This window comes from Barbatula barbatula, assembly GCF_947034865.1.
Source record: "Barbatula barbatula genome assembly, chromosome: 20".
NCBI lineage: Eukaryota > Metazoa > Chordata > Actinopteri > Cypriniformes > Nemacheilidae > Barbatula > Barbatula barbatula.
In genome coordinates, this window is record NC_136783.1 from 2,433,364 (window position 1) to 2,577,542 (window position 144,179).

The following is a 144,179-nucleotide window of genomic DNA, read 5'->3' on the forward strand; positions in this document are numbered from 1 at the left end:
ACATTCGTGACAAAATTGTAAAAACTCAACCTCCAAATCTGTCCTGTGTATTAGCACCAACCTTCGCTCCAAAACAAAGGCTCCAGCATTTTTCACCTATAAAACAGGAAGATTTAATTCAACTAAACCTACAACTTGCTTACTAGACCCCATACCAACTAAATTATTAAAAGAGTTACTACCTGTTGCAATTGAGCCCATTTATAACATTATCAACTCGTCAATTAATCTAGCCATGTCCCAGGACCCTTTAAGATGGCCGTCATTAAGCCTCTAATCAAGAAACCAAACTTAGATCCAAATGAACTTGGAAACTATAGACCGATTTCAAATCTCCCATACCTATCTAAAATACTAGAAAAAGTAGTGTGCACTCAGTTGTGCTCTTTCTTACAAAATAACAACATGCACAAAATTTCAGTCAGGCTTTAGATCGCATCATAGCACTGAAACTGAGCTTGTTAAAATTACAAACGACCTGCTTATAGCATCAGATTAAGGTAACATCTCACTCCTGGTCCTGCTTGACCTTAGTGCTGCGTTCGATACCGTAGACCATAACATACTTCTAGATCGCTTACACAATTATACCGGTATTGAGGGACAGGCACTTCAATGGTTTAGATCTTACTTGTCAGACAGACATCAATTTGTCCATTTAAATGGGGAATCATCCAATCTAACGCAAGTAAATTATGGATTACCTCAGGGATCGGTACTGGGACCCGTGCTGTTCTCCATATACATGCTTCCCCTCGGAAACATTATTAAAAAACATGGAATTAGCTTCCATTGCTATGCAGGTGATACTCAGCTATATATCTAATCAAGACCAGATGATTCCTCCCAGCTATCCAAATTGGCAGAGTGCATTGAAGATATACAACATTGGATGACCTGTAATTTCCTTCTTTTAAATTCTAATAAAACAGAAATATTACTTATCGGACCAAAGACATGCAAACCAAATATTTCTGATTATAAACTGCAAGTTGAAGGATGTACTGTTACTCCAACAAATACAGTAAAAGATTTAGGCGTTATATTTGACAGCAACCTGTAATTTATGTTTATATGTTTATAAACCGTGATCTTTGTTTTTGTATAATTGTTCTTGACATGTTAAGATGTAAAAAAGTCATCCAAATATTAAACGAAGACAAGAATGAGTTATTGTAGGAAGTAAAAATATCATTATTTACCGTTAAATGATATATGTTACAGTGCAAACCTAAAATTTAAACCAAATCTAAAAATCACACCGATCCCATGGGGGTACTTCAGACAAGATGAAGTGTTTTAGGGGTACAGTAGCCTATCCTAAAAAGGTTGGTACTCTTCATGTAAAGGAGACTAGGAGGATTGGTGACTGGAAAAAGTGACAGTTTTAAACCCTTTCACGCGGAGGGGTCACTACATGGGCGGATAATTAAAAAGCAATTTTTGGTGTTTGCATTGGTTTTGATGGCATAATTTCACATCAACCACTGCAGCAGACACCAGTGCATCATCCTTTCCACTGTCACTTAGTGGCAAACCATTTTGTTTTTTACTCCTAATAAAGCAGGGCTCGAGAATAAGGACTGCCTTGATAACTCAGGACAGCTGTCAGAAATGTAACTTGTCCAAACAAGACAGGACTGTACAGTCACAAAAGTTTTAAAACGTGTTTAAATCTTGCATATTTAAATATTCACAATATTTACAAAATGTGTGACTAAATAAGAGCAGGCAGGTCACTATGGGAACATTGAGGGATATGTGAATCATATTTCACTTCTCCAGGCACTACCCCAGAGAGAGTCCTTCAAAGCGGAAACAGCTGTAAAATAAATTATGTTTGAGGTTGTCGTAATTAATGAGCCAAGGATTCCTTTTTGTTTAAAGTTTTTTTACAAACCATGATATCATGTCACACAACCATAACAAAATACGCATGCTTGCCATTTACCTCAACTAATTTATAATCAATAAACAGAGCTAAAAAAGCAAACAAAGTCAGTTTGACCAATGTTTATGACAGTATCAATAAAATTTAAACATGAAAACATTAAAAAAGTTAAAATCGGCAGTTTGGTTAAACATTTGGAAATAGAGGTAAAAAGAAACCAGTATCATTTTGATCCACGTCATTTGTCTTAAAATATTAATTAGTGAAGATTTTATATATATATATATATATATATATATATATATATATATATATATATATATGTTTGCACAACTATATTATGTCTACAAAACAAATTTCTAATATTTAAACAAACACTTTCAAAAGTTTTGTAAACTTTCTCTCAAGTGACCCTAAACCATTGAACAGTGTACATTTACAACGTATTGTTTTATGTTTGTGCAAGTAAAAAACATATGTTGTTTGCATATTTTCAAATAAAGTATTCAGGAGTAAATCTTCAGAGGGGAATAGTTGAGTTCAATGATAAATCTTGTCAAACTAATGCCACTTCCTCGTCATCGTCATCTTCATCATCATAGTAGCGATTTCTCTTGATCATTTCCTCTACAGTCAGAGACTCCTCAGCCTCTTCACCATCACAGAAGCTTGCAGAATCCTGGGATGTCATGCCGGCTTTATCTTCCACATGTGGGGAGGCCAATGTATCCTGGCTGTTGAAGCAATTAACTGTTTCACGGTTATCTTTCATGTGATCTTTCAGAATCTCCCTTTTTACTTGTGGCTCAGATTGCTTTTTTGCTTGCAGCTCCGCCTCTTGTTTTGTTTGTTGTGACTCTACCTCTCTCTTTGTTTTCTTATGCTCAGTCTCCTTTTGTGCTTGTAGCTGAACCTCTTTTTTCGTTTGTTGTGGCTTTTTTAGAATAGAAGGGGGTATCTTTTCTTTGCCTTGTTCGATGGACACTTTATTTTTTACTTCATTTATATTATTTACTGGACCTGTGAATTCTGCCTCAGTTTGGACATTGTTTTTCTCGTTTTTTTTCTTTGACAGTGAGTGAAGCTCCTCCAGCGATCCTCGTCGAGGTTTTTCAAAGGATATTAGCTCATTTTCTATTTGTTTGGAGCTAGGTGCAACAGAAAAGGGACGGATTCGCTCTTTGAGCGAGGAACTACGTTGCAGACCTTTCAGTTCTCCTCTTTTAGGACTCTGATGAGCGGGTGGAGTTTCTTCCTCCGGAGGCCACTTTGGTCGGAAAAGCTTGAATGGACTCTTTGCACCTTGAATAGCTGGGCTGGAGACTTTAGAGATTCCTTCATTTTCGGCAGGTGGTGGCCATGCCACTCTCACCCTTCTCGTTTCTACTACAGTGGTTTGTGTATTTTTTATAGAGCTAGAGGCTTGACTTGTTGTATCCAGCACTGTGGTTTGGTCAGTGAGTTCTGACTCATTCACTTTAGCACTCAGTTGTTCTGGATGCTTCACCAAAACAGGATTTGCCACTGGACACTTTGGCTTTTCATTTTTCTCTGACTCCTCTTTGTTTGTTTGAGCCGTCCATAATTCCTTATGAGGCCGATGACCAAAGCCCTCATCATAATTGCCCTTAGACTTAAAAAGCTGTCTGAAGTGAGGTTTACAGTAGATGTTGCCATTTAAGGAAGCATAGGTCCCCAAACTGATTAGATGGAAGACAAAAGAAACATACAAAAAAACATAAACATAACTTTATTATGTGCAACCGTTGTGCATGATTTTTTTTTATGTATATATGTGTGTGTGTGTTGTTTATATTAGTATAATGCTTAAAAAACAATGTATTTTCCCTGCATCACTAGAGGTGTAACAATATGTAAACCAAACTGAAAGAACTTTGATACACTACTGCTTGGTTAGAGCATTCACGGCAAGCTGTGGCAGCAGTGACTGTTGGTCATGTTTAATAAGGTGATGGGCAAAATGTACATGGATTGACTCGTTTGCCTTAAAAGTCTAATGACTTTCCCCAAAACACACTGCTGCTTGGCCAAACCACAAAAACACATTTAAAGGATGTACGTATGAGTCGGTCTTTAATTGAAGACATTTTTATTCTGAAATCATATATTTTTTTAAAGTGTAAAACTATCACGTTGTGCTCTCAATATCTTCTGCACTGAGTGAATCTCTCATCATATCTTGAAAAACTACAATGTTATATACTTAGTTTGCCCTTCACACATATGCAATATATCGCATCATGCTGTCAATCACACTCTCCTGCACTGAGTGAACCCTTTAATTGTGTTTTACAGTGTTGCCAAGTTCTTCAAATTAAAGTAGCTACAGTTTATCAGTTTAGTAACATATACAGCTATATGTTACTACATGATGTAATACAGGCGATGACGAATCAGGTTTGAAAGGGTAAATATATTTAAAATAACGTAATGTGAATTTGTCATGATCCTGCCTCTCCTTGTCGTGGTTTTCGAGTCTTGTGGCAGGATCATGTCAGTCCCATGTGTTTTGTGTGGAGAAAGAGCATTGTTTTGGTTTGAGAAGCCATGCTCTCTCTCCGGTGTCACGTCCTTTAGCCCCGCCCCCTTGTTTCCCTGTTAGCAGTCCATTAGTGTTAGTCTTGTCTCCAGCCCTGATCCATCCTTCCCTTAGTGTTTCAGTCCCCTCACCTGCCTCGTGCAATCCTCCTGTTAGCTTTCCCTTAGTGTTTCATCCTTGTCACCTGTGGCCACTCTCCCTGTGTCATCAGTCCTTGTTAGTGTTTTCCCTTTATCTAGCCCCAGTTTTCCCTCTGTCCCTTGTCGGTTCATTGTCATTTCGTCATTATCGTACCTCCTCACGTCACCTTGTTGGATTATTCCTGTCTATGGATTATCGTGTTTGTTCCTGTTCTAAGTTTGTGGATTTTGTTGATTTACTATTCAAAGGACTTTGTTTGTTTTGTTCCCCATGTGGGAAGTTTTAGTTTACACTTTTGTCTTGTTTTAGATCGTGTTTTCCTCATCGAGGGTCTTTTGTTTAAATAAAGTTTTTGTTATTTAACTCTGCTGCCTGCGTTTGGGTTCTGTCCACACACCGTGACAGAATTGTTATTGTTGTACTGTGGCAAGAAATGCGCTCTGCGAATGCTCTCCCTACGACAAACCTCAAGCCAATGTATAAAGTTAATAAAGATAGCATTAATAAAATCAATATCAGAATTTTATTATTATTAATATAATTATTGTTACACCCCTGTAAGCATGTGAAAAGTGTTGTGAGAGTGTACTTCAAAGTGAAGTTTATGAGCAGTCCAAGTAGTCCCACAACATAAGACTAATAAGAAGACTTTACAGATTAAACAATCAGCTTAATAGGAACCAAAATGGGCAAAATATCATTTGCGGATCGAATATCATGGTACAAAACCCCTTAGACTTCCAGTGTGTGTTTTTATAAACCGAAGTCAAACATGTTGTCTCTAAAGTTTACTTCATATTAAAATTACCTGAGTTTGGTACTGCAGAAGGCACAACAGAAGCAAGTCTTGTGATAAATCTGTTGATCAGCAATGATTTTCTCCAGTGGATAAACAGTCTTTTGGCATGACACGCAGCTCTCCTTGACAGGCACATAAAACTTCTGTCCAGACAAACAATCTTTTAAACATCTCTTTAGCTGTGACGTTTAGTATTAAATTAGTTTTTCACCAAACTATGAATTATCTCATTCTCTTAAATATTATTCTCTCATGTTATCCTAGCTGTATATGACTTTCTTTCTTCAGCTGAACACATGACACCATTTTAACATGAAATTGTATTTGTTTGTGTTTCACTGAATATGGAAAGTTGGAGACCTGTGGGGCAGCACAATGGTGAGTAAACAATGAAAAAATCGTCATATTTGGGTAATCTTCTCCTGAATCTCTGTCGGATTGATCGTTTACTGACTACATTATTTAAGGTATTGTTAACAGTGACATGCAGTATTATTTTCTCTATGTAGAGTTAAATGTTGTAGAATAATTATTCTACAAAAAAAGTGTTTTGTTAAAGGGATATTTTACCCTCACCCTCAACGCATCCTGACTGAATATGACTTTCTTCTTGAAGAGTAATGCAGTCAAAGTTGTAATACCACGTATCATTTTTTAGTAAAACATGGGGAAATTTAGTTTTGCCTGTGAAATATCTGTTTAAAGTTACACTTTAGTTACATATTTAAGGTAGTTTTGTAGAAAGTAATTTAGTATAGTAAAGCAATCATGCTACTAACCTTTGTAGCTTTGGGCGGATCTTTGTTTCCTGATACTGGAGCTGCTGTGCACGAAGTCGTTGTATGAACATGTATTTCTAAAGGACACGACAACATTCATGTACACAACCTTATACTTTAACTACTTTGGGATATTCAGGAGAAAAACTTTGGTTTAAGGAAATGCCCAAAGGTGACGATACAAAAAAGACACCAATCCCTAAACACATTAGCATTTAGGGCTTCATTACACAATTACAGAGGGAAAACAATGTACTCACCACTGGCCTTTGGACAGGTTGACTCTGGAAAGGTGTTCTGTTTAACATTCAAAAAACAAGATAAACTATATACAAACATCTAACCACAAATTTTGAAGTTAGAAGGTATGTTTAATAAGGATAGACTGTCAGAGAGATGTTTTGCCACCTTTTTAGAATGATTTAGTGGTTTAAATCCTTTAGGTATAATGTATTATAAAGGGTTATTAAAGGGTATGATGCATTTTGTTTATTCACTATGTGTGTTGTTGTAAAGAATTTGAAATCAAATTTAAGATGCAAAGTGTAACAATTAATTGATTAGTGTTATAATGTAGTACAATCATTCATGAGACATTACAATGCATTGTAAGGTGCATTAAAGGGCATAATTATTACATTAAAACAACTTTTACCTAAAGCATATATTCATAAAGCATTATACAAGTGTTACTGATTTAGCTTGTTACCTGTATAGCTGATTTAGCTACGTTACCTGTAACATGTTGCTAGCATATTGCTAGCATGATTTAACATGATGTTAAAGGGTTCATATGACATGATTAAAACATTGTTAACTTGTGCTTTTGGTGCAATACAATGTGTTTAAATATTTTAAATGTTTTAAAGTACCGTACATTATTGTGGGCCCCAATAACCCGCCTTTCTAAAACACATATATTTTTAGTCTAATGTAGTTTTAAAGTTCATGTTAGTAGTTCATTTTAGTCTTGTTTATATGTAGTTAGTATTAGTCTTTCTTGTCTTGTTACCATATCCCTGTGTTGTTAAGTTAAACCTCATGGGTTTTGTTTTGTATTTATTATTAAAGTCTTGTGTTAAACCCTTATGCGCTGTCTGCGCCTGGGTCCTCTGTCCTTGTCTCACCATCCGAAAACTATAGACCGATATTAAATCTTCCATATCTGTCTAAAATAATGGAAAAGTCACAATTGTGCTCTTTCTTACAAAAAACACCTATACTATACTTAAATTGACAGGCTTTAGGCCACATCATAGCATGGAAATCGCACTTGTCAAAATTACAAATAACCTTCTCCTAGCAGCAGACAAAGGCTGCTTCTCTCCTAGTTTTGCTTGACCTTGGTGCCACATCAGAGACCATAAATGATGCCGTTCTTCTAGATCGCTTACAGAATTATATTGTATTCAGGGACAAGCTTTACAATGGTTCAGATCATCTTCATCTGACCAATATCAGTTTGTTCATTTAAATGGGGAATCATCAAAACAAACGGCAGTAAACTTTGTATTACCTTAAGGATCGATTTTAGTGCCCTTGCTATTCGCTATACACATGCTTCCCCTTTGTAACATTATTAGAAAACATTAAATTTTTCCAACTTTTTCCAAGTTTCCACAGCTATACCAGATCTAGACCTGACAAAACCTCAAAATTGACAAAACTTGAACAAGTGCGTTCAGGGCATAAAAAGTTGGATGAACAGTAATTTTCCTCTGCCAAATACCTGTTCGCTGAATATTATAGATTACAATTTACAAATAGGAGGATGCAGTGTTAGCTGCAGTACCTCAGCAAATATAGTTAAAGACCTTGGCGTTATATTGGACACCAACCTGTCATTGGAAAACCCCATCAAAAACATAAAAGAACAGCCATCTTAGAATATATCACAATTTGGCAATGTTTTTATGTATTTCTGAGGCAGACAAACTGGTTCATGCATTAATGACTTCAAGAGTGATCATTGTAATGCACTGCTAAGTGGTTATCCTGCATCATCATTAAACTAATTACAGCTTGTTCAAAATGCAGCTGCTTGAGTTCTTACAAGATCTAGAAGATATGATCACATAACACCAATCATATCATCCCTACACTGGCTACCCGTTAAGTACCGTATAGACTATAAAGTACGTCTAATATGCAACCAGAAGTGAATCCCGCTGAACAAACGACTAACTACAGCGCCTCTAAGGAGAAATTACGTTTATTTTCTACTATAGATCACGATGAACTCTCTAAAATCATTAGATCATCTAAATCAACTTCATGCATGTTAGACCCTATACCTACAAATCTACTGAAAGAGATGCTCCCAGAAATTATAGGTCCTCTACTTACATTTACATTTACATTTATTCATTTGGCAGACGCTTTCATCCAAAGCGAATTACAAGTAGTTTTTTTATACAGTGGCACATTACTGCAGAGCAATCAGGGGTAAGGTGCCTTGCTCAAGGGCCCTTCAGTCATGACCTGCTGGCACTGAGATTAGAACCGGCAACCTTCTGATCACAAGCCCAACGCTCTAACCATTACTTAGCATTATTAACTCACCTCTGACATTAGGACATATGCCTAAAGCATATGAGGTGGCTGTTATAAGGCCCCTTGTCAAAAAAACCCATCTGGACCCTGGAGAACTAGTTAACTATAGACCTATTTCGAATCTACCTTTCTTATCTAAAGTTCTGGAAAAAGTAGTCTCAATTCAAATATGCTCCTTCCTCCAAAGGAATGAGATTAATGAAGATTTCCAGTCTAGATTTAGAGCACATCACAGCACAGAGACTGCTCTGATTAGAGTTACAAATGATCTGCTTATGGCGTCCGACCGAGGTTGTATCTCCTTATTGGTGCTGCTAGATCTTAGTGCTGCATTCGACACCATTGACCACAGCATGCTCCTACATAGACTCGAAAATGATGTCGGTATTAAGGGAATAGCTTTGAAATGGCCTAGATCTTATTTATGCGACCGTTTTCAATATGTAGCAATAAACAATGAGGTATCACGCAAATCGAAAGTCCAGTACGGTGTACCACAGGGCTCAGTCTTAGGGCCTATGATCTTCGCATTATACATGCTACCTCTAGGAGATATAATAAAGCAACACGGGGTAAGCTTTCACTGTTATGCTGATGATACGCAACTTTATATTTCCTCAAAGCCTAATGAAACACAGCAATTCCATCGAATAGTGGAATGCATAGTCGATATAAAAAAGTGGATGAGTAGCAATTTTTTATCACTGAACTCGGACAAAACTGAAGTGTTACTTATCGGACCAAAAACCGCCCTACGTAACAACCAAGAATACTGCTTAACTATTGATGGATGTTCCATAAAACCCTCATCTTTAGCTAAGAATCTTGGCTTTATATTCAATAGTACTCTGTCATTTGAGAACCAGGTCGCCAACACCTGTAAAATTGTGTTTTTCCATCTTAAAAATATATCTAAACTACGTCATATGCTGTCACCATCAGATGCAGAGAAGCTTATACATGCCTTTATGACATCAAGACTAGATTATTGTAATGCACTATTAGGTGGTTGCCCTGCAGGCCTATTACAAAAACTCCAACTGGTCCAAAATGCGGCAGCTCGAGTTCTTACGCGTACAAAAAATTATGAGCATATTAGCCCGGTTCTGTCAACCTTGCACTGGTTACCTGTAAAGCATCGCATAAACTTTAAAATCTTGCTTATTACCTATAAAGCGTTGCATGGTTTAGCTCCTCACTACTTGAGAGAACTTCTAACGTATTATAGTCCATCACGTGCACTACGCTCTCAGGCGTCTAGTCAGTTGGTAATACCTAGAATTTCTAAATCAAGTGCAGGCGGCAGATCCTTTTCCTATTTAGCGCCTAAACTTTGGAACAGTCTTCCCTGCACTGTCCGGGAGGCAGACACACTCTCTCAGTTTAAATCTAGACTAAAGACGCATCTTTTTAATCTTGCATACACTACACTATCATAATATATATATTTCAAAGATCTAGGCTGCACTAGTTAGATCAACCGGAACCAGGGACACTTCCAATAACAACTGATGCATTTGATGCATCAAAGAGTGCAGAACAGTACTCTACTCTCAGCCAGTCTTGTCTCATTGTTCCAAGGTTACCGGAGCGGGCAGGGCGCAATCCATTCCCAGACCTAACAAATGCTGGACGAAGGACGTGGCGACTCTACAAAACTTCAGTCGCTATTAGATTATTAATGATAATTTTAAATCTAACTTTGTTTTTTATTTTGCCTTGTTGTGCAAGCACTGTCGAGCTTGTGCAGAGGCAGCAGTTTTTGCCAGAGGGGAACTGGAATCCCCTGGTTAGGCCTGGTCTCCCTCTGAGGTTTTTTTTCTCCTCCAATGGAGTTTTGGGTTCCTCGCCACCGTTTGCATACTGTTTTGCACTGTTTGCCTGGCCGGGGGGGCTGCTAGAATTTGATAGTCTTATTTAATTAACTCTGCATATAGGAATTTATTGTGTGTCTGATATTTGACCTGTGTTTTGACTTCCATAACCTTTTATGCTTTACTTATAGTCAATGTTTTCTTGTACAGCTGCTTTGTAACAATGAAAATTGTAAAAAGCGCTATATAAATAAAGCTGACTTGACTAATAACTTGTAAAGCATTAAACAGTTTAGCTCCAACTTATCTAACAGACCTTCTATCGCTACAACCCTGTGGACTTGACTGATCACCCCAGCTCCAGTTCAGGCAATCTCCGTCAACAACCAAGAGCACAGATGGACAACATTCCGCTATGGATGTGCCCAAAGCCGAATACCTTACTCAGAAAGGCACGGATAGTGGCTTCAAAACTAATAACAAATGTATCCTAATAACAGAAAAACATATTCAGCAAACATAATCAAGTGTTTGCTTGAACAGCACTATATCATAATAAGTAATATAGGTGTGTGAAGTGAATTAGTGTTAAATTTATGAATGAAATGAGCGCAAATCAAATCCTGATAAGATCACTGGCTCTTCTGCACACCCCTAGTATTTACTATAGTAAATTGTATTATAAGATAGTAGAATTATTATAGTACTTTAAGTATAGTAACTACTTTATTGTTTACTTTACAGTAGGCTATTTTGTAGAGTTAGCTATAGTAAGTTAGACTGCAGTATACTTTAATACTTACTATTGAAAGATTCAATGCAAGGTATATATTGAATTTTACTACGGTTTATAATAGAAAAGTGTAGAACTGTATATTTTCATAGTATTTTAAATACTATTCACTGTATATTTTGACGCCACTATAGGCACATGTGTAGGCATATGTATATATATGTGTGTAGGCCTATGTGTGTGTATATTCTTTATCTCTCTTTTTTCTAAACACATTAATACTACATACTTTGGTTAAACTTTTATTGTTGAAAAGGAGACAATATGAGCAGATAAAAGACATTGCTGTTGAATAGCTTTATTGAGGGACTATGTTAACATGTTCATATGGGTTTGCTGTGTTTATTTCTTAGTTTGGTGTATGCATGGTTCACGGACACCACTGATGCTTTTTGAAGTTGGGTTTTATAGTTTAGCTACTCCCCTTATTAGTGGATTAGCACAAACCCCCATTTACTAATCTGAGTAAGGGAGGGGGCGGGTTATCTATATTTCATACTAACTCGGCACAACATATTGCTATATTAATATTGCTGAAAAATTTTACAGATTGTGAATTAAAATTTGTAAAAAACAGATGGCCTGGCCAGGTGATACACTCATCATACAATAATTATGCAAGAGGCGTTATTATTTTGATACATAGGAGCATACCATTCCAAATGCTACAGATAAAAAAAGACCCGGCTGGTAGATAAGTTGTTAGGACTCAGTCCTTCCTGTCTCGAGCTTTCTAGCTCCCTGGGCAGAGTCATGACATTGCCACGTCTTTCGGGTTTCTGTTGTGTTATGTGTGGAGACATGTGGCTTTATGTTGTTACTTGATGCCATGTGTCTTCCTGTCATGTCTCTCAGCCCCACCCTCCTATCTCCGGTAATTTCATTAGGGTTTCATTCCCATCGTCTGTTTTGTGTTTAACCTTCGTTAGGATTTTATTCCCATCACCTGGTTAGTTGTTTCACTCTCGTTATGGTTTCATTCCAATCACCTGTCACCACTCTCCCCATGTAATCGCTCCTCGTTAGTGTCTCCCTTTATATAGTCTCAGTTTCTCGCTGTTCAGTGTCGGTACATTATCGGTCGTCTAATGTTTGTGATCACTGGATGTCTTGCTGGTCTTTGGACGGTCTGTTTTGGATTACCTGTTTCTAAGTTTGTGGATTACCTGTTTCTAAGTTTGTGGATTACCTGTTTCTAAGTTTGTGGATTACCTGTTTCTAAGTTTGTGGATTACCTGTTTCTAAGTTTGTGGATTTATATAGTTTTTCCCTGTAGAGGGAAGTGTTTGTTTTTCTAGTTTTGTTCACATTTAAATAAATTTTGTTTTATCTAACTCCTCGTCTGCCTGCATCTGGGTTCTGTCCAAGCCATTTCGTGACAGAATGCACCGACCTGCACTGGTCCCAGCAGGCAGTACGGACACGACTGCCCGTGCTAGTGAGGCGTACCTCCTCTTTGGCCTCCGCCAGAGAGACATGTACATATGGGACTTCGCTGACAAGTTCTTGGCAACGGCAAAGCGAGGCTGCTTCACGGAGGAGGAGTTGAAGGTAATCTTCAACGGCTGCCTTGCAGAACCGCTCTCCCAGGAGGAGATGAAGTTACAGAGACACCTGGGCTTCACGGATCTTGTTCAGCGGATTAGTGATCGGGATCTGCCCAGGGTCTCTGCACGCCTCAGCTCTACGACATTGTTGGGCCCCATCCCTGAGGATCACACCCTGGAGCTTGGGGTCGTGACCACCATAGCACCATCAGCCTCGGACCCTGCAACCTCTCCACCACCTACCAGTCTTCAGGGCAAGCGTGGGAGGAGAGAGTCCTGGGGGTCCTCTTCGGAGGCCTCCAACGCGGAGCCAGCCCCGTCCTTTACCTCCTTCCTCCAGCCGACTACCAGTCAATTGGCTCGGCAGAAGAGGAAGAGGCAATGGAGGAGGGGCACGTAAACCAGCCCAGCTGGCTCTCCTGCCGGTTTCACAGCCAGCCTTCCAGTGGTCGATCCAGCAGGCTTCCAGACCTGCCTTTCCACAGGCGGCCGGACCTGCCCTTCCCTCAGGCTGCCGGACCTGCCCTTCCCTCAGGCTGCCGGACCTGCCCTTCCGCAGGCATCGGGACCTGCCCTTCCGCAGGCATCGGGACCTGCCCTTCCGCAGGCATCGGGACCTGCCCTTCCGCAGGCATCGGGACCTGCCCTTCCGCAGGCATCGGGACCTGCCCTTCCGCAGGCATCGGGACCTGCCCTTCCGCAGGCATCGGGACCTGCCCTTCCGCAGGCATCGGGACCTGCCCTTCCGCAGGCATCGGGACCTGCCCTTCCGCAGGCGGCCGGACCTGCCCTTCCGCAGGCATCCAGACCTTCCATTCCGCAGGCGGCCTTCCAGCCAGTGCCTCAGCCAGTTCTCCGGCCGGCATCACCTCAAGTTTTTTTCCCCTTGGACACACACCTCTCCCTAACCCTTTCAAGTCCCCCCTCCCTGGGCAGAGTCATGACATTGCCACGTCTTTCGGGTTTCTGTTGTGTTATGTGTGGAGACATGTGGCTTTGTTGTTACTTGATGCCACGTGTCTTCCTGTCATGTCTCTCAGCCCCACCCTCCTATCTCCTGTTATTTCATTAGGGTTTCATTCCCATCTTCTGTTTTGTGTTTCACCTTCGTTAGGATTTTATTCCCATCACCTGGTTAGTTGTTTCACTCTCGTTATAGTTTCATTCCAATCACCTGTCACCACTCTCCCCATGTAATCGCTCCTCGTTAGTGTCTCCCTTTATATAGTCTCAGTTTCGCTCTGTTCAGTGTTCACTGGATGTCTTGCTGTTCTTTGGATTACCTGTTTCTAAGTTTGTGGATTTATATAGTTTTTCCCTGTAGAGGGAAGTGTTTGTTTTTCTAGTTTTGTTCACATTTAAATCAAATTTGTTTTATCTAACTCCTCGTCTGCCTGCATCTGGGTTCTGTCCAAGCCATTTCGTGACATACGTAATCATCCAGGGTAACATTCTCTCAATTACTTTGAATTTAGTGAGTTTGTATGGCCCAAATGAAAATAAACCAAAGTTTTTTGAAGATCTATTTCTTACCGTATCTACTCTGCAAGGACTCTATATAATTGGAGGAGACTTTAATTGTACCTTGAATCCAAGTATGGATTGTTCAATTGGCTCAGATATCTATAAATCTCAAACTAGACATTTAATAAATCAATATATATTGGATATGAACTTGGTGGAAGTGTGGAGGGAACAAAATCCTGATAACGTAGAATTTTCCTGTCACTCAAGTACACATAAATCCCACTCACGTGTAGATTATTTTCTTATCTCAAGGGAACTTTTATCAAGGATCAAACAATGCCAATATGATAGCATAGTGATCAGTGATCATGCACCTAATCTCACTGAATGTTTACATGAACAACTTTACCCACAAACAGTTCCGTTGGCAGTTTCAAGCAAGATGGCTACAGAGCTCAAACTTTGTTAAATTTATAGGGGAGAAAATAGATAATTACTTTGAGTTAAATACAGATCAAACCTGTGCCGCAATGAGATGGGAAGGATTTAAAGCATATATTCGAGGTGAAATTCTTAGCTACACGAGTACAAAGAATAAACAACAACAAAAGCAAATGGAAACCTTGGATAAGCAAATTAATTATTTGAAATTAGACTTAAATGCTAGTGGTGACCCAATAAAACAAAGTGAATTGTTACGTTTGAGAACTGAATATAATAAATTGTCTTCTGATGCAGCAGCAAAAAGTTTAATGTGGTTAAAGCAATCTTATTATGACCAAGGTGAGAAAGCGGGGAAGCTCTTGGCATGGAGAATAAAGAAAACACAGAGTGAAAGAGCAATTAATAGCATAAAGAACACCTCGGGTGAGGTAACAGTAGACCCATCTGAAATTAATGATAGTTTTAGACAATTTCATGAAAATCTGATTGTTGCCATATCTCGGAAGAACAAGACTTATTCTTGGATCAACTTCAGTTCCAGACACACAGAAGACACACAACAAGAGTTGGAAAGGAATTTAAGTATTGAAGAGATATCACATTTATCAATGCAAAAATGGGATTTGTGTATCTTGGTGTTAAAATTACTCCAGACATTAAAACCATTGTACCAATGAATTATGATCCTTTGGTTAGTGAAGTAAAGGAATCTTTAAATAAATGGATGGTAATGCCTGTGTCAATGATTGGCAGAATAAACATTATCAAAATGAGCATATTACCAACATTTTTATATCTGTTCCACGCACTCCCTTTGCCTCTCCCAATTTTTTTTTTGATGAATTAAACACTGTCCTTAATAGATTCATTTGGAATAATAAAAAACCTAGACTAAGGCTTCGCCTGCTGTACCTGCCATATGAGAGAGGGGGGTTACAACTCCCTAATTTTAAATTATATTATTGGTCTGCACAGCTGCTCAGCCATATTCTACTTTGCAACAGAGACACCCCCAGCATGGATAAAAATTGAACAATTAGAAACAAAACTTAAATTGAATTTGTATTTATATTCCGCATGCCCCAAAAAATTGGGAAAAATGACAAAAAAACATGTTTTAAAAAACACAATTGATATTTGGTATAGGGCCCCTCAGTATATGGGAGGTATTCCTCCCATCTCTCCTTTCTCGCCTATTTGGGGCACCACAGGTTTTAAGGCAGGAAGAGCTGATGGGGGTTTTAAAATCTGGGCGGATAAAGGTGTACGGAAGCTGGCAGACTTTTATAAGGATGGCATCCTTCTTACATTTGAGCAGTTATGCCAAACATATAACATTCCAAAGAAGAATTTTTATAAACATTTACTAATTAAACATTTCGTTAGGTCGAAATATAAACAGATTGAATCTGAACCAACACTGTCAAACCTAGAGAATATCATATTGCAAAATCTTGAAGAGAGAGGTCATATTTCTTTATTTTATGCAGCTTTACTAACATGTGATGAGGAATCCACCGCTGATAAACTGGATGCATGGAGATCTGACATCCAAGAGGAGATAAAGGTGGCAGATTGGGAAGCTGCATGTTTAAAAGCCCAAATGTACCAGGATGAAACTAAATGGTTGATGAGAACCTACATAACTCCGGTCAAACTGAACCGTTGGTCACCTAATATCCCAGATAGCTGTAGTAAATGTTTAGATGGTAAGGGTACTCTTTTTCACTGTGTATGGGATTGTCCAAAATTACATCAGTACTGGAAGTCAGTCATGCAGACTTTGTCAAAGATTGCTGGAGTAAACATACCTGCTGAGGCAAAAATATGTGTGTTGGGTATATACCCAGAGAACTGTATTTTTAGCTCCAGACAAATAAAACTGATTGACTTTGGACTCCTGCGGGCCAGGTGGTTAATATCTCTGTACTGGAAGAAAATGGATGTACCCTCACATCATATGTGGGTGAAGGAGGTGGCATCATGTATTGTATTGGAACGACTCACTTACATTGTAAGAGGAAAGGGAGGAAATTTTGAAGAAATATGGTCACCATTAACTGAGTTTTTGAGACATTATGAAGGAAATTAAGAAGGTAAAGCTGACTGCCGAGTTTAAAAAAAAAAGGGAAGGAGGAAAGAGATAATATATACATATTTTTTTTAATTATCATTGTCTATTTTACTCTGTTATGTGTAATGTTTTGTCATGTTTGTTTTTATTTATTTTTTGTTTTGTTATTTCTATTTACTTTGGGGATTAAGTTGTGAAATATTAAGTTTATGTCAATTGTATCACTTGCTTGTTCTGTTAAAAATTCAATAAATATAATGTTCAGAACTTGCTACTTTTTGGTAGTAATTTGTATTAGGGCTAAATACTTTTTCAAATGGGTGACTTAACTGTAACTTATTGCTGTAAGTTATGAGTAGCTTGTAGCTTATCTAACTAGAGTTACAAAGTAGCTTTTCCAACACTGAAAAGACTTTACAGTTGGGGATATTTACCTGGTCCCCTTACATACTTGTACGTAATATTAAATATAAAACAGGTACATACCGCTGTTTGTTCATCAGCAGCAGAGGGTGTATTCTCTTTATGATCTGTGTTGGAAATACTGCCCTCGGCCTGGTTTACCTGTGTAAAGGTGACAACCACACCATGTCAAGACCACACGCCATCCAACCGCTACTACACATTGACTTCTATTTTATGGACAAAACTATGTAAGAAAATAGGTGCCAACGTTTTTTTGTTACCAACATTCTTCAAAATAACTTTTCTAGTGGTCTGCATAAGAAAGAAAGTCATACAGATTTTAAATGATGAGTAAATGAGTAAATAATGACAGAATGTAGTTTTTTTTGGTGAACTACCCCTTTAAAGGCAAGACACAAAGTTCAAACAAGATGAATCTGCTATTTGTTTGAATCGTTTGTAACTTTAATGTCAAATATGTTAATTGTTTAGCCACCTTATATAACATTTTTGTGTAACATCAACATTTTGTGTAACATCAGCTCGTGACAGACACATTGAACACATTATATGTGATGCAATCTGGGAAAACCCATAGGATTTAGCGCTGGGAGTTAAAAAGTAAAAGAGATTGTCAAAATTACTTTTTTATTAAAATATTATTCTATAACCTATTGTATCACCTCTGAAAATATCGAGGCAAAATTGCTGAAAGTTAATGTTTAAGGACATGCCGGTGGAGCTGCAACAAATTAACTCGTAACACTTAACACTACAAAGACAGTTCACTTATCAAAGTAAACCACATTACATGAAACAATGAAGGAGTATCAATGCACATTTCCCACCAGTCCCATGTCCAACTATGGCATGTTACTTTTTTATACAACGTTTCCGTGAGATGGCGGACCTCAACGTCTTTATACAATATTTTTCTAGACTTCAACACTAGGAAAGGTTCTTTTTAATGAAATAGTTATTTAGAGTACAATTTAGAGTAAGTCTTTTACACCACTGTAAAGTGACTTTTACTTGTGAAGATTAACCCGTTTTTGTCCAAAATTATGTTCCAAAAAATCATAGCATTCAGCCTGTTGATAACTGTTGTTACACAGAAGGTATGAGCAAACAAAAAATTAAGACTTTAAACTCTATAAATTAATAACATTTCTACAATTGTTTAACCATTTCGTATACTGTGATATTTTCTTTTTTTGCCGTGGGACACAAAGGCATTTTCTCTGACAATTTTATTAATCAGATGTAATCCCTATCTCCAGAATCCATTCGACGCCGAGGAACAGAACCAAATCCAAGCCATTATTCTGCGATCTCTATCCCGAGCCACCACATTTAGCAGCAATATTATGGTTAGGTTTAAAGGAGAAGGATTTGTGACTATACATTTGTAATTTAAATGCAGTATTTTTTCTAAAATTGTAATTTTTCTGCATATTTCGATCTATTACATATTTGCTAAAAATGGGTAGGTTTAGGTTTGAGGGTTGTTTAATGGGTCTAAAAATATAAATTGCTTATAGATACAAGCAGTGGTGTAGTCGAGGGTATACGCATGAATACGAAGTATAAAGCTCCGGCAGTCATGTAGCTAACATAATAGACCCTAGCTGTCCTTGTTTCTAGCCAGCATAGCTATATCACTGATCTTGCAGGTTAAACATTCCCAAAAAAACAAATGACCCTCCATTGAAGCCATGGGGACGGGGTTGTGTTAGGAGCCCACTGCGATTGCAAAGCTGGACTAGTGCTGCTCTTATGTGTCTTGTTTCAAATTTGGCCGCATAACAACAGAGAGGAAGAGATAACGTTAGTGGTTACATGTGTGGGTTAGCATGTTTTATTGCAGTTAATCATTTAATGGTCTATCTGGGATTCGAGATCCTTTGGAATGCCATCAAATGATTTGCCCTTTGCTGCATTCTGGTGCACAGCAGCTGTCCACCATGTCAAAAAAGTATGATTTGTAAAGTCTAAACAGTCTTGATTTCAATGATTATTTGATATTGTCAACACCGATGCTCCAGCCGCTCTGGTGCTCTCTATAGAAAACTATGACTGATCTCAGATCTGATCTACAACAGCGTTACAAGCACTCATCAATCTTATTGAGATGGCCAATCAAATGAAGGAAGCAGAGTGTTACTTTCCAATCAAATGAAAGAAGGCGGGAGTTGCTTTTGACAGAAGCCCAGCTCGAGGTCAGTCTAACTGTGAAGGAGCACAATGTAAGTATCTAAATGTTTTATCATAGAAATGTCAGGGGTAGTTTACATTTTGCATTTGAAAAACGAGCAAAATGCTAGCTGCGTCGCTTTCATTCTCATTCCACAGCTCTTGGAAGTTTGTGCGCCTGTGGTGTCGTTTACTGTGTGCGTGGGCACAGCTACATAACTGGATTCAAGTATCTCAATTATATAAATGTTTGAAAATATTTTAAGTTTTTTAGCTAAAAATACATACAAATTTTTACGTTTTCTATGTTGTAATACATCCAAATTAAATTTTACGAACAAATCCCTAAGTATGAAGAATGACACCAGGCTGAAAAATGTGCACAGCTGGGGGTGGTCAAGGAGCTAGTTTTAAAACTAGACAAAGTTTGGCAAAGATACGGTATATCATCAAATACATTTTGATACAATCTTCGGAAATAAAATTATGCACTATACAAGAACGGACCTGCCAATCGGAAATCTTAATATTAAAGCTACATAAAAATAAATGATGTCATATGGTGCATTTGAAATGTCATGAGCATTCAAATTATTCAAAGGAAAAAAATTCCTAGAATTTATGGTTAAACCATTTGAATCATAAACTTAAGTTCGACCATCTCATACATCATCAGCCTAGGATAAATTATATTATCTGAGAAGCATATAAAATTCATATTCAAGGTTTAATCAACAAGACAATAAACAATATTCAGTTTTTTCAGCAAGTACACACTGCAGCTAATCAAAATGTACACTCACAAAATAAATGGATTTGAATAAAAGTGTCTGCTAAATGGAAATGTAAACTGCATATAAAGATACTCACACAGCACGGTTTAATAAAAGACGTCTGCCTGGTAACTGCGGCCTGATACTTTGTCATCCTGTCTCTTACAGAGGCACTGCGCTTCAGACTGGGTGTACCTATGGCAGGATTCTCAATAGCTAAAACAAAAAGCATACAAGTATTATATTTTATATTTACAATAATATTATAACACATAGTAAAATGAATAATCAATGAACCCATTAAAACTATTTATAATAACGTTATAAGTATATAGTTATGTAGTTATATATTTAGTATATTAAAACTATGGGACCCAAATCCAAAGGTTTAAATGAAATATATTTTAAGTGAGATGTCTTTATTTTACCCAATAACATAACCCAGAGTTTAAACTGTAATGGTATCATTGTTTCATGTTCACATATTGCTGATATACATTTTTATATACTGCTTGTTTTTGTTTTACGTTTTTAACTTTTTGATGACAGAATTATTATATATAATTTACATTAAAAATGATCATTAATACGAGGTGTGTAACAATAGATTGGCACATGGATCATGAAACCACTTGAAAGAGGGGGGGCATAATTCTAACCCAACAAACTAATATGAGTTTTATATGAGTTTATGTGAGTAATAGGAGTTGTATATCAGTATTTATACAAGTTTACTACACTACACTAAATACTACACATAGCTAACTGTATTTAAAGGTTTACTTTTACTACAATTTACTGCCATGGGGTGAATAATACTAAACATTCCAGGATTATTCTCCATATAGTGGACTTCAATGGACTCCAAACAGTTGAAGGTCAAAATTACAGTTTCAGTGCAGCCTCACAGGGCTTTTAACGATACCAGACTATAAATAAGGGTCTTATCTGGCGAAATGATCGGTCATTTCAGAAAGAAATTAAAATGTATATGCTTTATAAACGTAAACGTGCAATCACGACTTTACGTAATACGTTATTGCGTTGGAAATGTCACGCTTGACATTAGTGGGGCAGGGCGAAAAAATCCATCTCATCTTCTAATCCAAGTTCAAAATCATCCGACATCGTTGTTTTACCTTTTAACTCCCTTTTTTTGTAAACGGCGTTTGGCTTAGTTCAACTTGTAAACACTGACTGGGTATTCTGCCTACGTCAAGCGTGACCTTTTTAACATAAATTACGTATTACGTGAAGTCGTGAACACGCTTTGCAGAACAGAGCAAGGTGAGCGTTTGTGTTTATAAAGCATATACATTGTTATTTTTTTTTGAAAATGACTGACCATTTCGCTTGATAAGACCCTTATTCATCGTCTGGTATCCTTTAAAGCTGCACTGAAACTGTAATTTTGACCTTCAAGAGTTTGGAGTCCATTGAAGTGCACTTTTTTGAGAATAAACCTGGAATGTTTTCCTCAAAAACCTTATTTCTTTTTGACTAAAGAAAAAAAATACATAAACATCTTTGATGACAACAGGGGTGTGTAAATTATCATGAAAATGTATGTTGAAAGCGAACAATTCCTTTAATAACATACAAAACATGGCAAACTAGATCACTTTTGGCCAAAACAGGCAGAACATAGATTTGAGAGCTCAAAAAAGTTATCACATTTGTTGAGTTCATTTATTATTTATAATAGTTAGGGTTTTAAAACAATATTCATTGCATAAATTCCTATTAAAGCTACAAAAGTTGTAGTGAGTGCCTGTTACACCCCTAATGTAAAAGAGGTGCATGTGGTGTGAAATTAACTACAACGGGTGAGATCTGATGTTTTCTGTCACATATTAGGCCTATTTGCTCTGTGGATTATTTTCTTGTCTCTCTGTAACTCTGTAACAGTTTGTGTTGCTAGTGTGTCTGTAAGTCAATTACCTTTATTTCCAGTCTGTGTATCTAGGTCCTCTGTGCTCTTGTTTGCATCTTTTTGTACCTGGAAATTAATATTGAAAAAATAGTAAAGCTGACTAAGAATTCACTAAGAAATCTGAAAAATGCAGCTAATATTCAGCACGCTAAATCAAGAAAACAGACACGCAGGGTAATCTGCCACTTCTATGAATTTAGGATTTTATAAACAACAACAAAATACAGTATGTAACTAAACACATGAAATATTAAACCTGATCATGTCCTCTTTATGGATATTTTTAAGAAATTCCACTTTAGGTCATTTATGTACTGTATGAAATGTAAAATAGCGTATGGAGGCCATTTCATGGATAAAAGATTGTAATCCTCTACAATTTGCTCCTTTGTAACAGTCTTCTAGTATACAAGGGGAAACAGACCTATAAGTAATAACTGTATTAAAATAAACTTTACTGAAAATGTTAGTAGATTTCACTAAAAAATAAACTGACTTGTCAGTCAGAAACAGACCTGTCTACGGTATATGGTGCAGCTACAGTTTATAGCAGTGATTATCAAAGTGGTGAGTGGACACAGAGGTACTGCATGGGGTATGAGGGTGATCAGCAGAACAAGAGAAATTATAATACACTGTCAAACAGAGAAATGGGAATGTGAGCCAGGAGACGATCGTGAATGGAGGGGAGGACTCCCTTACCCAGAACACTTTTGCGAAAAGAGACAAAGGGGAACTGGGTTGTAGCTTTGTTGCAAAGCTTTGAACATACACTCTGCTTTCTGGGTTTTTATTAACATCTAGAGTGGTTTGTTGCTATTTGTCATCAATAGTAAACCGTAAAAATTGTTAATGGAAAAGGTTGTGGGTTTGATTCCTAGGAAAAACACATACTGATAAAATATATAGTCCAACTGCAAATTGCTTCTTTAAAAGTGTCTACAGAAGCATACACGTAACTTCCCCATTAAAACGACGTCAAGTGGTACAACCAAATTACTTCCATTACTTCGTAGAGGCACCATTTGACTTTTTCAGCTAATTTAATTTATAGTGGGAGCAGTTGTGGCCTAATTTTAGAGAGGGTCTTGTGACCCTAAGGTCGTGAGCTCAAATCTCAAGACCGTCAGGAAATGAAGGTGGGGAAGTGAATAAACAGCGATCTCTCTGCTCTCATTACTACAACTGAGGTGCCCTTGAGTAAGGCTCCTAATCCCTGACTGCTCCATGGTCGCTGCAGCAATAAAAATGGCTACAACTGCTTGGAGTGTCCGTTCATGGTGTTTGTGTGTCTGTACTAACTGCTGTGTGTGCACTTGGATGGGCAAAATGCATAGCACCAATTTTGAGTATGGGGAACTATACTTGGCCACGTGTCACTTCAATAAACAGGCGTATACTTGGATGCCAATATAGACTTTTGCCGGTGCAACAAAAATTGTATTTAACAAATATTATATTTGATTATTATTAAAAGGTGTTTATAGAAATAACATTTTACTTGTTTTACATTGGTTGTATCACCTGACACAGAAAGTGTACCAGACTACCCATTAGACAAGGGATCTCCAATCCTGCTTCCGGTGGGCTAACGTCCTGCAGACTGCAGCTCCAACCCTGCTTTAGCACACATGTCTGTAATTATCCAGCATCCCTGAAAACCTTCATTAGCAGCTTTAGCTGTTTCCCTGCGTCTAAAATTGCCTACTTCCATACTATGTGGTAGGCAAGTCATGAATAGTCCAAATTCTCAGAATGTACAAAACAATAGGCGAGAAATACCCGGAAGTGAGTGTGGATCGGATGGACACTTATCTATTCCATGAAGCCACAGGAGCTGAGCAACGATCAAATTTATAAAGCGAATCAAATAAAAATAGCGGAAAACTTCAAAGCGTGTGTCTGTTTTATAAATGTAAGTACAGATTAATACATTCCTTGTGAATAAATTATGTTTGCACCGATGCCTAGGTACAGGATGATGTAAATAGTTCAAAGAGCATACGGGTCACATGGCAATAAATCATGGCGGATGCCATACGCCTGAAATCTATTCAAAATCTATTCGAAAATCGATCTAAGGCCCCACACATACTGTCTAGAATTTACTTATTCCAATTCAGCAAATATTGTCACAGTATGCGATTTCGGATTCAAAATTTGATTGGGGTTGGAGTTGCAGTCTGCAGGATGGCAGCCCTCTAGGAGCAGGGTTGGAGATTCCTTTGCTAGACTAAGACACTCTTCTTAATGTGAATGTGTCATGGTGTGTCTCTTAAAATGGTATGAAGGGTTTGTGCTTTTGTCTGTGTTGGTTTTGTGTGGGACATAATGTCTGTCACACATTCGAAACCCGGTTCAGGGGGTATTAGAGGGTCCAAGTTTAAGCAATGAAAATGTCCACTGGGATGTTGCAGTTATTTTCACGATTTTGTATTTTGCAGTGGGGCCTACTTTTACTTTAATATTCCCATGTAGGTTGCGTGTTAACACAATGAGAGCATCCAGCTGTATAGAAAATAAATTAAAATTATGAATTGTGACTTTTGATTTTCATCATATATTAGTTTTTAGGAAATAATCAGAATCAAGACAGAAAACAAAACCTCTTTATTTTAATTGCTTCATATGCTTTGCTTCTTTACTGCAGTGTAGGTTATTCAGTGTAACATTATACTCCTAGATTAACTATTATTCTCATATTGTTTTCAAGCACAAACCCAAAGCAAATTATCTCACCTTGCTTTTGTCCTTTTGAAACATCACTCTGAGGTTGTTGAGAGGGACAGCCGGTATTTCCACAGAAGATGGAGGGAGTGGATCTGATTCAGCTTTGTTTTCTCCCTCTTCCTCCACCCGCCGCTCCCGCTTGGTCTCCATCTCAGCCTTTATTTTAGTAGGTCTCTCACAGGACATCGGCTGCTGGCTCAAGCTGGATTGTTGCATGAGTTTGTGTTGTTCTGGTGGACCATTGGGTTTGGAGGAAGCAGCTCTTTTCACAGGTGCCACGCTTAGCTGTGGAGCAGATTTGTCCTGATGTTCCCAGCGTTTCTTTAGCAAGCTCAGGTTTCCGGACCGCAAGGTTGGAGGCAAACTGTCAATTGACTGGGCAGAGAAGGTGAGATTTATTTTGTGAAGATTAATTACAGACAAAGAAAAATGTACTTACATCCACCACAACTGTCTGACAAAATGCACTATTGGATTACAATCACGCCAGTCTTTTACATTTTCCAAAGAAAGAAAAAGTACATATTGCCATGACAGCGATACAGGTTACTCACGTAACCTTGGTTCCCTGAAAGAACAGGAACAAGCATTGAGTTAGTAACAGAAATCGGACAGAGATCGATAGTGGCTTGAATGGGGGTCTGCATGGATGCTAGAAAGATTCCATCATGGGACAAAGTGGGGGTGTGGGGTGTTCAATCTCCTAGCTCCTTTGTAACCCTTTTCCCTGGGTTACTGGTTGGGTTATTTGCACTGAACATTGAAACATGACCCACCAACACAATGCCAGAGCCGGACAGTAACGGAGTACATTTACTCGAGTACAGTACTTAAGTACAATTTTGAGGGATCTGTACTTTACTTGAGTATAAGTTTTGGGGAGTACTCATGACTTTACTCAAGTACATTTGAGAGGCAAATATTGTACTCTTTACTCCGCTACATTTCTATCCATAACCGTAAGTACACGTTACTTCTAAAAAGGAAAAAGAAAAATCTCGGAAACCACCAATTTGTTTTTTCCCTCTCAAACGTGATTGGATTGTGCAGGCGCCACTTATTGGGCGAGCCTATCAGCAACAATCACCCAGACCTCAGAGCTCTATCATTTGCTGTACACAGCTGTCAATCATCTCACGTCTGCATGACACGTCCTGTGTACACTTCCTCATTCAGGACATCCGCGATGAAGCTAAAGTAACATTTCTTCACCAAAACAAGAAGCTAATAAATGCACGATTGAAGAATATGTGTTTTGTGTGTATTTTCATGCGATTTGGGGGTATTTTTATACGAATAAAGAATAAAGGTAAGGGAAGAGTAGCCAATAGCGTCATATAAAATGCTAAATATAACATGAAATGAACTTGAAAACATCGCGACCGGTCAGCTGATTTTCTTTAATTATTATTTTCTCTTCTTTGCTCTATGCTGCGTGTATAACACGGTCAGGTTCAGAGGTGTGTCACAACATTGCTATATCGCCTTCTTTGCTGGTTTAGGTTTATTGATTTCAGGGGCGGCGTTTGTGTATGGCCCTAGCGTTCAGAAAACATTGTTGAAACAAAGTACGTGTGCGTAATGAGACTCATTATAGATAATTAAACTACTTTACACTGATGTGTACATGTAGCATAGGCGTCGGAAGCATGTGTATTTGAGAATGTATAAACACCGTTAATTCACATAGCGTCATTGACGTATAGTCGGTAAGACCGAAGATATGTAGTTTTGACGTGACATCATCGTAATGTTGGTTCGAAGCTCTTTTTGGCTAAACTCGTTTGTCTGCATTTTCCACATTTAAGATCATATACAGGCATTTATTTTCAATAAAACAAAGAAACTGTCTACAAAATGCCTAACAGTGGTTTTGGAATCACGTGTGAGGTTATGGGTAATGGGGATGGTCTTTATTTTCCCAATTAGTTGGCATCCATTTAATAATTTTAATAAATCGAATAATTTACACTATTGTTATTGTATTTCATTCATAATGTACAACGCTATCTGTGAAAAATTAAAAAAATATATTGTACGGAAAGACTTTGTAGTGCAGTCGCAGTTTAGGCTATTATGTATTTTGCGATTTGCCACTAGCTATGCCAGGATTAGCTTAAAAATGAAAAGAATCAAGGCTTAACAACCTTGCGACAAGGTAAGACATGTTTTATATTTAATCTTGTTTGCTGAATCTGATCAATGGTTGGTTTATATTTTAGTCTCATAGTCGATTAACGTAGTCGTTGGTGGTGGTTATGACAACATCTGGCTGGGTTATTTTTTACTACTTTAAATTTTGTGGTTACATATATGTGGTATCATTTGGTTTCATTGTGGTTCGTTTTTGTATGGTCTGAGGAAATTTCGCCATACCCTAGGTTTTGATGAAACGCCACCACTGATTGATGAAAAAACAGAGAAACTCACATGTACACACAATTGTTAGCTGAATTGTATTTTCTAATATTACTCATTGATGTAAGCCGAGTATTTGCTTTGATGTTCTTGAGTATGCGGTGTGTTGTTTAAAACTGTTCGGTTCAAATGTGGGTGCAAAAAATCCATTAAAACTCTAGCAGAGGTGAAAAGAATAAAGCATGGTAAAAAGATTAAAATTACTTTATTTTACTTTAAATTCCTTTAACATTCTCCAAGGTATTAACATTAACATTTTTCATAACTCCATGTAGGACGTTTCTGTACATAAATGTAAGCACTGTGGCAGTAGTAATGCAATATTTAGAAAATGTACTCTTGTACTCTTGATACTCAAGTACTTTTAAAAACATGTACTTCAGTACTTTTACTTAAGTACACATCTGACTGTAGTACTTTTACTTGTACTTGAGTAAAATTTAGCAAGGGGTATCTGTACTTTTACTCAAGTAATGAACCTGTGTACTCTGTCCGCCTCTGCACAATGCTAAGATAGATCACACCATCACAAAATTCATAGACATGAAAACCAAGGCAACTGTTTTTCTAATAGTGTTTGCTTGATAAAAGACGAGAAAGCAAAGTCAACTTTATATATTTAAAATTTATAATTAAAAAAATGTATATAGCGCTTTGTACAATTTAATTGTTACAAAGAAGCTGTACATGAAAACTTAAGCAATACATTAAATTTATAAAATAGAAAAGGTATTAAGAACAAAGTGAATAGATTCACTCTCATTCACACAAGAAACACAAAAAATATAGAGTACACACACACTCACATGAGGCAGAAGGACACGGACACACATGCTCACAGCTTACATACACGAAAAACAGGTATGCACAGAATCACAGACACACACTGGCACAGACACAGAACCCATACTCACTTGGGGTCACCTAGATCAGGGGTTTTCAACTGGTTCTGTGCCAGGGACCACTATTCTGACTAACAAGTAATAGGTGGCCCAGTATTGTGTGGGTGTGTGTGTGGGGTGGAACTCCTTACCTGTTACTGTGTGTTCAACCCATGCGCGAATGAAGCGTTAACTGTGTGTTCACACCAAGCGCGAAAGAAGCGTTACTGTGTGTTCACACCAAGCGTTATTCGCACGAGTTGAAAAAAAAGATGAAAACTTGAAAATTCGTGCTGCGTTAACCAATCAGGAGCCTGCTCTAGTAGTGACGTGATTATGACATAGCGAGCGGAGGTAGAAACAACAATGAAGGACTGCGCCTCCGAAGGATCCGATGGACCCAGACACGCCGCCGAATGAGTCTATGTCTATCTTCAGCCTTCCATAGCACATAATGCGCAGCTACCCTCTCAACATAATCCATGTCCGCCATTTCGCAATTAGATGGGAGCCGCCTGCCAGAAGCCCTCCCATGAAGCAAATTTTACCCGCGAATGAAGCGAATTTCACGTGCGAATGAAGCGAATTAAATGATGGATTTTACTCGCACGAAAGGCACGAGTAAAATCCAAATGTTCAAGCGTCCAACTACTCGCGAATAGCGCGTTTTATGCGCTTGGTGTCAACACACAGTGATAGGTGCAAAGCTAGCCCATCCTGTGTCAGCTTGAATCTCAATTCCTCTATATTATTTGAGATATTTTCATTAAATTTAGTATTCACACCAATGCGCAAATAATCTGGAAATGTTTGGAAAAATGAATTATGGAAAATAGGTTATTTTAATAGTGAAATTAGGTAGGCTTGAATGCATGTCATGGACCACATGCAATGCCGCCGCGGACCACCGGTTGAAAACCCCTGACCTAGATCACAGATTCATATGTTGGGATAATTCACAGTTTAACATAATTTAAGGCATAACATGTTTACTTTTTAACTACTCCTCTCTTAATTCCCTATCTGATGAGCTATGTTATAATACTATAGTATGCATCGTACTATGTCCATAACTAAGTTAAATTATTAGGTGCAAAACTGTCAGAGCTATCCAAATAATGTAGCATGAGAAACAAAGGAACTTTCTCTGGCACACTTATCGCCTTCATGACATTGGTCCGCAGGCCACCTGGGGCAGGGCAGGTATGCACCTAAAAACACGATCACAGAAACATTCTGGCAGAAGAGAATTCAACAGACACCCGGGCTTACGGCTCCCCGCTGGGGAGGCAGCTTAGGCCCTGAAAACTTTGGAGACCTGCGCTAGACCCTAAAGCAATTCAGCAGGTCTGCATTCTGAAACCATTGAAGATTTCAATCTCCACGCGCATACGGGATATTGTTCATCACAGAGCTTGCAAGTATCCAATTATATATGTATAGAATAGCTGTGTTTAAAGTTTGTGCCTCATTGTTAAAGATGATTTTAATGGTGTTCAGAAATGTTTTACCTGCCTTGCTGCCATGTGCTCCCTCTCTCTCTTTCAGTCTCTCTCTCTCTCTCTCTCTCCCCCCGAATTTCCATAGCGCGATTGTGTTTCATTTTTCATGTACGTCTTGTTTGTGTTTGTTCGATCGGCATTTTATTAAGGATGTTAGGAAGTAGTCAGGCTGATGGAGAAGATCACGTAATACGAGACATGTTTCCGAACGTTAGATGAGGACAGTAAACGTGCTAATGTATTAGACAACTAACATGTGTTTCCAGTACATTCAGACTGTCCACCGTAGACACAGTTAAAAATTTACACAGCCGAGACCTCAGTGCAGTTTTCGGTCACTCTACACTAGCCCTCCACTGCTGCTTGTCTTGCTAGAGGGCTCAGGAACTGCCAGTCATCTGTCAACAAGGCAGACTTCATCCCGGCCTTCACCAGTCAGGCTAATCTCAATGTTCTGGCACTGACTGAAACATGGATCTGTAAAGGGAACACTGCTACACTATTGGCCCTCTCCACTAACTTCAACTTCACCCACACTCCTTGTCCTTCTGGTAATTCAATCCTCTGTCTGGTCCTTGCAGCAACGCCTCATTCGAATACCATGCAATAGCCATCACTTATCCATCAGAAATACATTGTTTTGTCTTCTATAGCTCTCCAGGTCAACTGGTAAACTTCTTAAAAAAGCTTGACACGCTACAGTCCTCCATCTCTGAAGACTACACTTTACTGGTAATGCTAGGCAACTTTAACATCCACCTAGACAAACCACAAGCAGCCGACTTCTTAGCTCTCCTCTCCTCGTTTCACCTTCACAGGACCAACACCCCTCCCACCACAGAGGACGACAGCAGCTAGATCTTGTTCTGACTCATAACTGCACAGCTAATAATATTCTAACTACTCCCCTCCATGTCTCTGACCATTTATTCATAAGGTTCCCTGTAACACTCCCCGTAATCTCACCTCCCATCCCCTAACCTGGTTTCTTTCCATTGTATTCTTCGTCCCCTCTATCTCACTCCTGCTCTTCCTTTCCAAGGCCCTCAAAAGTGTAGTATTTAACCAACTCTTTGCCTACCTTCTGGACAGTCAACAATCTGGCTTCAAGCTACATTCTACGGAGGCTGCTCTCCTGTCTGTCGTCTAAAACCTACGGCAGGCAAGGGCTAAATCCTTGTCATTTGTACATATTCTGCTTGATCTCACTGCTGCATTTGACACGGTGAACCACCAGATCCTGCTGTCCACTCTCTCCAAACTGGGCATCTCTGGAACTGCAGATCCTTTAAGGTATCCTGGAGAGGTGAGACATCCAGATCTCAACAGCTGACAACTGGAGTTCCTCAGGGATCAGTTCTTGCTCCTCTCCTGTTTTCTATATATACCACCTCCCTGGGTCCTTTTATCAAGGCACATGGGTTCTCATTGCATTTTTATGCAAATTAAACACAGCTTTATTTATCAATTCTTGGATGAAAGAGCATCACCTACAACTCAACCTCTCCAAGACAGAACTCCTGGTTATACCATTCCACCCATCAATTGAACACCACCTTACCATTTAGCTCGGATCCTTAACTATAACACCCTCCAAGTCTGCGAGGAACCGGGGGGTGATGTTCGATGACCAGCTGAATTTCCCCTCTCACATCGCAGCAACCACTTAAACTTGCAGGTATGTTTCCTACAATATCAGGAAAATCAGGCTGTTCCTGTCACGCCTCTCAGCTGCTAGTCCAAACTCTGGTCATATCAAGATTGGGCGGCCTTCCAACCAATGCAGTCAAGCCCTTGCAAATTATCTAGAATGAAGCTGCAGGTCTAGTTTTCAATCAGCCTAAAATAACCCATGCAACACCCAGTTCTTGATCTTCAGAATGGCAATTTCGACCCTTTACCTTAACTCCTGGATGTCTAAGTGGTGCCCACAGAATTACAAAGGCTTTATAAACAATAGGAAATGTTTTTGGAGGAGACCTCGCCTCTTAAAGAGAGAAGGGCTTCATCCCTCCTGGGAAGGAGATGCTCTCCTCACTAAGAATCCGACCAATAGTCTTAACAGTTCCAATGTCTGACTAACAGGGGCCCAGGCCAGGAAACAGACAGACTGGCTTAACCATCTGTCTGCTAGATGCAACGACATGTCACCTAGATTATTTACTTCCATTTGAAAACCCATCACTCTGTATCATCAATGTATAATATAGCGACTGTTCGCCAAACCAACAAATACACATCACATTTGAAATTAATACAAACAAATCTTATAAATTTTAAATGCATAATTACATATGTAAAACGGAGGAGATTCGAAAAGCTAAAAATTAGGTTGTTCAACATCAGATCCCTTCTGCGAAAGGAGCTAATCGTTAATGAAATTATTACTGATAATTTGGATGCATTTTGTTCAACAGAACCCTAGCTAAAACTGGACGACTATATTAGTTTGAATTAATCTACCTGTGGTGAGGAAGGCGGGACGAGAGCCGTGAGGCGGGGCCGGTGGCGTGAGTGATAGTTCGCACCGGTCCCGCATATCTCACGGAGGAGATCAAGAGTTTAAGAGGACAAGCAGCCGGACTGTTGACAAGAGAGGACCGGCCCCGGACATGTTACGTTTGTGTTTATGTTTTATGGCTTTACTTCCGTGTTTTTTGTTTGTTAATTTTTGATTAAAGTTTGTTAAATGTTTGTAGGTTCCCACCTCCTTCCTTCCGGGTTTCGGCACCAATATAATGAGGTTCAATAGAAGTGGAGGAGGCTGGAACCGCTGAACATTTAACAAACTTTAATAAAAAATAAACAAACAATAAACACCCCGCCTCACGGCTCTCGTCACGCCTTCCTCACCACACTACCCCACAAGGTTATCTTTACAACCATGAGCCTCGGCTAAAAGGCTTTGCTACTATCTATAACAAAACATTTAAAGCGAATTATAAATCTAGACTCAATTTTAAATCATTTGAAGTAATGGTGCTTAACACTATGCTATCAGATTAAAAAATAAATAAATTATTCTGACTACTATTTACAGAGCAATGGGTCATCATACAGACTTCATTAAATAATTCTGAGAATTTTCATCTGAATTGGTAGTTACAGTAGATAGAGCCTTAATGATTTGTAACTTTAACATCCACATTGATAATCAAAAAGATTCTTAAGGATTCATTTTTATAGATATTCTTAACCCTGCTGGTGTCAAATAAAATGTGACCACACCCAAACGTAATCATACTTTAGACTTTGTCATATGGTCTTGAAGTTGATAACATATAAGTCCTGCCCCAGAGCAATGATATCTCGGACCACTACTTCATCGCCTGTACGATTAACCCTTGTGCTGTGTTCAAAACCCTATAACACTTGAATCAAAATGACCAGCCTATCAAAGAGAGCATATGAAATCACGCCATATGCTATATTATCACCAAATATTGGATACAAATTTTTGGTCACCTTGTTTTCTTTCATTAAGGACTGGTTTTCTGTTTCGTTTTTAAGGAATTAGTCATAGGCCTAGTTAATCTGAATTTAGGCACCTCAGTCTTTGACTGAAATAAGCTTTTTTTTAATTAATTTTGACAATATTAAATAAAATATGACCAAAATTTGCATTGTAGCCTACTTTAATGTGGACTAATTTGTTAAGCCTGAAAGTTTGTTTTGAAATGCGATATTTGGAAGAATGCTTATAACCAAACAGATTTTGCCACCATTGACTCCCGTAGTAAAAGAACTTCACAAAAGAAGACATTTTGAAGAATGTAGGACAGCAATCACTTCTGGGGCACTTTTGACCACAATGTCCCAAATCCCAAACAAATAAAGGCATTTTGCAGCCATGGTAAAGTCAGCTTCCACGTCCAGTGTTTGAATCCCTTTAGTCAGACGATGGTTGTTTATTACAACAGATGAGTTTACAATGAACAGGCAGGTAAATAAATAGGATATAATGGATAGCGTAGCTCAGAGCGGAGGGACGTTTCTTATGTATATATACGAAATAAGAGCTACAACAATGGTACATTTTATAAAGTGCAATGGCAGAACTTACCAATTTCTTTTTGTCTGCACTTATCTCCTCAGCGGCTTTCTGATATCTTTAAGGTAAGAAAACAGAAAAAGAAAACAAATTAGATTCGATATGAACAAAGCAATGTGCAGTGAGCAAATGAAAAATTTGCCAAACCAGTTTATCAATTAGTATGAAATGTGATGGTACAATATTGTGTTTATGGGACATTAACATATTATCCTAACTGTTCAGATTTAAAATATTCTCTTTTTGGGAATATATTAGATGCCACAATTGAAATACTACTCCTGGACACTGATAGCTTCATCGTGTAAGACACGCCTCAATTCATTATTTTTTAGATGGTACTTTACTTTATTGGTACTTTATTGACATAATTGTATGTAATTTTTCTAAACCATTGAATGTAAAACAAGAAACATACAGTAACAATAACAACAGTTTAAAATAAGATGCTAAGAAAATGATAAAATATTGTAAAACATGTAAATATTACAATTAATTTTGAAATATAAACAAATGAAAATCCAAATAACATTTTAAACACAAAGAGAAAAATAAATCGCTTTATGTGGAGATTAATGGTCCCAGCATACTACATTACCTACTCCAGAGCAGGGGCGGTGCAAGGACTTTTTTCTTGGGGGTGCTTAGTGTGGGCTAATACAATTATTAAATTAATAAATGCCCTAGCTAGACAACATGCACTTTTCCCATTTAAATACAGAATGGCTTCTTAAAATATTGTTTTAGCGCATTAGCCTGCATATTTCCCATGGCTGCACTTAACGTTATAGTTATTGTTAAATAAGATTAAGTGACCATTTTAGAACAAGCTAACATTATATAATTTGCTTTTTTTACATTTTGTTTGCAATGTGAAAAGTAACCTACGAAACAAACTTATTTATGAACAAAAAAAAAATAGGAAAAGCAAATGAAGCAGAATACAGCCATGAACACACTGAGCGTACTGTTGCGTACAGTCAGCGTATGGTTGTTTATTACTTTACAAGATTCTGTTAAGAAAAAATAGCATATCCACAAGCACAAGGTTCGAGTACTTTCACTAAGGGTCCTTTACTTGCCTGATTATTCCATCTATAACCAAAAGCAAACTAATCAACACTACAGCCTACTAATCTGTTCTTGCTTTTGAAATAGAAATCTCAATAAAGCTCACGTATTTTAGCAAAGACCATGACGTGTTCCCATAAAGTGCAGATTAATCAAAACGTTGAATATATTCGACCCAAACTCCATATAACTCTTTAAGTTTTACAATCTTGTAACTATGACGTAAATTCAGATAGCACCCACGCTCCACTTACAAAAACACCACAACATCTGATTTGCCTCAGCATGCATTACAATCCGGTTTAAATTTAGCCTGCCTGCTCTTGAGCTGCAAAATGGAGAGTTTCTCTTCCAGGTCAATGCGATTTGTATTAAGTGATTTTGTATTGAGTTCGCTGCATCCAAAAGTCACATTTTCTTACAGGATATTAGGAAATCCTTGGGGGTGCTTTGCCTGGGCTAAGCTGTTTTCTGACGTGGCCTAGCTCCGAGTCCTTCCTCTTTCCTGGGGTCAACATTAATGGAAGCTAACTTCATGTTGTTGTCATGTTCTGTCACACTACACCCAGAGACCAGACAGGACGGAAATCCAAACAAGATATTTGATTCCATAGATAAGCAGCAATCAGGCAAGTTATCCAAAAAACATCTAAATACAGATCATTAATACAAGAACATTCAAAAACAAGTAAGTGACAAAATTCTGAATGGGAGGAGTGAGTATTTAAAGAGTGAATATTTTGTGATTTTTAAGGTCCTATTTTGCTTAACGGAGTGTCCGGCAACAAGTTTGCGTACATACAAGGTGTAAAACCCTTTAATTTTCAAAAAAATAGGCAGTTATTATTAAATTACTTCTTGATTGACTCTCAAATGATTAGTTCGGTGATTCAAGTTCAAGTTCAAGTTCAAGTTACTTTATTTATACCCGAAGGTAGATTTTGTTTGCAGTAGAGTCACACATCATCACACATTCAGCTGTCTGATCCCCTCCTTTCAGGCTACTCTGACCTGGTTGGTTAGATGTTCTAGTCTGCTGTGATTGGTCTACCCCGTATATCATCACCGTGTCACAAATGGAACGTAGTCGGGCATTACACAGAGTGACGCAAATATGACGCGGAACTGAAAATTGAATGACAGAAGACTTGATTCAGAGTCCACTTTTTTCCCAAGCCAATAACATTGTTATGCGTTCACTTTCAGCTTTAAAACTTAGCGGACTGCTTACATTCACACACAGCAACATCACACACTGTAAGAAATGTAGAATAAGTAATAAAAATTAAAAACAAAACAAACTTTTTTATAACATTTACTTTGGGAATTTGTTAAATTTTTAAAGAGTTTTGTAGACATGTTTCAAATGCAAGTAGTGAATGAGGATCGTAAAATCTTGAAGGCCAAATATTTTGTGCCCAAATGGAAACGGTGTCATCATGTTCAAAAACCTATGCAATCGCCTTAACAAAGCTGCTTAGCGGTCTTTGCTATTGCCTTATCGAAGCTCCTGAAGTCATTCATTTACACACAACAGGCTGGATTCACAATAAAACTGTATTTAATCTAAACTTAAGCCTTAAATTGAAGAGGGAAATTTTGTCACTGCTTTCCGTCTCTAAATGACTTTTTTATACTGGATGCGATGAGCTAATGTAATACGAATGACCTACAAACTGTTCGTTTTTTGATAGTTTTCATATTATCCAATAGAACTCAGACTGTGGTCCGCTTAATTAAGACCAAATATAGACCAAAATTATGAAGATAATTTGTGTTAATATTAATTTGTATTATAATTTGATTGTATAATAATTGTATTAAATAAACAATTTGTTGAATAGGTCCTGTAGTTTGTTCACATTTAAAGCAACCGTATAGTATTGTATATTGACATCTAGCGGTTGAGCTTGGTATCGGAGTCTAAATTCTAAATATGGGAGAAACAAGTTTAGCCAAGTAAAGTTTCTTTTGATCGCTATCAGAAATAAGCTACAGGCATTCTATTGTTTGAGAATGTGTACCGGAAGTTAACTACAGGCCATTTACGCGTGCATGCGCAGTAACGTTTGTTTATGTTGACACTTAATTTCTAAACAAACTATTCCTTTAAATCGGCCATGTGCTTTGTAATGAACCATATTGTGCATACAAATGATTTGCAGACGTTGCTGACTGACAATACCTACCTAATATATGTTTTGATTTTGAGGTAAAATCTCATCAGAGATCAGGGGCCAGATTTACTTGCTAATTTGCGCTGCTTTTAGTAGATTGTGTTGGTCATTATGGGAATGAGCTATTGCGCCTGTGTTTTTTAATGTGCGCATTGTTAGTAAATCACCAGAGGGAATTTTGCCCCATCCGTGCTTTCTTTTTAATCTGGCCCCAAATCTGATGTGCAGTACAATTATAAAAAAAAGAGTTTTGAAATGTAAAACATTTACATTTTTAGATTTTCCAGCACAAATACTATGTGTTCGTACTAAAACAAATTATCAAGAGCATTTCATCATGATGTATATTGATTCATGTATAATAATGAGGACATGTATAGACACTGTTGAATTTATTTGCTTAAAATAAAAGGCTGTCAAGAAAATGATCTGTCTTTAGATTGTGGCATATTGCGCTTCTCTTTATGATGCTTCATTGTGGACCAGGTTTTAAAAAGGTGAGCCTACACAAGTTTCAAGTTGTCTCTACACCCATCACCTTAGTGCTCCCCTAGAGGGCACTTCCCACATCCCCAAAATGCCATGTCAACCATGAATTTATTCACCTGTAGCTAATAACCCCTGTTCACTCATTCTATTGAAGTCTTGTTGGTGTAACACTGCATTTATGAGTGATCATGGCGTTTTGTGTTGTGTCTGTCTTTTGGATTTACCTCGTTTCTTGTATCTTGACATGGTGTTTGTTTGTTTGTTTGTTTGTTTGTATGGATTGTGTTTTGACCTCAGCCTGTTTGGATTACGAATCTGGATTACCCTTTCAATAAACACTGCATTTGGATTCTCAGAGCAGTATCATTACACCTACATGTTTGATATTAAGAGTTTGTTAGTTTTATGTTCTTCGGATTATTGTGTTCAAGCCCCCTATATCAATCAAACCAAATAAAACCAAATCCCTTTATTGACATTTCTGTATCTTAAAACATAGTATGACAAATTACACATAATTTACATATAACTACACAGCAGCAAATATGCATATAATGTGTGTAATGTAGAGATATTGGTAAGTATTTGTAGTATATACTGTCTTACTGTCGGTGTTAGAGTTCTTATTGATTGTCCATACTAGTGGGGGATAAAGTCGAGTGCATGAAATGTTTATTGTACTTACATTTATTAATTTAGTGAAGTATCTTTTATTAAATTTAGTGCAGTGTATTGTCACTAAACTCTGCCCTCTTGCGGGGAGTTTTGGGTAATATCAGCCGGTCAAGTCAAGTCAACTTTACTTATATAGTGCTTTTGACAATTTGCATTGTTACAAAGCAGCTGTACATAAAACATTGACTATTAGCAAAACATAAGGTTATGCAAGTTGTCACGATCGTCAGCTGGAGTGCCCATTGAGAACCACCAGAGGGCACTCCACATCAGACCATCACTCACTCACAAACTACATTTCCCAGAACTCACTTCCCGGACTCATCATCACTGATCACATTCACCTGTATCTCATCACCCTATTAGTCTCACTCTATATATACCATGTTCACTTATTCACACACTGCGAAGTCTTGTTTTAGCCCGTCTAGCATTTCTGAGCGTTTTCTGGTATTGATCTTTTCCGTGTATTACTTTGGACTTTTTGATATCGACTGTGATTCCCTGCTGCCTGCCCCGACCTCTGCTTTGTTTACGACCTTGAATCTGCCTGTCTACCTTATCCTTGACGCTGTCGTGTGACCTTTGCCTGTTTGACTATTCTTAGAATAAAATACTGCACATGGATCCGAATGTCTCTGACTCCTCGTTACACAAGTCAAAACACAGCTCAAATATCAAACGGGCTATAAATTCCTATATGCAGTGTTAATTAAATAAGACTATAAAATTCTATCAGCAAAAGAGTATGCAAACGGTGGTGAGGAACCCAAAACTCCATTAGAGGAGAAATAAACCTCAGAGGAAAACCAGGCCTAACCAGGGGATTCCAGTTCCCCTCTGGCAAAAGCTCCAGCCTCTGCACAAGCTCGACAATGCTTGCACAACACGGCAAAATAAAAAATAATTTGATTTAAGATTATCATTAATAATTTTGTAGAGTCGCCACGTCCTTTGTCCGGCTCTATTATCACAGCATTTTTCAGGTCTGGGCATGGACTGCGTCCTGCTCGCTCTGGTAACCTTGGTAACGTTGGCTCTGTAAGTGTCCATGGGTCGAATTTTCAACATTTCTGCATACTACTTTTCCTATTATTAGCCAAGGACTGCTGCTCTTAATCCTGGTCCTTGCGACCCGCAGCTCGGCAAATTTTGCATCTCTCTCTTGTTTTACGGAACTGAAAACATGGCAGAATATTCAGTGATGTTCACTTCGCAGGGCGCTTACGGTCATATTGAACAGACCTCTGAAGGGATTAAAGAAACATACATAATATGCAGAGTGGTGGGTCGCGAGGGCCAGATTTAAGAACCGCTGGCCTAGAACATAATTAAAACAATTAATTAACAGCGACAAAATTTTAATTTTATTAAGATATACATAATTGAAACAGGTAAACTAAATCAATTCAGTTGTGTTCTTAAGAATTGTGATGAATGTTGCACGGATTGTTAATACACTTTTATTTTTATTGATTTCACATAATCCACACACACTTACTTTGAAAACCGTTCAGCGATGGCTTTACCCTTACCACGGCTCCCAACCAATGATATCTCTTTAGCTGTTATCCTTAAAGACTGTGATGCCCATTGTCTTCTGCTAAATGACCCAGTGTCCATCTCTGCCTGTCAAAAAAAATACAAGGAAACATGATAAAAGAAAAATGTTTGTCAATAAATTTACATTTACTACAATAAAACAATTACAATTCTATGAAAATTTGAAAAGACAACAATTTGGTCAAGAAATATAGATTTACTTATTCTTGTCATACGATTCCATTACCTACAAAAGCATGAACTGTAGAATTTTATAAAGGAAGTGCTTATTCAGTTCTATTAAGCAAGTGTGTGTCAAATACTGCATCCGATGTAAATGAGCAGTGTAAGAAAGAACTGAGTATGTAAGAAAATAATGGTCTGAAAGATTATAATCTGTTTTAAAGTAGAAAAATGCACAGTGGCCAAGAAATTCAAAACAAACAACAAATTGGAAAAGTAACAAATCTGGAAACAAAATTAATAAATAGTCAGAAAACACAATTACAAATTAGACCAAGAACACAAGGTAAGCATTATGTGGTAATAGAATTGTTACTGCTGATTGAACAAAACTCCTGTACAGTAAACATATCCAGGAAATGCATAATAGAGATGTTTGGATCACCCAAATGATTGTTAAAAATATTGTATTATTCACATACCATTATTCACAAACATTTGCAACGTCATAACTTTTTAACAATATTGAACATCACAATTCTGTCCCGTCACGTCTGTGCCACGCAGTCCAAAGATGGTGTGAGCCAATTTGGGTGGAGTCTTAATGTAACACATGTAATGAGATAAGATGAGTGGATGACATGTGCTGAGTGGAATTTCGGTATATCAATGGGTTCAAAGGTTACAGCCATTTGATAATGAACACAGGAACAGGGTAACTATAGAGAGTATGCATTGACGTCACTTCCTCACGTGAACACTCCGCAGCTCGTCTCTGTGAGTGGTAAAACACTCAGCAAAATACGGATTTCAATAGGCAAAACCAAGAAACCGTGACGAAAAAAATGAAATGATTTGCTCAAATTAAATGCAGTTGGACCCGGTAGAGATTTGACTTACGATCCAGGGCCCGTATGTATAAAGCCAATCTAAAATTTTACTTATAAGTGTAACAATTCTTAGAATTACATCATTTTACGATTATTCTTACACTTAAGAATAAGATGATTCATAAAGGTTCATAAGTGTTAAGACGAGGTCTTAGCTCCTAAATTATTTAAGAGAGCTAAAGTGGTCTCCTTACCTAGTTAAGAGTAACAAGATGGCAGTATAGAGACAGATATCATGGACTTTACAACAAAGAAACAATGTTTTGGTATCACATGACGACGGAGTTAATGAAATATTTAAAAAAATCTAAATGGATACATATTTGTAATATATTTGCAATATATAATGCAAAATACAATTTAAGAACTGAAATTTGGTTGAAAATTTTAAATGACTGGTTACTGGTCTGATTGTACAATCAATGGCACAAAAACGTTATCCTGTTCTTAACAGTGTACAGATAATGGTAACCACTACTGCATTCAGTCTCTTTAACACTCGATTCCCTCAACTTATGTGTGTTGTGAGGACACGAGCATAACCTCTATAAATAGAGTCCAGGAATGAGGCTGATCGCTGTCAGGTGCGGGTGTGGGTGATGACAAACACGGGACAGGTGAGGGAGCGTGGAGAATGAGGAGGTGAAGTCCAGGAGGGAAACACAGGGAAATAGAAAGGGAAACGTTGACAGTTCAGGGCAGTACTAAATTAATAAACAAATCTTATTTTTTAAAATTCCTCTTACTTTTCTACCAGATTTTGCCAGATGCATCTAAATATATCAAAAATAACCTTTGTTAAGCTTCAAAATGGCAGATAATATTCAAACAATATAGCAAGGGTTCTTGAGGGTTTCAAATGTTATCTGGTATTTTATTAAAGTCTTGACCTGTGAGAGCATATACAAACGATATAGTTGTTCTGCTTGTGGCACTGTTTTAACATAAACTTCCTTAACTGCAAAACGCCGTCTTCGCTTGTTTCTCACCAAACCTGTATGCCTTTAGGCAACTGGAGCTATTTTATTAAGCTTTTGTGTACATTTAAGCTTGAAAAGCAGTTCAATCGATTATATTGATTCGTTCAAAGTTATGGATCCTAAATATTTCAGTTTAGATCTCACCATAACCACAGACACACACTGCTAAAAACACAAAAATTGAAACACTGCATTTTAAATCAAAAATATATTTCACAAGTTTGTATGCTAATATAATCTTAGCATATTACTGTAAATAGTAGGCTACTGTTCTGGCTTACTGTCCTACAGTGTATTAAGGGATTGGCGAGGGTATTCAACTCTGAATTGGTCTATCAGCTATTTTATATGATCTTCAGCAGTAATCTCCAACTTTTGGTAAAACTTTAACCAACACTTGGATTTTTTCAGATACACAAACATTTCCAGTTCGGCTGTTTACAAATGTAATTGTGGATCACAAAAATAAAAATATTTCAAAATCAAGAAAGGATACGATGTAATGATTAATTTAGGGGAACAAATAAAGGCCTTTGACAGCACACTTGAATAAACGCCCTCAGTAATGATTGACATACTGTAACCAAAGCAAAGAGCTACACACTGAGTCATCAAGAGCAAAATCACCTAAACACACTATATGACCCGTTTACCTGCAAGTATATGAAATAAAAAACCAATAACACGCACCTAAAAATATAAGCAACTTAAAAATACAGTTGATTATTACCAGATTTAAAATAACACTTAATTTTAAGAGATACAGGGTACATTACATTGCTGAAAAGAGTGAACTGAAAATTACAAGTCAACCAAATTACCAATAACCAGTTAACCGATAGGTTGCAGTTTTTCGAACCTTGTAAGCAAATGTATGGTAAAAGCTCATTTGAATTTATTTTTGTAGGTACTTAGAATCCAATATTCGAGCACATGCATGTTTGTGTCTTTAGTTCTGGAACACTACAGACTATTATGTCACTCTGGCAGAACACAAAAGCTTCCTTCTTCCTGAGAAGGGTTAGTTGTCAAACTGGAACTTCACCTGACGTGGAATACCGGCTGCTAGAAAAGCTATTAAACCCCTGTTTAACTGTCTAGTCTGTTTAAAGCTGACTAGTGTTGTTCTTAAACCAATAGTGAAATCTATGCAATGTAAATGTTTGAATGTTTTAGATAAATAATACAAAAACTTTAGACGATCAACCTTATCTACCCCTTTTTTTCATCACTCTTCTCAGCTCAATGTGGACCGACCCACCTCTATAATTCAACTGCAGTTTCTCCAGTCTTTGAAGTTACGTTTCTTGTGTGTTCTTGTTGAAGTTTCTGCTACGGTTAATTACACCTGTATTTTGAGTCACTTAATTTCCTCGAGAAGACTACAGATGACTGATATCTGACACTTCTTGTCCTTCTGGAAGTGAGTTTGTCTTGTGATACTTTACAAAGGGTGGAGTCAGGGAAAGGTCCACCAAGAGTGGTTGAACTCTCATCATGTGACAGCACGCGCCAGCGGACCTAGGCATTATGTGTCACCTGGCAGGTGTGCTTTGAACTGGGGTGTGTGTACCTGTGCTATTCTTCTGTTCTGCTATTCTAATGGTTTAACTGAACAAAAAGTGACTGCCTGTTATCTCCAGTAATGCACAAAGATTGACAACATGAATAAAAAGTTTACATATTGTATATTTCACTGCTATTAAGAAAATGCTTCCAGCTTTACCTGCCATGCTGTATTTATGAGGGAACAATATATCAGCTGAGCTTTTTGGACCTGCTATGAATTTCCTCTTCTCTCAATTTGAGATGCTGTTCAAGACTTCAAAAAAGTTTAATCATCATTAAGAGTTTTATTTAAACATTGTGAAGGAGCCTTTTGCCCTTGTTTTGGCTGTACAACATTTTGAAGTATATTTGTTCCACCAATCATTGTTTATATTGATCATAATACATTAATGCTTTAGATTACGTCCCGTAATGTACCGCATAATTAAACAGAATTTACTGCGTAAATTCTGAATTAATAATGTACCTCTACAGTACATATCTGTAAGTAAAATGGAACAAAAAGCTAAGTTTGGGGAATAAAGAAGTCAGGATATATTTAAATAAAGTTAAGTTATTTCATTTATGCTGCCTGCACTTGGGTTCTCTCCTTGGATGTTCCTGACACTTTGTATAATACATATTTAACTGGAATATTAATCAAATTATGCATAAAATTGAATCTTTAAATCTATGCAATCCTCCATGAGAGGGACAATGTGTTTAAATAAAATTATAAAAATTATTTAACTGTTTGGTCATTGGGACTGTCATGTCGTGAACGACAATAATATGTTTCTCTCCACACAAAACACGTGGGACAGTCATGACCCTGCCACCAGACTAGAAAATAATGACAAGGTGAGGCAGGACATGACAGTACCCCCCCACCCTCAATGGATGCCCCTTGGCATCCCTTGAGGGGACACACTAACGGGACATGACCAACTGGACAACAGACAAGAACTAACAAAACATTGTGAACAACAACACTGGAAAACAGGCGATCATAATCAATGGGTTGGGGTGGGGCAATAATGTCGACTGGATCAAATGCTGCTGGACAGGACTGGACGACGACTGGAATGCCGGCTGCTGGGCGGCTGGGCAGGAGTGGACGCCGGTTGGACTGCTGGCTGCGGAAACGGAACGGACGCCGGTGGCTGGGTAGGACTGGACACCTGCGGCTGGGCAGAAGGCAGCGACCCCTTCTCAGCTTCTTCTTCTTGGACCGGCCCCCTCGACGTGTGGCTGGCTGCCAAGAAGCGATAGGGAGCCAGGTTAGCTCCGTACAGGAGGAGTCGGACGGGGAGTCCCACGACTCCTTTCGTCCACGCCTACCACAGAGGCTGGTGGAAGGTGGGGAGGCTGCAAGGGGTAAGGCAGACGGTGCGGCAATGCCCACAACCCCGAAGTGAAGGCGCAACTGAAGAGCACCGCTAGTTCCGCTGCCCCAAGGAGCATCTCCTCTGCAGCCTCCAGGAACTTGTCGACAAACCTCATGAGGTCGGAGTTGCATCCATAGCTGCCTGCTGGATTCAGTTATGGCTCATTTATGTCAGGGTTTGGGTGGACAGGAAGAGAACACAGATGCAGGCAGCGGTCAAGGGGTAAACAAACAAGACTTTAATAAATAAACAAAAACCCACGATGGGGTAACAGGGACTGGACTTATGATAAAACGGAACAAAACAAAACACTGCAGGGAAGGTAAACAAGGAAACGAGAGGGGCAGGACCAAAGACGAGACCAGAGAGAACGCATTATATTGTGACCAACAATAATATGTTTCTCTCCACTCAAAACATGTGGGACTGTCATGACCCTGCCACAAGACTAGAACATCATGACAAGGTGAGGCAGGATCATGACAGGGACGTACTCGTCACTTCCCAGAAACGTTTTTGGTACCTAGCTGCGACGAATATGGTCCGTTCCATATACCGTATGTCTTCAGGAGGTAATGATCTTCCAATGTTACATCTTCACGACGAATATGGGACTCACAAAGTTACGTCATTGGAACGTTCTTTGGTACCTCGTGGAAGCGAATATGGTTCGGTTCATGTACGTTATCCAAACGTAACTGTGTTAGCTGGGCGTTATTTTGATGAATTTTAATTAGAAAATTATTGTTGATTGTTTTAGACTATAATCAAGTAATTCAAGCGCAGATGAGTAAACATGTCAATCATGTGTCTGACAAGAAGTCAGCCCTGTAAATTATTATTTTATTATCATTGGCGTGTTAAATTTGAACTTTTTCACAACAGTTACACACGTTGTCTCATTTCCGTAATGGGAAGAAATGGTCAAATGTCCGGGTGCATTATAATGACATACCAAAGTACAGTCTGTTGTCTGTTTTGGATGTTTTAATCATGTTTACGAGCCATCTGAAATTAAAAGCTTCCCTCTTTGATCGTGGCAAATGTTCAGCCTTAAGGTTTAAAATCAATCAAAATGCTTTTTACTGAATGTTATTTTAGGAGACAAATATACTCTATTACACTGAGATACACTGACGACTATATGCTTGGGGAAAAGAGAGGTTTTAGACCTAAAACGACCTGAAATATCTACGTGCATAAAATAAACGTCATACTATAATGGAAAATGTCTCTGTGATCATGCCTCATGTAGTGCAAAGGTTCACTTTGCTTTTTATAATATTTGGTGATGTTCCTTAAAACCGATAGCCTGAAGTGCTTCTCCTTTTTGGTTGTCGACATATGCCGAAGTGTTTAAATAATTACTCAGTTTGTTGATTGTAATACTATGTGCATCCTGAAGCGAAACCTATGGCTCGGGATGTAACAGCCTGGCTGAGATTTTAGCAGAAGGACATCATCGACCCGTATGCATATACCCCTTTGAGCCCCATTCGAATCAGTAGGATCGCGTGAACTAAAGCTAAGTTTTAAAACCAATTGAAGCAGTGGTTTGGTCTACGTGATACGAAGTTATAAGCCATATCCCCACTAGAAATAATTTGTTACATTTATATAGAACTTTTCCGGATACTCAAAACACTTTACATGGAAGGGGTAAACCACCACCAATGTGCAGCATCCACCTGGATGATGCGACGGCAGCCATATTGCGCCAGCACGCCCACCAGACAGCAGCTTATTGGTGAAGAGGAGACAGTGTTAAAAAGCCCTTATGGGGGGCATATAAGTACATATGGGGATGAATGGGATGCCATGATGATGTATAGAGGCAAATGGGCGTATTCATAACTTCATTGAAGAGTTAAATGTGCTGCCCTCATCATTCCCTGAGGATGGCAGCCCTCTTGTACTCTTTGGACACTTCAGCACCCACTTCGTGAATCAATAAATGTGGGAGAAAGGGAGAGAAAATGTATACTACAAATATAATTGTTTTAGATGATAAGAGATAAGAACTCCTGGCCAGCCTTGTAAAAATCAGGCTGGGGACACTGCCAGCTATTTTGAAGTGCAGCGGGTCCTTGATAAAACTGCACAAATGTTCATTGTTAATTATTATAGTTATAGTTATACTATAGTTAGCTATCAATGTCTATAACAGGCACAACTTGCACACACAAGTGTTATTAGTGACGAGCATCAGAGTTTGATTTTAACCATTTATTTCAATGTGATTTACTGTACATCTGTGACATGGCCTTAGTCTGTCAAAATCAAACTAAATCTAAATAAAAAAATATACTTTCACAGGATATTCTTGACATTTTGTTGGTTGCCCTGCTGAAAAAATAATAGAACCCTGCCCAAGACACAAGAGATGCAGATGAGGATCAATAAAACACACAGAAAAATATGTGGTTCATAATGGTATTTTTAATGGAAACCACTAGAATTGATGTAATACTATTTTTAGCAGGGTGGGTTTACGTAGAAATAGTAGATCAAAAATAAATGACTTTATAGCTGGCTTTTCACATGGAACACAAATGTGTATTGAAAATTGCCAGCTGATAAAACCTGTGCTTAGGGATTGTATACATATACCATCCAAGGCTAAATGTAACTCTTTACTGGTTGAGTTAGAAAGTGATTAACAAAACCAGCACGCCCCCAGCTGTCATTGCCTATTGAAATCTTGCTTGTAAGAAATCTTTCAGAATTCTCTATGCATTCGTGAGTGTGGTGGTGCTCATGTTGTCGATGTGGGAAGGGTGAGTAGGCTGTGAGGGAAATATCTGAGTTTACTGCACTACAAAAAAACTAGACTACACCACTGCATTAAAGACTGACTGATTAGTTAAGTTCATTCAAGTCAGATTTTGGACTTTAATTCCAGTTTTTCTAAGAAACTTTTATGAAGCAGTCCACTGAACTACTCTAGCAGTAGCAGGCCAATATGGGCCCTTCTCTGTATTAAAGATTTACCCGATGTGTCAAGTGCTTTGAGATTCTGTGGCTCCCCACCGTGGTTTAAATGCACAAATGTGTAAATAAAATGAATGTCACCGAGTTATTTTGTGGATTGCCCAAATACATTTTGTCCACTGTCCAGTATAGAACTTGTTGGTGTCATGGTGTGATCTTTTTAAAGTTCTTTCTATAGTCGACAGATTTCTGTCTAACATCCAATGTCAAACGTCGAAAAACTTTATATCGTTCTATTTCTTTTCATTCAGCGATGTTTTTATGTATTATCTTTTCGTGGAGCAGCTGTGCTTGTTGCTTAAAGAACCTTTGCTTATTCATGACCAGGCAGCCAGTGACGTTGCAGCCAGTGTGCGCGTTCTCGCGGAGCTGTTCCGGTGGCTTTTCCTGTGTTTGTAAACTGAGCTGAGGTTGATAAAAGCGGAATTGTGCACTGTTAAGGTAAGATCTTTGAGCGATACACGCATCGCTTTAATGTAAATCTCCTTTTGTGTTTTTCTATTCCCCGACTACTGCGATTCGAGGCTCCTTTTAGTGGCCCATGAGTGAGATTTGATCAAAGAAAAGCGTCTGTGCACGAGACACTATTACACATGAACGCGCTTACATTCACAAGCGTTCCGAAAAAAGCAATCTCGACTTCTCCAACATCACCTATCCTATCGTGTGTTTTTAAGCAAAGTTATTATCAGCGCGGTTTAACGTGTTTATAAACGTGTCAGATGAGGTCTGTGTGGGGGTGAACAGCAGCGCGTGCTGAGAAGATTATTACATGTTTGTTATTCTTTCCTGTGTCCATCGTTGAATCTAATGCATGGACATATGTGACTACCTGCCCCGTGGGCATTGTGTAAAATGTGTAGCTTCAGCCCCATGAAAGTGGAAGTGGATTCCTTAGATTTCTGAGACATGCATATGATGCAAGACCAGAATTGGCTGTGTCACGTAATTTACCCCGTTAATACTGACCAGGATCGAGAAGAAAATGATCTTAAGTCTCTGATTTACATGTGCATCCTTGTTTGAGGGGGTTCATGTTGTTCATCTGACACATCTCAACCAGTCTTTTTCAGATGCCTTAAAAAACCAAAACAATCCATCATGCCTAATCTGTGGCCGATTCACCTTTATTTATAGTGGAATACAGTTTGCTTTACAACACCTTGACAGTAATAAACTAAAAGATAACAGGAAATTATGCTCATTTTAAGGCACCCACAAAGTACGTACTGTATAGTAAGAAAATCCGTTCTGGTTTGATCAGTTTTAGATCGGTGAACACTTGCACAGCATTTCCAGTACAGAGCCCACACAAAACAGTAAGACTGATGTGGTCTACATATCTGACATTCTTAACTTTCATTAGAATAATGGCAGACATTTAGCAGTTGATCATTTAGAGATGTAGACTATTGATGCAGTCCTGTCGAACATTTGGTCACAGGTGTGCACATGTAACCATGCCTTTGGACATTTTGAATCAGACTTTTTTTTATAATTGTCAATTCAGAATTACCAGGGTGTGACACTCTCTGTACAGTGCATGTATAATTATTATGCAAGTTGATATTTCTGTCATATTTTTACCAAGGAAATTTGGACCCATTCCTAAACGGATCAATCATAATAACTACTATTAATTGTGTATAATCATTTATAGCTATTAGTGAACAGGCTAGAATGAGCTGTATTCAGGTATAATTATAACAGAATTTCTTTTACAGGTATAATCAGTAAATAAAACACTGAAAAGTCAATAAATATGAAATGCCCATAAGAATGCATTACTAGAAATTGCGAAATTGAGGCGTGACCAATGGCCAACAGGGTCAGCAGTCTGACATAAACAGCAAGGTTTTACGTTTTTCCCAAGGATCATGTGCTCCTATGTTCTCAAATTTAGGAGCACATTATAGGGAGGTGGTGGTGGTCGGTGTATTTGCTATACATGTTAACTCACGGAGCGTGCAGTCGAGTGCGACCATGTGTAAATGCCCTCCCAAATGTTTTGAAGACGTAAACTGTTTGACAAAACTGGACAAGTGAAATTCATCTGATTGTTGAGGCCACATTTGTCAGGGCTTTACTCCTCCAAACGGAGTGCGTGCATTGATGACGTTCACTTTTAACTTTTGCACATAGCACTGGTGCTTCAGAGGTTGAAAGTTTTGCAGCTTCTCAAATATGTTTGTAAAATGAACACATGAGCTGCTCTGAACTTTGCTGGTTCTTGTGTGTTTTGGTCTTGTCATTATTTGTTAATTATAATTTTTTACGTATTGTTATTTTCTTGCCTGTTTATTTCATGCTTTGGATTTATATTATATAACCTTTTCTCAATTGTTCAAAATGCAGCAGGTTTGTGAAAATGTGATATGTGAATGCAAGTGCTGTTGTTTGTTGCTGTTTGCTTGTTAAAATAAATGTGAAAAAAATGTTTGTATTTTTGACTTATTTGTATTTTGCTTAAAAACACTCATGTTGTGAACGAACTTTAGCCATGGCGTCACGTACACAGCTGTTGCTTGTGAAAACAACGATGGCGGCAGCGCGGTGGGTGGAATTGTCTAGATTAAGGGGCGGTAACAACTATAATAAGATCCGGTTTGAACGTCACAACTGCAGCAAAATCTGAACGGCTTGTTTTCCCACATACTTGCAGGGAAGGGCACACCAAAACATACTTACTGGGTTCTATTTTTCACTTTTTCTGGTTTGATAGATGCACCGGGGACACTTAAACACAGAACGATTTGGGTTTTCATGCGATGACTCCTTTAAGATTAATGTGGTTCGGAATTGGTTAAATGTGCTTAGAAAGAAATATGTTAAGTAATTATCAACTTAGCAACAATTTATTTGCTTTTTAAATGTCTCTTGTGCTTGTAGTCATCTTCTAATTCATCTTCTCTCTTTCATCTTGAAGGGAAAAACATCAGTACCAGATGATAAAGGCCGGAAAGACATAGTGTGTGATACCTGGTCTGGACTGACGTCTCATCTACACACCTCACCTGTCTCGCACCCGCTGTCCACAGCCATGTCACACATGCCGGGCAGCTCTGTCCGTGACCATATGAAATGGGTTGGTTTTTATGACAGGACGTTTATCAGTTTCCCATACTGATAGCTGTAATTGATTTCTAAGAAAATTCCAGGATTCAAGTACAATTCAATGTCCTTTTTCTGTCTTGTAATTTAAGGCAGGGCTGTTAGGATGTGAAGCAGTCTTGTCCAGCATGGCTTTGATGCAGGCCAGCTCCATCACTGCTCCCAAGAAGATGATGTCATCGTTGGGTCCAGCCTCAGGTCATGGCTCGGCTCAGCGGGATGTACAGGATCGCGGGATGCAAGGACACATGGTCTTGCCAACGGGCATGTCCTGTTCCCCACTGGTTAGTTGGAAGTTTACCAGAAATATTTATTTAACAGTTATCATGCAGCTTTAATAACCTCCATTTCTTTGTATTTTAGTGCAGCATCATGAATGATTAGATAGTGAAGGTAAAATAAATTACAATGGCTTAGCATCACCTTCACCAAGTTTGATGCCAGTTGCTTAAATTCCCTAGGAGGATTAATTAAAAGTCCAAAATTGCAGACTTGCTGTTGGGCGGAGCCTATGGGTGTCAATATAAAAGTTGCTCGGGTCGATGAGAACTATATACGTACCAAGTTTTGTTTGTGTCCGTTCATGTATGCACAAAGGTTTTTTTTGCAGACCCCCCCTGCGCTCCCGTGTGCCAGCCTTTGCCCAGTCCCAATGGCCGACAACTCTTGGTTGTTTGTGCCAAATGTTTTTTGAGCATGTTAAGGCCTCCAAAATGCCCCGAAACCTTGAGATAAAAAATCATTAGGAACAAAATAGGGCTTCCGCACCTGGGGCCCTAACAAGTGTATACATGCATTTATATGTATGCCGCTTTTGTTCTGACCAAATGAAAACGTAAACGTATACTAAATAAATCACATTAGGGACGTTTTACCTGTTCAAAAGGAAAACCCACCACTGCATCAGTATTTAATCCTTTCAGAGGTTGTAGCCAACTCTCACAATCCCTGTCAATATTAACTCTTGCTTTAGCACAGACTCTGTCTTTGTTTGAACTTCAAAGTGACTGTTGTAAGAATAAACAAACGCTCTTGCAGTACCAAAGCATTCCCAAATTAGAAAAACAAGTAATTTTCTCTCCTTTGTGTTTATGGACATGACGTTATGAGGCAAAGAGGAACTTGCTTTGCTCAATAATTTATTTTTATTCATTACCTAAAAAGGTTATGGATTGGAGCTGTAAGTTATATATTTGTGTTAGCCTTTCTTTCCCTAGATTTCAGGATTGCCTTTGGTCTGCTCAAAACCTAAACAGGTTGAAAACTGTTTGATGGTAAACATTTAAACAACTAATTTACTCAGTGTGTGGTGCCTTGTAGGACTTTTATTTTTTGTATGTTTGTGTCTTATAGCTGCTGCGCAAGGAGGGTGATTTTACTGCTCCCCGACTACTGGATGAGAAGGAAATGCGACCCAGTGATGACATGCACCTAAAGAAAAAGAACAGGAAGTCAGGAACCCCCTGTAAAATGAGAGAGCATGATGGGCGAGCAGGAAAGGTAAATGTTTGGGGGAACAGGGGGCATGTAGAAGTGTTTATTACAATCCTCTGAATGTATTTTCAGTCAGGCAGAGACTTCAATAAGTTTGTGAAAAACATTATTGCTACTGTGTGATGTTCAAAATTGTATGTGTTATATTTCTGTATGTGTGACGTTGGAATAGAGATGTTACGTTGTGAACATGTCAGATCATGATTATAGTGAAAAAAAAATATTTAAATATATTTAACAAATTAACACGCTTTTTTAACATGTTCTGGAAATGTCAAAAAAGTACTGATGTAAAGCACATCTTTATATTGAGTTTACCTGTAAATTAACTTTTGTTGGATTTACATCAAATAGGGGCAAGAGGTCAAAGTTTCCTAGTTCAGATTAAACACAATTTTAAGGGTCCGTTTACACGAGACCGCTTTCAAATGAAAGCGCAAAACAATTTATGCGATTTGCCTGTCTGTTTACACGGAAACGTCGTTTAAGGGGTACACCCAAACACGAAGAAGAAACAACATACAACAATGGCGGATTACATGGGTTTTCTTGTGCTGCGTAATAGTTTGTTAACGCTTCTCCAGCAAAGTGTAGAATTACTACACCAGTGCTATAACCACCAGCAGAGACCTACAGCAAAATCTTAACACACATTCACACCGACGAAGGGTTTTTAAACGGCGCTTTTGGATCAGACCCAGGAGGACGAGTAGATGAAAGGAAAACTTTTGAATGTCCAAACTTTTCGCCATCTTGTTTGTTTGTGCACGCTTCTCTTCACTATGAATGAGGAGAAATGCAGCGCTCCGTATTGTATGGTCTCTTTAGCGATGGAAGTCCGCCTTCCAAAAAACCGTCAATCAATCGTTAGGGACTCTGGTATTTTTTCTTTACAAAGTGATGTCGCCAACTACTGGCGTGGTATGCGTAATACAGTGTTTTAGTCATTTTTGCAGATCTGTGTAAACGCAGATTGTTTTGATAACGTTGTCGTTTGTACGTGAAAAGAAAAACGTTTCCGTTTTTGATCATGTAAACGTGAAAAATTGGATATTCATATAAACACAACACAATTAAGCTAATCATCTGTCTGCATGTGTTGTGAGAAATTGGGTGTACTTTGGGAACATCGCATGGCGCATACTCAAGAACATCAAAGCAAATACTCCGCTCACATTAATGTGTTATATTAGAAAATAAAATTCAGCTAACAATTGTGTGTATGTGAGTTTCTCAGTTTTTTCATCAATCAGTGGTGGCGTTTCATCAAAACCTAGGGTATGGCAAAATTTCCTCAGACCATACAAAAACGAACCACAACGAAACCAAATGATACCACATATATGTAACCACAAAACTTAAAGTAGTAAAAAATAACCCACAGCCAGATGTTGTCATTACCACCACCGACGACTACGTTAATCGACTATGAGACTAAAATATAAACCAACCATTGATCAGATTCAGCAAACAAGATTAAATATAAAACATGTCTTACCTTGTCGCAGGGTTGTTAAGCCTTGATTCTTTTCATTTTTAAGATAATCCTGGCATAGCTAGTGGCAAATCGCGCAAAAACACATAATAAACTGCGACTGCGCTACAATGTCTTTCCGTATAATATCTTTTTTAATTTTTCACAGATAGCGTTTTACATTATAAATGAAATACAATAACAATAGTGTAAATTATTCGATTTATTAAAATTATTAAATGGATGCCAACTAATTGGGAAAATAAAGACCTCCCAGCTACCCCGAACACTTGATTCCAAAACCACTGTTAGGCATTTTGTAAGCAGTTTCTTTACTTTATTGAAAATAAATGCCTGTATATGATCTTAAATGTGGAAAATGCAGACAAACGAGTTTAGCCAAAAAGAGCTTCGAACCAACATTACGGTGATGTCACGTCAAAACTACATATCTTCGGTCTTACCGACGCCTATGCTACATGTACAGATCAGTGTAAAGTAGTTTAATTATCTTTAATGAGTCTCATTATGCACATGTACCTTGTTTTTAACAATGTTTTTTGAACGCTAGGGCCATACGCGAATGCCGCCCCTGAAATCAATAAACCTAAACCAGCAAAGAAGGCAATATAGCAATGTTCTGACACACCAATGAACCTGACCGTGTTAACACGCAGCATAGAGCAAAGAAGAGAAAATAATAATGATTAAAGAAAATCAGCTGACCGGTCGCAATGTTTTCAAGTTAAAAAAAATATGTTATATTTAGCATTTTATATGACGCTATTGGTTACCCTTCCCTTACCTTTATTCTTTATTCATATAAAAATACCCCCAAATCGCATGAAAATAACACAAAACACATATTCTTCAATCGTGCTTTTATTAACTTCTTGTTTTGGTGAAGAAATGTCACTTTAGCTTTATCACGGATGTCCTGAATGAGGAAGTGTACACAGGACGTGTCATGCAGACGTGAAATGATTGACAGCTGTACAGCAAATGATAGAGCTCTGAGGTCTGGGTGATTGTTGCTGATAGGCTGTCCCAATAAGTGGCGCCTGCACAATCCAATCACGTTTGAGAGGGAAAACTAATTGGTGGTTTCCGATATTTTTATTTTTTCCTTTTTAGAAGTAACGGATACTTACGGTTATGGATAGAAATGTAGCGGAGTAAAGAGTACAATATTTGCCTCTCAAATGTACTTGAGTAAAGTCATGAGTACTCCCCAAAAATGATACTCAAGTAAAGTACAGATCCCTCAAAATTGTACTTAAGTACTGTACTCGAGTAAATGTACTCCGTTACTGTCCGGCTCTGATAAATAGGTATGCCTCACGTTAAGTTCTGAATGCCAATACTCCTGACTCCTGATTTACTCTCCTGACATAAATGAACAAAACCCACATTCCATGTTGCTGATCTACGTTATACTCTTGATCACTTTGTTTGATGCTGGACAGGGTTTTTCAAGCCATAACACTGGTACGGTTTAACGGTAATTAAAATTTGAAGCTGTTACACGAACCGCTGGATGTTATTATTACGGTAAACCATTAAACCGGTAATCGTTACATCCCTAAGTTGGAAGCCATTAACTGGGCTGTTCCTGTGTGTTTGTGTATTTGTGGAAGAGGAGATGACCTGGGTTTGATGGGTTTGGCCTCCTTGTCACTTCTGACATGAAACAAAAACAGAACCATGCATAAAAGCTGCTGTGTGACAGGGTGTTCAGTAGGCATGTAACGATTCACTGAACTCGCGATGCGATACGATTCACGATACTGGTTTCACGATATGATTTTATCACGATTTTTTTTGTACAAAATGAGATTTAAGAAAGATAAATGAAAAAGTTTCCTTTTATTATTTTATTCTCACTCAGACAAAATGCTGTACATTTCTTTCTGAAAATAAAAAATATCTTTGTCAATAACAAAACTAAATTGAAATATTAAAACAAATCCCAAATAAAATAAATACAAATAAAATAAATCTTTTCATATAAACAAACTAAGGCTTTGCCGGTGCTCTTTCCTAGCTTAGAATCTTTCTTTTCTTTTTTACATGTTTTTTTTAAGAAATATCAGCATATCCACATTTTCTGGCAGAAGCTGAGATCTCTGCACATTCACAATGTCCCCTGCTGATGAAAAAACCCTTTCACTAGGGACAGAGGTGGCTGGTGTGGAGAGATATGCTTTTGCTATACTGGATAGCAGTGGGTATAGCCTAGCATTCTCTTTCCACCACTTGAGTGGACAGCTATTGAGGGCTCTCGCACTCGTCGCCGCGAGTGGGGCTGCAAATCCGCCGGTCAGTGTGGTTTGGCCCACTAACAGGTTTTTACGTGCAGACGGCGGTGACTGGAGCTTCTCACTGTGGTGACGGTTTGTATGCTGCATCATGTTTGTTGTGCTATTGGTGTATATTAACATCTTCTTGCAGTATCTGCACACAGTTTTTGTTTTGTCCGTTACCACCTCACCTTTTTCATTTTTAGTCTTCGGAAAGCCAAAATGCCGCCACACGTCCGATTTGAATGAGTTTGGGGCATCCTCAATATCAACGTCACCTACACTTGACGCCGCCATTTTTGCTTCTGTTAAAAGCTACAGCTTTTTCGCTGCTATCGCGCCTGTAAAGCGAGGTCAGAATGTAGGCTACTGCTTCAGCGCCCCCTGCTGTTTAAAACGTGTATCGCGATTCTTTTAACATCTCAACCGACACGAATCGTCACATATTTTCATCGATTTTCAATCGGCTTGGAGTGCATCGTTACATCCCTAGTGTTCAGCAAACAAGCTCAAAAACCCTGAACTTAGTTTTCATAAACTACCGAACCGTAAAAGCCAGCCATTAAGCAGACAAAAGTGGAAACAGGCAATAAGACGTGCAGTGTTTCCCCTACCATTACCTAAAGGGGTGCCTCACCCCGCACCCTCCAACAGCACCCCCCGCCCCATATAAAGGTCAAGTTACATTTTTTTTCTTTATAGCACCAGATCACAAGAGAAGTTTTTAGAAGATTTATGGTTACCTTTCCTATAAACCATGTCTATAGCTTGTTCTTTTATTAAACAAATAAATACTACAAATCTCCTCTGCTCTTAATTTTTGACGTAATTTTGTGTTTATTTGTCCGTTTCAGAGTAAGAAAACCTGAAAGAGAACTCTGTTTAGTAGTTTGCATCTCTAAGCGCGCATGTTTAAACATGTTTTCTGCATTAGCCTCACACTGCACAGAACACAAGCAACACAATTTGTTTTGTACCTTAGCTGGGGAAATGTGTGTATTCTGCAGGCTATTGATTTCCTTCCACTTTATCATCAATAGAATTAAATAAGCACCTTACACCCGCACATATTACGTCTTTGTGGGGCGAGGTCACTGATAGAAAAGCGCATGGCTGAAGGTAGGGAGACGAAATGGAGTTCTATCAACTCTGAAATGTCCATGTACGCGTTTGGTACCTTTCCATTCAGTTCTGGTGTTCCTGGTTCATGTGTGCACTTCAGCAGTCTTAGGCCAACCCCAAATACTCTCATTAGTTGAGGCGCATTGTGACGCCATTCCCCAGCCAGTACCGATCAACATCCCACCCTCTCTATGACCCATGGTTTGTCTCTAAGTTTCAGAGCCAGTGAGCAACAGACTTTTGAAAAATAAAATAATACTTCACATTATTATTTAATGCACGATAAAATAATTGTCTGTGTTAATTAATTAATACATTAACGTTATAATAACAACTTTCCCAGCCCTAGTAAGGATTCATTTTTAAAGATTAACCATTGTAAAGCACAGAGCCTATTTTGGGGGATTTTCCAAAAGTCAATGGGAAACATGCATAGGCTTTCAGTGGAGGGAACCAGTATGGCGTTAACTTCCGGGTTTGCCTACCAAAATACGTCATCCCAGCTGCTTCCTTTGTGAAATTGTAATCCTTTCAAATGAATTAAACCATAGGGACACATACAAGTAGTGTCATGTCATTGGCCCATGTATATATGTATGAAAAACCTAACAAAAAACATTGTTATAATCTTACATTTTGTTTTTGTAAGGGTTCACTTCCATTTGACAACATTTCTTCTTAATCCAAAAATTCTTGATTCAATTCACATGCGAGCAAACTGTTCTGGTTATCTTGTGGTTATGCATTAGGATGGATAGACAACAAAGATGTCCTTATGTTATTTTATCATTTTGAACACTGCGCTCCACTGTTCCGATTAAAGCCTGACTCTTTGAGATGTTTGCTAAACACATCTTCTCTATTTTTACCACTCTGAATGAACCCAGAGTGAATGGGGACTTTTTATATGGACTGTTTTCTGTATAAGTGAGTGTTGGTATGGAGTTGCCGAACCAGTGGTCATTTTGTAGATCAAAAGCAGAGTTTTGAATGTAAGTAATGTAACGCGATGAAGAGCGATGTGTGCTCTCTTCAGCTCAATAAAGACCACTCTTCCAGCTGTGTTCTGGATCATTTGTAGTGGTTTGGATGTACACACTGGAAGTCCAGCCGGGAGAGCATTCCAATAGTCCAGTCTGGACAAGATAAGAGCCTGGACCAGGAAAAGGTCTAATTTTCCTTATGTTGTACAGGACTAATCCACAAGACCGGGTGGTGCTAGCAAGTCAAGTCAAGTCAGCTTTATTTATATAGCGCTTTTTACAATTTTCATTGTTACAAAGCAGCTGTACAAGAAAACATTGACTATAAGTAAAACATAAAAGGTTATGGAAGTCAAAATATCAGACACACAATAAATTCCTATATTCAGTGTTAATTAAATAAGACTATCAAATTCTAGCAGCCCCCCCGGCCAGGCAAACAGTGCAAAACAGTATGCAAACGGTGGCGACGAACCCAAAACTCCATTGGAGGACAAAAAAAACCTCAGAGGGAAACCAGGCCTAACCAGGGGATTCCAGTTCCCCTTTGGCAAAAACTGTTGCCTCTGCACAAGCTCGACAGTGCTTGCACAACAAGGCAAAATAAAAAAAGTTAGATTTAAAATTATCATTAATAATCTAATAGCGACTGAAGTTTTGTAGAGTCGCCACGTCCTTCGTCCAGCAGTTGTCAGGTCTGGGAATGGATTGCGCCCTGCCCGCTCCGGTAACCTTGCACTGCATCCTGCCCGCTCTAGTAACCTTGGAACAATGAGAGAAGACTGGCTGAGAGTAGAGTACTGTTCTGCACTCTTTGATGCAACAAATGCATCAGTTCTTATTGGAAGTGTCCCTGGTTCCGGTTGATCTAACTAGTGCAGCCTAGATCTTTGAAATATATATATTTTATGATAGTGTAGTGTATGCAAGATTAAAAAGATGCGTCTTTAGTCTAGATTTAAACTGACAGAGTGTGTCTGCCTCCCGGACAGTGCAGGGAAGACTGTTCCAAAGTTTAGGCGCTAGATAGGAAAAGGATCTGCTGCCTGCACTTGATTTTGAAATTCTAGGTATTACCAACTGACCTGACACCTGAGAGCATAGTGCACGTGATGGACTATAATATGTTAGAAGTTCTCTCAAGTAGTGAGGAGCTAAACCATGCAAGGCTTTATAGGTAACCAGTGCAAGGTTGACAGAACCGGGCTAATATGCTCATACTTTTTTGTACGCGTAAGAACTCGAGCTGCCGCATTTTGGACCAGTTGGAGTTTTTGTAATAGGCCTGCAGGGCAACCACCTAATAGTGCATTACAGTAATCTAGTCTTGATGTCATAAAGGCATGTATAAGCTTCTCTGCATCTGATGGTGACAGCATATGACGTAGTTTAGATATATTTTTAAGATGGAAAACGCAATTTTACAGGTGTTGGCGACCTGGTTCTCAAATGACAGAGTACTATCGAATATAAAGCCAAGATTCTTAGCTAAAGATGAGGGTTTTATGGAACATCCGTCAATAGTTAAGCAGTATTCTTGGTTGTTATGTAGGGCGGTTTTCGGTCCGATAAGTAACACTTCAGTTTTGTCCGAGTTCAGTAATAAAAAATTGCTACTCATCCACTTTTTTATATCGACTATGCATTCCACTATTCGATGGAATTGCTGTGTTTCATGAGGCTTTGAGGAAATATAAAGTTGCGTATCATCAGCATAACAGTGAAAGCTTACGCCGTGTAGCTTTATTATATCTCCTAGAGCAGGGGTGTCAAACATACGGAAGATTTGAAAAATAATACAAATATGAAATAAAAGTTTATTATTATTTTAATTAATTTAAAGTTTATTAATACAATCAGGTTTTCGCTGCCATATTATGTTTTGTTTCATTAAAATTTTTATTTTATCATTGATCATTTAATTGGGCTTCTGCCGGAACCCCTAACAAGCATGCGCATTCTAAAGCGCCGCCTACATTTCGAAAACAAAGTCGGCTAAGTTGTGCGGCAAGGACTAGTGATTTTAAAATGTCCAAATAAAGAAAACTGACGGAAGAAGACGTATTTCTTCTGTGAGTTCAACGGTAGCCCGGTATGTTTAATCTGCTCACAAGCCGTGGCTGTGCAAAACGAGTACAATATTAAACGGCACTATGAGATATACGCAGAGAAATATGATAAATACACTGGACAACTTCGAAAAGTCAATAATTTAACTTTAGCCTCGGAAAAAAGCAGTCAATGTTCACAAAAAGAACAGAGACTGATGAAGCTGTAACGCTATTTGATTGCCAACGAAATCGCAGCGGGATCAAAGCCGTTTTCAGAGGGAGAATTCATCAAGAATCGGTAATGAACATTAACAAGTCCAACCTGCGCTCTCGACTCACAAACAGACAGCTAAATGACATCATGAGATTGATGTGGTTGAAGAAAAGAGATGTCAGGAATTAAAATCATAATGCAGATGCGATCTAGATCTTTTGTTGTTAAAGGGAATTTCTAGTATATATTTAATGTTCATATCCAAAGTGAAGTTGTACTACTGTACTAATTGTTAAATATGTTAAGGCAGTTTTTCCTATTAGTGAATTATATTGTATAGCTTGTATGGTTCATATTTAATGTGACCGTCTGTACACAAATAGAGTCTGTTGCATTTTTGTCATTACTAGTTTAAAAAGTATCTGACAAAAAATATTCATATTCAAAGGAAAGGGTTTTGATTGCCTTTACCTAAACAAAATAGTTTTTTCAAAGAGGAATAAGAGTGTTATTGAACCGTTCTGAGGATTTATTAAATGCACCTTTTACAGAACAGTATGTCTTTCTAGTTTTTTTGCTAATTCATTTGTAATTTGGTGCAATATGGTTTAAAAAAGGTGATTCGGCCCGCACATTGTCACTTTTCTCTCCATCCGGCCCTTACCCTAAAATGAGTTTGACACCCCTGTCCTAGAGGTAGCATGTATAATGCGAAGAGCATAGGCCCTAAGACTGAGCCCTGTGGTACACCGTACTGGACTTGCGATTTGCGTGATACCTCATTGTTTATTGCTACATATTGAAAACGGTCGCATAAATAACATCTAAGCCATTTCAAAGCTATTTCCTTAATACCGACATCATTTTCGAGTCTATGTAGGAGCATGCTGTGGTCAATGGTGTCGAATGCAGCACTAAGATCTAGCAGCACCAATAAGGAGATACAACCTCGGTCGGACGCCATAAGCAGATAATTTGTAACTCTAATCAGAACAGTTTCTGTACTGTGGTGTGCTCTAAATCCAGACTGGAAATCTTTATTAATCTCATTCCTTTGGAGGAAGGAGCATATTTGAGTTTAAACTACTTTTTCCAGAAATTTAGATAAGAAAGGTAGATTCGAAATAGGTCTGTAGTTAACTAGTTTTCCAGGGTCCAGATGGGGGTTTTTGACAAGGGGCCTTATAACAGCCACCTTATATGCTCTAGGCACATGTCCTAATGTCAGAGATGAGTTAATAATTAGGGGTGGGCGATATGGACAAAAAATTATATCTAGATATTTTTGGCGATTTTAACGATAACAATAATTAGGCGATATCCATTAAAAATGTGTTTTTAAAAGTCTGAGTTATTTAATCACTGTTGATAATAATGGGCACAATGTTGAATGAAAACAGTGCTTATTTATTTTCTTTAACATGTAAGTATTCAAGTAAAAACAATTCAAAGACATACATAATACTAATTGAATTAGTGTAAGAACATCGAACTCTGAGTAAACATTCAGTTGTACACCTCTGCTGTAATGTAAATTGTACAGCATACAAGCAAAATGAAATTATAATATATGATAGAAGTTGAGGAGGGCAGTTGAGCTGAAATAATTTCGACTTGGCACTTTCCCCACCTACTGAATCGGCAGCATTTATTTTCATATATATTCATATATTAGCAACTAAGTCATCTGAAGTAAATTGCGAGGCTCTGGGTGTCTGCTTGTTGTCTCCTTCTGTCAAATGTTTAGCATAACCACATTCGTTAAACGGTGTTGAACATGCGCTAACCTGTGAGAGAGATGACGACGTGTATGCATACAACAGCAATCACGTGACGCCCTGCTGCAGCCTCTGAATGTGTGGAGTTTTAATGCGTGTTTTGGAGTGTTTTTCAGAGTAATTAAAATACTCGATAATGAAAATTTGCACATCGTTAACACAACAATCCCGATATTATCGCAGACGATATATATCGCCCACCCATATTAATAATGCTAAGTAGAGGATCTATAATTTCTGGGAGCATCTCTTTCAGTAGATTTGTAGGTATAGGGTCTAACATGCATGAAGTTGATTTAGATGATCTAATGATTTAAGAGAGTTCATCGTGATCTATAGTAGAAAATAAACTTAATTTCCTTAATTAATCCTTAGAGGCGCTGTAGTTAGTCGTTTGGCAACCATAAAGGTGATCCGTAAAGGTTAATTGAATGGAGAGGTTGTGATGAATCTTTGGTATGGCCAAGATCACAAGCAGTTCTGTCTTTGCAAGGTCCAGTTATTTGATTCTTCAGTGTATTTTACTCTTGTTCACTAGTGACTGTATAATGGTTTAGATTCAACTTTTCACACTGAGGACAATCGACAGAATCTGACATTGAAGATCATGAAGTCAACGTCAGGGCGGTGCTGTTGGAGGGTGGGGCACCCCCCTAAGTTAATGGTAGGGGGAACACTGGCCTTAAACAACTGACAAAACTTTCTGAATCACAATTTTTTTAGTTAAAGTTATTAAAGTTCAAAGTATTAAAGTAAACCCAAATCCAGGTGTGAAAAATTTTTGCATCTTTCCCAAAAAGACTCTGTATTAGATCAAAAGGGTGCTTCTACTAAATACTGAGCAAAGGGTCTGAATACTTGCTCCTTTTTTAATAAATCTGCAAAAATGTCAACAATTCTGTGTTTTTCTGTCACTATTGGGTGCTGTGTGTACATTAATTAGAAAAACAATGAACTTAAATGATTTTAGCAAATGGCTGCAATATAACAGAGTGAAAAATTTAAGGGGGTCTGAATACTTTCCGTACCCACTGTATATGGACTCTGAATGAGCTCGTCAATCTGATTGAAGTGGCCAAACAAATGAAGAAATGAATAACTGTCCAGTCAAATGAAAGAAGACAAACAAATATGCTTTTGTCAGAAGCCAAGACTGAGGACCACTTTTACTGTGAAAGATCGCAATAGGTATATCATTTTACCTAAATACATGCCTATAAATAGTAAACTTAAATGGTCTCTTACTTCTTTCCGCATCTGTATGTGAACTCTTCATATATAGATGCACCGATTGCAATTGTCTTGGCCGGTTTTAACAAGTGAAACCTGCAGATTCCGATTTTTGCCAGTTCTGATTTTCTATCCACAAACTTTCCTTCAATGCACATTGTTTTTATAATAACACATTTCATTTGCATATGAGAAGTTGTTGAACATTACAATTTCCCTAAATGCAGTACAAACTCAAATGACGCTTTGTTTTCTTAACAGGCACAGCTTTTAGTAAAGAGCAGTGGTTGTTTTCTCTATATGCTTTTGCATAGTGGTCATGTGAGCAGAGGTGGTGATCACACTGTAAACCTTCCTCCACTGACTGAACCCTCATAGCCTTCAGAGACACAGTTAAAACTACATAAACGCATCATGTTTTATGCTTACATTGCACATATTTTAAGAGACAGATGATCAGTTTTTGAAGAGGTTTGCCAGTGAATTTATTCAAAATAATGTAATGTGAACTTGCAATTGCTGTACGTACTTGTGGTACAGCTGGCAGCACAACCACCGTAAATACTAGTGCTTATGCGCCAGGAGCTGCAGAATCGAACGAATGTTGAAACCCATGCGTCTAGCGTGTGTTTACATTTAAAAACGTTGGGAATGTAGCGTCGTGGGATGAAAAATCGCGTTGTCTATGAATGGCCGAGACGGTCACTGTAGCTCAAGTATGCACATACTTTTTGCAGTTATTAGCGTGTTCTGTACAGTCGGCTAATGAAAACAGGTCGCACCACAACAAAATGTGCACTCACACAAATTTATATTTTGAGTTTGCGCAGGTTAAATTTAGGGAGTAAATGCGACGAAAATGGTCGACCATCATGTATTTCCTACCTGTTAGACATGAGAGCTCTCGTTAATACTGTACTTAAATGTTAAATGGCAATAATGTTAAAATAAAGAAATAATAATCTAAATAACAGAGACATTAGTTGCAGTACTAACATCAGAATGTTGCCTTTCATTCATAAAATTATGTTGTTAAAGAATCTGTTGATTAAATGTGAAATTCTTAGAATGTTCAAGTATATTTAAGAAATGAATGTTATGTGATTAATTTCTTTTAATCGATTGACAGCACTAATATTTATTGTTTATATGTATATATATATATATGTAAAGATATGTGCTTCTAAACAACCTTTGTGTGTATTGAAAGATGATTAATTATTATTATTATTATTTTTACCTTTTAGGCAGTTGTAGATGAAAATGGAAATTGTCCACTTTCCAAGGTGCAGAAAAACTTTATCTGTGATCACTGTTATGGAGCTTTCAGGAGTGGATATCACCTGAAGAGACACATTCTCATTCATACCGGTATGACTATCACAGTAAACATCACTTGACACAGTTACCATTAACATAAAAACCAGTGTGGCTTTGATTTAATATACAGTTGAACGCATACGTATACAGGCCTCTTTTGTCGCCAAAAACGTTTCTGAAAAAATCATTTTGAAAATATATTTTTGTTTGAAGGTTTTCATCAGAATACGTGACTTTCAGAGCTTTTGAACAAGCTTCATGACTCAGATATCATTATTAAAAAAGTGATAGCGGCTTTACGCAAACACAACAGAGATTCCGTTTTTTCTTCATTTCAAACTGACAGTTTAAGTTTGGCGAATGGAATGGCACAGAGAAGGCTTGTGCCGATGTTAAACGTTTATGTTGGTGTAATTGATGAAGCTTTTATTTACGGTAGACGGTATTATCGCAGTGATTACATAAATGGATAACAAAAATAGGTATAAAAATATGCAGACTTTAGTGTTATAGTGTCAATAACAAGTTGAAAAACTTATAATATAACCAATAATGAAAAAGAAATGGAAAGTAAAGCTTATTGATCATTCGTCAGGTCTTAAATTATATATATATATATATATGATTAATAAATATATATTTGTTTCAATACTAGATTTTAGTAAAGGAGGAACACATGTAATAGTGATGATTAAGCTAAAGATGCCCACTTTACTATAATACACTATTGTACAGCCAACGTGTGCCAATTTCTATAAGACAGGTTGTTATGCATGTAAGGTAGTAGTTACCCAGATGCACCACTACGTGGCAATATAGTGCGATTTTTATTGTATTTCGATGCTAAATACTTATACGTTTTTGTACCTGGCAAGAAGTGGGAGTGTTGCAGTAGGAGACTAACGTCGCAGTGTTGCACATGCTGCTTTAGTTAGATTTCAGCCATTTCTGTGAACTTTTGTTTTTGCAGCGTTTGATGAACAGGCCGCATACGGACATCATGCGTAAATATTATAAGCGTACTAGCCAGACAACATTTAAACTATGCCGGCTAAAGACCTATAAGCCAAAAAACTTACCAAGCAGAATGTTTTCTCACCATTCCATGTCTAACACACGCACACAGTGTTAAGTGTCGCTCTCATCTGTCAAAGCAGAAATAATACCACTGCTTTCTATATGTTCTTTCTGTCATCTTCAGTCTTCTTCATATGTACATATGCACTTATTTAGTCTATTTGAATGAAATATATGAAAAAGCTAATACATTTTCCAGCTAGGATGTATGGCTGGATAAATGTGTACGCTTTTCCAGATATTTCTTGCAGAAATCAGGACAGAAGTGGTCAAAAGTGGACAAAATAGACGGATTACAGCAGCAGGTTTAAACTGGTATGTGCATCTTTCGTCCACTTGTGCGCCGATCGAAACGCATCTTAATATCAGGCATAAAGAGGGCCTATAAAGACAGCAGGGAGCCGCAGAAGAGCCACATCCGGCTCGAAAGCCACAGGTTGCTGACCCCTGCTCTGAACCCTAGTCCTTTAGAAAATCTGTTTTCTATTGCTGAGCGACAGCCAAGAAACCTTAAAGATTTACAGAGGAGTGGACTAAAATGTGTCCTGGCACATGTGCAAATCTTGTAACCAACTATCAGAAATGTCTGCACTTTGTCAGAAACAAATGTATAGTACAATGCAATGTAAGTCGCTTTGGCTGAAAGCGCCTGCCAAATGTGTAAATGTAAATGCATAAAATTGCAATATGCCTCATCAAGGCAAGATGAGATGAATGCGTGTTAAATCATCTCCAAATCTGCTGTTGACACAATTGGCTTAAATTTTGCTGTATTTCTCAATTTATAGAAAATGTGATATCTAAACTCAGGGCCTGTCCCATATAGACAGCTAAATTTAAAAGGGTTTAACAAAGTGATATAAAGGACCCAGATTTTTCACTACCTTTTCACAAAACGCCCGCAAGACCAGAAATAAGAACTTCAGAGATGCTGTATTTGAGGCATTTTTTGAACTCCCACAGAGAAAGACCTGCCTAACAGGCAGGCCCGTTGCTAGTGGGGTGAAAGGTGGCGACAATTCTAGGAGGCCCCACTGCCCAAGGGCCTCACAAAATGCGTCTAACTATATAAAGACGTAAACACACGAGGGATTACTTCACACTAATTTCCTTTGAGAAAAGATACTCGCACTGAAACTCAAAGATCTTTGCAGCGTCCCGCCAAAATAAAACTGGTTAATTTGAACAAATTATGACCCACACATAACAAAACAGTAGTGCATAATCTGTATTAGTTACTATTAATATACCGTAGTGTATTATTGTGATGGTGTTGTATAGTATAAGAACAACATTATACTGTAGTGTATACAATAGTATGCTAGAACGCATGTAGAATTATAATAGAAAAAAATGACTTCTAGAGAAAAAAAATTATTTAAACAGGGCTCTGCACTATGTATTTTGTGGGATTTTGTATAGATACATTTATTGCCTTTTAATTATATATTATGCAATACCATATTATTTTCATCAAACATTAAGATGTTAGAAACATTAAAGTGGTCTATTTATTTATTTACATGACTGCATTCTTTTCTAATTTTTTTGTATTAACTTCAGTTATTTGATAACGGACTGAATGAAAAGACTTTTATACAGCACTGCTTGTCATTTTTACATCGGTTTTATTTAGTTTTATTTATTATTATTGAATAATGTATTGTCAAAAGTCTTCATGCATTCATTTAAGACGATGTTTCATAAGTTCATATAACATTAATAAACATTTAACTTTTTAAAAAGGGTTTACAAAAACATAACCATCTTTTGTTAGATGTAAACAGACTACGTCAAAAAGATATGATATAAAACTTGATATAAAATGTCCCTGTTTAATTAGAAGGCGATGGGGCCTATATCATAGTTTTGCTTCTCAAACGAGCTGCTTCTTCTTCTTTGGCCCTCGTGGACACTGATGCCTAGTGATCATTGCCTGACGACGCGGACAATGACGCACAAGTATAAAGGAAAACCGGTGCGTTGCCTATAGCGTAGTGGCTACTTTTCCTTTATTCTTAAACAGACATATCCACACAAAATGATGTTAAAATGTCCATATTAGCAAGTATCCTTGTAAAAGTAAAACAATATTTCGTAAGTCAACGTAAACAAGTTTGAAAACAAAAAGCCTGTGATACAGTATATTAGATCTCTTAAATAGACAGCAGCATTATAAACATCTCTGTTTTAATGTTCATCAAACAACAAAGGACCAACACAGAAAAAACATTCACTGCAACTGACTGATTCAATTATGACTTTCATTAGATTTAATCTTAACACTTTATGATCTTCACTGTATATATTTTATTGTTATACATAATTCAATTAACTGATACTGTTTGTAAGGGTTTGCTAATGGTTAAGGAAATTTCTCACTTTATGATTGTAAATTTAGCTTTTGTTTGTTTAATGGCTTAACACTTCTCTTTCTCACAGGAGAAAAGCCGTTTGCATGTGCCGTATGTGACATGAGATTTATTCAGCGTTACCACTTGGAGCGACACAGCCTTACTCACACAGGTGCGTCTCATTCTTTGTCTTTGGACTGATTTGATAGAATGGTGAATTTACAATGGTGATTTGAGAATTATAAAAAGGTGTTGTGATTTACACATGACATTGAATATATCTATGGTAAATTATTTAAGAAATCTTTTTAAAAACTATTGGCTTACAAACGTAATTTTTGTTCCTATTGGGTTCTCCGTGTCGGACCTGAGCAAAACATAACCTTTCATAAAAAGGCCAAAAATTATTTTTTAATTTATCGCAGCATCTTAATCAAATGATAAAATCTGAAATTACTTAACATTGAAGATGTATATTCAGGACAAATGGCATTTTAAGGCATCATTTTAAACCAAACTAATTATCGAGTTTTGTGTCAATTATAAACTAATTTTGTGCCACTTTCACGTTAAGGCCGATTTTTACCTCTGCATCGGACCTACGCCTTAGCCTACGCAGAGTTGGAACCCGACGCCGTAAACTGACACGCGCCTCTCCAAAAATTTTACAATGCGTCAATTTGACACGGACCTCAATATTTTAGGATTTTCAGACACATACTGTAAGCAATGCGATCACAGAACAGACCTATGCAGACATTAAAGGAGGAATAAATTTAAAAAAGACGTCTACTTTATTAGCTAGATTCAGTTTTGCAGTTAATCACATCACCAGGGAAAACAAAGGGAGGTCAATACAGTTTTATACTATGAAATGTGACATTAAGATATATTAGGAATAATGTGAAGTAAAAATGATAAAACATCCAGCTAGGTATTATAACCTAAAAACACCCTTAGGCTGGTACTAAGGAAAATTGCACTAAACATAGTAAGCAAGTAGGTTTACAAGTGTCGATAATGGCTGTTCATGGTTATTGTGGTTGGTTATTTTGTCAGAAAACTTAGGGATTTTAGTTTTCTTGTGTTCATTAACATGTTAACAATGACACGGAAGTTAAACAAAATAGAAATGAAAGACATTTGGTTATTGGATATTTTTAACAGGTGATTGAAAAGTGGCCTCCAATAAGCATCTTTAAATCTATATTTCCACACATGCTGTATCTAAGTCTTTCCACATGGAGGGTTGAGGAAAGTTCTGTTAATCAGATCTTGAATAGAGGCCTTGACTTTGACTTCCACATACAAAGAATAGATTTTCGCAATCATTATACCATATTGTATAGCCAATTGAAAAGCATAAAGTCCTTTGTGGACTTGCAGTTTCTTCTAGCCTGTGTTTTATGAACATGTTTTACTAGTCTTGTTACGATAACCATGGCAGGGGTGGGCAATTCATTTTCCCAAGGGGCCACATGAGAAACTGGGTTTAATTCTATTCATTCTTAATCTCAGTTGGATTGTTAGATTATTATAATTTGCCTGAAAACAGCGGGAAAAGCAGGTTTGTAGAGTTTAAATACAGCAGTACTGCTTTGGCAAATCAGACATAGCACCTGTGTCAGATTCTGAATGTTCGTTCTCCATTAAGGAGTCCACGTCTCTTTATTTTTCAGCGTTTATTTTTTACTCATTAATGTCAAGGCAGCATTGAGTGAACACTGCAGACTCGCGCCATCTATGGATTTTGTTTGCATTGTTCAGATTACTAATTTTGACCACAATCTTAATTCAAATGCAATGTTATTGCCTCGCGCGCTGGATGAAATTGCTGGATGTTTGTCCACCCCTGGTGTAGACGATCATTGAATTTGCTACTCTGTATATTTAGGGGTGAAGCCGTATGCTTGTTCCATGTGTGACATGCGGTTTTTCCAACGTTACCACTTGGAGAGGCACAGCCTTACTCATACGGGTATGTGTCATTACATTAGACATTATTGCAAAAAACCTACTTTTTTAAAACATTGTTTGATTTACATAAGAACACTGTATATATTAGTATATCATAAATACAAGTCTCGCACACCAATCCTTCCTTGGGTTTTTGATTTTGGCCATATTTTGAGAATGCTGATAAAGGTTACATTAAAAAACAATGCGAAATATCTTGAAACACTGTGATCCATTTCAGTGATGTAAATTGCTAAACAGAGTTACAGATCATAGAACGTCTACACAGAACATAAACAAAGTATGTGAACTAAATAGGTGAAACATTTGCTTTTTGTAATAACGTATCTTGCTACAATCAGAGCAATTCAACTTTCAAGTTCCATTTTGGTGTATTTCAAACCTGTTTCCCGCAAGATGTTATGAGTCTTGTGGTGCTGGGTGACGTCACGTGCTAATTAGCATGTGTCATGTCTGTTTTTAGATTAGTGTTGGCACTTCACATCTATTTAGCTTCGACTCTCTGAAATGTCACATACTGTAATACAACTGAATGCCCAATTTATTACAATTATAAAATACTGACTAAAGACCATGCATAATACCACTAGGACTCACTTTCACTGAACTGCTAAAATGTATCCAAAACAGTCTTTTTTTCACCTTTCATGGAAAAGAGTGGCTAAAGTGGGCTGTTTGTGTATGTGTGTGATGCGGGGAGCTGATGGCAGGGGTGGTTATTTGTGGCGGTCAATGTGTGGTTTAGAATATTAGGTTTTTCAACTTGTGGACAAAAATCAATTCAGTCTCCATATGTACAAAATGAATCAGTCCATTTATGATATTTCATACTCAAAGAGAAACTTTGTTATATTTCTTTTTACTAATGTTGTGTATGCTTTTTGAGCCAAATTTTTCAAATTTCGTGTCTATAGGCATAAAAACTGATGTAATCTTTGCATTTAGGGATCAAACCTTACGCTTGCTCCATGTGCGACATGCGATTTTTCCAAAGATACCATCTTCAGCGACACAGCCTCATTCATACGGGTATGAATCCTTTTTTACCCATTGCAACTGTCTGCATTGCTTTCATTTGTTTGTTTGCCGTTTTTAAATCGTGCTCTTGTGCTCGCTTATCAGTGCCGCAACTTTCTGCCATTGCTGATCAAAAACTGGGCTTGTGGCTTTTTTGGTAAAATTCATGAGCTTTGTTTCCTTTGCTTTGTTGGTATGCTAGATGTCCAAAACATGCCCTCTGCTTTTTCTGTGAAGTTGTCATGTTTCATAGTTCTCCTATAATAACGATTGGATGTCAACAGCTCTTAGCTAGTATCAAAATTACATTTATTATCTTTTTTAAACTCTGTAGATTTTCAAGATTAATGTTTATGCATTGAAAATTGACACCCTATTACTATGGTATACAAATCCTGCCAAAAGTATTGGGGTCACCGTAAAACAATAATAAGCGTGAATAAAAAAATTTGAACTGTGAATTCGAACTTTAAAAACATTTCAAATTATATTGTACAAAATTAATACATAAATACAAAGTTATCGCACACTTTGTTTTCCGTGGGTATTTTTGTGCTCTCTGACATTTTCTGCCTTTTAATTTTTTTCTACGCCAATGCTATTTCTCCTTGTTTTTCGACATTCTACACTACTTCCAAATGCTGCAGTTCGAGTTGCATGTGTATGACTCATTGAACTAGTGGACCAATGGTGAAAAGTAAAGCCCGCCCTAATTAACATGAAACTCAAACTGCAGTATTTGGAAAAGCAAGCAAGGGAAAAAATTGCGCATGCATAAAAAAATTTAAATATCAGAGAACACCAAAAAATGAGCCAAATTACCAAGGAAAACATAATTTTGTGTGCGATTTCGCCAATTTTGTATTTATGTATACATTTTGTGCAATATTATTTGAAATGTGTTTAAAGTTCTGACTCCCGGCTTTGATCTCGTAATTTACTTATTATTTTTTTAATATGCCCTCAATACTTTGCAGGAAATTTAGCCCATATGTTACATGCAAAGTTCTGTTACTGAAGTCATTGTTTTTAAGCACAAACAAACTTCACCTAAAACAAATTCCAAATTTTTGCTTCATGGTTTATAACAGTGGAAAATAAGAGGACTCAAACTGATGATGTATTACACGTACAATTTAATTGTTTTTCCTTTTTTATATAATTCTGTTAGTCTACAAACAGACTAGTGTTTATCTGCGAGTACTGTAGCCTAGGCCTGTCGCGATTGTCATACATGGCGATTTATTCTTGTATGTAGTTTTTGGTTGTGCTTATATAGGCGTATGTTTTGCTCCTGCGAGTCACTCTACTGTTTTCTTTATTTTGATCATTTAAACTCATTTCAAATATATTGTCCAAATATTCTATTAAAATAACTTTATTCTTTAAAAAAAGAGTGTACTTGCATTATTATATTACCATTACATAATCAGTCGCATAAAATATTAATAGAATGCCAATTATATCGACTATCGCAATCATTTCTGATGAAATATTTCGCCAGACAAAAAGTTGCTTTCGCAACAGGCCTAATTCTGCCTGGTTTTCAGGGTTTTACGAAAGCAATATCTGCCGATACCGAAAGTTTGATGATTATATTAACTCGCATTAAAAATATTCTAAAGATTACGGTTGTATTTCTTAACTTTCTGAATGCAATTTATTAATTTAAACACTATTAATATTGAACATCAAACTAGTGGTGTTTTTTAACCTTGTATATACACGGAGCACAAATTAATGTAATTTTGCTGGCTGTCCTCTTTCGGTTGACAAGATGATTTGGTCCTTATCATTGACATTGTTTATCCAACAGTCGAAGTTGATAATGTGAATAATTGCTTTTATCAATTGATTGAAAATATTGGAAGATATGTCGGTGCATCTCTAATATTTTTACTCTACTTTGTGGACTTCTTGTAGCATGGCCTTTAGAAACTTTAAAGGTCCAGTCAGTAATATCTAGTGGTAAGGTTGCGAATTTGCAACCAACCCCTCACTCCACCCCTCCCTTTCCAAACACTGCGATGGCTGACAGAACATGGCAAATTATGCAAGGGGACCTGCGGTGTATGTAGATAGAAATAGCTCATTCTAAGGAAATAAAATTATAACGATTTATCGTGTATGCTCTTTATACACCGCTGAAGACATAGCTAAGTATATTTTATTGCATTTCTATTAATAGATCATCCCAAAAATGACATACTGGACCTTTAAGAATGAGCTTCAATAGCCTCAACTATTATGACCATATGTAGGTTGTGAGTCAGTGACTTTTCAAACGCTTCTCATGTGCAATCATCTATTGTGCTTCTCTCTTCAATGCAATTTCAGAAACATCTGTCATACGCAACTCTTTATATTGTGTTGCACTCTTTATACAAATGTGTTGCATATACTTGTTTAAATCTCACATATATTTTGCTCTGGTCATTTAGGGGTGAAGCCGTATGCTTGCTCCATGTGTGACAGGCGTTTTTTCCAACGTTATCATCTGCAGAGACACAGCCTCACTCATACGGGTATGAGCCGTCTCTTCTTACCCCCTCGCACTGTTATTGTATCTGACTACACAGATGCACAACTGAGCACTGTTGCCAACTAGTCAGCGTACTTGGGATTTATTGTTGACTGTGCAACGGCTTATTAAACTCAATGCACAAACTCCCCTAGCAAGCTATTTATGAATAGGAAGTCGTGCAGTTACATTTTGAAAAACCTTTTGTTGAGAAAATGTCTCTGTGCCCCAATTGAAAAATCCACCCTGGCCCATTCAATCGAAATAAGAAAATTGTTTACCTGTGAAAAGTTTTTTTCAAATGTTGCTCTGTGTTTTTTAAAAGTTGGCAACAATGCTTAATTTTCATAATATCCGTTTTAACATGCTTTAACACAAACATTGTCAAACATAGGTCTGGCTGCAACAAACTCGAGTTTGGTCATAGTTAAAGAAAATGCATTGGGGTGTTGGACGTATTGATCTAAAAGTATTGTCAAAGCTTAACACACTGGTCATCTGTTTCATGAGTTTTTTCAGCATCATCACCAGCAAAGACACAGCCTTATATCATATGGATATAAGTCAACGAGAATATGCACATTTGTAACACCAAGCTGACATCAACGGACTAGCAGGAACAGAGCTGACTGTGGCATCACCTGCTCCGGTCCAAAATGTTGTGATTAAGACGCACCACAAAAGAATAAAGCTAGTTGTCTTCTAGCACGTAACCGTAACCTGTTTTCATCATTAGGATGGAAACCTCCGATCTTTAAATTGAACGAAAATTGAACGATTGCTTTTTCTTCCGTATAGTGATGTATATCCGAGTGAAACAACTTCTGAAATGAGAAGAAATGTAGGGCGGGACTTGATTTCGTTCATCGAGTACTGATTGGATCGTTCAAAGTTGGGTGTTTCCAACAAAACACCTGTAATCCAACACCTGTTTCAATTTATCAGCTCTACTTCTGTAAACGCTCACTTGTTCACTCATTCACTGTTCCTACATAGCAAATGCTAAATAGTTCACTATTTGGGGAAGAAGTGAATCAAAATTTGTGAACAATTTCGGACGCTGACGTAATATATCCTGCGTCTGACAGTTCTGACATTCGTCATAAAGCTTATATTACACCTGTGGCATTTAATGGATTGTTTTGTAAAAGGTAAAGTTAATTTTTACATTATTTCTCACGTTTATTGTATTGTAAAGAGAACAAAACAAATGTTTGCCACATTTATTTACTATTACATTTATTACCTTTAATAGAATTACTTAACATATTTAAAATAAAAGTAGTGCTATATATATATAATATTCATTTATTCTGTTTATTCTCAAAAAGTAGAAAATAACTGTCAACAAACACAAGTGTATAAACGTACATTCGTGGCATTCATGGTCACTCTTCCTCCAGCTGATTCTAATCAGACGGTTGATTCGGCTTGTATCATGGGAATTAAGAGAGAGCGAGTGTACATCGGATGTACACTCAAAATCAGAATGCATTGTGGGTAAAAAGTAGTGAACAAATGTAGGGAATGAGTTGTTTACTCAGAAGTTGGACAACCCTACAAAATGGCAGACCTATATAGTGCACTATATAGGAAGAATTCAGACACCGCTCACAACCTCAGTTGAGTGTGTCAGAGTATGAGGAGTGTTGACATTAAAATGAGCAATGTTTATGATACTCCAGGACTAGGAGTGGACAACACTGATTTAGGAGGTTTACTCCCACATTTAAATGCAGTTGTCATAAAAAAACTTGTAGTGTCTAAGGCCTGTTATATAAGTTGGATGGTTAAAAATAGTATTTATAGTCAAACATGTTTATAAACAAACAGCTTGATGTTTAAGGCGATTTAATATAATTTCGATTCAAATGACTTGCATGTAAAGCCAAATTGATTTAACTTTAAACTTCAGCTTTAAAGTAAAACATTTTACAGCCTTTTTTTCCCCATTATAAAAATATATGTATATTTTTCCAATATTACCACATGCAGAGAAATAGCATCACTCATACGGGTATGTGTTGTCTACTCGTTCCCCTCTTAAACTGCTGCTTCTCTTGTGAACGAAAACACAGCTTTATTCATTAATCTTGAAAGCTGTGCACTGTTGCCACTAAGAAAAAGAAAATGGGAAGATTTAGATTTAAGTAGTTTGAAAATACTTTTTGAGCACTTTCGATGGCAAAGCAGTTGTTCAGCTGAGACACTTTTGTAGCTAAATTGGACCAAACTACATGAGCCCAATCAGATAACAAGTAGCCTGAGCACACTGAAAACGCTTGCGCTAAAATGTAAACCTGCAGAAATCACAAATCTCAAACTTGAACACAAAACCCCAGACTGTGTGCGTAAATCAACACTTGCAACTTCAGATGTTTTTACAAGATGAATTTTGTAGATATTTTAAATAAAAGATCAAAACGAGTAACAATTTAGATTTATTTTTACAGTCGCCTTTGCTCATATTTACCAAGGGTGCCAATAATAGTGAAGGGCACAGTATTAATCATAATAATAATATAACTGTAAACTCATAATGTAAAAAGATTTGTATAACACACCGTAAAACAATCATTATTACAACACTTTGTAGCGCTGCTGCTTTTGAATTAAACATGTTTACATTTCACCATCACCAACACTACATTTTTTTAAACCTATTGTAACTCATTTACAAATAATTTAATTAACCTGCAAATAAAAGAAAAAATAAATGAACAGAAGTATTTCCCAGTCTGCGTAATAGTAAACGCCCGGTTTTATTTAGTACAACAAAGGCTTTGCTGAAATGCAAAGTTAATCAATAACATAAATAACTAGATTAGGTAAACATTTGTGAACAACGTTTATGTTGGTGTGAGAGAGAGAGAGAGAGACCACAACCAGTCAAGTTTCTTATTAGAACTTATTAGGTTTTGTTTATATTCTTCTAAAACTGTAGTTTGAAATGAATGATAACAGTTCTCCCCTTCCATTCATGTTCTTCCTTTGAAAACATACAGCTTTCTTAAATATGATGGTAAACATAATGCACTGTTACTTTCTACATTTAGGGGTGAAGCCGTATGCTTGCACCATGTGTGACATGCGTTTTTTTCAACGCTACCATCTCCAGAGACACAGCCTTACCCATACGGGTAGGTGAAATCTCTGTGTACCCCTCTTTCATGAGCCATACAGAAAAGCCTCCCACATTTCTAAGAATGTTAAACTACAACAAACTCGAGTTTGTATGATTCCTATAGCAAACAAAAAATGACACAAACATCCACTCTGGTGATAATACCTTCTTTGTGATGACCAAATCAAGAAACCATATCAGGCCTGATTGTTTCACAGAGGAGGGGCTTCAACAGGACTGATCTTAACTAAAACCCAGCGTTGCACACATTTTATAGAATCATTTAAAATAGAAAAATGAGAAAACGATTGAAATTTAACATTTTATTTTTGGGTAGTGCAGATGTCACCCAGCAATAATTTTTAAGATTCTTTCTCAAAAATGATTAATACTGTAGATACTATGTGTGTATATATATATATACAAACTGTTGGTGCTCTGTGCATTTAGGGGTGAAGCCGTACGCTTGTTCCATGTGTGACATGCGTTTTTTTCAACGTTACCATCTGCAGAGACACAGCCTCACGCATACGGGTATGTGTCATGTCAAACCCCCATGTTTTAGTTATTAATGTAAGTTATGTGCATGCTTAGACTGTTCAACTGTAATGACCTGATTCAATATTTTGCCACATTTTGGATAATTTCTGTAAACTCTTTAAAATTAGTCACAAAAGATCATTTACAAAGCATGCAATGGGTGAACTGTTCAGAGACAGAAGACACTTTTCCACTGTCGGGCCGACGGTTAAAAGAACGGTAAGGAACGCTTACCGTTATATTTCCACTTGAGCCTGGTTTCATACCGCACAGGGTGACGTTTCATTAAAAGAAAAAATGTCTGAGGCTGTTTGGTCGGTAGATGAAATAACATTTGGTACCTTTTGCCTGCTCTTTCTTTTACTTTCTGCGTGTGCTGTGTTACATTTAGCAAAGTAAAGTGTCCTAACAACAGAAATAATTTAACGTGGTCACTATTTACATATTTTACTCTCTGCATTACGAAGTAAATGATTGTTTTTGTCTAATTCCAAAGCACTCAGTTATCAGCCCCATATTGGAAAATTTTTATTATATACATATATCGGCACAGAATAGAACAGTTCAGCAACAAAAGCAGTTTGACCCAACAGTGGAAAAGCAGCCAGACTTGTTTCTATAAGTCTAGCTTAGTGACAATCAATTTCTTTGAAGTAAACAAATGATGTTAAGCCATAGAAAATTAAATTGCAAAATTTTAAACTACATTTTTTGTTAGCATGTTTTTTATTCCAAACTGCATAAAAGTGTGTTCTGGTTTCATTGTTTCGTGAAAACCTTCACTAAAAAATTGACACTCTGCACCTAGGGGTGAAGCCATATGCTTGTTCGATGTGTGACATGAGGTTTTTTCAACGTTACCATTTGGAAAGACACAGTCTGACTCATACTGGTATGTGATCTTAACCCAGACTTCCTAAGGAGACCTGGATTGGGACAGCAATTCATTATTGAAAATATTTGTTTATTTGCTTTGGTGTCAAACCTACAGAATTTGCATCTAAGGCATTTGTGGTGTGCATTTGCACGTTTATTTACTTTGAATGTTTTATTGTGAGTTTTGCGTGCATTGCATATTTAACACCTGCTTACCAGGATTTAGCATACGTATTACAATATCTGTGAATGTGCACTTGTCTCATGTTTCTCTGTGGGTGTTTGTATGTAATATGTTTATCTTCATTTTTTTGTAAAGCAGTAAAGAAGGTTGAAAGCTTCTGCTAAACCGTTTATCGAATTGTTTTGTTGCTAAATGCAGAATAAGTCCTGATGTCCCAAACCAGGTCTCTAATATTTAAAACCAAAACCCCAGTGTCCCAGTTAAGATTAAATTAGGTTTTAATTCCTCTTTTAATTTAACATCTTCTACAAACTCGAGTTTGCATGAAGTCACATACCTTTAACTTGTACTTTTTAACATGTTTTAGTTTTGGTAATTGGTTTAGTTCTGGTGAAGTGCTTATTGAGTTTGTGGAGTATTTGAGTAAACTGTTGCTTTTTGTCTGCTAGGAGAGAAGCCGTTTGCATGTGACATGTGTGACATGCGGTTTATTCAGAGGTATCACCTTGAGAGACACAAGCGTGTTCACAGTGGAGAGAAACCTTATCAGTGTGAACGCTGTCAGCAGGTAAGACCTTTTTAACATATGGAATGTTACATATTGCTTATGCACCTTGCATGATCATGATGAATCTCACAGCATGGGTTTGTTCTATTTGGATCGAAATTCACTAGTCAGACTGATAACACAGTATATTTTTATATTACTGTTAACTCTACTCAAATAAATTGCGATGTACTGTGGCCAAAAAACTCCAAATGAAGATCGTTTCAGGGACATTACGTTATAGCAGAAATCTGCAATAATGGCTTTCATTGTACACAGGCTCCAGAATGCATTTCGTTTGTAGGCTGTTAAAACGCAAAATCGCTATTAATTGCATCCAGAATAAAAGTTTGCATTTACATAATATTTGTCTGTGCTCTGTGCATAATAATTTTGTATTCATAAACACATTCACATACATGTGTATAAATACATAAAATATTTTAGAAAATTATATATATATTCATAAATAATTTGATTAATTGGTAAATATAAATAAATACAAGTACACATTTCCTAAATATGTGTGCGTGTGTGTTTATAAATACAAAATAAATATGCACAGTACTAGGGCTGCAAAGATTACATTTACATTTAGTTTTTTGCAGAAGCTTTTATTATTATTACAAATGAGGTAAACAATTGAAGCAATTGGAACAACATAAGGATAACAAAAGCATAAGTGCAATAAAACCGGCCTCATATAGCCTACCACTGTATACAAAGCTACGTTTTTTTTATAGTAGAAAAGAGATTTTGTGTTCGATATTGTTTTCGAAAACATCAACAATAAAAATAGTAGACAAATATTTTAATTGTCGAGTAGTCGTTTGATTTCACATTATGTATTTTAAGGGCCAACAATAACGTGGTTTGCGTTGTGGGGTGTCTGTAGCGCTACTACCCCTTAAGAGGCAACGCAATAGAAAGAACATGCCGCTTGGCAATGCAAGCTGATCTAGCAGAGCGGTCTAGCTGTGATGATTGCCACGGAGAGATTTTTGCATCTTACACCTATTTCGCCTAGCATACAGTATAAACACATGAACCCACCTTCATTCGGTTTATTGAAAGGCACGTGTGTAATGTAATGTGACAGGAGTGCATCCTTACCGTGAATTTAAAATGCATCCAGAGTCACAGAGCGAGCGTTTGGCAGTGAGGTAGGAGAAAATATACTGCAAACTCTTCCTTGACCCCCCTCCCCAAAACATGTTCTCTTAGAAGCTAAAGTGTATCATTTAAAATGTAATCTGTACCTGCATAAAAGGATGAATTGTCCCGAAGCAATAAACAATAGAACCCTGCCCAAAATACCATAGTAAATGTCATGGATTACGGCAATTGAATTGGTTTGGATGGAAACTATTATGGTCTAATGTCTATTGGTACGTGATGAATTCTGTTGGTGGGAATAATGCTCAAAACACACTACAAAAATGAGTTTTGTTACGGTTATAATGAAAAAAGATTATGGTTTATAATAGCATTTCAATGGAATCCATTCAAATTTCTTTGGTGGGTTCTATTGGGGTTTCTTTCTAGCTGGGGTAGCCTATATTTATCTTAAATAAATCATGTAATTGATCAGTCTTTAGAATCATTAGTTTTGATTAGAACATCATTATTTTAAAATCTACAGTATATGCAGTCCAGGAAATATATACAGTGGAGCAAAACATTTTTTAGTCAGCCACCAATTCTGCAAGTTCTCCCACTTAAAAAGATGAGAGAGGCTTGTAATTTTCATCATAGGTAAACATCAACTATGAGAGACAGAATGAGAAAGAAATCGAGAAAATCACATTGTCTGATTTTTAAACAATTTATTGCAAATTATGGTGGAAAATAAGTATTTGGTCAATATCAAAAGTTAATCTCAATACTTTGTTATATACCCTTTGTTGGCAATGACAGAGGTCAAAAGTTTTTGTTGGCAATGACAGAGGTCAAAAGTTTTTACACACTGTTGCTGGTAGTTTGGCCCATTCCTCCATGCAGATCTCCTCTAGAGCAGTGATGTCTTGGGGCTGTCACTGGGCAACACAGATTTTCAACTCCCTCCAAAGATTTTCTATGGGATTGAGATCTGGAGACTGGCTAGGCCACTCCAGGACCTTGAAGTGCTTCTTACGAAGCCACTCCTTCATTGCCCGGGCAGCGTGTTTGGGATCATTGTCATGCTGAAAGACCCATCCACGTTTCATCTTCAATGCCCTTGCTGATGGAAGGAGGTTTTTACTCAAAATCTCACGATACATGGCCCCATTCATTCTTTCCTTTACATGGATCAGTCGTGTTGGACAGCCCCCAAAGCATAATGTTTCCACCCCCATGCTTCACAGTGGGTATGGTGTTCTTTGGATGCAACTCATCATTCTTTCTCCTCCAAACACGACAATTGCATATGACATTCTCCCAATCCTCTTCTGGATCATGCAAATGCTCTTTAGCAGACTTCAGACGGGCCCGGACATGTCCTGGTTTAAGCAGGGGGACACGTCTTGCACTGCAGGATTTGAGCGGCGTAGTTTTTTACTGATGGTAGCCTTTGTTACTTTGGTCCCAGCTCTCTGCAGGTCATTCCCCCGTGTGGTTCTGTGATTTTTTATCATTTTGACCCCACGGGGTGAGATCTTGCGTGGAGCCCCAGATCGTGGGATTATCAGTGTCTTGTATGTCTTCCATTTTCTAATAATTCCTCCCACAGTTTATTTCTTCACACCAAGCTGCTCACCTATTGCAGATTCAGTCTTCCCAGCCTGGTGCAGGTCTACAAGTTTGTTTCTGGTGTCTTTTGACAGCTCTTTGGTCTTGGCCATAGTGGAGTTTGGAGGTTGTGGACAGGTGTCTTTTATACTGATAACAAGTTTAAATGGGTGCCATTATTACAGGTAATCAGTGGAGGACAGAGGAGCCTCTTAAAGAAGAAGTTACAGGTCTGTGAGAGCCAGAAATTAAGCTTTTTTGTAGGTGACCAAATACTTATTTTCCAGCATTATTTGCAAATAAATTCTTTAAAAATCAGACAATGTGATTTTCTGGATTTTGTCGTCAGATTAGATTAATCTATTATCAAAATAATCGTTTGTTGCAGCCCTACACAGTTCCCAGATATATTATGTAAACACAAACGTTTATTCTGAATGCGATAAATCGTGATTGTCTCATTACAGTTTTTGTGTCTTAAGTGCCCCCACTTAGAATAAAACAGGCCGTATAATTGTTAAGCAGCCAAATATGGTGCGTTTTTGTTGTTGCTTCAGTAACCGATTGCCATGTAATAGTGTTCAAACCAAACGCGATAAATCGCGCTATTCACGTGTAGTTGGACGCTTGAACATTTTGAGTTTACTTGCATCATTCGCGTGTGAAACTCGCTTCATTACAGACGTGAATTCGCACTATGGGAGGGGCTTCTGTCGCTCGCTCACGGCCCTACTAGAGCAAGCTCTTGAATGGTTAACGCGGCGTGAATTTTTCGCCGAAGTTCAGATTTTTTAACTCAATTCGCGTCATTCGTGCAGCCTCATTCGCGCGAATCACACCGCAAGTAGGTCATCGTGTCTTTGCATTGACTTAAGTCATACACATAAAACTATAAAATTCTAGCAGCCCCCCTGGCCAGAAAATTTTTTGCAAAACAGTATGCAAATGGTGGCAAGGACCCCAAAACTCCATTGGAAGAAAAAAAACTCAAAGGGGAACTGGAATCCCCTGGTTAGGCCTGGTTCCCCTCTGAGTTTTTTTTTCTTCCAATGGAGTTGGAGCAAAAGCTGTAGCCTCTGCACAAGCTCGACAGTGCTTGCACAACAAGGCAAAATAAAAAAAAATGATTTAAGTTTTTCATTAATCAACAACGGCTGAAATTTTGTAGAGTCACCGCGACCATTGTCCAACTCTATCATCACAGCTTTTGTCAGGTCTGGGCATGGACTGCATCCTGCCCACTCTGGTAACCTTGAACTGCGTCCTGCCCGCTCTGGTTACCTTGGAACAATGAGACAAGACTGGCTGAGAGTAGAGAACTGTTCTTCACTCTTTGATGCAACAAATACATCAGTAGTTATTGGAAGTGTTCCCAGTTCCGGTTGATCTTACAAGTGCAGCCTAAACCTTTGGAATATTTATATTATGATAGTGTAGTGTATGCAAGATTAAAAAGTTGCGTCTTAAGTCTAGATTTAAAACTGACAGTGTGTGTCTGCCTCACGGACAGCGCAAGGAAGACTGTTCTAAAGTTTAGGCACTAGGTAGGAAAAGGATCTTCAGCCTGCACTTGATTTAGATATTCTAGGTATTACCAACTGACCAGATGCGTGAGAGCGTAGTTCACGTGAAGGACTGTAATTCAAGAAAAGTTCACTCATGTACTGCGGAGCTAATGTTATAAGTGCATAATGTACTCAAACCCCCCCAAAAAAATCACACTGATCTCTGTTTTCCACTCCAAGAACTTCTCGCGGACAGACAGGCTGCTGAGGCACCGGCGCTTGTGTCAGGGTCGTGGTGTGGCTAAAGTCGAGGCTCAGCAGTGCTCCTTCCCCCAGGAGCCTCCCCAGGCCCCTCCGACCACCTGGAGTCCCCTGCACCCTGCCACGGGTCGTCTCGCTGTCTGATATACTTCACCCAGACAAAACTTAAGACAGCAACACATCTAGAGCTCTGTTAGGCACAGTGGTGCCGTCCGATGGAAGATGTGCTATAGAGAAATGAGGAAAGAAGTCCAATCTTCTGTTTCTTTATTTGAAAAAAGTGGAGATTTCCCTTTAATCAGTAAGGGTTATTTGATACTTTTTGGTAATGTAACAATAGGGTTAGAGGGGGAAATATCATATCACCAGCCATCTAACCAAAAAAGTTAATATATTTCGTGATATTACAACCCAGCTTTTATTGACATTGCTTATTAACTAACAGACATCGATTCCTACATACTTAATGTAAGTTAAACATAAGTACGTGGATAAAACGGCTTCATATATGATGAAGCATGCTGTAAAGTGCTACGGTTTTGTACCCTACTGTCCTGAGCACTCAGGTAATATCTGACTACAATCATGAATACTCCATGTCCATGTGGAAATGCACAGTGTATATACATATATTCATTTAACCATTCACAGGCTATTTCTCAAGTACAAGTTTTGATCTGATGTTGTTACTATGATGTTTATATAACCGTTGTTTAATGGTGACGTCAGAGACCAATGCATTTCTTGTACCAGTGACCAAGAACAAACAACTGGTTTGTTCTCTGACTTCGCTATAAGCTGGTACAAGAAATGCATCTGTGTCAGGAGTCACTGTTCAATGCTGTTAACAAAATGTTCAGTTCATAGGTCACCCCAAATAAAAATAAGAGTTTGCATAAAGACATTGTTCTAGGACCAAGTTTTCGCATAACAGTACATCTCTTCCGAAGTCACACTACTGTCATACAAAAATCATCTCATTTATGTGATGCAACAATTCTTATACATACAAGAAAGAAAAGTCTTTAATGTAATGCAAAAAAGTATTTTACAATACAGATGTGATACGGAAAAAAATACACAGTATTGCAATAATGAGAATGCAATTTAAAAGAATGTAATGGCTGTCAAGCGATTAATCGCGTTTAATAGAAATGCGTTTACATAATACTGTATATGTGTACTGTGCATATTTATTATTTAGTATTTATAAACATAACACAAACGTGTTTATATACATATATAGACATAGAAACATGTGTTTATATAAATTATATATATATATATATATATATATATATATATATATAGGAAATATTGACATGTAATGTATTTATGTTTGCCAGTAATTGAAATGATCTATAAATCTTAAAAAAATGTTTAATAATATATTAAATATATGCATATATGTGAATGTGTTTATAAATACAACATTATTATGCACAGTACACGTATACAGTATTATGTAAACAAAGATTTTATTCTAGATGTGATTTTTTTTGTTTGATAGCCTTCGACAGTCAAATGCATTACTCTTGTGAGAAATCAGGATAAGCTTTGCTGAATTGTATTCCTCTGGCAAATTTTCTGTATTGCAAATGTTTGCTTTTCATTCTGTGGTAAAATGTGACTTGGACATGTTTTGTTAGATACTGTTTACTAATGTATCTACATGGTAAATTACGTGATAAACGTCTAAAAGACCCACACTTTTATGTACAGATTTATATGCGCAACATATAACAAAGTTTTGTGGCCTTAGGATGTGTTCATGTGTTTGTTTTTTTATTTGTAGCTTGGTGATAAAATAATATTTATATTATTTTACCAAAGTACTCACAGAGGACAGACTGACTGCTCTTTTGTTTTTACTTTTTAACTTTATTTTGAGTATTTACAAGCACAGCTCTATTGAATTCTCTCTTTGATATAGATTTGTGTTTTTTCCTTTATTTCTGAAAATCCTTATTGTTAATCTGTGTCTGCTTTCAGCACATGGGGCCACTGGCAATGAAACATCAGAAAACTGATGCTGAAAAGATTTTAATGGATCTGTTTGTTGTCTATTCTATTGTGCACTTGATTTCTACTGTTCAACGAGGGTGTACATTTTGATACAAATGGACATGCTAGTGTTTGAAATGGGTATTTGACATCAGATCATGTTATGGTGTCTGTTAGCCACTTCCAGAATATAATTTTAGGGGGATGCTGTTAATTGTTGAGTTTTTTAATGACGTACTGTTTCATGTCATTTTAATCTTACATGTATGACTATATAATTAACTTGATTATAGCCCCTCTAATTCCATAACAATGCTTTTAATTTTTTTTATTGTACCCCAAACCACTGGAGATAAGTGTAATCTACACACACACACACACACTGTATATAAGACAAAGCCTCTGTCCAAAATGTGTTGGTTTGGTTGATATTTTGAGTTTGAGAGGAGGCTGACTAAATCGAGGACAGAGGCTTCACCCTATTTTGATGTTTTTTGGGACAGACACTAGCAATCGCATCAGTTCTAGATGGTTTGTTTATTTTGTATTGCTTTACATTGCTGTAAAAACATTGATATCATTTTCTATAGCTGAATGTTTTCTGGAAACTCTCATGCTAATTGTTGTAAAAAATAAGAGCTTAACTGTTTATTAAAATGACTGAAGACAACCTTGTGATATAATTAATTTTCATTGTGTGGATATAAGAAAGGGGCTTATGCATAAATAAAATAAAATAGTGTAGTTTCTCGGCTTTGACTAAATCCTTGCTGTTTTAAGTCTAATGTAACCCTAACTATCCAAATTACCAATCATTCTTAAACAAAAAACAGAGTAGCATCTTCCTGCAAACCAGCTGCACTTTCATAGGACCGTGTTTTTAGCGACAACGGAAGCGCCGAGTGCATCTGCGTGTTTTTCTGAAGTATGGACGACAGTAAGAGTGTGAGTATGAAATGTGAATCTTTTTTTCGTTTAACATTAAAAACAATTGTGACATTTTTTATTGGGAAGTTAATGCTGTCGCAGTGAGATGATCGTGAGTTGCTAAATAGTCTTGAATGCACTATATAGTCACATTAGCTTCTAATGCTGTAAAACGAGTTGTAAGTATATTCGTTTAATGAAACCATAGCACTATGTAAGGCAAATCCTGCCGAATTAAATGAGGAAAATGAAATGTCTGGTTTTCAATTTCCTCATTTTATTTGATAATTTAATGGCGGTCGGAATTGCATTGTATGACAAAAGATAAGTAAATAAATTGGTAAAGTACTATAGGCTTTGCCCTTAGTGGTCACTAAGATCTTTTAAATATGATATTTAAAATTAGAGAGTTGAACTGAACTCTGCTGAATTTCCATTATTTCATTCACTTCTATCCACGCTTTTATCTCTCTTAGGAGTCCATGTAGACGTCATAGGTTCATGTGTTCAACTGTAAACTGTGTTATTTTATAAAATGTACACAATCTTTAATCTACCCCGAGTCATCCTTGTGTCTTCACTCTGTACTTGAAATGTGGTTAATCTATTGACTGAAAAGGCTATACTATAATGTATTGTTTATTTTACTTAATACTTGTTATTATATTATGCTAGTTAGTCACAATAATTACTCAACACTAAGCTGTTAGCAATAAGGTTTTGTTGCAAGTAATAAAGTAGTATTTGGGTGTAATTAACCTTTCTAAACCTTCTAAGTAGAATTGGGTGGAAATACAGTTTTAAGCACTTTTTTCGGTCCTCAAAAACTAGGGTCCTTAGGACTGCTGTTCTCCGGACTCTGATTCAGTAGGTCACAAAAAATAGGTTGCTAGAATTTAGAAATATGCAGTTGTTACAAGCGTGCAATGATATGGAAGCCCGTTTCCGCCAGGGTTGGGAATGTTTTTTTAATTGGTAACTTAGTTTCTCATAATAATGACTTAAGTATGTCAATATAATGAGAAACTAAGTCGAAATTTCGACTTACTAAATCATTATTATGAGAAACATTCTCATATGACTTTCTTGTAATATTGGCTTACTCTGTACACGCACATGTCTGCTATGCTTTTGATCGTATGTCCTTAGATCAGCATTGTGGTAATTCATGGATTTTAGATACATAGAGCAATATTTTAGACAGGGCCTTGCAAATCGTGAAATTCTTACTTTACTGGAGAATGTTCATGGTGTAAAGATTAGCAATCAAACTCTTGAGCGACTTTTGAGCAAACACCAGCTTTGGAGGCGGAAGAACAAGACTGATGAAGCTGAGGTGGCAGCTTTTATACAAGGACAATTACAAACATCAGGGCAGTAACACGGTTACAGGTGGATGCACCAGAAATGCTGGCTCAATGGAATAATCACAGACAGAGAGACTGTACGAATTATTTTACGGTTGCTAGATGGTGATGGCGTTGATCTAATGTCTAGGAATTAATGAAGCCCGTTTCCGCCAGGGTTGGGGTTTTTTTAAATTAGTATCTCATAATAATGATTTAGTATCTCATGAGATACTAAGTCATTGTTATGAGATACTAAGTTATTATTTTGAGATACTAAGTCATTGTTATGAGATGTAATTATTTTGAGTTACTAATTCAAAAAAAATTCCCAACCCTGGCGGAAACAGGCTTCCATAAAATGAATCTCAGGATAGTCGAGGCTGTTAAGGATCCATTCTGTGTCCCAAATGACACACTATGCCCTCAACCATGTAGTGTATGGATTTTAGACGGAAGTATCGTCCCAAATTGATTACTAAACGTTTCTATACTAACCGGAAGTACATTGGTTTGCCCAGTGCCGCTGCTAGAGATTTTTGGTGCCCTAAGCATAATTCCATCGGCGCTGGGTTTGCCAGACGAGCCCAAATGACGTCAATCGCAAATTAAGTAAATGTACAATTAAATAAATTGTTCACTTTCAACATATATTTTCATGATAATTGAATTACCCCGTTGTCATCCAAGATTTTTATGTATTTTTTTCTTTAGTCGAAAATGAAATGAAGGTTTTTGATGAAAACATTACAGGATTTTCCAATATAGTCGACTGCAATGGACTCCAAACAGTTGAAGGTCAAAATTAAACGGCTTTAAATACCAGATGATAAATAAGGGGCTTATCTAGCGAAACTAAGTATTCGTCTTTTTCTAAATATTATAGATGGGTGTTATTACGTTTGTACCCACCTCACGCATTCAACATGCTTACGCTCCAACAATGGAAAAAACAGTAGTCCAAAAATACCCGGATGTCCTACTAATTCTGCCGAGATTCGTGAGTGTGGATCAGATGGACACTTATCTATCCCATGATGCCACAGGAGCTAAGCAAAGGTCAAATCTCTGAAGTAAATTAAATATATATAGGCGGACGCAGTATGTCCGAAATGTATTCATACTACTCCCACTCATACTATATAGAACGTACTGTTTAAACAGCTGATAGTTAAAAATAATAGCAGTGTGTTTAAACAAATGAGTAAAGCGCAAAAGCCTTATAATAACTTTCAATACATAAATGCATTGGGAACACTGAACATTCTATTCTAGTCAAAACATGAAGAAAAAAGTACTCTACAGAAAGTGAAAAATAGGAAAGTTAGGCCGTTAAAAAAAATAGAAGTGTCAAACATTTACTTTATAAAATGAAAAATGCTTGAAGATTTAGAGTTCTTGTGAATCAGTCAACTAATATTTAGTTGTATAGCCCCGGTTTCTGAGAATTGCTGCACATGTGTGTTGCATGGAGTATGGACGTCCAACTTTTGGCACCTATGCACAGGTATTCCAGGACGATTGCACTACAGACCGCAATTCCTCTGCATTTCTTAGTTTAGCCACAGAAACAACGTTTTTGATGTAACCACACAAGTTTTCTTTTGGATTAAGATCTGGAGATTCATAACATTGATCTTGTTGGTCTGGAACCCAGACCACTAGACCCAAAAAGAACAATCTCGCTTTCATCAGTTCTATTTAGGCCAGTCAATGTGTTCTTTGGCAAATTGTAACCTCTTCAGCACATGTTGTTTTTTAACAATGGGACTTTGCGGGGCCTATTGCCGATAGCTTGGCTTCACATAGGCGTCTTCTAATTGTAACAGTACTCATAGGTAACATCAGACTTTCTTTGTTCACCCTGGAGCTGATCATTGGTTGAGTCTTTGCCATTTTGGCCATTCTTCAATCCATTCCAACGATAGTTTTCCACTTTCTAACACGTGTTTCTGGTTTTGGTTGCATTTTAAATCATTTATCATTTTAGAGGAGCAGCCTTTCATTTTCTGCACTTCTTCATATGTTTTTCCCTCTCTAATAAATGTTTTAATTAAAGTAGGCTGTTCTTCTTAACAATATTTGGAACGAGCCATTTTATTCAGATTTTCAGAGAAAAATACACAGTACAGCATTTGCTGCCTTCGTCCTTAAATAAGAGCCACTTGTTTGACACCAGTTTTTTCACAGAATGATTTACCTCACGAATTGAACTCCATGCTGCTATTATTTTGAACACTCCCTTTTCAATTAATGATTCAATTACGCAGAATTTGCAGCATGCATATCATGACTGCTGGGTCTGTTGCTTTTCTGTATACTCTACTACACTAGTAAAATATTTGTCATATAGACGTATAATTTCTACCAAAAACCGTGATTGGTCTGGTAAGTGATGTTGGACTACTATTATTTTGAACATAACTGTACTTATTCTAATTCAGTACGTACTGTCACAGTATGTGATTTCTGACGCAGCCAGTATTCACTTCATGCCATCACTTTGGACTCTCCAACTTATAATAAATTAAAACACAACACGCTAAAATTAAACCTGAAACTGTCACTTGTGGCAGAATCATGGCAGGGCCTCATGTTTTGTGTGGAGAGAAACACATTATTGTTGGTCATGCCATGATGTGCTTTCTCTCCTGTCTCGTCTATGACCCCGCCCCTCTCATTTTTCCATTAAGCTTCCCATCAGTGTTTCATTCCACACCTGCCTATTGTAATTATCCCTTGTTGGTTCCCCTTTATCATTTCCTTGTGCTGTTGGATTTTACCTTTTTCTTTTTCGGTGTGTCTGCCATGTTAAGTGAAGTACTTTTAATAGCAGTAATATTGATCCGGATTACCTTTCTCTAACTTCGTCTTGCGCTTACACCGTAGGTGTTCTTTGGGATCACAACCTCAAATTCGAAAAACGAATAAATGTGGTGATTAGTTCTTGTTTTTTCCAGCTTCGTCTTCTCTCTAAGGTCGGATACTCTCTCTCTGAGAAAACCTTGGAGATTGCCGTCCATGCGCTCATTACATTGTGGTTGGACTATTTCAACTCTCTACTATGGCATACCTAAACTCTATTGCTCATCTCCAACTAGTACAGAATGCTGCTGCTAAGTTCCTCAAAAGAAAACGTAAATTTGATCATGTTTCACCTATCTTAAAATCACTGCATTGACTACCTGTGCATTTTAGAATTGAGTTTAAAATTATTCTCTTTGTTTTTAAATCCAGTCTGGCACCGCGCTATCTGTCCACACAATCCCACAGGAAACCTGAGGTCTGGTGATCAGAGACTTTTGTCTGTCCCCAGATCACGGTTAAAGAAAAGAGGAGACCGAGCCTTTGTGATAGCTGGGCCTAGGCTGTGGAACAGCCTTCCGGCTTCTATCCTAACGGCTCAATCACCAATCTCTAAATCCTCTCTTAAAAGCTACTTTTTTTCTTTAGCTTTTAATTCATTGTGAACTTTTTTATTAAAGTGTGTTTTGTCCTTGTTATCTTGTGTATTGTTCAGCACTTTGGTCAGCCCTGGTTGCTGTTTTTAAATGTGCTATATACAATAAATAAACTTGAAACCTTGCCTCTTGTCTTGTTTTGTTAAATTGTTAAGCCCCCTTGTGGGAAGTCTTTACTTTACTTTTTTACAACTTTTAAAATGACTTTTTTTTTTAATTAAACAAGTTGAAAAACGATATTAGTTTGAGCTCCTTCCCTTGAGATGCTTGCTACTTCTCACTTCTAAACAAAACATTGATCTACTATATAGGGAGATGGAATGGTCTGTAATACTTACCATAGAACAAAGCATAACTGCTAACCTGGATCAAATGTGGCACCCTCAACCATTCATATAATGGCAGTTGCCAGAGTTCAGTGTTAGGTCAGTCTGTGACAGTTTACATTGCGTGGATTTGTTTGTAAATTATTGTCAATAAATATTGCACAAGAAAATAGATTTTGTTTGTTATCCTGGTATCGTTAAAAATAGATCACATGACCGTAATTTGTAAACGTTATTTATTTGTTTAAATCTGGAAGTTAGTGAAACCACACCTACTGTATATATTTATTTGCTCATTTAGTTTATTTCACCTTAAATTGCATTGTCATGATCAACGCAGCAGTGAAGTCATTACATTTCAAATGTATTTATTATGCAGTTTGCCTGCTTTCAAAGAAATTAAGGGTCTTTATTTTTATGGTAGGTTTATTTTAACTGATAGAAACTGAACATCAATAAAAAAATACTGGGAAAAATTTATATAAAGGTTATAAATTGATTTGCATTTCAGTCAGTGAAATAAGTATTTGATCCCCTACCAACCAGCAAGAATTCTAGCTCCACAGATTGGTTATGTGCTGTAGGTGGGATGAGAGCCGGGATTTGTGGTGTGAGTGATAACGAGCGTCAGCTGTACGCGCACCGGACTTGAATCACGGAGGAGATTGGGAGCATAAGAGGAGGAGCGACCGGACCGTAAGTGAGAGAGGTCCGGACATTTGTTAAGTTGTGTTTGTGTTTGTGTTTGTGTTTGTGTTTGTGTTTGTGTTTGTGTTTGTGTTTGTGTTTGTGTTTGTGTTTGTGTTTGTGTTTGTGTTTGTGTTTGTGTTTGTGTTTGTGTTTGTGTTTGTGTTTGTGTTTGTGTTTGCGCCTTCCTTCCCTTTTATGGATTTTACATACTCCTAAATCCTCTTGTTATAAAATATGCCTGCCAAAATAATCTGTATCTACCATTTCAATTTCTCCACCATCATGGTCAAGACCAAATTTGTTTAAAAGGATATCAGCGACAAGATTGTAGACCTGCACTGACCTTGAATAGGCTACAGACAGAAGCTTGGTGAGGAGGAGACAACTGTTGGTAGGATTATTTGGAAATAGAAGAAATACAAAATAACTATTAATTTTCCCCAATGGGTTGAATATGATCATGAGAAAGGTTAAAGATCAGCCCAGAACTACACGGAAGAAGCCTGTTAATGATTTCAAGACAGTTGAGTCCACAGTTAGCACGCAAACCATTGGTAAAACGCTATGCCATAATAGATTTAAATCCTGCAAGCTCCTCCTGCCCAAGATTTTTTTAAATATATATTAACGTAATAAATGTAATATTAAATAAACATGGCAAAACAAATTTATTCTCTTTAGTAAAAACTAATACAATTAACTAAAGAAATAATGTAAAATTTACTTTACCATTTTAGAAAACAATCCATAAAGCCACACAGGTGTAAGTGTTATGACGAAAGTCAGAACAGTACTGTCAGACGCAGGATATATTACGTCAGTGTCCGAAATTGTTCACTAATTTTTTTCACTGCTTCTATTAAGTGAACTATTAAGCATTCGCTATAAAGGGAACAGTGAATGAGTTAACAAGTGAGCGTATTCAGACGCAGCTGATTTGTACTGCGCATGTGCGGTCTTTGCACTTGACCACTTGTCTTCTTTCATTATGTAGGGTACTACTACAAAATGATATAATATCTAATTATAAAGTCAAGTCATATTTATAGCGCTTTATTTGTATTGTATCAAAGCAGCTGTAGCAAAAAAAGCAAAAACAATGAAAACACATATTAGCAAGCAAAAACACATGTTAGCCAAACAGAATAAATAAAGATATAACTTAAAAAGTAGTTGCATAACTTACACTGGAAAGCTTTCCGCAACTTCTCACGAGACCAGGGCAAAACGTCTAATGATATATCCAGAACCTGATGCATGATGGGATACACTTAGCCCTGAATACCGCTCGGAAGCGGTATTCAAGATAGTGTGTGTTAAAGGCACTGCACTTTGGCAAGACATTGGACAGACTTGCGCTCTTCCCGTGCACACGCTCTAAAGTGGCCAAGACCGCAAGACGAGATATTTGAACGCAGCCTATGAAAAGTTGTTTGACACTACTACTGTTAAAAAGTTTTTTTGTATAAAGAAAAACTACAGGCTTATAGTTTATTATTAGTGATTCTCTTCTTAAATAGAGTTTAATATGTGGCACACATTGTTACCCCAATTAAATAATTTAAAAAAATGTATAAAATTAAACTGAATAGTTTACATCTGTTACATACCATTTAGGAAAGTTTGTGTGTTTTATTTATATGTTATGTTATATGTTATTTATATGTGGTTGTCTTATTTAATTAACACTGCATATAGGAATTTATTGTGTGTCTGATATTTGACCTGTGTTTTGAATTCCATAACCTTTTATGTTTTACTTAGTCATTTTTTTCTTGTACAGCTGCTTTGTAACAATGAAAATTGTAAAAAGCGCTATATAAATAAAGCTGACTTGACTTGACTTGACTTATGCTCTACATATTATAGCATACTTTAACAAATGTCTGTATTTAAGAAAAACACTGAATAAGCGATTAGTTTATTCATTCAATGTATTTATTCGTTTTTTCCTTCTATTCTTTAGTCATTCATTCACTACCTCCCTCAGTCATACACTCACTCTATTCATCTACTTAAATTGCTGATTGAGTAACATAGCATTTACCTTAGGCCTCGTTTATCAATGGTGTGCCAAAAATGTTTCCATGTCTTCTTGATACTGAAATACAAACAAAAAGTCATCCTTCGCCTTGGAGAATTGACCGCTCAGGACCTTTCTGAGGACAATTTGTTGATCGTCCCTGTGCATCCGCAAAAATACAGGCTCTGTCACCTCCCCATGGAATAAGTCTCTGTGATTTTATACTCAGTACAATGCTGAAAGTGGTCTCTGAAAATGCCTGGCTGCTGTACCTGGTAAAGAAAGTTTGTATCCATGTACGTATGTAGATGTGCATGTATGTAGGCATCAGCATGCATTCAACAGCTTAATATATGACAAATATATTAGGCCTATACATAACACAATAGACTGATTTCACTCAGCTGCCATGTTGAAATCGAACTCCAGGTTGGTTGTCCAAACCATTGCAGTCTATCTGTCTTCCCGGTTTTCTTGAAATTCCGTGAAATCCGTCTATTGGCAAACCTAAACTGTAGTGCCTGCAGAGCTTAGAGAAATGATGGTTTCTAAAATTAAAGTACAAGAATTGACATAATAATTATGTTAACGTCAATGTAAAGACATTTGTGTATGTTTGATGACATTTTTGTTTGTTTGACCTGATTTTGTTCATAAAAAGCTTTAACTTTCGTTTAGTTTTTTATCGTTTTGGTTTTATTGTATATTAATTTGATTCTTTAATTACAAATTATGATGAATTTTAAAGTTTTATTTAATTAACACTGCATATAGGAATTTATAGTCTGTTCGATATTTGTCCTGTGTGTGTGTTTGCATGTCTGTCTGTGTGGGTGTTTGTATGTGTTGTGTGGAGTGTTTTGTGTGTGTCTGTCTTCTGTGTTTTCACCTTTTATGTTTTGCTTATAGTCAATGTTTTCTTTTACAGCTGCTTTGTGACAATGACAATTGTAAAAAGCGTTATATAAATAAAGTTGACTTGACTCGACTCGAAAACAACGTTAAACTACCATGAAAATTTCATGTTATCAGGAATATCATTTTTCATGACTGTCTTTGCTGCGGAGATTCATATTTTTTCAAGCGCAGCAAGAACGTGGCCCCGCCCCTGTTTACGGCGTCACTGCACATTGTGTGCTGACGTCTTCAGCGCGCCTGCGCAGTGCGCACGTTCAATATACGGGGTTTGCGTCGCTCCGCTGCCGCTGTTTAAAGATCGCCATGTCTAAAGAGGTAAAATATACCATTTAAAACGGTTGTTGTTAAGATTGTATTAATCGTGGAGTGTTATGTACACTACATAAATGATGCTGAACTCCAAATACTGAGACTTAATGAATCGGAGAACATCGTATTTTTAAATAAGAAGCGTGTGTTTCCAGCTGCTTTGCGTGTCTTTGTTTGCCGCTGCTCGTAACGTTGCGTGATATAAAACAAGCGTTGCTTTCCGCTTCAATGCGTCTTTTTATACATATATATATGAAAGTCGTGTTTTTCTGTTATTTCGCTAAACAAGCATCATCAAGTCTTTTTAACATATATTCACATGTGTCCTGTGCAAGTTGTAGGCCTCGGGATTGCAGCGCCCCGCATATAGAGCGACAATTTTCATTCATTACTGCAACTCCAGGAAATGCCTGACCAAAACGAAGCCTTGTTTTAGTGTTGAAACATGGTTCAGCGATGCTATTTGTGGTCAAAATCAAACTGCTAATGTATTCCGGTCTTACAGCAGTATACATTTATCGTTGATAGTTTTCAGTTAAACTATGGTAATACTGATTTAATCATGTCTCCAGTCCAAACACATGCCGACTACAGTTGTGCTTTAAGAATATTTCCTTGGTTAATACAGTTTCTTGGTGAAGTAAATTATTGTAGATGGTTTCTGTTTAGTGTGTAGTGGCAGTATAATGCCTGTACGGTATATGAAATCATAATCTAGCAATATTTTTGCCTCTCCAGCATCAGACCCCTCGTGAGCCTGAGCAGCTCCGCAAGCTGTTTATTGGTGGTCTCAGTTTTGAGACGACAGATGAGAGCCTTCGGGCCCATTTCGAGGAGTGGGGAACCCTCACAGACTGTGTGGTGAGTACATCTGCATGCATAGACTTGCTTAACCAAAAGAGCAGAAACCGCTGTAATAATCACTTTTTTCAAAGGTAATGAGGGATCCAAACACCAAGAGGTCGAGGGGTTTCGGCTTTGTAACCTACAGTTCAGGAGATGAGGTGGACGCAGCGATGGATGCTCGCCCGCACAAAGTGGATGGGAGAGCAGTTGAACCCAAGAGGGCTGTATCTAGAGAAGTAGGTCGTGTTTGTAACTTGTCACTTGATAACGGCAGAGATGTTTAAATACATTTGTTGCACTATAAATGATCTGTTACATTATTTTTTTCAAGATAAAGTTAAAATTCAGTGACTGGGACGCTTGCCATTTGATCAACCAAAAAAATCCTTTATTATGGTTGCACGACAAATCAAAAATAAACCGCACACAATTTGGCGATTTATTCTGAGTGAAGTAAGGTTAAATGCTACTGCATCTAAAAGCCAGAGTGTGCTCTCGCTCAGAAACTCCAAATATGCCCCGCAGAAGAAGTATCATAACACACGTAGTTCCAGGAAATGCCTATTGGCATCATTCTATCGCCGTTTTTCAAGCCGCCTCAAGTATTTTCAAGACGATAAAGTATATCTATAATAGAGCAGGGTAAGTTAACGTGTTATCAGGGTTTCCATAGGATTTTGACAGACTTGTGGCACTGGTGACGTCATAAGATTATTAGTATAGTTGTGACGTCATCATGTTGTGTTAGTGTTAGCACTTTTTTGTCAAAACAAGTTGACAAAAGCTCTTTTGTAAAAACCGTTTGCTTACGAATAGAATCCTTCTCGACCAATCACCTTCTACGCATGTCATGGAAACAACAGGTCTCTGTCATTGGTTAGCTGTGAAAAAAAGAACTTGATGTAGAAAAGTTTAACTTTTTTCAACCTCAAAAGTCACTCTGAGCTGCAGAAAAAGACGCCGGTGCTAGCCTTTAAAAAAGCGCTCAGGGTGTTTTTTTTAAAACACTTGTTTACTCCGGAGCATGAGAATATAAAAAAGACGCTAGCAGCTTAAAAAAGAAGTTAAGTCTGAACACGGCTGTATTTTACAAAGGGATGTCACCAGCAGCCACTTTAACCGCTGCTTCAATTCTGATTTATAAAAGCAACATCATGGGACAAAATCACAATACAGTACATCTACATTAAAGAGCCGCTATATGCTGTTTGCCCTTTCTAGACAAAGTGTTGCTGTATTACGAACGCTTCTTTAATTTTAAATGCAAATGACGGTTAAATACGGGTGGCAAAAGGCTGGCACACACACATGGAGCTCAGCGGAAGAAAGATGGCATGTGAACACGGCCAGGCTTCACTCACGCCAAACAAGTCAGGAAGACGACACGGAAGCGCTGTTTATCCATGAGTTATTCTATCACAGATACTGTTATTAGCACGGATAGATAAAAAAAGTGATGGCGGACATGAAAATACCTGGGCAGACCGCCTAAGCGCTGCGTTATTATTGGGTTAACACATTAATATCGCGTTAACGCATTAATTAATTAGCGCTGGCAATTATTTTATCATGCATTAACACAGTTTCTTAAAAGTATTATTAGAGCGCAAACTACTAAACGAAGTTCCCTTTCACGTCTTCTTGCTCTGAAATGGACAAATAAACACAAAATGACGTCACAATTCACATACTGTATTAGCAAGGGTCCATGTAAAAGTAATCCGTTTTATGAACAATAACAACTGTGAGACAAAACAGACGCGTCACAGTATTTTAGATCTGTATATCAGTATAAAGCGCTCTTAAAGGGGCCGCAGCAGAATAAAGATCTGTTTATAATGTTCATCAAACAGCAAAGGATGAGCCCAAATACTCACTCATATTAAAGGAATTGTTCTCCTTTTATGAGTAGTTAAGATAAAGAAAATTAGCATACAATAATTTAGTTGTGAAAGATGTGCTTTAAATACAGTAAAGTCTACACTTTGTGTTGAAAGAGTTTAAGTTTTTCTGTAAAAATAGACATACATTAATGCCCTGTATGTTGGTTTTGTAAGCTATTTAATTTGATCACATTAATGTTTAAGTTGAGTGACAAGAAATATTTTGTCGTAAAAAAGCACATTTGTGTATAAAGTGTTTGCAAACCAAATCCTATTGAACTTTTGTTCATATAGCAGTACTTTTAAAATAAAAATGCACAATACACTACTTTTGAGTTCATTATTGAATATTACACTCAACAATGTGATTAATCGCGAATAATCACAGAAAAGTAATCCAATTATAAAATGTAACTGTTGCCTCGCACTAATTTATAATGATGATGTTTGACGGGTGTTGCTTTCTAAAATGCTTTTTATAAGCGACTCTAAACTCGCACTGCGTTAAGATCAAGCAGCATCGCAGCGCTTCACAGACAAGCTGAGCATGAAACATGGCGCATTAGCCAGATCAATTGAAGCACGACTTTGTGGTTGTCGTGATTTATTGTGCAGCCCGACCTTGGCCTTTATATTACCTATATTATTAGGGATGCTCCGATCCGATATTTGTATCGGGTATCGGCGTTGATACTGAATAAAATTCTAGCCGATACCCGATCTGACATAAAATTTGTGCTAGGTAATGTAAAAGTTCATGGAGACACCGGCGCTTAAAATCTCTCGTGGCTGTGTTTTGCGCAAGTGTGACATCATACGCTAGCAACGTGCTCTGTACGTAGTGCACGTGAACATATAGCAGCGAACAGCATGGAGCGAGCCAAAATATCTGCCATTTGGAGTTATTTTACAACAGCTACGCCAACAAGTTTCACCGCTGTATGCAATACATGCCAAGTAAATGTTCCGAGGGGTGGTGATAAAGCTTCTAATTACAATACTACTAATTTAATCAAGCATTTACAGATATGTCATCCTCAAAATACAAAGAGTTCAATAAGCTAAAGAAACTAAAACGAGACGATACGAAGCAGCTAACCTTGGAGGAGACAACGGAAAGAATTCAGAAATTTCCATCTGGTAGTGTGAAAGCAGCGAAAATCACTGAAAGCATACTGAATTTCATTGTTAGGGATGGGCAACCGCTGTCCGTCGTTGCGAATAATGCCTTCAGACTCCTTATAAACCACCTGGAACCTGCGGTACGACACGCCGAAGCGTAAATATTTATCTGAGACGGCTCTAGCTGAACAGTACCGAAAAGTCTGCAAACACATATCCGAAAAAGTTTAAGATGTCAATGCGGTGAGTTTTACAACAGATATCTGGAGCTGCGACGTGTCCCCTGTGTCGCTTTTAAGTTTAACCGCACACTGGTTGGATGAGAATTTTGTGCCACAAAATGCCATGTTAAATGCAACAAACATGTGCAGTTTTACCAAGCTAGGGAAGCTAGTGTTTTATTTATCTGTTTCTGTGTTGGATGTTAAATTTAATTTTCACTAAACTTGAGTTTAGTTAAGTGGACTTTGCTTTAGTGACTTAAGCATTAAAAAGATCTGATTCATGTTATTTTTAATATCTAAAGCAGTGAAGCTATTGCTTTTTTTGCTAAATTTCAGCTGCTGTATTGTTTATTGCAAATTGATTTTTAAATTATTTTTGCACTTTCTTAAAAATTATTAAGAGATTTTGTTTCCATTTATTTATACCCGTTTATCAAGCTAGTGAAGCTGTTGTTTTATTCAGCTGCTTAATTTGCACTTCAATTTTGAATGTCTTTTGAATTTTGAAAGTTTAAGATTTAAAAAATGTTACCTTAGTATCGGATCGGTACTCTGTATCGGCCAATACTGAATCTCAGGTATCGGTATCAGAAGCAAAAAAGATGGATTGGAGCATCCCTATATATTATTCAACATTGTTTTAAATTTATTTGTGTTTCACAAGCCTGATATCTGCATGTTTCTGTCTTTAGTTAATCTGGTTAAAAAATTTTTACCTTGTTACCCATGAAATCTTTTAGGACTCAAGCAAACCAGGCGCTCACTCCACTGTTAAAAAGATTTTTGTTGGTGGAATCAAAGAAGACACAGATGAGGAACACTTGCGCGAGTACTTTTGCCAGTTTGGTAAAATCGAGGAGGTGAATATCATGACTGAGAAAAACAGTGATAAGAGGAGAGGCTTTGCCTTTATCACGTTTGATGACCACGACTCTGTTGACAGGATTGTCAGTAAGTGACTCTGGTTTATATTTATGCAGCAGTAGCATTTTATATTAAAACCTGGTTAATAAACTTAAATCTTAAAATAAATAAATTTTTTATCTCTACCCCACAGTTCAGAAGTACCACACAGTGAATGGACACAACTGTGAAGTCAGGAAAGCTCTCTCCAGGGAGGAAATGAACAGGGTTTCAATGAATCCACGAGGTGGGACTCCCAAATTAGCATATTTGTTATATTCTTGATACACGCTATAACTGTACGGCAAGTTAACAATGACAACGTCATTTGAGCTCTTTTTGCTGTGTAGCAGTATCATCTACAGTTGTGATAACTGCAACAATTTTACCTTAGGTGGCCGAGGAGGAGGAGGAGGAGGAGGCGGCAGCGGTGGTGGTGGTGGTGGTGGAGGAAACTTTGGTGGGAGAGGAGGTGGATATGGAGGTACGGTTTTCGTTAATGCTTGATGAGTCAAATAAAACCCAGTGTTCCTCCATGGTGGCGTCACCTGTATTATATCCCAAAGTGTTTTACAAATAAAATGATGCATCACAAGTTCACAATGAAACTTGATATGGTTCATTAAGGCTAAACTCTGGCTTAAGTTTTAAGCCTGCACTCCCTTGTGGTCAATATATAATAGAATTTATGAAAATGCGAATCATTTATGAGTTTGTAGGGCTGGGTATACCTTGACATCGATACTGGTTTCTGAGCGATACTTTTGATATCCAATTGATGAAATGTAATGAAAGATTACATTACTCATTACTTTGAAATACATTTTCAAAGTAATGTTTTGTGTTTCCAATTTGTTGACTGATAAGTACACTGACTACACAGCGTTATCATTAGTAGCTGCTTATTCTATTTCCTTATCATAAACACAATCACTAATGTCAATTTATGCAGTTTGATAATTTACCGAAAACATTAGCAGATCATTAGATACTATACCATAAAACAACAGTAAAAACTTGTATTCCACAAAAATATTTTTTAACAGCAAGCAACATTACTGAAATTAACAGCTTTATTTTTTATATTTTGAATTTTTTAACAGACCGACAGAATCATGTGTATTTTTTAATGTTGGTAATACAATACATACTCTTGAACTGTGCATCAGTCTCATGCTGTGCTACATGTACACGGCTTCAAACTGCATCTTAAAAGAACAGTTCACCCAAAAATGAGAATTGTGTTTTCATTTTCTTACCCTCCAGTTGTTCCAAATCTGTATACATTTCTTTGTTCTGATGAACACGAAGTAAGATATTTTGTGCTCATTTCTACGTTAAATTGATAAATGAGGCCCAATGTGTTTTAAATGCCTTTACCTATGTTTTTAAATCTGCTTCAAAAACCAATTATCAGAGATGGGCTGCATCTCCTGATAACTTTCTCGTAGCGTGCTACAAAGAATCTAAAGGTATATCTTAACTACAGATATACCTTTTCTACGTGTGTTTCCCGTACTATACCTTAGGACATGGGTCTCAAACTCAGTTCCTGGAGGGCCACAGCTCTGCACAGTTTAGCTCCAACCAGCTCTAAACCACACCTGCTTGGAAGTTTCTTGTAATCCTGAAGATGTTGATTAGCTGAATCAGGTGTGTTTGATTAGGGTTGGAGCTAAACTGTGCAGAGCTGTGGCCCTCCAGGAACTGAGTTTGAGACCCATGCCTTAGGAGGTTACTTTCCTACGTGCCACGTTTACAGGTGCTGTCCACTGCGGTGGTGCTGAATTAATGGATATCGATCGCTCGACAATCAATTATTCACTCTATACAGACTGCTTTATGTGAGATGGTGGCATTCTTTATAAAATAAGCAATCATAAAGTTACGCAATTAAAAGTTTATTCAAGCAGCTAACAATTACACTTGAATAGTTGACGCGTTTATTGTGCTTGCTCAATTGATGCTCAATTGGCGTGTTTACAGCACGAAGCATGTAGCTTATGGCCACATTTATTAAAACATTAAAATATAATCAACATCTTACAATATCAAGAGGAATAATGTAAAAAAGTATGCCATAATAGTTCAGCCCTTAAATGTGGTATTTTGATGTTGCAATTAAATGTTTTTATTCATGTCAAGAAAAAGAAAATTACTACAAGTGAGAGAATGTGTTTTTTCCCTATTTTCTATTTTAAAAGTGTGTCATGAGATGCCTTTCATTATTCCTGTGTTTGGGAACAAATTATTTATATTGTCATAATACTGTATATGTTGCTACAAAAAACATCAGAATTTAGGGGCTGCTCCGTTGAGTTTGTCTTGAGTTAGTTTAGACCAACAAGCATCTAAAAGCTGTTGAATTTTGCAACTGTGGCAGGCAACATTTTTGTAGAATTGTCTCTTCTGATATGGTAGCCAGGGGACTAAAATGTTCTCTTATGAAATAGTGCACATACACTTCTGTCTCCGAGGACGGCGCTGTCTTTGCTTTATTAGCAGACTCACTGCCATAGTTTGACCGAACTTCCCATAACATTAATTCCCTTGTAGACTCAAATGTAATATTCAATTATTATATAAAGTTTTATGTGTGAAATTAAACTGCGATGTAGAATGAATTGTCAACAGTGATAAGGTATAGCTAAGAGTGGTCCAGATCAACCTTACGAAAGTATGACTTGCAGAAGGTATACTTAACTAAGAAGGTTTTCGGGAAACACGTATAAACGATAAGGCACAGCTTAAGGTATAACTTAAGACGTAGCGTTTATTGTTGTCTGTTACATTTATTTAATCAAAATGTTTTTCTATCAAGGTGGATATGGTGGAGGAAGAGGAGGTTATGGTGGAGGTGATGGATATAATGGCTATGGAGGAAATGGTATGTATGGTTTAATAAGAATAGGTAGTTAATTGTATTAAAAAGCTTACAGGGTACCCATCAAATGTTTTATGTTTCCTAGGTGGCTATGGTGGAGGCGGACCAGGTTATGGCGGTAACCGTGGTTATGGAGGTGGTGGCGGCAGCAGTGGTGGCTATGGCAACCAGGGAGGTGGATATGGTGGTGGTGGCGGCGGCGGCTATGACAACTACAACAATGGTGGTGGAGGGGGCAACTTCGGAGGTCAGTCTTGTCAATCGTGCAGGGTATTTCCTTGGGGTACGCATAGGGAAGCTCCATTCCATCTTTTTTTTTTTTTTTTTTGCACAAAACTATCACCATATAAAAAGTCTCAAGAGCAGAGAGGCACAAAAGTGCTCATGTGCATCCTGGACACAGAATGATGCACTTAAAGTATGGTCTCTTTCTGAAGTAGCTGGGATTTTTGCTCCTCATGTTCTTAACATATATTTTCTTTGCGTCTAAAATGTTATGTGTTTAACAAATCGTGCGTTGTACAGTTTACTCAGCCTTTTTATAAACTGAGGTTTAAAAAGAGAATGACGCACAATATTCAGACCGCTTCCAGTGCTTTGAACTAACGTTTTGGCACTCATCAGCGAGTACCGGCTCCAGCAAAATACAGTAATTATAAACAAAACTAGACTATTATCCAGTGATTATGAAGAATAATAGAAACATTGGAACATCTTGGAAAGAGTAACGTCCTGACTGTCACCGAACACTTTCACATGCTGACCGGAGATTGACGGATGACAATACCGGCAGAGGTTTCCCGACTCAATATGCTATATTGGTTTGTTCCTCACATAAACATATCAAATGACATAAGAACAACTTGGAATATAGTGCATGAAAACTTGTGGTTTTGTAATAGTTAGACCGTTTATGAGTAATATGTGCATCTAAAGCACAGTATCGGATTTGGATCGGTGCAATACCGATCGATACCCGATCAAGCAAAAAGGTCTGTATCGATCCCAAACAAAATATCGGCGAATCCCTAGGTGTGCGCGAGTATTTTAAAATGAAAATTTTTAAATGCTATACGAATAGGTATTTTTCATAGGAAAAAAAACTGCATCACAGGGTTGAGTTTCTGCTATAGAAGACACTTTTAGAATGCTCATTCTAATTTACTGCTGCTTCGAGCGGTTTCCTGTACTGCACGCATGACACTTCTGTTAACAGCATCTCACTACATAGGGATGCGAACACATCTCCAGAGCTGCTCTAAGAGTTTACTTCATGTGCATTTGTCAAGTTGGGCAAAGTTTCATTTGAGTAAAGCTACTGTCAAACATGCACTAAAAAGGTATTTGTGACAACCTTTGACACACCCACGTGAATAAACTATTGTATAATATTTTCCTTATTAAAGTAAATGTACAAGTAAAATAAAAAATCTTACATATAAGTTTGTGTAAATGCAATGGGGAAATGCTGGTTTATATTAACATAGTTGTGCATTACGACCAATTTTTTTTGGATTTTTCCCTGTAATGTTAAACAACACTAATATCTAGATGTCTTACTATAGTTAATGAATAAATGCAAGTTTTTTTTTATATTACTAATACAATACGATTTTATTTATTTTACAGAAAGTAAAGTAAAAAAAGGGAACTGTCAAACCGATTTCATAGGGCCTTTCCATTGGTTTTCTTTCAGGCAACTTTGGAGGGGGAGGAGACTACAATGACTTTGGCAACTATGGTAACCAATCTTCCTCTAATTATGGCCCAATGAAGGGAGGAAACTACGGTGGAGGAGGTGGAAGAAGCGGTGGTGGCCCATATGGTGGTTAGTTGATTATTTTCCACTTGTCACATGGTGCAGTACATTTTATAGCTTGAATAATCTTGTTGAGATTATTGTTGAGAAGTGTTTTGATAATGAATGCAGATAAGGGCTCACTGCCTGATGTAAAACTTGGTTCTTTTATAGGTAATTATGGAGGAGCCTCCGGTGGGGGTTATGGAGGAAACTCAGGTGGTCGGAGATTTTAAGTTTCAGGGTAAGAATTGTGGCACTTGTGTAAACGGGTTGTGAGTTTTAACTCCTCCATAAACTTAAGATGCTCAACCGATGCTAATGTTAGTCCATGATCACTCATGATTTAGACTGTAAATTTAGTAGAACCATTGATTTTCAGTGCAGGGAATCCAGCAGCAAACCTTCAAACTTTTTTTTAGCTAAGTTCCAGTATTAAGACGAATGTTGGTTGAGTTGCGTCCCTAAACGTCTGGCTGGCTGCCATCACACGCAGACTCATCTTCATTGTCCTAACCATACGGTCTTAGCTGACCTGAAGGTTTGCTTCTGTGCTTCTACTAATTCCCCTCCAGATGAGCTCTTAATGAAGACAAAGCAAGGATGCAAAGTGTAACTCAATTTATGTTCCATATTGTCCAACAGGCCACAGTACTTAGAGAAGAGCCAGAGAGACATGACAGGGAAAGGAGAGAAGCAAGCAGGTTTACACCTAGATCTGCCCAGCCAAGCAGCGTGGTGGCAGTTTTAACGTCTGCCACGCCAAGAGAACATGTTCAGTTGGGAGGGGGAACTCATCTGGGGTGGGCGGGGGTAATGGTTAAAAAAGTGTCAAAAGTACTTTAGTCCTGAAGGATATTTTCTAGTTTGTAGTTTTTCTTTTATTTTTGCCTGTGAAGTGCAAAGCATTCCAGTGAGGTTTTATGCAGGGTTTCATTTTTGTTTTGGCTTTTTTCTTCAACCAGTAGGTTGTCTTCTGCTTTTATATGTAAACAGTCACCAATCAAGATTAAATAAACCGCTTCAGTCTTTTTTATTTAATTGTATTCGTCAGTGTTTTAATTTGGAAATCAAAATATTTTGTCAACTAGTCAGACAAATAACTGCGTTTTCACAACGGCCCCTTCATATTCCATTTATGTTAGCATTCAGATCTGTCTTTGTTTGTCACTTAGTTTATTGATAAAGATCAACAGTTAAGGTTCAGAAATAAATGCAACATTTAGTCCTAAACTTTGCAGTTGAATTTTAAATCAAGACATGCTTGTCTGTTAAGTTATTTTGGTTAAATTGAACAATAATTAAATGGTTGGTCAAAGCAGTCCTTGCCTGTTTCTAGTAGTATTGTATTTTGGAACTGCCGGGGGTAGTATGTCGTTCAGCTTTTAGACATATTAAATGACCTCATGTTTTTATGAATGGTATCTGTGGAGGATTTTACACAACTCACAAAAGCCAACCAAAGCCATTCTCTTACGTGAATGGTCAGATTATCTGATGAGGTACCAGAAGAATTTCTGGCCATTGGGAGGAGCCAGCTTAAAGGCTAGCCAAAGAGAAGAGACTGTTGAGAAGCAATCCGTCCAAGAAAGGCTAGCCGTTGGGATGAGCCAGCTGAGAGGCTAGCTTATTGGAAACGCCAGCTAAGGGAAAGTAGCAAGATCTTCGCTTGGAGCCAGAGCAGCAGGGGACAGCAGTCTTATTGAGAACAGATGATTGCTCTTGTAAGACTAGCGAGAAACAGCTACCAAAGTGAGGTATTTAACGTACCAGACTGGTAGGTAAGAGGCGAATTTTAGTCTTCTATTTCATGTGAATATTTTCATTGTGCTCATCAAAACTGGGTAACCGTTGTTAAGATTTTGTTTCTGAGTTGTTTCCGTGGTTGTGGTGAAACATGACTTCTGAACTTGTCCGTGTGACAAATCTTTAATCCATTTACACTACGATTCGCATCTAATGTTACATTGTAAAAATAAGACACAATGTCCCTGTGTCAGTGGTGCATGAGACACTTGTGACTTCAGACATGCTGTGCTTGGCTGCATGGTTGTTACACCTTTCAAAATATGGTCTTAAGTCTTGTTTTTTGTTTGCAGGTATAAAATCTGGTGTTAATTTCTGGTAGGTGCTAAAAGTTCAAATCCAGCGGGTTGATGTCTTTGAAGGTAAGTAGATGTGATGTAATTTAATTTAAGCATTTGACAACATCAGTACATGGATTTCATAATATTTATTGTCCCCGCAGGGTATCTTAAGCAAGCATCTACTCAAACGGTTGCTGAATGCGTGAAGAGTTTACATTTCAATAATTACTGTCTTTGAGCTGTATCTACCATGTTGGTGAATGCACAGAATATCTGAAATGGTAATCTTTTAACTAAATTTAAGAATGACAAGTGTTCATTTTATGGTCATTAAAAATGTTATCATTTTCAACATAGCTCTTTCTGTTTTGCAGGTTTGCACAGAGATGAACAATAGCTGCTGGGCAGCATTTTAAATAGTTGTGTATGATATTTATTTGTATGTTTTATATATTTAAGAACTTTAAGAAGTATTTCAATAAAAGTTTTAAAAACATGAGTGAAATGCTTCATTTGGACTGATAGTAAAATGTGATTTGAACACAGAGTATCAAAAAATAATTTTTTCCTGAAACAATCATGGAAATCTTTAGATTCATCAGTATTCTATGTTGTTTACACATGTGCCTGAATTTAGTTATTGTTATGTGAGGAACTGTGAAGCTTGTGTAATACATATACTTACCATAAGGATATGTTGTATAAATGAATTGGATTTGGCCTTAACCTAAATGTAACCTTCACTCTTCGCCATTATGGTTGGCCCCAAAAGTCATATGTAACAAAAAATTATCCGAATTTCAACATTACAGAACTATTTCCACTAACTTCTAGCTTTGTTGGACTTTAAGCGATAGTTCACACAAAAATTGTTCACTCACCCTCTTGTCATTTCACACCTGTTTGGCATGAAAGTGCTCAGTTCTCACTTTGCACCACAATTCTTTTGATTATGAAATTTATCAAAAATCATTTTCTTGCATCTGATTGTGGGCAGCATGCCTCGAATCAATTAAATTTTAGTCATATAGCGCTATTCACAATTTACAACTTCACATGCATAAGACATTTTAAAGTAATACTGGGGGAAACATTTAAGAGAATATACAGCATTAAGATAGATGGTATTATTGCAAGTTTTTCTCTATGCAATGTACACTGATGTCAGCGGATTGTCAGAAACTATAAATTATTAAATCGAAGTATATTTAGCTATATTATTATTTGAAATATTGTTATCAGGACTGGGATCCCAAAATTACAATATACCGGAACAATTTGCAGTAAAAATTAAAGTATATCTAGTTAAGGTATATTATTATTTTAAATATTGTTTTCAGGAATGGGAGCCTATAATTTCAATATACCAGAACAATTTGCAGGCTGGATTTATAAGATCATCAGAGGGGTATTGCACAAAAGCAAGATAAGGGATTAAGCTGGGATTTTCCAGTTATCCTGGCTGAATTTAGCCCTTACTCAGTTGCATGAAGGGTGGCTAAATTAATCTACTTTAAATTACTATGGAGATTTACACTTTGCAGCTAGCCTGCTCCGGAGCAGGCTAACAACCAGGCTAAAATTAATCCTAGTGATTTATCGGCTAGTTCCTCCCTATATCCTACTAGATATTAATGTGTTTTAGTCACTTCTAAAATACTAGATATACAATCATTCATATAAGTATGCGTACTGTTATTTTAGTTATTATTGAAAACTGCTGTTCATTTCACTGTCAGAGGTTTGATGAATATATATATATATATATATATATATATTATTCGAGATTTAAAGCGTTTATTGTCATACACCCAGTGAGGAAAGCAGATTTTTTGAGCAATTATTACTTTGCTGTCGCAATGAATGCCAACACAGTGCAAAAGAACTATACTATACTATATGAGAAATAGAATGACTATGTATATGCAAGTATAGAGTAGAAATGTACTGTTGAATGAGAAAAAATATCAATATATTATAGCAGTTGATGAGATAATGGAGACAATGGCTCATGAGATAATAATGAGACAATGGCTCATGAAGTAGCAAATGTGGTTTCAATTAAGTCCGTAACGAGGTCAATATGTAGTATATATAGACTAAATATTTGTGTTTCTCCGATTCACAATGGCTTGCCCTTTGTTGAATGATGTAGTTGATGAGGAAGTTTTAATACTCAGACGAGCATTCAGGCATGAAAGAGTTGTGACTTTTTTTTTATTGCTAAAATCAGACAAGAAAATGTCAGCCAACATGCCACCTATGTTCTTTGCAAACAAGTCACTTACCAGCCTGCAAAATATTCTTGTATTTAATCTTGACTTGCTGCCAAGTCCTTTTTTGGCCAGACATGTTTGTTCTTTAAGAGGAATGGATAGATACAAATTATAAAATAGATTAGATGTATAAAAAGAGCAAAAAAAGATTACAAATAGATAAGAGTAAAAAGATTATAGACATAAAAGAAACTAAATAGATCAATTAGATGCCCATAGTGGGTAAGTGTTTGCAATTATTCTTTATGTTAAATGCATGTCCACTGGTCACATTTAAGTATACAATTATTTTTGAAAATGACAAGTAACTCCTTGAATTGTAATTATGAGGGTTTCAGTGGAGCACTGGTTATTTGCACTACTTACGCATTCAATCGGTCCGCTATTGTTTGCCATGCATTCTCTCTTTGTTTTATCACAGCAGCTGTATTCTTTTTTACATATTATATGTTTCACTTCTTCATACGTTTCCGTAAGAAGCTGTTGCTCATTAGGCGAAAAGTATGCCGCACAGGTTTTGTCCATTTCTGCATCAGTGATTCTTTGATCGATTTCGTGATCTTCTTAAGAATGCCGTGAACGTGCATTTATCCAAACTATATACACCTGGCTTTCTTAATTCTACTTTTGTGCAAAACCCCTCAGGACACAACCGGAGCTTGGACCGAAGACTTCTGTTGCCCTCAGGATCCTAGGTTGTGGCTACAGTTGCCATCAGGTGGACTTCCCATCATCATAAGAGTTTGGCTGAACTGGGAAGAGCAACAGGCCTGAACCGGAGCTTGGAGCTTTTGCCAGAAGGGAACTGGAATCCCCTGGTTGGGCCTGGGAAAGTTTTTTTTCTCCATTGGAGCTTTGGGTTCCTTGCCATCGTTTGCATAAAGTTTTGCCCGATTTGCCTGCCTGGGGTCTGCTTTAGAATTTTAAAGTTTTACTTAACATTGCATTATAGTCTTTTTAATATTTGACATGTGCTTCTCTTTTATCTTAAATGTGTGATTCTCAGTGACCACTGTGTGTGTGTGTGTGTGTGTGTGTGTGCGTGTGCGTGTGTGTGTGCGTGTGCGTGTGCGTGTGCGTGTGTGTGTTAGTACATGTGCATATTGTGTGTGTTGAGTGGTTTGTATGTGGATGTGTTTGTGTCTTTTGTATTTTCACCTTTTTTGTTTTTTTTACTTTTATAACACTAAATGTTTTGCTTATTGTCGATATGTTTCATGTACAGCTGCTTTGTCACAATGTAAATTGTAAAAAGCGCTATATAAATAAAGATGACCTGACATGAAAAGCAAAAACTGATATTAGAGAAGAAAGTGTAAGAAAGTGACACATTATGATGGATGTGTGTTTGTGTTCGGTTACGACAAGCAAACTATATTGAGGCATAGGCTGCTTACGGTGAGTTAAGAGTATTATCAGTGAGTTAGGTGAAAGCTACAGTATATTAAAGAGATGAGTTGTTAGTCTAGTTTTAAACTGATGGAGTGTGTCTGAAAGGTCGACCACCTTCAGAAGATTTGTATATTCTGGGAGCTATTAACAGACCAGAGTTCTGCGACCGCAGTGTTTACAGAGATACTGAGGTGCTAGACCATTCAATGTTGCATACACTCACTGGCCACTTTATTAGGTACACCTTACTAGTACCGGGTTGGACCATATTGACATTATAGCATCACACGGTTGCTGCAGATTTTATCCCGCTGGAAGTAGCCATCAGAAGATGGGTACACTGTGGTCATAAAGGGATGGACATGGTCAGCAACAATACTCAGGTAGGCTGTGGCGTTGACAATGCTCAATTGGTACTAATGGGCCCAAAGTGTGCCAAGAAAATATCCACCACACCATTACACCATTACACCACCACCACCACAACCACCACTACCAGCCTGAACCATTGATGCAAGGGTAAATCTATGCTTTCATGTTGTTGACGCCAAATTCGGACTCTACCATCCGAATGTCGCAGCAGAAATCGAGACTCATCAGACCAGGCAACGTTTTTCCAATCTACTATTGTCCAAATTTGGTGAGCCCGTGCAAATTGTAACCTCAGTTTCCTGTTCTTAGCTGTCAGGAGTGGCACCCAGTGTGATCTTCTGCTGCTGTAGCCCATCCGCCTGTTGTGCGTTCAGAGATGCTCTTCTGCATACCTCGGTTGTAACGAGTGATTATTTCAGATACTGTTGCCTTTCTATCAGCTCGAACCAGTCTGGCCATTCTCCTCTGGCATCAACAAGGCATTTGCACCCACATAACTGCCGCTCTCTGGATATTTCCTCTTTTTGTGGCCATTCTCAGTAAACCCTATGGTTGTGCGTGAAAATCACAGTAGATTAGCAGTTTCTGAAATACTAAGACCAGCCCGTCTGGCACCAACAACCATGCCACGTTCAAAGTCACTAAAATCACCTTTCTTCCCCATTCTGCCGCTAGTCTTGACCATCTCTACATGCCTAAATGCATTGAGTTGCTGCCATGTGATTGGCTGATCAGAAATGTGCGTTAACGACCAGTTGGACAGGTGTACCTAATAAAGTGGCCAGTGAGTGTAAGTTATTAGGAGGATTTTGAAGTCTATTCGAAACTTAACTGGCAGCCAGTGCAGTGATAATAGAATTGGGCTCATAAGGTCAAATTTCTTTAATCTTGTGAGCACTCTGGCTGTTGAATTTTTAACCAGTTGGAGTTTATTCAGAAGCGTTGCAGGAGATCCCCCAACAACGAATTACTATAATTTATTTGTTCATAAATGCATGAAAAAGTTTCTCCGTGTCTAAAACAGAAGGCATTGGCCTCAGTCAAAAGCTAAGCATGCTGAGCCGGTAAAACAATCAGGGGCAAGAAAAAGGCTGCGCAACGTGCCCTCGGTGACCTGTTACACAGTGTACAGTCAGACCTAGAGCAGTGCAGAAGCCATCAGGGTTTTGAAGAAAAATATTAAGAACGAGAATCTTCACTACCCGTGGACAGAAAAACCCTTTCCAACCCTTATGAAAGATACCGTTTTACATAGGCCTAGTCTTTTTTTAAGTGTTTGTACTTTGGATGAAAACATTTGCAAATTATATCTGAAGGCTTGCACTTCTGCTTATCTTAAAGGGATAATTCATCCAAAAAGGAAAATGAACATTATACAGATTTGGAACAACTCCAAGGTGTGTAACATTTCTTTGTTCTGATCGACACATAGAAATATATTTGGAAGATTGCACATTACCAGACAGATTTTGCCCCCCATTGACTACTATATAAAAAACAATGGTTGTTAAAAGTGCCACAGAACTGTTCGCTGTCCTACATTATTCAATTTGTTCAACAGAACCAAAAAAAGATCAACATTTACATTTATGCATTTGGCAGAAGCTTTTATCCAGCATTGTACTACACATTTAAAGTATTGTTTCCTACTATTGGAGTCAATGGGAAGCAACATCTGTTTGGTTATAAACATTCTTCCAAATATCTTTCTCTGTTTTCATCAGAACAAAGAAATGTATACAGATTTTGGAACAACTCAACTCAAAAGATGACATTTCATTTTCATTTATGGGTGAACTATCACTTTGATGCACTTTTATTACCTCAGTTTCTTTGCGTGCAAATATAGGACATTATATGTATCCATGAACGTTTGTTTAAACGTTATGCATTAATCAAAGTAATTTATTTTATGTAAAGTTAATTTGAATAAAAATAAATTTGTTCTTGATTTGGTTCATATTGCGCATTGTGGTGCGTCCTCTAGTGGGCTTAGGAGACAAACGAGTAGCCTACTTTTTTAGTCTAAAAGAAAGCACGTTTTTAGAATTCGAATATAATTCGAAGATTATTATGATTTAAGTACGAAATTCGAATTGAGCTTTACGGTGGTGATTTTAAGAGCATTCGATGTTTCTTCGGGTTGTGTGTTCAATCCTGTTATCATATCATCGCAAGTCTCGCGTCTTTCTTCAACTTTCAAAATTCACCACAAGATGTCACTATTATTACACAGATCTGGAGGTATTTAGACGCGTGCGAACATGTTAATGATGATCAGAAGATCGGGGGTAGAAAAAACACATCGAGTCTTGAGTGTTGTTCTCAAGAGTCACAACAAGCTCTTAATTAGAGCTATATTTCAAGATGAACATTTATTTAGGTATTAAAGTACAAAAATAAATAAATAACGTTTTGGCGGTCTCGACTGCATTTGGTCTCAGTCTTGTCTTGTTCTCAGACTTAGAGGATTTTATTTATTTTTATTTCAAGACCACAGCTGTAGGATATTGTCGGATCATTCATTTCCTCTTCTTTAAGTGTTTATTATTAACTCAAAGTAACCAAAGCAAAATCCCTACACAAAAGAATCTGCACAATGAATCACCACTCTGACTTTTATTAGTAGTTATAACTGTTTAGGGTTATGTGGCTCATTCGGATGAGTGCTGGTCTTGGTCTCAGCCTCTTCATGGCTTGTGGTTTTGTCTTTGTCTTACTTTATGTGGTCTAGAATACAATACTAATAAACAGTAAACTGAATGACGTTACGTTCACTTAAAGAAAACTGTCCAGTTTGCTTGCAATATATAAGCTACAAAACTAGCTTGAAACTAGTTGTGTGATGCAGTACTTTAAATGATAAAAAGGGGGATAATTTAGTCCCAAGCGAGATTTAAATAGTACCTACAAGTAGGTATGCTTCTAGTACATTGATATGAGTATACTTGTAAGTGTACTGAAAATTCTACATGAACTTTACTGAAGTTAGACTTTATAAAATGAACAGTAGTTGTGTTGATGTGTCTGTATCTTCATTCTTCTCATGTGTTGCTCTGACTTTGCTGCTCATGGGCTCTGTGTTTCATACAGAAACATGTCAACTGTGCGTGTGATTCACCAAGTATAAGACAACACAGTATATTCACATGAGCATTGTATGAAATCTTTCACGTGTTTTCAAATATCTAACATCAACAAACGTTACTTTGTTTTATTTCATTCTATATCTGTTAGTAGTTTAATCAAGAAGAAACTCTAGAATGAAGGTGTGAATACATCTCTCTCTCTTTCTTCAAGCACTCGCTGGTTTACCTTCAGTTTTCTCGTGGCAGCCACTTTTATCTCATCTGTTCCGCTCCAGTTCATATTATGAAAAAGTTACATTTATTATGGTCTGTTACATAACATTGCTCATAAAGGTGTTCATAAAATAACCACACACTGAGATTTCAAGCAATGTTCTTTACAATCAAGACTTCTGTCAGTAATTTGATTTGCATTGAAATGATGTGTGTCTGGGGAACGAGAGCAAGATCTTAATCACATCAGTGCTCTGTTTATTTCTTGTTAGATGCCTGTTGACTGCATGCTGTTTCATTGGTTATTGATTGATTTCATTGAACTGAAAACGCAGGCGCCGTGCTGCACCAGAATCAAGTAGAGCGGCACATGCATCTCCAGGGGAACAGAACTCACACGGGCCAAGTAGAACCAGGTTTTTGCTTTGTTTTCTGGAGACCGCATAGAACCTTTTGAAGGGTCCCAGGACTCCAGTTTGAAAACCCTCGTAGTCGAAAACCCAGACGTTTGTAGGCACCTAGTGGTTACAATTATAAAATGTGATTAAAGCTGCGAGCAGCGATGTGCGGGCCCTCGGGCATGCACCGCAACCATGTTCAACCACAACCGTCGGCATGAGGAACAGTGAAAGGTATGCAACTTGCATACAGGGAGTTACATTATAGATTTTTCTGTGCCATATTTCCTATTGCCAGCTGGTGGCGCTATTACTAAAGGTCTACTGACATGGATATGTGTTCAGGCCAGGACTATTATCAAACATGTGAAGTGTGAGGCCGGATGGATATTGTGTGCCTGAGTTACTGTAGCTTAATGTTTCCTGCAATATTTCCTATTGCCAGCTGGTGGCGCTATGACTTTTGGTGAACACTGACGTGGATATGCGTTCAGGACAGGACTCTCGTAGAACACGTGAAGTGTGAGGCCGGTCGGATATCGTGTCCTTGAGTTACTGTAGCTTCATGTTTCATGGCGAAACATCAAACTTTGTCAGGCCACCACGGACACGCCCCTCAAAGGAAAGTCAGGAGATTTCAATGTACCATCACAAAGGTGTGAAGATCACACTGGCTATACTGTTCAAATATGAGGCTGACCTGTTTGAATCTGTACGAGCAGTTAAAAACATGCCATTTCCTGTTTCCTGCAGGTGGCGCTATAACTGTATCTGGATATTGCCATGTAGAGAAAAAAAGAAAATAATGGTGATACAATTAATGCTGGCGAATTACAGTAGTATTTGTTATTTATTTTTACGTGTCATAATTCCTGTTGCCAGCTGGTGGCGCTATAACTATTGGAATATTACCATATAGATGTATTCAGGCCAGGACTTTGAACAAATGTATGAAGTCTGTGGCCTGTAGGACATTCAATGACTGAGTTACATCAACTTCCTGTTTGAATCTCTATGAGCATTTAAAAACTGTATAAAACATGCCATTTCCTGATTCCTGCAGGTGGCGCTATAACTGTATATGAATGGAGATGTAGATGTAGATGCCATGTAGATGTATTCAGGCCAGGACTTTGTTCAAATGTGTGAAGTCTGTGGCCTGTGGGACATTGAATGCCTGAGTTACATCAACTTCCTGTTCATGAAAAAACGCCAAACTTTGGGAGGCCGCCAGGGTCACGATTCCCCATGAAAACTCTAGATCTCCGCAATTTAGCGTCGCAAAGGCCTTAAGAAGAGATTGACACAAATATGATGTCGATCGGATAAAAACTCTAGGAGGAGTTCGTCAAAGTACGACAGCATGAATTTTCTAAATATTGCAAAATTACACAGAAAATTTAAAATTACGGATTTCCTGTTCGGTTTAGGGATATGCTCCAAGAGGCTTTTCTTCATGATCCAGGGTGTTACATGTGTCCACCAAGTTTGGTGCATGTAAGTGTTGCGTAGCGGTCTGGGCAGTTCTAGGTGGCGCTAGAGAGCCATTTTGCCACGCCTAGTTTTAAAACCCATTTCAAACGCCAAGTTCTGCAACGTCTGATGCGCATGCTTCGTATTGTGAGTTTTAGAGCATGTTTAGGCCTTCAAATTATCGATCAAAGCGGATTCGGAAGAAGAATAATAATAAACAACACAGAAACAATAGGGCTCTGCACTGCAGAGCAAGCCGGTGGCTTGCTCTTTCGTGCTCGGGCCCTAAATATCATGGACAAGTTCTTTTTCTTTTGTCATTTTAAGCAAAATGTCTTATATTCTAGATTCATTACACACTAAGTGAAATTATTCATGAGTTTTTGTATTCTGATGGTAACAAAAAAATATAAAAATCCAGTTTCTCAAACAATGTGAATATTATCCTCAAAGATGAACCACAACATTTACAAAACAGAAATGTTCAAAATCTCCTACGTATGTTAAATTATTCAATACTAGGTTTGGGATCCTTGCACACAAATGACTGCTTTAATTCAGTGCATGGAGGCGATCAGTCTGTGGCATTGCTGAGGCGTTATTGAAGCCCAGGTTGCTCTGATAGCGGCCTTCAGCTCGGCTGTATTGTTTGATCGGACGTTTCTAAACTTCCTCTTGACAATACAACAATACAATGGGGTTCAGGTCAGATGAGTTGGCTGGCCAATCAAACACGGTAATATCTTGGTCAGCAAACAAGTTAGAAGTAGTTTTGGCACTGTGGGCACATGCTATGTCCTGTTACAAAAGAAAATCTGCATCTCCAAAATGCTTGTCAGCAGACTGAAGCATAAAGAACTCTAAAATCTCCTGGTAAAACACGTAAACAGAATATTTCAGATTATAACCTGCAAATTGAGGCTGTCCTGTTACTCTAATAAATACAGTAAAAGATCTAGGCGTTATATTAGCCCAGGGTAGACGTATCTGACATTGTTTCTGTTTCAGGAGTGGCTTGGTTCTAGGAGTGTGACAATTGTAGCCCATTTCCTAAAATGTTTATTACTTTAGACGCCAACTGGATTTTTATAACTGTAAATCTAGCCATCAGAGTTATAACAAAAAATATTGAAATAATTCACTTTGAATGCAATGAATCTAGAATATAATAGTAATTAAATTACTAAAGACAAAGAACTTGTCCATGATATTCTAACTTTTTGAGATGGCATTTCATACTTAATCCACCATTTCTCTAACACATCCTGGCAGAAAGTATATTAGAAAAAAATTGTGTGTTACATGGTAAGTTCTGACAGAACGAATATTACTGAGAAGCCATGTGCTCATAAGAAGAATACATTGCAGGTACAAATCTTCATTTAATGTACGGCACATCATAAGCTGTTTGCATACTGTTTTGCACTGTTTTGCCTGGCCGGGGGGGCTGCTAGAATTTGGTAGTCTTATTTAATTAACACTGCATATAGGAATTTATTGTGTGTCTGATATTTGACCTGTGTTTTGAATTCCATAACCTTTTATGTTTTACTTATAGTCATTTTTTCTTGTACAGCTGCTTTGTAACAATGAAAATTGTAAAAAGCGCTATATAAATAAAGCTGACTTGACTTGACTTAAGCTTCCCAAAACTGAATGCTTAACTGTACATTATAGACCCTATAACCCATACAGCACATCACTCTGTTGTTTTATCAAACACAAGCACTTTGAATAGGCCTACTTACCTGACAAATTTATAAAACCACCAACTAATGCATGTGGGTCCCCCCTTATATTCTTTACTCATTTATCTATTACACCATTTAATTTACTGCTTTTAAGGCACACTCATCAAACAAAATCATTCAAATTGAACAACCCAATTTTGCAGCCCAGCCAAACAGACTGAATATATGTAAATTTTTAAAGACATGTCATAAAGTACATTATACAAGTTAAAAAATCATCCATATATATTTCTACTGTTTTACATAATATGTACATAATTGCATCTGACTTTGGTATAGGAATACGTTTCATCTCTTAACAAAGTCTCAATATTTTCTTTGTTCATGAATCATGTGGTTATTTATTTATTTTATTTAAACAGGAATTTAGGAACATTATGCATGGAGTCAAACTATCAGACAATACATTATAAACTATCCATCACAATACATCAATGTTGTAACATTAACTTGATAGTTCGCTATATTTTATGAACAAAATATATTGATTTGCCTTTTTCAATATATGACATACTTTACATTACTTTTAAAATGTAGCCATTCATTTTATTTGAACTCTGTCTTATTTAGCTTTATTTATTTTATTACATTTCATTTACGAAGCTGCTTCGAGCCTAAGGTAAATGCTTGTTGAAATTGCACATGACATTTCTTGGAAGAGTAGCCTACCACTGTTCTTGCAACTGATAAAGGCTGATTGTATTTTTAAGACTCTATCAATTCTTTAGATATGATTAGTTTTTAATTGAAGATTAAATAACTTTTGTGGTTTTAGTTTCGTAAAAACAACAAAAGTGAATTTTATTATTAATTAATTAAAAAATATAGAATCTCTGAGTGGTTTACACATATTATCACACATTTCTAGACTAATTGGTACCTTTCCAAAGCTCAATACCTTTCCAAAGCTCGATCTTAGCACATGTATCATATGCTTGAAAGTTCATATTTATTTATGCTGTTAGACTGTTTAGAACGACTGTTTTATAATTCATGTCAATTATTTGATGTTACTGTAATCTTTTGTGGACCTTTGATGATTTTCTTGTAATGATATTAATCAGGACATTTTAAAACACTATAAAACAAATGGAGTGCATCATCATTACAAATGTTAAATGTAACATGAATTGCATTATCATTTTTTAATATCTAATTGGCTTTATGGCAGTGTAATGAAATTAGCTTTAATACAATTTAGATTCATGAATAAAATGCCTGGTCCTGTTCCAGTCCTTGCTCACTAAGAACCACAAGGTGACGCTATAAGCAATTTGACTAATTTGAGTCTTGAGTGACATCATGGTAATATGCATTGTTTTCCTCTTTGTATTGTACCAGTTTAACAAACTTTACAGCCTTCACAATCAAACTGAGTTGTTGAAGATTATACAGATGTAGATTATCACAATTGCTTTTGAATAAAAAAAATATGTAAATTGTACAACATTATGTCTGCAAATGTAAATCATGTAAATACTTTCGATGAAGATACTGCTTGACATTTGAATTTAACAGGGAAACATTTTAATTTTAATACAACAAATTACCGGCAATTATCAATTTTAGTTGTAATCATAAATAATAAAAAGATACAACTGTAAACAGGAATGTTTTTAAACACATGCACTGTGTTTAAATGCGTTTACAACCATTTATGTAATATATGTATAACATAATATCTACAGCAATGACACATGACTTGTTTCTGTCTTTATTATGTCTCAGACTGACATTTCTGGCAATATATGAGTTGTTTATTGTTGTCTGTGTTTTCGTTATGAAAGTGTAAAATAATAAAAAAGAATGTGAGAAAACAACGGAAACAATGCTTTATGCAATACAAAAGGGAGAATCTCTATTAGATCTGGTTTGGTTAAGCACACTATTGATTCATGACAATTACCTTTGAATCTCTTCTAACACAGCATAATAATAAGAATTTATGTGTGTGCTTGTTTACATTGAAAATGTGACACTTAAAGTCATTAAGCAAGTTTATTGTTGCCAAATTAGATTGAGAAGCTATCTGGCTCAATAACGTGCCCTTCTAATGGTAATGTGTTAAGAAGTGGAAACATGCGACTGTGAGTCATATAGAGTGTGTCATAGTCATTACTGAGCAGTGCATAACAAACACTCAATGTTTACATGTATAAACTAAAGTTTTACACACTACCTCAAAACACAGCAGGCTCGTGTATGAAACATGGGTTTCAGGCTCTTGTGATCATTTATTTAGACTGTTTGTATCCAGATACTATGTCTATATAGAGAAAGGTGTCGATCTTTATGTACTGTATGTAATAACTTAAAAAATACTGTACATTTAGGGTTTGAGTAAACTTGATGGGAAATTAAACTGGGGTGGTTTTCAGCTTTTTCAGTTAATCTGATGTACTCACACGGAAGTTCACACGGAAAATAAAGTTATTTTTTAGACCTAAAGTACAATATATGGGGCCGTATAATAACATACAGTATGTTTCCAAAATGACATAACTCTGTTTTTATTTTTTCCCTAAAATAATGTGTTTTATTATGGTTTCATTGTGTTTTATTGTGTTGGTTAGAACAAAACAACTGCAGTTTGATTGAGATTAATTGGAATTAAAAATAATTCTATCAAAATTCGTGTTATCTCATTTTGGAAATAAACTCTTCCTATGTAAAACGCATACACTTATATACATTACTCACATCTATGGGTATACTATCGGATGTTCAAGCAAATACATGTGAAACACGTGCATGCTAATATGAAATCCATACCAATACATCTTGTGTTATTAATGCATGCATATAGACTTGTGAATAACTTGCTTATGCATTTACACTTCATTAACACACACGGTACACAGACACTAGCGTATACATATACACTCAATACATACATGCATATACTGTACATTAACACTCATATAAACACGATCCATGCATGTTTAGGCTACACCTTTAAATCACTCACACAAACACACAAACTCAATGTATGCAGCGTCTCTTATAAAACATCAGCACACATATACTTATCAAGAACACGTCTTTTGTTTGTATAAATCTGTGTGATTATATACGCTTTATGAATTTCAATTATAAAACTGATCCGTGTATATTACAAACTAGGGTAAAATATGCACTTCAATTATATTGTGTAATTTATTGCATTATATATATTTGTTTCATAATAGGAGGAATTTTATAATCGTTAATACATCTGTATAAAATGCAGTTTATCAAAGGGTAACTATACATTCTTCATTTTTATTTGCTTTTACTTTTGTGCTCTATGTTCATTGACTCTTTTACTACTTTTACACTTTAAGAACAAAATTGTATACAATATAATTGTTCTTCAAATACACCAGACTGATGCATTAAACTTTAAAATGTACATACCTAAATCAGTCAGATGGTGTTGTAATTTTATTGCAATGATTTGTGTGATGTTTTGAAAACGCTTAAGAGATATTCTCTATAATATTGCTTTAAATGTATGTATTTGTACGTTCAGGACATGTTTCTATGTGTTGTGCAATGTTTGTTATGAAGTTTAGCAAATGAATAGGAACGTTAGACACCACAGGAACTACAGATCCCAGAATGCCTCGCGACGTAACGAGAAACTACAGATAACAGAATGCCACGCGATCTATTCGTTCTTTTGTTGCCGGAAAACAGATCTCTAAGAATGGAAGCCCGTCCTGATCGTGAGAGGTAAAAGACAAATCCTTTAACCTGAATAAGGAGACGTGTGTTTATTAGGGTTTACACCAATGCACTGTGATATTCGCTCTAATGAAACCATTTTATTTAGCAATTATCTGAGTGAGCTAGTCAGCTAAAGCAATGTAGAAGACTGAGCCAGGACACAAACCGTGTAACGTTAATGACAGGCTACTCGTGCAGTTCGCACGCGCATTAGGCAGAAATTCAGTAGCGGTGACTTGTTTACACCGGATATACAGTCGCGTAAAAATATATATATTCTATATTCATTCTACATTCTTTATTTCTATATCATTTAATCAGCATTAACTTTCTAGATGTATTGTGGCCCTTAAAGTCCAGTGTTTGTTTTCAGTTTTTTTCAAGTTTCTATAGTTTCCATTTTCCATAAATGTAAACTGAAACAATATTTTGATTTGAGATTTGGTCAAAACAAAAATGAATTGAACTCAACGAAACAATGAATGAAATGAAAATTAAACAGGAATGGTCATTTGACCTAAACGCATAATAGTACATTTAGAAAAACTGAAAATCATTTTGACATGATCTCTATTTGTTCTGTTGCTGCAGTAAATGGGTGTGTGTTTGTTTATAATTCACAAAAAAGAACTTGTGTGTCACTGTCAACGTCAGATATTACAGTAACGATACATAAACTGGTAAGTAGCCCAAAGACTGCAGAACCAACCTGGCTTCTCGTATACCTGCCCCCAACATTTTTTCCTTACTAGGCAACAATATATCGTTTTAATACTACTAATGATGATGAGAATAACAATTATTGTGTATGTTTTGTGAAAGTCGATTAAATTAAGAGGTTTTTGGAGCTTTGGTGTGCCGACCTTGTAAAAACTTTTTAGCATTTATAGACACTTATGACAAAACGTAACTAACAGTTTTCAATACATTGAGTTTGCATGTTCTACCTGTGTCAGCGTGGGTTTATTCTGGATTATCCGGTTTCCTCCCACAGCCCAAAGCCATGCATGTTAGGTTCATTAAAGAATCTTAATGTCTCTACAACTTGTGTGGATAACAGTTGATTTGTATCCCTGTAATATAGTAAACAAGAAAGCACAACATAGTTGGTGACTTATTCACACATATTGTTGGCTGGACTTTGCATTGAATAATGAGTCAATTATGAAATGTCTCCTTTTATAGGTTGGAACAGGGAGATATACCTCAGACAGAGGAGTCACAGGGAACAGATCCTCCAGGTCTGCCTGGACCTTCTACTGACAGCTGTATTAGTAGCTCAACAACGGCTTCTAGGTTCCTGCAGGTTGAACTTGAATTGAACGCAAGATTACGGATGATGTCCTTTGGAAAACCTGTGCGGTACACATACAACCCGCTTGAGTATGCCTGGGACACACATCAGTGTTATGTGGACACTTACTGTCGAGGAGGGCAGAGTATTCTCTTCTTGGGCATGAACCCAGGGCCTTTTGGCATGGCACAAACAGGGGTCAGAAAAGTTTCCTGTTTCATTTTAAATATTTATTGTTGTTGTAAATGGCAGATAATACTTGATGCTGCGTTTATATAAAATTACATATAAAATACACGTAAACATAAATACTGTATATAAAAGCCAGCCAATGACTTTTCCTAATGTTTCCTGATTGTTTTGTTGTGATGTGATGCATTTTTTGGATGCTGGTGAAGACAATTTAAAGGCTAATAAAATCTTTATTTACCAGGTTCCATTTGGTGAGGTAAAAGCAGTTCGTAATTGGTTGAAGATCACTGGAAGTGTTGGACGGCCAGCAGATGAGCATCCCAAACGACGAATCACAGGCCTTGACTGTACTCAGAGTGAAGTGAGTGGAGCCCGTTTTTGGGGATTTTTCCAAGAGCTTTGCGGTGAGCCACACAACTTTTTCCGCCACTGTTTTGTGCACAACTTGTGCCCTCTCATCTTCATGAATGATTCAGGCAAGAACCTTACACCACCCGAACTGCCCGCTGTGCAACGTGACGCTCTTTTGTCCTGTTGTGATGATGCTCTTTGTCAGGTTGTCACTGCGTTGGGTGTATCCTTGGTTATTGGAGTGGGCAAAGTTTCCGAACAGCGAGCTCGGCGGGCTCTGGCAGAAGCTGGTATCAAGGTGCGAGTGGAGGGTATTATGCATCCATCCCCAAGAAATCCATTGGCAAATAAGGGTTGGGGGAACATAGTCAGAGCTAGACTGGAGGAACTAGGACTTTTGAGTTTGCTCACCAGATGACAATTCTTACATTCTTATCACCCAGCAGTGCTTTGGAACTCTACAATATCCATTGTTAGGATGCTATGTACAGTACTCTATTCAACGAGACACTGATTGTTCTTTTGTATTTTTACATGTGTCTTTGTTGGCCATTATGAATGTGCATATTATGTTATGCATTTGTTGATGCTTTTTCTATTTTGCCATTATTCAAATATGTACTGTATGTGTTCCTGACAGCTCACAAATTGGGTTTAGAAATCTACACACATAATTTCCAATGTACATTTATGCATTTGGCAGACGCTTTTATCCAAAGCGACTTACATTATCCTATACACTTTTGTTTCTGAGTACGTGCAATCACCTTGGATTGAACCCATGACCTTGGCGCTGTTAACACCATGCTCTTACCACTGAGCTACAGGAAATCTGTGTGTTATAATCGGGTCTCTGGCGCATTTGCAAACTCAGAAAGCATACAAAATTACATCTCAGTAACCTTGTTTTGGTGAGCCTATATCTGCAAAAACAAGCCGATGAGATTTCGCTCCCTTTCTGACGTAGGTAAGGGTTCTTATTATAATACTACCGCCCCTTAATCGGAAACAATGTGTGTTAGTTCCGACACCATGGCAAAAGTTTGAGCAAAGCATGCTAGCTGTTCTGTTTAGAGTCCCAGCCTCAGAGGAGACAAGAGAGCACGGATTTATTTTATTTTCCATGGAGATCCTCCAGACTGAACGATGAAAAGCTGAAAATAAAAACATTGTGGGTACCGGTGTTTCTTATGTAAGATCTCAGGTACCTGTCTCAACTTGTTGTTAAGGTCTCAACAGTTTTAAAAGGCATGACACCAGCCGATGAACAAGGGTGTTGTTTAGCAAAATGATTGGTCATTTTCCAAGAAAACAAGAATTATTATTATTATCAGTTAGTTTTGTCAATTTTTGAAATCCAACAATACCATCTTTTCTGTATATTTCATAAATGTCTTATTCTTATCATTTTTCCTTGTGCGGTAGAAATATATTTGAATTGAACAGCATGAAATTTGAATTGAACTGAAAAACCAGTATTGCTGAGATTCACTGTAATTTGCTTTGTATAAGTGTCTGGCAAATACATTAATTTAACTCCTATAGTGCAAATAATTTATTTGTCATATAGACTCATGAACATGACAAAAAGTCGATGGAAGACCCAAATGTTGAATGGACTAATGTCAATAAATTCTACCTCTTGTTTGGTACCTTCAGTAATATAATACATTTTGTCGACAAAAATAATTTCAAAGATTACATTAAAAAAAACATACCAGAGAAGAGTTTTAAGATGATGGGAGACACCAGTCTGTAATCCAGTGCAGCAAAAATCATAAGTCTAGTTGCTTAGAAGAGTAACAGCACACCTATCCTATAGGCCTACACACTATGACTAATGGCATCATTTATGCATATGCAGTGCAGGATCTTAAAAGGCATCTGCATTATTAGGTGTCTTCACAAACGCCACCAATAATACTATTCAGTGATTTACTGTTGCGTAATACGATTGTGTAATAAACACTTCTACCACAGATATGATATCCATCTGTGGTCTTGATGTAGCGACCTCAAGATGACCCCATTGCTGGACAAACGAGCATGTGCATTAGCTCCTGTTGGATAGCGGATCCTTGTCGGAGCCATCAATACAATGACTAATGAGAACTTTGGGTTATTAAGAGACAATTGGAGCGCAGGGGGGGAATCATTGACAAATGAATTTGAGTGGAGAGATGCAAATAGCTGGATGGCAGAACAGAGGTATCATTCCTGATTATTCTCCATGCGGGGCTGCGGCTGAGAATTCAGGTGGAGAGAACGATAACAGGACATATATGAAAAAAGACAGAGGAGAAAAGATTGCTAACAACACAGAATTGTATTTTACAGTTCGAGTTTATCCCTTATAGATACATTTTAGCAAACCCCTCACCCCAAAGCCTAATTATTTAAATTAAGCAGAAATTCTATTCAGCAGAAATGATAGCAACCCATTCCGAGGAATTAGAGCCTTATGGAGACTTGGAAGTTAACTCCAAGCAACCACACGCCAACATCTAAGAACATGTTAGAAACAGTATAGCAGCATCCTAGCATCCACCTGAAGGACGACACCTTTGTGGAAACAAGTTGTGTTAACAATACATTTTTTAACCAAAATCATTTAGCAAAAGAACGCAATAAACTAAGGTGCATTATAATCGAGGAGCAGTGGATGTGGAGAACTGGAATGCCGGTAGAAATGTCTGGTAGGTGGCTGCCTTTATACACACACGAAATGATCAAGCTCCTCCTCAACAGTCTTTAAGAAATTCATTAGTGTCCAATATCATTATTTAAAACCTTTGTTACAGATAAGAATGCTCATGCAAGTGTCAGAATGTGCAGTAATTCAGCCTGATACATCCAGAGGGCTATATTCATTTATGGTCCAGTCTTATCCATTTAAGACTCAGTGTGCAGGACAGTGCGACCCGCCTTTTTGTTTCTCTGCTTTTATTGGTGGGTTATTGTTATTTAAGTTAATGTCTCTTCAAGTTGTAGGTTGCCTTTGTTTTCATTACACACCATAGTGTAGAACGGAGTGGTGGACAGCGACGCCATGCTGCAAATGACTTACCACTGTAACATGATTTTAAGACACATTTAGATCACTTATAATTTAGATAACACATTTAGATCATTTTTTAACAAACCACAGACAATTGTTATCAGTTAGTTCTGTCAATATATGACAATATCCAATAATAACATATTTTCTGTAGCGTATATATAAATGTCTTATTCTTGTCTTATTTTCCGTGTGCTGTAGAAATAGATTTGAATTGAGCTGAATTGAATGAATTAAAAACTCCCGCCAGGTCTAGACACAGGGTCTATGCTTTTTTGAACATAAATACAACAGAAAGATCCCCCTGACCGGCCGCATTACTAATGCTAGATGGCACGTTTTGTTTGCTTTATTTTAAATCGGATTACATTTTAACATGTACGGTTCCCTTCTTGTGCCTCCAGCTAATGCCGTGACGTAAGCGTGACGTCTGCCGTAAAGGGGTCTATGATGATAACTTCTCTCAGCAGCCTTGTGCTCACTTGCTGTTTTGTACTGGTTGTGATTGTTTGAAAACTGAAGTGTGTGACTAGACCTTTGGGCCCGCTGCTAGAGTTGTAGCTAAAATCTGCAGGACAGTGGCACTCCAGGACCGACGTTGCCTACTCTATGAACATTGACTTATTCAGTATAAAATCGGCTTTGAAAGAATCACTAAATGTATTTTATTCAAAATATAATTAATTTTTCAAGAAGAAATAGAAAGTGTCTTTATGGTTGAATAAGCACATATATCTAAAGCAGGCATAATCCATTAAATAATTTTGATTGAAACATTTATAAAATATTAGACTGTTTTGTAACTGAAATATTCCTCATAGCAATGAGACCATAGCAATGATTTTCGCAACAATGGTAAAGTGACCAACATTGGAGATTTTTGTCGGACAGCGGCAATATCCTTTAGCCTATTAAGTATAAATATATCGTCGTTATGAACTGCGCCCTTAAATATATGAAATAAGCACCTTTTTTAATAATGATAGTACGACATATGACCTTATCTTATCTATCAATATAACAACTCCTCCATGGAAAGTAAACAGTCAAAATGACCATTCTGGCTCAAACGCCCCACATGGGAAATAACCAAATAGGATATGTGCTTTTTGAGATTTAAGACAACTTAAGAAAGCTCAGAAATCCTTAATTTAAGATGACATTTGTGACAACTTTTGCTTTGGGAATTTTGATTCTTAAATTTGACCTAAGATAAATCATGAGAAGAAAATGTAAGAACTGTTAAAAACGTTAATGCAAAACATCCAGAATCTTTAAGAATAGAGTATCACGCTGTGAATGAATTCATGAAACCATCCACTGTAAAAAAAAGCTGCAAGTAAAAAAGTATCATGTACAGGTTCTGTTCTGCACATTATGCATTCATTTTAAGGAGGCACTGTGTGCACAACACAGAAACATGTCCTGAACGGACAAATACATACATTTAAAGCAATATCATAGAGAATATCACTTAAGCGTATTCAAAACCATCGCACAAATCATTGCGAACACAAGCTGATATATGAATCTTCTCCCCAGTAATATATATACATTTTAAAGTTAAATGCATCAGTGTATTTTGGAAACAAATATCTTATTTTTATCTTCAATTTTGTTCTAAAAGAGTAATCGTAGTAAAAAAGTCATTGTTTAAGCGCAAATGAGCACAAAGTGAAAGCAAATGAAAATGAAGAAAAGAGGTTATCCTTTGTTAAACTGCCTTTAATACAGATTTATTAAATTATAAAATCCCTCCTATGAAACAAAAATATATAATGCAACAAATAAACAAAATATAATTTAAGTGCATCTTTTTCTTAACATATGAGTGGCAATTCTTTATATATTGTATGTATTATTTGAACTAATTTACCACTCTTTTTTCCAAATCTATATTTAATGATTTAATGTATTGATTGTTCTTATATTTTAGTGGAAACTATATTTTCTTTAAGAGTATTGATGTCAATATTTGCACCCTGAAATGGAAGTGTTGGTACTGTAACATAAAGGTTAGACCCCCTACTCACTTTAAACGATGCTTTGCCAACTGCCACTATCGCAAGAGCCGTATGAAAACATACGAAGCATCTGCTCTCGCACTAGTTTGACACGGATCGGTCTGGGATACGTATCTTACATACACCGCGTGTATACAGCATAAATAAAATAGGGCCTCGATGGCTAAAAGGTAATTTATGGTAACATTTAAATAATTCGATAATAATCGCACGTCGAGGGCATTATGCGGTGATTGAATTGTTTAAGAGATTTGCCTGAATCTATAAAGAGTCTAGACCGTTTTACACACATAAATTCAATCTTACATTGTATATAACGTAGCCAAAAGAACAGAGTTTTTGTATATTTGAATGTTGTCGAAATTATTCAATTACTAGGATACATACAGTTTTACGAGAAACTGGTTGTCTTGTCATTACATTTACGTCATAATTTCCCAAAAGGACTTTAAAATGACTAAAATGAAAGAAGTCGAGGAAATGGAAGGATCAACAGAGTTAATGTGAAGCTATTCCGCTTAAAAGTGTTTTGTAATTCCTTTAATAGTTTTTAAACACAATGAAATAAACAATGTGAAGTAATTGTCATTTTAATGAGGTATCTTCAATTATTATGATTATTATATCACAACGAATACACAATGCTACACTTTGTAAACAAACGTTCGTGTTGGCCTTTATTTTAAGTTATAGTATTATTAATATACCGAATATTAATGAACATTATTTACCATATATACGGTTTAGAGTTTCTCTTTTTAGGTTTATTACTAATAATGCTGAACTTACTGTTATTACTATTTTAAGAACATGCAACATGTATAACTTGGACAAAACAAAGTGTTTCCAAACGATTGTTCATCTTACGCCTGCACCGAAGCATCATTTGTGAAGAACGCCATTTAAATATTATTTTTGAATTTTCTGCAAATATGTTTCAGTTACAGCAGCAACATACAAAACAAGTAGAATTTGTGAGACGTAATAATGGACAGGAAAGCAGTATTGGCGTATGTTTTCGTTCTTTATTCCAATTTCCTATTTTATTCTATTTATTGCAACACTTTTTCCATGTCGCTCGTAACATTACACCTGTTAAAATAGGATGTTGGAGTACTAAGCATAAACAACAATACCATATATTTACAAAACATTTGTAATGTATATTATTTACAAGTAATGATAACAACTACAAATAAACGACAATGAAAAATAGCAATACACGTATAGATTCCAATAAGCCACATCAAGTTTTTAACTCAGATGTGGTATAATATTTCGAATTTTATATTATATATTGATATCACAAATAATGAATGTCTATAATCACAGTAGCTACCGTTATTGCAGTTTCTATCTTATCTCTAGAATAAAGAAACATGTTTTTTTCGATATGTGTAATTTTGGGAATTGCGGTTTAATGCATTTTAGTGGGGTTTAGCTCTCAGTGCTATTTGGCAGGTTACAAGTTCGATAGGTAGGCTAGTTGCAGTGTAGTAAAATATAGTTTCAGATGTTGATGCTCCAAACCCTTTATATAGGGTGCAAATCATCCGTTTTTCTCATTTTCTTTGGTGTTTTCCTCTTCTTCTACTTTGTCCGTTTCCTGGCCAGCGCCTGCTGGACAACTTTCATTGAGGGTGGATGTAACATTGCTCTCCTTCTTCCACTTCATGCGTCGGTTCTGAAACCAAATTTTGATTTGGCGTTCTGTGAGACAAAGCGCATTGGAAATTTCGATTCGTCTGCGCCTTGTTAAATAACGATTATAATGGAACTCCTTTTCGAGTTCAAGAGTTTGGTATCGCGAATAGATCTGGCGACCTCGCCGTCTGTCAGACCCATAGCCAACTCCTGTTAGAAAAAAACATATAGGCTATATTATTAAGATTACATTAGAAAAAAGCTCATAAACGATTTAGGTAAATCCAAAACTTCATATATTACAACCATGTTGAAATCAAGTTGACCTATCCAGTAAAACAAACAGTTTTACAGACATGTTTTATGTTATATTATTAATATTAAACAAATACATCTCCCTTTTAACGACGGGTGTTATATTTTCCCCTATCATTGAATATATATTGGTTGATGATAAAAACCATGATCCTTTGCCTTCCAAGATAAAGAGCTTTTAATGGAGTTTCGCTTATGGTGTATGGAGTGATAAAACATGGAATAAAAAAATCACACACGTCTCTATTCTTCATACTCACCACTATGCGAATTCATTCGCTGCATCCACGGATATATTTGAATGGCTCCTTTTGTTTCTGGCGACGCAGTCTTGTAATCTAAAGCGTAATCCCGTGTTTGTCCAAGGGTTTGTCTGCAACTAGGTAGTACATCCTTGTCCTGGTAGAACACATTCGATCCGAACTCGTACGGTGCTCGTCCAGATCCGAACAGAGCATTTTCATGATTTGAATAGAACGGATTGGAGTATATCCGGTTCTGGGCCACGGCGGCGCCATGGGACGAGAAATGTCGCACCGGGTCATAGTTTGTCGAGCTAAGGGCAACGTTGGGAATAACGTCCTGACCACCGCTGAAATGACATGAAAGCGATGGGTTCGTAAAATAGGAATTCATACCTTCTGTCCCCAAAACCGTGCTCGAGTGCTTTCACTCCTTCTCTGACTCTGAGAAAGCTATATTTTTTTCCTATCACTTGAACTTTTTCCTTGTCAGCCTGTCTTTAATTACAGGTGTTGTATGAATCTGTTGTTATGACTTTTCTCGGCTCTGCACAACAGCTTCGGGAACTTAAACACAAGTGCACATCCCTTTTATTCAGATATTTCATTATTGATTCTCTCTCTCTCCCTCTCCCCTCTCTCAATTATTCAATTTCAAGGCACTTTATTGGCATAATTGCCAGTTCTTACAATATTGCCAAAGCATTAAACACATTACAAAAAGCATACAATAAGTAAAAACATTTAAGTGAAAGTACAATGATGTGCAAAGTTAAAGATAAAATATAGAGTAAAATATAAAACAACGTCTATGTAAATAGACAATCTGTCACACACACATGCACACACAGTATATACAGTGTATATATATATATATATATACACACACACACACACACTTGCACACTGTATCTAAAAAAATGAATAGGCTAGATTTTAAGCAGAAACATGAGAATGGAATAACAGTATAACAGTGTGTTCATTGATTATAAGGGATTAAAGCAGTGTAGTTTGTTTCTGAGGGTGTGTAGTTTGTAGATTAAATCAACAGCAGTTGATGTGTGTCCCTTCTCCCTCCCTCCCTCCCTCTCTATCTCTCTCTCTTAAACGCACACATGCACAGGCAATCTTGAATATCATATCCATTTTAGAAAGATACAGATAGACAAATAAATAGATAACTGAATATTTATTTGAATTAATTTATCTTATTTTTTATGTTGCCTTCATTTTTGGCCTTGTCTTGTAACACAAAATTATTTATAAACTACTAAAGGTTAAAATAGACTATATTCTTCATGAAATTAAGAATATTCTTTCTCATTAGTGAATGTTCCAAGCAACAACAACGGTCTTAAACAAATCAATTCACATTATTTGCTCCAGACGCTTTAAGTAGTAAAGTGCGAGTGACAACTAGGCCCACTGCTTCTCATGGGTCTTTAAATGTAATCTTTAAATAGTAATGGTAACACAATCCTTTATTGGCATGAGGATGCCAAGTTCATTGGTCTTTTTTCAAATTATAATCAGAGATGATTCGGTTCAGAAAAGCACCATACTGTCTTTCAACATTAACAGTCGTTAACCGAGATGTTTTCTGTTACCAACGTGTATCAAAATATCTTCTGTGTGTTCTGTAGAATGAAGAAAGCCATAGTCTTGAGTTTATAACGGTCCAAGGCTAACCTGGAGAGCGGGACAAGTGGCCATATACTCTCTGCCCAAGACAGAGAGTATATGAGACAAAGTGCAAAGGTATGTACATACTGTATGCTGTCAGTAAACTCATTATATCTTTCAGAAGCAATTGTAAACGCTTTTTTAGATGGGCCTTCGTGTGTGGGACCTTTTGTAGTTTTACCTTTTACCTGCATTCTGTTTCAACCAGTAAATTTGCATTCATACATCTAATAAATACCTAATAAATATCTGCATACAGGTGTCCTAAAAATATACCTGGACCTACAGTAAGCCACATTTAAACACTAGGGGTTGGTTTGGATTAGGACATTTAAGTCTTTTTTACACACAGGCCTTACAAACAACTTTACAGTTTTAAGACCTGTACGGGATGTTTTAAAAGTGAAAGTGAAGTGACCTATTTGTCAGATATGCCACTCGGAGCAGCGGGTAGCTATCATTGCAGCACCCGGGAGCAAGTAAGGTGAGAACGTGAGCCTGGCCGTCCTCCTCAAAGAGCGCCAGGCGGAAGCGCAATCTGCGAACAGACATGGTCCACACACTGTCTATACTCTTTTGATATAATCCCTGACATGACTGGCTAACCATTTACACGGGAAACACACAAACAGAGTTTGCTGAGGCACAAAAGCTTACAAATTCCGGATGTCCTTTTATGATTTATAGAATTAAAATTTTAAAGTTTGTTATTATATATAGGAATGTATAGTCTGTTTAATAATTTAACTTAAATGTGTGCTGATAACCACTCAGCTGAGTTGTGAGTCCATGTTTTGTATGTGGGTGTGTCATCACTATGCCTCACTATGGCGATGGTGCCCTTGAGTACCCCTTGAACAGGAACATGAATGACCACAAAGGCCAAAATAATCCTTTATTCCCTAATATACTGCACTATTTAAGGGGACATCCATTTTTAGTGGTGTCCAAATTGATAGCGGAAATTATTGAGCGCACTTATTCAATACCATGATGCATCGCCACAATGAGTGTACAACAATGTTCACTTATGGCTAGTTTAAGCCTCACCCAACGGACCCTGTCTGAATGTATGATGCATATGACACATTTAGCTGGAAACACTGTAGCAGGCAGAGCCAGTTCAAGGCATGGGCAGGGGTGGGCCGAGCCCACCTAAACGTCTGCCTTGCCCACCCAATGAGAATAAAAAATAACAACAAATATTGCAGTATTTTCTATTGGCAGAAAGCAACGTCACTCTTCACTCACAGAGCGGCTTTAGTTTGTAGTAGAGATGGTGGACGCAAAACACTGTGCAAAGGAATTTGATGCCACCGCACGCTTGCTTTGAGTTTATTATAAATATCATGTAAAATGAATCGTGCAGTAACAGGTGTTTGGTGCTCTTATTTTGTGCTGTTAACAACCAGCTATTATTTGCTTGACCATAATGACTGAAAGCGCCATATTCCGAATTCCCAGTTCAGAAATAAATCTGTCTCCCTCCATCTCAAACACCCCAAATCATGCTGCAGGTGGTAGTGATACACTGTGTAAAAGAGTTTAGTTTAGGCGTGCTGCAGCATAAACAACAGCAGATATGATGTAAAGTTCATTGTGAGGTGTAATCAGATTCATTTATTAAAACAGGAGTTTTTAACAGAAGTCAGTGATCGTTCAGTGATGGGGAAAGTTCTTAGCCTGCTTTCTTTAGGCTTCTATTAATGTCCACTTTACATAACCGTACATCAATATATCAGCAGTGATTCCAACAAAAGCAAACCTCAACAGTAAGTCAACTGCAATATAGATGACTGAGAGCATGATAATAAACTCATAAAAAATCAGGGTTGTTTCATGAAGCAAACATTTTGTGTTTGAAGCTAAAATCTATTCATCTATAGTTTTAGAGCGGTATTCAGGGCTAAGTGTATCCCATCATGCATCATGTGTCAGGTTTAGGACTTTTTTATTTTTGTTTTACTGCTGGATTTTGTTCTTCCTTACATCCCTCTCGTCTGGTACCTATTTAGTTACTCAGTGCTGATAATTACCCTCACCTGCTCCTCATCTGTGTTTAGCCTCGGCTGTGCCAGTTCTCTGTGTGGCAATGTATTTGTTTGATACCTTGTGTCTCACAGGCTAACATGTTCGCTCACTCGCTACCTGTTCTTGAAACTGGAACTAACCTCCACATCTCTTCTCAGGAAAGTGGCAACTAGTGAGCCGGTTTGGAATATTTTCTCCTTACAACTCTTCTTGGTTCTTTTGCTGATCGTGACATCATGTTCTGGACATAAATCATGAGGGGTACATCCGCTTTGATACAATAGAAATAAAACACTATATATCTGTCTTGCCTATATAATTAGATATTACATATAATTTAGTAGTAAAACGTAGTGTTGCACATGTTATTGGTGAAAACTCCAGAGTTATGTATTTAGTAAAACTGCTTTTTATTACATAATTAGAACAACCGCTTAATTACATGATTCCACTTGCTAAGTGTCATCGGGTTAGAAGTGCTACATGCTCACTTGCAATCTACCGCCCACTAGAACACTTTGACCAATGAAAGTGGTCTAGTGCCAAGACCTCAAGAATGCATGTATTTCAATGCAGCCTCAATTTCATTCCTTCCTTTAAGTGGAGTATATTAGTGAATTAACGTAGTATTTTCTGTTGAAGTGAATAAGGGTATAGGGGTGATTTCGGACAGCCATAGTGAATAATCTTCAAAGACAAAATATGTGACAACTAATCACAAAAATGTACGCCATGTTTGAATTCTGAGATCTTAGTGTATATATATGTTTGAAAAAAAGTCACATGAAGGTGAATATTTTTTTATCCGGGTGAACTATTGCTTGTTGGCTGTAGAAAAATGGATGTCCCAAAGACATACTGGACATTTAAAATTTCTATCTGTGATTTAGAAATTCAGGCAAATTTACCTTTTAGTTGCAAAAACATTTAAAGTATGACAATACAGAGTTTGAGTAGCAATATCTTTATGAAATCAAAACACAAAACAAAAATGCAAGAAAGCATCAACAAATAAGGTTGTGACACGGACAAGCTATAAATACCACTGGTATCTTAATAGTCTTCAGTTGGACATGTCAAAATGCCTGTAACAGTTTCCATGAGAATTGTGCAAAGCGATCTATCAAAGGCACATAGCTAACAAAAACATTAAATGAGAAGGGGAAAATGAGACCAGTGTGAAAACGGTGCCATCGATTAAATTCATATACATGGAATCCCCCCTCCCCACAACATATTAAAAAAGAAGAAAAAGAAACTAATAAAAAATGCATTTGGATTATAAAACAAATCTAATGTGTTGTCCTTAACAGTTACTGTATCCTTTAAATGGAAATAAAAATGAAAATGTTTAAATTCCAAAACAACTCACAGCTGGTTATATACACATATTCTTAGCCACCATAATAACTTTCTTCATAAGAAAACACAACACAATTTACAAAGCATGGAAACAAAATACACTTTGCCATGGATTGCTACATCTATACATGTAGGTTTCAACTGACATTAAAGGGGTAATGTAATTCTAGAGAGGATTTTATATAAATTCCAGCAATATGTGTTCCCTCGGTTTACACATAATTTTTTTAATGTTTTTGGAACATGCACACATTATAGTGTGGTCACATAAACTGCATGGTTTGCTTTGGTAAACTTGGTTTGGACTTGCAGACTAAACGTATATGTTTCTGGTTCTGTCCTTTAATTCTGCAAATGTAATCAAGCTTTGGATATGGAAGTATAGAGTATAGAAAAGAGAACTCCATGGCACTTGAATTATAACCAGATGGTATCATAATAACAATGCTCCTGAATATCATGTCTACCCTGTCATATATCTGGACCAGTGCAGAAACATGCTTTAAGATAACAGATTCATCCAGCACACAATCACTGTAAAACTCAAAAATTTACAAAACTTGAATCGAGCCAATTTTTTATGCAGCAAGTGACTCTATTTTTGATTTGGAGAGGTCACACATTTATTACAGTGATGCTATAATCTGGCATGCTAAATACTATTGCTATAAACCAATCACGCATACCATTGGTTTATGCAAACTACAGACCAATGAAAAATATTTAGTTTTGTTGTTCACCACATCTAGATATTGGATATTGGTGTTACACTGACTGTATTTTCTCTTATTCTTCTTTTATAAATATTCAATAAATAAATGAGCATTTCACTTTGACATGAATGTTTGTATTTTGGACAACTTTTAAAAAAATAACTGAGATATCTTTTTGAAATACTGTATTGCTGAAAATTGTTTTTGGGAAATCAATCGAAAGAAGTACAAGTACGCATACAAAAAAGCGTTACACAGTATGGCTTAATCCCTACAGCTCGTCCTGTGCTGCCTCTATATTCCAATTTAAATATTCATGGAGGAAACAAGAGCTTATGATGATTTTGTTAATTCTGGTAACACTGTATCACATAAAGAGGTCCGTAAAGGCTTATGCATATGCTGAGATGCTCGTCTCTATGAGTACCTAATCACGTCTTTCCCATAGCAAATATTGAATTCCAGCATTTCATCTTGAGTATGCTTTTCAACAATCTATAACAATTTATAAATAATGCACAGTATACTGTATATATGTGGAAAAAGTGTATGCTGAGATATTTTTGGTCCTTGATCTGCCCTGAGAGCTTTAACCTGGTATAGTTTAATGTATGGGCTACATACCTCTGGTGAGCTTACATTATTAATTATAATCCTCTAATGTACCAGAAATGTGATAAAAGGCGTACATTTGAATAGACACAAGGGTTTCTGACAGAGCATTAATTTAAGCAAACATTTAGGAGCGTTTGCTAAAAAGGCACATCATTTAAGACAACAATATGCATAAACAAAATGAATTATTTATAACTGCTTTTGTACAACAGAAACTCAACTGACGAGAGTTCAATTTCAAGAGCAATGTAATGTCAGTTCAGAAAAATTTCAACCATTCACTTTGTTGTTGACTTTTTGTAATATCACATTCATTTCCAAATGCGTATTTATAATCCATGTCATCAAATGTTTCCCGTAGAGAACAAAGCCATGGGGATGCATTCTCAAGAACTTGGTATCTCCAGATAATAGATGTTAAAACAAGGCATATAAAAAGGAGCTTCCAGAGATGGTTTCAATATGGCACAATGACTTACTATTTGTTGTATCATACATTCTTTTCCATTATTTCTTTCAATCTCCAACCTCCATCTCCACTACAAGGTCAGAGATTTTAGTGCATCTTTGAGGAGTACTGTTTGTAGTAACAATGCTAGTATATGTTCTCATGTTTTTGCACCTTTTTTTGTCATTTCTATTAATTTTGTAAAGTAGAGGGAAAGTACAATATGTGCAAATTTGAAGTCATTGTGGGATCAATTAATGTATCGTTTATTTGAATGACAAAAGAAGAATCCATCAGAAGTCTGACAGCAATTACAATGTCATCCGGGAATGTGTCTAACCCACAAACGCTTTCATCCCATCGTGAGTCACTGAGCTCTTCCCGTCAAACTATTTCTGGGTCCACCCATGTCGACCTGCAGCAGACCCCATTCCTCATCCTCACTGTCTCCTGCTCTCTCCCTTCCCTCCTCCGCACACTCATCCTCCTCATCCTCTTCTTCCTCCAGAACAGAATCCTCGTCCCTCTCCCGTTTGATGGCTTGAATTGCAGGGGGTGGCAGGGGTGCGGCAGCAGCGTTGTCTCCAGAATCAGAGCTCTCCTCAAAGGCCTCTGGGTTCTCCAGCATCTCTCGTATTAGAGGAGGCATAGGGCCTGGGATCTCCATCTTGAGTGTGATGGCTCGCTCAGCCCCTTAAAAAGGTACCAAATATGGGTATGTTTCGAATGGCAAACTGTAGTACCTACTATTCAAAACAGTAGTTGTGTGCGCTGTACCCTGGGCACATTGTGTAGCACCTCTATGTGGTATTTTAAAAATCCATGTTTAGTAACTGTGTTCGTGGCCCTCTTACCTTTAGTGCTGATACCACGTAGGTCAGTGACCTTCATCAGCATCCGTGGAAACATGTGAGGTTTGTTGGGGCGTCGACGGCGAGCGTAGATCTTCAATGCCTCTAGCAGAGGCTCCTGCAGCTGGTCAACTCTATGAGGTTCCTCCAGATCCATGCGGTCTACTCATCAAACCAATCACAAGGTACACATCAGAGACATATAAATGAGAATCAGAAGCAACAACCATACTCAGTCAAAATGTTACAGAGTAGAGAAGCAACTCAGCTGACAGAGAACAATCTGTAAAGTTATCAAAAACATTCTTGCAGTATCTTTCAAAAAGCTTTTTATCATTGCTATGCACTATTAAAGTATAACAATTGTTATTATCATATTGTTAGTAAAACATTTGAAAACACTTTCATTGCTTAATGGAAACTGCTCAGTGGTCGATGCTTCAGTGGTTTCCCAGCAAACAAAACACATCCTTAGAATATTTTGTTAACAAAGATAGAAAATCCCTCAATTACCTCCACAGATGAGGCAAATGGCGCTAAGGAGTCCGGTCTCTGTATCATCCATCTCCAGAGGCAGAAGCTGACCAGCGAATGCAAAGACCAGGTCAGTGAGTGGGCCAAAACCAGCATTATGCATCTGTGTCCGGTTGAGGGTCAGGCCATCCGAGAAGGTCATGGTGTCCTGCTCGGGAGTGTAACGGGTGCAAATCCGCAGCATCTGCAGTGATGGTTAAGGTAACATTTATTTCTTATATGATGAGACATTGAGACTTAGCTTGGTTCAAGAATTTGTTGGTGAAGTTTTACATGCATTTACCAATATATCAAGGCAGGCAGACTTCAGCAATGTAATTTGGTCGGCAATGGTAAGGGAGGTAAAACCAGGCAGACGCTTTGCAAACTCCACAATCTTTATAATGCACTTGGTGGAGAGTTCACTAAATTTATCCCATAGTCCAAGATCTAGCTGAACCCTATGATCCGCACTGGAGTTCTGTAACAAAGAAATGTTAACAATTTCTTCAAACATTATGATAAAATAACAACTATCATCATTAAATGAAAATAAGGAAGTGCTAATAGAACATGACTCTGGCTGGAAGTCTAATTTGTACTTTGCTAGCAAATGAAGGGTGTGCAATTGTGTGTGTGGATGTTCAATAGCAGTTTTCTTAGCTGACATACAGGATGAGGCGTGTGTAAATACAAGCCTTAAGGACTCACAGTTGTGTATTTTCCAAGCTGACAGAGTGCGGGGAAAGTTTCCCGGTGTGCTTTGCTGACTTTGTTGACCAGCTCCTCAAGTTCTCCGGTCAGCTCGTAGCTTTCTGGTAGAAGCACCTCCTCTTTTATGACAATCTTTTTCTTATTTCTGTCATTCCGCACCGCTGTAAAAACAAACAGCACAGCGTGACATTTACAAGTTTGGGCACAGAATGTCAATGTTACATGTTGTCGTTTTCCTATGCAATGGATGGAGAGCTTTATACAAATATTACTTTTTGAATTACGCCAATATTTCATAGCTCAGTGGTTAGAGCATGGCGCTAGCAAAGCCAAGGTCATGGGTTCTATCCCACGTATTGCACATGATTAGAAACAAATGTATAGAATAATGCAATGTAAGTCGCTTTGGATAAAAGCGTCTGTCAAATGCATACATGGAAATGAATTTTTTTTTGACACGGCTAAAGTTTAAGTCATATTGTTGATTTGACTCAGTAAAGTTTGGGACACATACTCAATGCATGTAGTTGTTACAAGAACACACAGCTGCATAAATCAGACTAGTAGCCCTCATAATCACAGAGCATTTGGACATTGTGGTTAAGTGAATTGAAAAAAATAAAGGCTCAGATTCATAGGCTTAAGATTAGTCCCCTTAAACTGAATATAACTTGCTCTGAAATATCTAAACATATCAGTGCCACTGTTTTGTCTCAAGATGCAGACCAGTAATGCTAAGGCATTTTTATAAAACTGACATGAATATCTTAATTCAACTAATGCATAGTCCTGGCTTAAGGTTAGCCGTGTCCAACGTGTTTTGTTTTGGAAAAATAAGAAACGCAAATCTGAATAACCTGACTGTACTCAGTTGATTAAGTAATAATGGGTCTCTAAAAACCGATATATTTAAAAATCGATATATTTGTTTATATATACATTGTTTATGAACGTGGTGCTCATAGCCTATTTAAGAATATTACAACATAATGTATCGATTTCAGTAACTGAATGAACGTGATTCTCCACATAATGTAAATGCATGTTGAAATGCAGTGTGTTTATCTCCAAATTGAACACAAAGCATTTAACATGAACCAGGTTTAACAAAGCAAACACAAATAACCTGAATGGTGAAGTTACAGAGCAATATATTTATATATTTTACTACAAAGCAACATCAATATTATAGAACAAGCCTAAACCTCTATGGCATTTCCTTCTACATTCCCAGTCAGTTTTTATTCTTTATACAAAGCATAAATAATCAAAATATTCGGTCGCGCTTATAAGTACATTACATTTTTAGGATTAAAAAATTGGAATATTGAGTTAATTCAAGTAAACTATGTAATTTACCCACACAACAGGCATCACTCAAACAACTATAAGAAATCTAGTACAACTAGAAGAATTCTGCAAAAATAACAAGATATTATTTGTTGTCTAAAGTGAAGCATGTTTTTTAGCAGAGTTAGTTTCTCACCTTCTTTAGACATGCCAACCTCAAAGCACTTCTGCAGCCGGCAGTACTGGCAACGGTTTCGAGTCACCTTGTTGATCTGGCAGTTTTTGTCTCTGTGGCATGTGTACACCATGTTTTTCTGGATACTGCGACGGAAGAAACCCTGATGAAAAAGAGAGAAACTCAGTTAATGAAGTCATGTCACAGAAATATTTTCATTCACATTCAGAAGTAATTAAATGGAAAAAACGAATACAATTTTAAAACAAGATAATCTTATGTCGTCATTGTATTATTTTCATTGAAAATAAAACCAAGCCGAGAATACATTTAGTATTTTGTTGGGTACACCCAAGTGTATTTATTGCTAAATATAATGAAATAAAGAATGAACCAATACAGCATTGGCCTACTTCTGTAAAACCTTTTGTAACAGGTTGGACTTCCTGAACCGAATCAATAGAGGGCACTATTTGGTTGGTAAAAACCACAATGGAGTTTGGAGAACAAAAACAATGGAGATTAACAAATAGAAGCGCTCAATAATATTCAAATTGCCATGTGTTATATACAGTAGTTTAATTACAACTGTTATCATACGTACATTTTTCCTGGGGGGCTTCTGTATGTGATAACACAAGTCTTTTTTAACAGTGGGATTAAAACATAGTTAACATGACAGGACAAGCTTTCAGATTTTATTCATGTTTGTAATTGCATACCTTGCACCCCTCACAGGAGCTGACTCCATAATGATACCCAGAAGATTTATCCTGACACACAAAGCAGGGTTTATAGATACGAGGAGGTGGAGGTGGAGAGGGAGAGCTGGGCACCATCTCCTCTGAGCTTGTGCTCTGGGTCTCCACCGCTGCAAAAACAGAAAGAAAGAAAGAATAGAGACAAACAGAGAAAGACAACATTTTTTAAGTTGATTGATTTGAAACTCTAAAAATAATATTTTAAAAGTTTTTCCACACAGTTTCTTTTTTAAGATGGGGTTACACACACAATTTCAGAAATTTCATATTAATGTTGAGTACCTATTCAGTAGTATTGCATACATCATGTCTTCGAACAGTATATAGTTTGATCACATTTTTAAAAGAGAGATAAAGCTGTACGATTATTTCCAGAAAAACACGAGCTGCTGGAGGCAGGCAGGGGGACGGAACTAGAGCACCGGCACACAATAACATTATATCATCGCATTAATCCCTTTGTGTTTTGTACATTATGCACGTATGCGCAGATACACAGACATATGACTCAGTTTCACTTACCCCGTGCAGGTTCATTTGCGGCATCTTTTAGCACTGGCGCGCATCTATCCGTTTCAAATGCTCTCCAAATAGTGTTATATCCACCGTTTATATAACATCCATCACTGAAATGCCTTGAACAAATAAACTACTGACTTATCTCACTATCGCAAGAGTAACGAGCTGCAGGCCCACAGCGCAGCCAATCTTGACACAGTGGTAGGCAGGGCTTACTATCGCTCTCTGTTGGGTCGTGGGCGGGCTATTTAATATGCCTTGCCGAGCTTTTCCAGCAGAATTGTGCAAAAAAAGGAATAGGATCCCTTTGACGACACATGGATCAAAAACTTTCTGAACTCTCAACAAACAACGATTTACATTTTACATAACTAAATTATATCAAGTTGACAAAACTTCTTTGGGTAGTCACTACAATCAAGAACTGAGTTCATTTTACAAGAACAACTCAAGTAAGCTTTAACTTTTAAACTTTAATAAAAGCTATAATTGTCTTTATTAGTTAATCAGTCAACAATGCAGCAACAACACATTTCTTTTTTTTTAATACATTTTAACACGTAACAAATATCTCAAATGAAATTATAATTCTTTGATTTGTTCTGAGATATATCAGAACAAACTTAAAAATGCATAACTAGTACCTCCTTACTGCGCCTACTGCATGTAATAGTGCTTGAATTCTCCCAGAAGGTGATTTTACAACTATCGACCCATAATATTAATTGCAATATCAACAGCCAATGACTTAATAACAATAACTGTTAACAGTATGCCGTGATGCTTCAGTATACTGTAGAGTCTGTAAAATAGTTAAGCTGGTCAGACTCTGACATGAGTTGGTAATGTGAAATGAATTAAAATATTCAAATTCCTCGGCCCTCCATATCACTACATTTGCAATATGTATACAGGGTGACTGAGCTACGGCATGCGCAAAGGAACAATCTGTATTTATTTTAATTCTTGTGTGGGTTTTACTTTCATTTACTTTCAAAACATTCATGCATAAACAACCACTCATAACTTGGTGTTGTAGTAAAAAACCAACTCAGATTTAACTTCTACTACTACTTTAATTTCTGGTTTAAACTTTTTTTATATAATTAAATTGGTTTGGTAAGAAGTTTAAAGAAGAAGAATTTGTATAAAATTTGATAATATAGCAGTCAGTTTTAAAATCATGTGCTGAACTGAATTATTATAATAGTGTATTATTAACGTTTGCCTTGAAAAGATTAATACATCCCAGATAGATGGATCGATAACATTTAGTACTCAACATGTGTGCAAATCTGTGTGTCTTGGTCCTAGTTGTCACGCACCCAAATGATAGTGCAGTTACTCATAAACATTCTGGACACCTGCCATACAGACATATAACATAACACTGCTTGCCCAATTTTAACACCACTGTGTGAAACAACCCCATGTTCCCCCTCCACTGTCACTTCGTTCAACTTTCACCTCTAGACACCCTCTCACCCCTCACGCTCTTGTTTCCTGGACC

At 37.2% G+C, this 144,179-nt stretch overlaps 6 protein-coding genes across 22 annotated transcripts in view; 3 read left to right on the forward strand and 3 right to left on the reverse strand.

Moving 5' to 3' along the window:
• Nucleotides 1–2,312: 2,312 nt before the first annotated feature.
• Nucleotides 2,313–43,191, reverse strand: lima1b (LIM domain and actin binding 1b). 5 transcript variants are annotated; one of them, XM_079483102.1, is made up of 11 exons: nt 43,017–43,191; nt 39,662–39,789; nt 33,761–33,806; nt 24,906–25,271; nt 22,175–22,232; nt 20,331–20,449; nt 17,349–17,426; nt 6,431–6,467; nt 6,171–6,214; nt 5,401–5,531; nt 2,313–3,591 (listed from the first exon to the last, which is right to left on the reverse strand). In XM_079483102.1, the coding sequence occupies exons 2-11, from the start codon at nt 39,781–39,783 to the stop codon at nt 2,448–2,450; spliced, it is 2,145 nt and encodes a 714-aa protein (XP_079339228.1). In that variant the 5' UTR covers nt 39,784–39,789; nt 43,017–43,191; the 3' UTR covers nt 2,313–2,447. The 5 variants fall into 5 exon arrangements, with proteins under 5 accessions (XP_079339228.1, XP_079339227.1, XP_079339226.1 ...); XM_079483101.1 differs by having other exon boundaries at nt 5,401–5,534; XM_079483100.1 differs by having other exon boundaries at nt 6,171–6,247.
• A 4,816-nt stretch (nt 43,192–48,007) lies between these two features.
• On the forward strand, nt 48,008–86,123 carry znf740a (zinc finger protein 740a). 10 transcript variants are annotated; one of them, XM_079483414.1, is made up of 14 exons: nt 48,008–48,123; nt 50,609–50,767; nt 50,886–51,077; nt 52,147–52,293; nt 64,687–64,810; nt 68,279–68,362; nt 70,085–70,168; nt 71,113–71,196; nt 73,626–73,709; nt 76,762–76,845; nt 77,280–77,363; nt 78,178–78,261; nt 78,879–78,997; nt 83,431–84,346. In XM_079483414.1, exons 2-14 carry the CDS (start codon nt 50,723–50,725, stop codon nt 83,593–83,595), a joined length of 1,380 nt encoding a protein of 459 aa, XP_079339540.1. In that variant the 5' UTR covers nt 48,008–48,123; nt 50,609–50,722; the 3' UTR covers nt 83,596–84,346. The 10 variants fall into 10 exon arrangements, with proteins under 10 accessions (XP_079339540.1, XP_079339545.1, XP_079339546.1 ...); XM_079483422.1 differs by having other exon boundaries at nt 48,025–48,123; nt 50,886–52,067; XM_079483419.1 differs by lacking the exons at nt 78,178–78,261; nt 83,431–84,346 and adding an exon at nt 85,444–86,123.
• Nucleotides 86,124–95,334: 9,211 nt separating this feature from the next.
• Nucleotides 95,335–107,697, forward strand: hnrnpa1a (heterogeneous nuclear ribonucleoprotein A1a). Of its 3 annotated transcripts, none has more exons than XM_079483206.1 (13): nt 95,335–95,461; nt 96,194–96,316; nt 96,391–96,537; nt 100,271–100,481; nt 100,588–100,680; nt 100,828–100,917; nt 103,255–103,320; nt 103,403–103,564; nt 105,014–105,145; nt 105,290–105,359; nt 105,761–107,283; nt 107,364–107,483; nt 107,577–107,692. In XM_079483206.1, exons 1-10 carry the CDS (start codon nt 95,450–95,452, stop codon nt 105,349–105,351), a joined length of 1,098 nt encoding a protein of 365 aa, XP_079339332.1. In that variant the 5' UTR covers nt 95,335–95,449; the 3' UTR covers nt 105,352–105,359; nt 105,761–107,283; nt 107,364–107,483; nt 107,577–107,692. The 3 variants fall into 3 exon arrangements, with proteins under 3 accessions (XP_079339332.1, XP_079339334.1, XP_079339333.1); XM_079483208.1 differs by having other exon boundaries at nt 95,388–95,461; nt 107,215–107,283; XM_079483207.1 differs by having other exon boundaries at nt 95,396–95,461; nt 105,290–107,283; nt 107,560–107,697.
• Nucleotides 107,698–121,827: 14,130 nt separating this feature from the next.
• Nucleotides 121,828–125,691, forward strand: LOC306909239 (single-strand selective monofunctional uracil DNA glycosylase-like). The gene is made up of 3 exons (XM_079482740.1): nt 121,828–121,880; nt 123,060–123,366; nt 123,602–125,691. The coding sequence occupies exons 1-3, from the start codon at nt 121,855–121,857 to the stop codon at nt 124,127–124,129; spliced, it is 861 nt and encodes a 286-aa protein (XP_079338866.1). The 5' UTR covers nt 121,828–121,854; the 3' UTR covers nt 124,130–125,691.
• A 4,651-nt stretch (nt 125,692–130,342) lies between these two features.
• Nucleotides 130,343–131,388, reverse strand: hoxc6b (homeobox C6b; the record flags this gene model as incomplete). The annotated part of the gene is made up of 2 exons (XM_079483744.1): nt 130,343–130,647; nt 131,013–131,388. 2 exons carry the CDS (start codon nt 131,386–131,388, stop codon nt 130,343–130,345), a joined length of 681 nt encoding a protein of 226 aa, XP_079339870.1.
• A 4,271-nt stretch (nt 131,389–135,659) lies between these two features.
• The window catches only part of LOC306909137 (retinoic acid receptor gamma-A-like), a 30,672-nt gene continuing 22,152 nt past the window's right edge, over nt 135,660–144,179 (reverse strand). For both annotated transcript variants that reach the window (XM_079482548.1, XM_079482549.1), the window contains 7 exons: nt 142,112–142,260; nt 141,411–141,552; nt 139,922–140,085; nt 139,515–139,691; nt 139,211–139,415; nt 138,701–138,859; nt 135,660–138,539 (listed from right to left, as the gene is read on the reverse strand). In XM_079482548.1, coding sequence (XP_079338674.1) covers nt 138,214–138,539; nt 138,701–138,859; nt 139,211–139,415; nt 139,515–139,691; nt 139,922–140,085; nt 141,411–141,552; nt 142,112–142,260 — 1,322 coding nt within the window. In that variant the 3' untranslated portion in view covers nt 135,660–138,213. The remainder of the gene's footprint in view (nt 138,540–138,700; nt 138,860–139,210; nt 139,416–139,514; nt 139,692–139,921; nt 140,086–141,410; nt 141,553–142,111; nt 142,261–144,179) is intronic.

Bases quoted from the DNA above. Each gene is read 5' to 3' on its own strand.
- hnrnpa1a (XM_079483206.1), top strand. The intron at 100,482-100,587 runs GTAAGTGACTCT...TCTACCCCACAG, and splicing joins CTCTGTTGACAGGATTGTCA to TTCAGAAGTACCACACAGTG. The intron at 105,146-105,289 runs GTTAGTTGATTA...GTTCTTTTATAG, and splicing joins CGGTGGTGGCCCATATGGTG to GTAATTATGGAGGAGCCTCC.
- lima1b (XM_079483098.1), bottom strand. From the start codon at position 39,783: ATGGACACTGGGTCATTTAGCAGAAGACAATGGGCATCACAGTCTTTA. The intron at 6,248-6,430 runs GTGAGTACATTG...CGTGTCCTTTAG, and splicing joins AACCTGTCCAAAGGCCAGTG to AAATACATGTTCATACAACG. The intron at 3,592-5,400 runs GTAATTTTAATA...CCATCTAATCAG, and splicing joins TTCTGCAGTACCAAACTCAG to TTTGGGGACCTATGCTTCCT.
- znf740a (XM_079483414.1), top strand. From the start codon at position 50,723: ATGTCACACATGCCGGGCAGCTCTGTCCGTGACCATATGAAATGG. The intron at 50,768-50,885 runs GTTGGTTTTTAT...TTGTAATTTAAG, and splicing joins TCCGTGACCATATGAAATGG to GCAGGGCTGTTAGGATGTGA. The intron at 71,197-73,625 runs GTATGAATCCTT...CTGGTCATTTAG, and splicing joins ACACAGCCTCATTCATACGG to GGGTGAAGCCGTATGCTTGC.
- LOC306909239 (XM_079482740.1), top strand. From the start codon at position 121,855: ATGGAAGCCCGTCCTGATCGTGAGAG. The intron at 121,881-123,059 runs GTAAAAGACAAA...CTCCTTTTATAG, and splicing joins GCCCGTCCTGATCGTGAGAG to GTTGGAACAGGGAGATATAC. The intron at 123,367-123,601 runs GTCAGAAAAGTT...TTTATTTACCAG, and splicing joins TTGGCATGGCACAAACAGGG to GTTCCATTTGGTGAGGTAAA.